The 144,179-nt window shown below is 38.3% G+C and overlaps 4 protein-coding genes and 2 pseudogenes across 6 annotated transcripts in view; all 6 read right to left on the bottom strand.

The window, feature by feature from the left end:
* LOC127430572 (RING finger and CHY zinc finger domain-containing protein 1-like) overlaps window positions 1-1,126 on the bottom strand; it is a 13,504-nt gene extending 12,378 nt beyond the window's left edge. For both annotated transcript variants that reach the window (XM_051680420.1, XM_051680429.1), the window contains exon 1: window positions 1,041-1,126. In XM_051680420.1, the coding sequence (XP_051536380.1) occupies window positions 1,041-1,094 (54 nt within the window). In that variant the 5' untranslated portion in view covers window positions 1,095-1,126. The remainder of the gene's footprint in view (window positions 1-1,040) is intronic.
* Window positions 1,127-6,026: 4,900 nt separating this feature from the next.
* On the bottom strand, window positions 6,027-11,913 carry LOC127431064 (potassium voltage-gated channel subfamily V member 2-like; annotated as a pseudogene).
* Window positions 11,914-32,148: 20,235 nt separating this feature from the next.
* On the bottom strand, window positions 32,149-41,260 carry LOC127431058 (uncharacterized). Its single transcript, XM_051681289.1, has 2 exons — window positions 40,948-41,260; window positions 32,149-32,695 (listed from the first exon to the last, which is right to left on the bottom strand). The coding sequence occupies exons 1-2, from the start codon at window positions 41,258-41,260 to the stop codon at window positions 32,181-32,183; spliced, it is 828 nt and encodes a 275-aa protein (XP_051537249.1). The 3' UTR covers window positions 32,149-32,180.
* Window positions 41,261-43,701: 2,441 nt separating this feature from the next.
* On the bottom strand, window positions 43,702-77,275 carry LOC127430111 (poly [ADP-ribose] polymerase tankyrase-1-like). 2 transcript variants are annotated; one of them, XM_051679609.1, is made up of 28 exons: window positions 76,744-77,275; window positions 75,607-75,831; window positions 73,311-73,406; window positions 70,185-70,221; window positions 67,451-67,526; window positions 65,507-65,527; window positions 62,527-62,621; window positions 61,353-61,419; window positions 60,835-61,021; window positions 60,543-60,661; window positions 60,364-60,455; window positions 60,188-60,266; window positions 56,601-56,772; window positions 56,385-56,464; window positions 55,705-55,850; window positions 55,442-55,607; window positions 51,730-51,949; window positions 51,527-51,636; window positions 51,113-51,301; window positions 50,604-50,841; window positions 50,289-50,368; window positions 50,078-50,198; window positions 48,295-48,392; window positions 48,131-48,205; window positions 47,760-47,865; window positions 45,060-45,246; window positions 44,545-44,701; window positions 43,702-44,114 (listed from the first exon to the last, which is right to left on the bottom strand). In XM_051679609.1, exons 1-28 carry the CDS (start codon window positions 77,234-77,236, stop codon window positions 44,028-44,030), a joined length of 3,819 nt encoding a protein of 1,272 aa, XP_051535569.1. In that variant the 5' UTR covers window positions 77,237-77,275; the 3' UTR covers window positions 43,702-44,027. The 2 variants fall into 2 exon arrangements, with proteins under 2 accessions (XP_051535569.1, XP_051535577.1); XM_051679617.1 differs by lacking the exon at window positions 65,507-65,527.
* Window positions 77,276-91,285: 14,010 nt separating this feature from the next.
* Window positions 91,286-109,089, bottom strand: LOC127430430 (glycerol-3-phosphate acyltransferase 3-like). Its single transcript, XM_051680192.1, has 13 exons — window positions 108,714-109,089; window positions 108,197-108,379; window positions 106,901-106,967; window positions 100,296-100,590; window positions 98,951-99,025; window positions 96,298-96,387; window positions 96,004-96,097; window positions 95,785-95,900; window positions 94,794-94,849; window positions 94,549-94,634; window positions 93,443-93,571; window positions 93,218-93,297; window positions 91,286-92,041 (listed from the first exon to the last, which is right to left on the bottom strand). The coding sequence occupies exons 2-13, from the start codon at window positions 108,338-108,340 to the stop codon at window positions 91,942-91,944; spliced, it is 1,332 nt and encodes a 443-aa protein (XP_051536152.1). The 5' UTR covers window positions 108,341-108,379; window positions 108,714-109,089; the 3' UTR covers window positions 91,286-91,941.
* A 6,550-nt stretch (window positions 109,090-115,639) lies between these two features.
* On the bottom strand, window positions 115,640-139,122 carry LOC127430852 (glycerol-3-phosphate acyltransferase 3-like; annotated as a pseudogene).
* Between the last annotated feature and the right edge of the window lie 5,057 nt (window positions 139,123-144,179).

Below are 144,179 nucleotides of genomic sequence, written 5' to 3'. Positions count from 1 at the left end.
CATGATCTTAAAAATCTTTTGATCTGAAGGCAAATTTTTTTAAATTGATGACTTGGACCAAATAATAAAGAAAAGCAGCCAATAAGTGCCCAGCATAGATGGGAACTCCTTCAATACTGTTTAAAAAGCATCCCGGAGTGATACCTCAAGAAGTTGGTTTAGAAAATGCCAAGAGTACACGTCTGCAAATTCTAGGCAAAGGGTGACTACTTTGAAGATGCTAAAATATAACACAGTTTTGATTTATTTTGGATTTTGTTTAGTCACAACACAATTCCCATAGTTCCATTTATGTTATTCCATAGTTTTAATGACTTTACTATTATTCTAAAATGTGAAAAAAAAAAATTATAATAAAGAATGAGTAAGTGTTTAAAAGATTTTGACCGGTAGTGTATATATATACACATATATATATGTATGTATGTTTGTATATGTGTATGTATGTATATGTATATGTGTGTGTGTGTGTGTGTGTCTATATATATATATATATATATATATATATATAGTATATATATATAGTCTTATTGTGTATTCTATATATACTTTATTTTATATTAAATTTTTATTTTATTTTTTAAATTTGTTTTTATTAAATGTTTAATTATTTTCTATTATTATCTGTCTTGTTGCTGGTTTTGTATTGTTGTGCACTGGAAGCTCCTGTCACCAAGACAAATTCCTTGTATGTGTAAGCATACTTGGCAATAAAGCTCAATCTGAAATGCCACCTGAGTATCTGGACAAACTGACAGCTAGAATGCCAAGGATCTGCAAATCTGTCATTGCTGCACGTGGATGATTTTTTGATGAGAACTCTTTGAGGTAATTTAAGAATGTACTTCATAAAATATTCTCAAAATAAACATATAAAACAGGTTCAATGATCTCATGTGCATTCCCTATACAGTTAACTAGTATGCTAATTAGACCTTTTATTTAAACCACGATCAAGTTAACACGCGATCAAGGACGTTTTTACGAAATATGTGAAATTCACTGTAAATAGGCAATGGAATGTAAATAAATTCGCTCACTTTTAACAAACAGCTGCGAACATAATGCTCACATCCGGCTTCTGTGGTGGCCATGTTTCATTCCAATGCGCAAACACTTTGTTTACACAACCTGATTTTATGTCAGTGTGTGTGACGGATTCATTTTAAATGTATTTTAGCCTATTTTTAGGATTTACGCATATTAATTTCATAACAAAATTCCATTAAATTCAACTGTGTAATCTTTAACTAAATTACTTTAAATATGTTTAAATTACTTTTTTTTTTTTTTTTTTTAAAGGGATAGTTCACCCCAAAATGCCATCACAGATGTGTATTACTTTCTTTCTTCTGCTGAACACAAACGAAGATATTTATAAGAATATCTCAGCTCTGTAGATCCATACAATGCAAGTGAATGGTAACCAGAACTTTGAAGCTCCAAAAAGCACATAAATGCAGCATAAAAGTAATCCATATGACTCCAGTAGTTAAATCCATGTATTCTGAAGAGATATGATAGGTGTGGGTGAGAAACAAATTAATATTTAAGTCATTTTTTACTCTAAATATCCACTTTCACTTCCACATTCTTCTTTTGTTTTTGCCGATTCGCATTCTTCATGCATATCGCCACATGCTGGGGAAAGAGGAGAATTTATAGTAAAAGAGGCCTTAAATATTGATTTCTCAACTACACCTATCATATTGATTCTGAATATATGGATTGGACATGGTGAAACAAACACAAACTCTATCTATCTATCTATCTATCTATCTATCTATCTGTCTATCTATCTAATGTACGTAGATTTTAACAGAAAGTTTGAACTATGTTCTCGGGAAGGGTATATATCATTACAAAATGTCAGGTTGCGGCAGGTTTCATATGTGTTTTAAATGATGTAATCTTTACAATTCATTAATTAGGATGAATTTTTATGGTGCTTCATAACTGTTTTACTGTTTTAAATTAATTAGCCTATTAGGCAGGTTCCAATTGTGACATCTTACCCCATTAAGTATGATAACATGAACCGATAGTGGTGTATGGGGTCACAAAAGGTCAATGTGCAAGTTGTTCAATGAATTGTATATTTTTATCCAGGAAAATAACTGTTAAAATGTCCAAAAGCTTTTTTAGGATTTTAAAGTATATGTCTATACAGAAATTGACTTTCAAAAATAATCCTACCCAGGGGAAAAATTCACTAGAATATGCAAGGGCATAAAGAACTTGCTCCTTTTAATCATCTGTCTACTATATCTTTTCCTCAGCCATCTGTGATATTTATGGACATTTCCATTATTACAGAAACATTCTGTGTGTCTGTCTGCGATGACAGACAATGGAAATGTTTACATGATGACTGCTGTACACAGACAAAGGTTTACTCTTAAAATACAGCATACCCTCTTGATTGATGTCCACCCATGATGACTAAACAGTTAAAGATTAACACTTTACAGTCTTAAAAGAGAAGTAGACATTAAATACATCCATTGCTTTGGTTTAAATGTGAAATTTCTGTAATTATATAGAATGCCGTTGTTTATGCCGTTCCCATAACTGGTTTGAAATAAAAGCAGAACTAATAACTTCTGGGCTTCGGGCCTTTTTTGGCCATTTGTTTTTGTATTTCAGCCACTGGTAGTCAAACTAATCAACATTGCAAATAACGTTTGGTGATAAAACGCTTTTGTTTTAGGAAAAAAAAACATTAATCTTGTTGGAACCATTCTGCCAAATTTGATGTCTCTAGAACATTCGGTTTTTGTTGACCAGACACTTTTCGGACAGAAAGATAATAAAAAATAAAAAAAAGAAAAGAAGAAGAAGCAGCAAATCAGTATAAAAACAATACAAAAGAAATACAATCAAAATCATTCAGATAACTGGATGATTATTAAAAGCAATTGTCAAGAATATCTCACAATCTTACACAGTTAATAGGTATTACAACCTCGTAAGTGAACCAACAGCTTGTAAGGTCTTAGTGACCTGGTTACCTTAAGTGACTGTGCATTATCAGCCCTGCTCTTTTTATGCGCAAGCATGTTTTCGTTTTTAAAAACACAAGATTTAAGCTGTTTGTTATACTTGTTCTTTGAAAGCAGATAAGCATATATTATTTAAAGAAATTAATTGTCCCATAATCAACTAAATCTTTACCAGTGTTACCAGTCAACTCTTCTTAAAACCAAACACTGTTTCGACAACAGTATATATCATTATCAACACAATTAGCTTCTATAAAAAGCCACTTAGCTTCCTTCATTCATAAACACTTTCACACCCACTAACATTTACGTCAAGTTAATACTACGCTCCATCTTTAACTAGCTAAAGATACCTCTAGTTTAATAGCAGTTTATGAATGGGCACTTGAATGTTGGAGGGGAACCGTATTTTTCATATATTTTTAAGAAAAACATTCTTTAGACGTTTCTAAAGAAGCAAGACATTTCAAAAGGATTCCAAGCCAATGTCACAACCAAGCAAAAGCTTAAACGATAATAGCATTTAAGTTGGCTGGTAAACTCTTAGCTCTTTATAGACAGCATCAGACCAGTGGAGCTGCCTCCTGCCTGACTATTTATACTTAAATAGGGTAGATTTAGCATCAATAAAGCGCTGAGATTTATAGGCACTGAGTATGGTACAGTTATAAGAGCATAGTGGAGAACTGACAGGATGTTCAGCTATCAGACGAACAGGAGACAGAGCCTCTTTCCCAACTGTAAACTAGCAAAATGTGAGTCAATGGATGATAATGTTCCATATGCTAAAGAGTGTTTGGTGAAACAGTGGAGCTCTTTAGGCGAACTTCAAAGGGATATTTATGACATCTATGCCGAAGACTACGACGAGGATGTTGCGAAATATTCAGAGCCTTCATCATGGTTTACATCGCCCATCAAGAACTGCACACTCAACCTCAACGTTGGAGGGAAGTCCTATCGGATCACCTACAAAATGGTAGCGAGGTACCCCCAAAGCAGAATCGGGCATATGGCCATCTAAAAGGACCTCAACCAGAGGTTGGACCTCTGTGACGACTTCGTCGTGAAGGACAATGAATATTTCTTTGACCAAGATCCAGATGTGTCCAACAGCATCTTCAACTACTACCGGACTGGTGTGCTGTGGATCAATGATGAGCTTTGTCCAAGAAATTCCTGGAGGAGATCAATTATTGGGGTGTTCAGATCAAATACATGCAGCGCTGTTGCCGGATCTTGCTTAAGGAGAAGCATGATGAGTTGTGCGAATAGCTCAAAGTTCAGAAAGAACTGGAAGCGGTTATTATATTATATTATATTATATTATATTATATTATATTATATTATATTATATTATGTGTTACGTTCAGTGACATATTGTTGTTTATACATGTTGCAGTGTTGTCCTTTTTGTTTCTTTCCCTGTTTTGTCCTCTCCCTCTCTCTTTCTCCTATCCACTTTCCACAGGATTGGACCAGCCTGGATTGATCTCCACCTGTGATTGGTGTGGCCCAAGAGACATGAGTATATAAAAGACCACCCCAGCTACAGGGGGAGCGCTGTTGAATTTGTGGTTTTCTGTTGATATATTGCTGTTGAAAACCTGTTGTGCTAAGGGTGTTTGTGTTGTGTGTGTGCTGTTGTTTGTTTGCTTGATTGTTTGTTGTTGCTCGACTGTGTGACTGTTAAAAATTACACTGATTTTTGTGTTGATAGTTGATCAACATTATTTCTTTTTGTATATATTTGTGTAAATATTGTGAATACCCAATTCTCCTGTTGGAAGCTGTATGGGGTGGGTGCCATTTTCCTTTATATCTCCTTTTTCTCTTGTTTAGTGTTAGTCAGAGAGTAAGGGTGTCTCTTTTCTTTGTTAGTTTATTTAGTTGTTTTTCAAGAGTTAGTTGGGCTTTGGTTTTTGGTTTTTGGTTTGGGCTTATGCTCACCCCTGAAGTTGTTGCTTCCACTGTGGTGTTTTTAAATAAAATTGTAAAAAGACATTTACTTTTGTGTTCTAGTTTTATGTTGTGGCCTCACCCTAGACGGGGTCGTAACATATATTATATTATGACAGAATTTTCATTTTTGGGTGAACCATCTTGATATTTATATTTTTTTCATATAATTATAGTATTTAGCGCTAAAGAAACATAATATAAAGATTTTTTTTTTTTTTTTCAATACTTAATCTGTGTATTATTGTTTTATATTATGATAGAATTTTCATTTTTGGGTGAACCATCTTGACATTTATATTTTTTCCACATTATAGTATTCACATTTTAAGAAACATAATTTAAAGATTTTTTTTATATACTTAATCTGTGTATTACATTATATATATTACATTACATTATAGTTTTGTAGACAAAAACAAATTCAAAGAATGCTCTGACTGTCAGACCTGTAATCTGGGCAAATGTTGGCTACTTTCTTCTTCTTCTTCTTCTTCTTTCGGCTACTCCTATTAGGGGTCGCCAAAGCGGACCATCTGTGATCCGTATATTTGACTTGGCACAGGATGCCCTTCTTGACACAACCCCCAATGTCTGGGGGGACTCTCACTCACAATGGTTGGCTACTTTGTTTAAGCTAAAATCAAACATAATTTTAATGAAAACAAAGCTTTTTGATTACAGCATAATTACCATACTTCCATTTGTTTTTTATTAGTAATGAAATTGTTTATTTAAAAATATGTAAATATTTTTATAAATTAATTAATAGTATTTTAAAACAATTAAAGTTTATTTATTAAATGAAGTATTTTCTATTTTATGATGTAGCTAGTTAATATTTTCATTTCATCCATGGAACACAAAAGGAGATGTTAAGCAGATAGTTAGCTTTAGTCACCATTCACTTTTATTGCATTTTATTTATTTATTTTTTTTATATAATGAAAGTGAATCCTTTTGTGTTCCACGGAAGATAGAAAGTCAAATGGGTTTGAAAGAACATCAGAGGGAGTACATGATGACAAAATTCTGTTATATACAACCTTATTATAAAGTGTTACCTGTACTCTGATTTGAATTTCATTGGTGTCTATGAGACAGTTTCAAAGCAGCCATACACTTTGAGTTACTTCTTGGCTCTCTGGATGAAGTGAACTTTTCCTCTGTTCCTCATGTTGGATGTGTACTCATGGGACTTCAGTTTGGCATAGTAATCAGAGAACTTATTGAAGAGGATCGAGATCGGAAGGCTGTTCAAAATGATTCCAAAGGAAATGCAGCCAAAGGCAAATATCCGCCCCGGAAGTGTCTCGGGATACATGTCACCATAACATACAGTAGAAATACTAACCTGGAATGAGAAGGTTTTGGTTACAGAGAGTACAACAGGCTTATAGCTAAAGTGTGTAATTTTGTGATGACAGAATACTTTCTCTTATCCCAGCTTAATATGTAGAGATAACTGTAAGTAAGCCATTTGTATACTGTAAGTTAAATCCCCCAAAAAGTCTAAATGCTTGTTGCAAGTCTGTTTGGTGACACTAGTGTCGCAGAAATTACACATTTCACCCAAAACTGAAAATCTCATCCTGGTCTCATAGAATCACGTTATTATACCTTTTATGTGTCTCGTTGTACATATCGCTGCAGTTTCCTGGTGAAATGAACACTAGAGGCTCTACAACAACAATGACTTTTATTCCCTTTCACACAAATCATGAGTAAAATGGCAGATTTCAGTTCATAAACACTTTTCGCCCTGTTCCTCACACATTGCTATTTTATGACAGCTAAACACTTTTACGATAGCGCATGACTTGAAAGGCGATGCATTTTAACATTTGCATTACATAACCAATTACGTTTACAAGCTTGTTCAAACGCGATGAGATTGCGCGGTAGCTTAACTAATAGAGCGTTGCAGTTGTGATGCAAAGGACCTGGAAGTGTCGTAGAAGAATCACAAGTTGACATGGTTGTTCAACAATTGCATTTTCATCTCACATTTGGTTTTATGGGTTTGGGTTAGGTTTAAGGTTTAGGGTAGGGAGGTCGGTTTTGTTGATTTAAAACTCGATAGAGCATTAACCTTAAAAACCTCATCTGTTGCTTCTAGCGCCACTCAGTGGATATTTCATCTCGGAACTGCCATGACATGTGTAAGGAACCGCGTAATATCCTTTTGCAAATATGTCACCACAGTCACGTAATTTTCATGAGATCAGGGTCATTATTTAAATCTGTATGATTTTCTTTCTTTCCGTGGAACAGAATGTTAGGGACTGCAGTCATAAGCCCAAAGTGTACTTTAGTCAGACGTGAACACCGAGCGTCCGCATACAGGACTTGTGCTGCAAATTTTGACATCAGCAGAGTGATCGAGCACTGAATGTGCACAGCCTGATTTTTCTTACCGCACATCTTTGAACCCGCAGAATGCGCATGCACCTGTAATTATTTGCAATAATTAGTGGGTCCACAAGGTGGCAACACTTACATTTGAGCCATTGCTGTCACAAAGAAGCGCTAGAAGAAGATGTAATCACTGGTAAACATCAGGAGATGAATGTGGAAACAACAACATTGGATGTGCACATCAAGAACGTGTGTGTCAGGAGGTCAGGAGAAACAGTACCTGCATTTGTATAACTCAGATCTAAGGAATATAAAGTCATCTTTATGGGACAAAACCGAAGTGTTCTTTGGGCTTTAGTCATTATTCACTTTCATTATATGATGAAAGTGAATGGTGACTGATACTGCAAGTCCCTAGCTTTTTGCCTAACATCTCCTTTTGTGTTCATGTTGTGTTGGAACAACATGAGTGTGAGTAAATGAATTTTCATTTTTATATGAACTATCCTAAAATTAAACATATAAATTACATTGTATCTGGGAGATTAGTAGAAATAATCTGTTTATTCACAGATGCCCACCACCAAGCATGTGGAATACTGGTGAAGCTGGTTTGAGGGACGTCATGCTCAGTGGTATAAACCATGGCTGAGAACGTAAAGATCCTCATGGCGATAAAGAGGAAGAGACATCCCACGTGTTGATAGCACAATCGCAATGTAAACCCAAATGCTCGCAGTCCCGTGGAGTGACGGGCCAATTTCAGAATTTGGAAAATGCACGAGTCGCATTATTTGCAGCACGTGTCCCAGTTTGCTCACTTGGCCTACAGTCTTAATGTCTGGGTTAGTTTACAGAAACCAGGACTTTCAAAGCTCTCGAGTGCAAACTGCAGGAACTGTGGTAGGATGACCACCAGGTCTACCACGTTCAGCGTGCTTTTGGCAAAGCAAGCGAGATAATGGAGTTGACACAAGACACAGAAGATACTCAATGGTGAAGAAGGTTATGCAAGTCTCTACAAACTCTCCAAAAGTCCTTCCACTGGATTGGTTAGTATGTGCCATGTTCTCCATTCCTTCTACAGTATTCAAAGTCATCGTGACCGGGGACACAAACACGCTCGAGGCCACTGCCATAAGTTTAGCCGTTACAGAGGAGAATGGTTTCTCCATGAGGTTCCACAGAGTCCTTCGCGTCTTTCCGAAGCACCTTCCCTCAAATGCTTCCTTGTTTTCCTCGGCTTGTATATATATATATCTTTAGCCATTTTTTGAAGACGGAGAGTGAGTCTGATTCATGCATGGAGTTGGGAAGGTCATTCCACCAACGTGGTATGACCTTGCCAACGGTGTGTATTTTCTGGAGAATTTTTTAATTTCAACCTCAGTTCCTAAAATACATCTATAATACACTGTGTACACAAAATAGTTACACTCAGGACAATCAGGACAAAAATGTCCCCATTGAAACTCATTAAAACTGTAATATTTCTTCCATAATTAAAGCATAAAATCATGAATACTATGATTAGCCTATGGAGCAAATACATGCTTTTTTCCTATTTTCTGTTTGCTGTATTATAGAGCACTGCAGGCAAATTGAATAAATGATGCAGCGAAAATTGTGTGGGTGTGTTGGTATGGATGTCAGAGTGTTTTGTATGTGTGTACTGAGAAATGTGTGTGTGTGTGTGTGTGTGTGCGCGTGAGTTAAAAACAACAGTGACGTTATGTAAACAAACTGGCATTTAAGGGTTAAAATCCTGAAAATGAATGAATATTTGGTATTTATGATCAAGACTGATTTTGGTTAAAAATCTAAGTCAGTGAAAGTGGAAAATAATATTAATATATAATGTTTTTATGGCAGTTTACATGTTTACATATCTGCTTGACGCGGACATTTTAGGGTTAACGCAATTGCACTCCACACCTGTAAGTGTCAGTATTATCTCAGCGTGACGTGACGTCATAAACGTCGCTTCTTCTCGCTGTGCTCTTGCTCGTCCCTGACCTCGCTTTTAAAGGCAGAACAAATGGTTCCTCCAGTGCAAGTGTCTCCGCTGATTAAGGTTTGTTATTAATTTATAAATCGATCATTCTAAACGTTTATTACTTTGTTTAAACGAAGAAACGCCATTTTTAGGATTATTTCTTACCAGCTGTCGTGTCGCTATCAGAAGTCACCGCTGAACGGTGTAATGGCGCGCATGCTGAAAGTCAAGATTTTCCAACCTCCTTTCATAAAAACAGAAATATATGAATGACAGCAACATTTGTTTTGGCTTTCAGACAGCGAGATGGTCTGCATTGATCGTTGGGATCATTTATGGAAAGCGACGATATGGTAAGAAACCTGCAAGTGGATTTGAAATACTGTGGCAGGTATTTAAATGACATTGTGATGGCCAAAGACTGGGGAAAAATTCAATTTAAAGCAAACCTCAGGCCTTTAGGGACGCTATAACTATCACAAATGGATGTACAAAATGCCTAGATAGTGTCAAATTTTCAAAATATTTTCAAGACAATTTTAAAATAATAGAATATATTCTGATATACTTTGATGTTTTATTTTTCACATAGCAAAGAGATGATGCAACAAATATAGACCTGAATGCATTACTTCCACTCTGAAAATTCATGAGATGCAACTGGCTGTCAATCACATATTAAGCTACACATAACCAGTGTTGGGTAAAGTTACTTTTAAAAGTAACTTGTTAGAATATTGCGTTACTCAAAGTAACTTAATTAATTAAAAAGTTCATTTTTATGGAAAGTAAAGCGTTACATTGTTTTTTTTTCTCACAGCCACTTTCTCTTCTGCAATGCTGTGCATTCCATACAAATAAGCCATGCATTGCATACAAGAGACATTACAGGTCATGCTAGCTACTGTACAACACGGTAAACAAACAGATATTTAGAAAGTAGGTCTTCACGTTTATTATTTATAATAAATAATCAATAACATGAATATGCATGATTTGTTTTTCTATCAACATGGCAGCCAACATGAATAATGAAGAATAACCACTGTCTTACCTAAAGCAGCAAAGTCCAACACTTGAACTTGCGTCATACAGCTCTGGAAAAAAAGTTGAGACCACTTCAAAATGATCAGTTTCTCTGGATTTACTATTTATAGGTGTGTGTTTGAGTAAAATGAATATTTTTGTTTTATTCTATAAACTACTGGCAACATTTCTCCCAAATTCCAAATAAAAATATTGTCATTTAGAGCATTTATTTGCAGAAAATGACAACTGGTCAAAATAACAAAAGATGCCATTTTTCAGACCTCGAATAATGCAAAGAAAACAAGTTCATATTCATTTTTAAACAACACAATACTAATATTTTAACTTAGGAAGAGTTCAGAAATCAATATTTGGTGGAATAACCCTGATTTTCAATCACACCTTTCATGCATCTTGGCATGCTCTCTGCCAGTCTTTCACATTGCTGTTGGGTGACTTTACGCCACTCCTGGTGCAAAAATTCAAGCATCTCGGCTTTATTTGATGGCTTGTGGCCATCCATCTTCCTCTTGATCACATTCCAGAGGTTTTCAGTGGAGATCAGGTCTGGAGATTGGGCTGGCTATGACAGGGTCTTGATCTGGTGTTCCTCCATCCACACCTTGATTGACCTGGCTGTGTGGCATGGAGCATTGTTCTGCTGGAAAAACCAATCCTCAGAGTTGGGGAACATTGTCAGAGCAGAAGGAAGCAAGTTTTCATCCAGGATAACCTCGTACGTGGCTTGATTCATGCATCCTCCACAAAGACGATAATTTTGCAGTGGTCTCTTAATTTTTTCCAGAGCTGTAGATGTCGTCATGTGCTGTAACCATCGACAATGTCAGTGTCAACTTGATGTTTTTCAAAAGTCAGGATAAAATTCTGTGGGTAATGCCAGCCTAACATGTTCAAGGTATGTGTCTGATAATAAAATAATATTTTTCACTTAAGTCATCTTAGTGCACGCTTTGGTTTGAGTTGATCTACTGGTTGATTGCATACAACTTCAAAGGCGCATGTTGAAACAACTTGAATGGAATCGTTTTTAACGCTACCAAAATGTCATAGAAACTGTTTGTTTCATGAATCAAACTACTTGTTTATTGTAAAACAAAAATGTAGAATTTTTTTAGAAACTAAGACATTTTCTCTGCATACACAATTGATGTAGAACATTGCTCGGAGCCACTGATCCAGAGTCAGCTTTTCTCATCCCATTCTCCCAGTTACAGGGAGCTGTAACACAGAGCAGTTCGGCTGCGTAAGTCAGTGAATTGAGCGAGTATTTCACCCTGTGTATCATGTCGTGTCCAGTGGAAGACTAGTTTTATAATCCCTCTGCCTAAACACGTTTACTGAATTTTTTTTTTTTTTTTTAATGCAGTGTGTATCAACACATGAATCAGTCGTGTTTCACTCAACCGAATGTTGACCTCATATTATGCTTAAACACATAATGTTCCTGGCTTGTATAGATAATGCACATGTGCGTTAGCGAGTTGATTGACAGGCGATGTCTGTATCTAAAAGGTGATTGGCTCTTTTACCTGCAAGGCGGGACTTCATTTCTACATTCATTGACTGTTGGGTGCTAGAGCTTCTTGGTTGGGCGTTCCAATTTCACCCATTCATTTAAATAGAAGTGACTCGTCTCTGCTAAATAGTCTCTGGCCTCACACTCTATTCAGCTACAATGCCCATCATGCACTACATCTCCTCCCCGAAGTTTGCACACTTTTAATCCTGATTTCTCACAATACGAGGAAAGTAAAGTAGAGGTGTACAAAAGTAACACATTACGTTATTTAAAAAGTAACTCCAATATTATGGTCTAAAATAAAAAAAATATTGCGTTAGTTTACTAGTTATTCGAAAAAAGTAATCTGATTACGTAACACGCATTACTTGTAACATGTTACCCCCAACACTGCACATAACGCATAAGATACACAAGCAACACAAGTTACACATAGGTTAGACATGTATTTTCTCAGGCACTTTTTCTCTTAATAGTTGCACAACTTAAATAATTTCAGTCATATTATACTGTTCATGTGTTACACTTGCTATAGTTTACTTCCACATTGTTTCTTTATCAACTAGCAATGTCAAATGTAAATCAAGTCAATCACTGAAACATAAGCGCACCTTGAGTAAGAAATAACTTGTATAATATGTATGTATACACGCATATGGAATACTGATAATTTACTGTTGTCACACAGAAAATCAACGTGATATACTGTAGTTTTGTATAATTTGTATGAATATAGTTTTAGAATAGTATTTGTCTTGTAATAAACAAAGAAATATATTTCCTGTTAAAGTAAAATTTTAAAAATATGATTTATGGAATCGCAAAAAAAAAAAAAAAGACAGTATTAAAAATCTTGGGTCTTTAATGACCCTATACACTTTTGGTAATTAAGCAGTTTTTAAAAAAAAATAGTTGTGATTAATCGCATAATGTTTTGTAGTTAATAACGATTAATTGCAGATTTTAAAAGTGCTGAATTTTGCGTGCCGCTTTGAACTCCCCATGAAAAGCACTTCCAGACAAAAACATCTCATTCTGCATTTTGGTGATAGTTAAGATTTGACATGCTTCTGTGGTAATTAAAATGAGCCTTACATTGCCTGAAAAATACTTGATTTTTATCAGAAGTCCCATCTGTGCTTGTTTTGCACATCAAATAGTGATTAAGAGGTCCTTTCTTCATCATTTTATCACTGACAGGGAAGCGCTGTTATTTACTACGATAAACTGTCAACTAGCGTGTAACGACAGTACCACCCAGAGAATGCATATGGGACTGCCGTGTTATGCTATTTTATGCTAAGCATAAAAGGGCTTGGTAGAAGCGCTGTGGTGTGTGCGTCAGTGTAATGACTCCGGGTGGACACATTACAAAGGTTCCGCCCTTCACACCAGTGTTTATGCTGTATTAATGGTAAATGCATTTATCACGATTAAGAAAAATTAACACATTAAACTTTAATTAATTGCATGCATTAACGCAATAATTCTGACAGCCCTAATTTCTTGCAATTTTGCCTTTTTTATTATTATTATTATTATTATTATACAGAAGAGAAAGATTGAGGAATACTAAAGAGGTATGGGCATAACTCTAAAAAATGGTCCTGGGTCCATAAAGACCCAAGGTATGCATTAAATGGTTAATGTAAGCTAATAAAAACAATTATTTTAGCTACTTTAATTGCTTAAAGGGATAGTTCACCCTCACAATGCAAGAGAGTGGTGGCCAGAACTTTGAAGGTCAAAAAACTACAAGTTCTCACCTCTGCCCATTAGGTGGCGATACGCATGAAAAAAGCGAATCACCAAAAACAAGAAGAATGGGAAAGTGAAAGTGCGTATTTATAGTAAAAATGACTTAAATATTGATCTGTTTCTCATCATATCGCTTCAGAAGACATGGATTCAACCACTGGAGTTGTATGGATTACTTTTATGCTGCCTTTATGTGCTTTTTGGACCTTGAAAATTCTGGCCACCATTTACTTGCATTATATGGACCTACAGAGCTGAGATATTCTAAAAATCTTAATTTGTGTTTCACAGAAGAAAAAAGGTCATACACATCTGTAATGGCATGAGGGTGAGTAAATGATGTGAGAATTTTCATTTTTGGGTGAACTATCCCTTTAAAGGCATACAATATTACAGATGTGACAGCAGGACCAAAGTTACTTGTACACACACTGAACTTCAAGAGGACGAGCTCATGTACAGAATGTATTATGACATGATGTTTTGTATCAAGTTTTCATCTCTAGGGTGCATTTCTTGTTTTAGTAGGACTAAATTACGAATTGGGTTCTACAGATTCACCTAAAGTTTTAAGATGTTTACTTGAATTATCATTTTTAGTTGGGGCTTTTTCAGAATTTACACTCTCTTTAATTTATTCATAACTACCTGTCTACACAATTAAATAAAACTTTAAATTCCCTTAAAATACTTTTCTTTATCTTCAGATCATCTGAAGCCCATTGCAGAGGAGGAGAGGAGGATTGAAGAGGAGGAGAAGAAGGTCAGAGAGGAAAAGGAACGCATTGCTAAACAGCTCGCAGAAGGTACGTTTTCCTCTAATCCCTTAAAAGGGATCGTTCACTGAAAATGACGATTCTATCATTTACTCCAAAACTTCCAAAGCTATATGACTTTCTTTTTTCCATGGGTCACATAAGTAGATGTTTTTAAGCAGAATTCCTCACTTTCAATGCATCTTTTTATCCATGCAATGAAAGTGAAAGGTGACTGATCATTCTGCCTAATATCTCCCTTTGTAATCCATGGAAAAAGTCATACAGGTTCCAAACAATTGACAACACATTTTTCATTTTTGTGTGAAATAACTACTTTAATATTAGTAGTTAAACTTTCTATTGATTAATTAGATTTGTTTCCCCCATTTTGATCTTGATCTTGACTAATTCTGGATTTATTTTTGTCCGACAGCTAATGAGGACACAATCCTGAAGTGAGCTGCCCAAAATGAAGCCTGTATTGTTTCCATTTGTAAAAATCTCTGTTATCTATTTATCTGGATAAAGACTTGTTATCTGCCATTTTGGTTTTACAATGCCTTTTTCGCACTTCACACTGTCTGTAGCAGGTCATGCAGGCTAATACCTTATTTTGCTAAATACTCTCTGAATACATACAAATATATGAGTATGACCTTGTAACAGATCCCTCATGTCTGATACTGGTTTGTTCTTTAATCAGTGATTGCTAAAAAATCACTTATTTAAAAAAAGACATGTAATGTTAAATATACACTGAATCATAGCTAAGATTTGGACTTTAGTAAACATTCACACAAATATTTATTAATAAACTGTTGTACCCTATTTTCTTTGTATTTAATTTGATCTGATATGTACAACTGGAATGTCCAGATTCTTCAAAACATGATTTAATATAATTCTTTAATATAATATAAAAATTATTTTTCCTCAGTCACGGGTATTAAAAAAAAAAGACTTGTAACAAAATACTGTTAATAAAATAAAGTTGTTGTAGTTCACAAATACATTATACAATCAAAGTCCATTCAAAATAGTACTAGTAGATGTGCATTGTACAGGAATAAACATTCAAAGACTGTTACTGGTTCTCTAATCTTCGCTTCGCTTCAGACAGCACGCACACAGACCGTCTGATGGATATTGCTGACAAAAGCTCTAATCTGACTGGCTCGCTTTATGAAACTCAGGTTTTTACCAAAAAGTTGTTGACAAGGTAACAGGTTGCTTCAATGAGGGTTCTGAGGAAGAACTAGGTCCTGGATTTGCCAAGGTCTGTGGCATCAAATCTTTAGACACTCATTGTTTTGTTTGAAGCAATTGTATTAGATTTTCACATGCAGAATTGGGCACACTGACGCAGAATTGTGTAGGGCCCTATGAAATCCATTTCTTTTGAAATCTATGTTTTCTTTTTTCTAAATTCTGTTAAATTTTATAATTAAAAAATCAAATCAATTCAGAGAACTTTAAAAACAGAACAATTTCAATATACTGTTGCATTATTTTTTTTACCATTATTATGTATTTTTGTCAAGTACAGTACTGTACAGCAGAGCATCACAGTATAAATGAAATCATTGATGTTTTATTCAGTACAACAGCACGCTTGCAAGATATTGCTTAAATATAATATTATTATTGATATTATTACTACTACTACACTGAATATTACATTTTAATATACAGTAGTAATATATTTATGTTGCACTTCCTTCATGCATCTAGTCAAATTGAGCTTTTATTTTGGCAGAAAACCGGATGAAGCACTTTTAGTTTGTATGTTGTTACGACAGCTCCACACATCCGGAAGAGCAGTTCACAATGCAATATGGCTTAATATGCTTTAACCACATCACTTCACACAAACACCAACACCTCCTGCAACCCCCCTCCTGCTACTCAACCTGCACTTAAGATCTGTGAAGATGATGTGAGCCGCGTCTTTCAAAAACAAAGGATAAGGAAAGCACAGGGCCCAGATGGCATTTCACCTGCATGTCTTCGATCCTGTGCTAACCAGCTGGCCCCCATCTTCACACAGATCTTCAATAGATCACTGGAGCTATGTGAAGTCCTATGCTGTTTCAAACGTTCCACTATCATTCCCATCCAAAAGATGCCAAAAATCACAGGACTTAATGACTACAGACCTGTCAGCCTGACATCTGTGGTCATGAAGTCATTTGAGAGACTAGTGTTGGCCCACCTGAAGGACATCACTGGACCCTTTCTAGATCCTCTTCAATTTGCTTATCGAGCAAACAGGTCTGTGGATGATGCAGTCAACATGGGATTGCATCATATCCTGCAACATCTGGACAGACCAGTGACATATGCAAGGATCCTTTTTGTGGACTTCAGTTCGGCTTTCAACACCATCATCCCAGCTATTCTCCGGACTAAATTACGTCAACTCTCTGTTCCCACGTCTATCTGTCAGTGGATTACCAGCTTTCTGACAGACAGGCAGCAGCTTGTGAGACAGGGGAAATTCACTTCCAGCACCTGTACAATCAGCACTGGTGCCCCTCAGGGATGTGTGCTCTCCCTCTACACCAGGGGTGTCAAACACGGTTCCTGGAGGGCCACAGTCCAGCAGAATTTAGCTCCAACCCTAATTAAACACACCTGAAGCAGCTAATCAAGGTCTTCAGGAGTGCTTGAAGATTACAAGGAGGCATTTTGGAGCAGGGCTGGAACTAAATTCTGCAGAGCTGTGGCCCTCCAGGAACTGAGTTTGACACCCCTGCTCTACACCAACGACTGCATCGCCAAGGACCCCTCTGTCAAGCTCCTGAAGTTTGCAAACGACACCACTGTCATTGGCCTCATCCGAGATGACGAGTCTGCATACAGAAGAGAGGTTAAACAGCTGGCTGTCTGGTGCAGTCAAAACAACCTTGAACTGAACACGCTCAAAACAGTGAAAATGATTGTGGACTTTAGGAGGAACCCCCCAACACTGTCCCCCCTCACCATTCTAAACAGCACTGTGACAGCAGTGGAGTCATTCAGGTTCCTGGGCACTACCATCTCACAGGACCTGAAGTGGGAGACCCACATTGACTCCATTGTGAAAAAGGCCCAGCAGAGGTTGTACTTCCTTCGCCAGTTGAGGAAGTTCAACCTGCCACAGGCGCTGCTGATACAGTTCTACTCAGCAGTCATTGAGTCTGTCCTCTGCACTTCAGTAACTGTCTGGTTTGGTTCAGCTACGAAATCAGACATCAGAAGACTACAAAGGACAATTCGGACTGCTGAGAGGATTATTGGTTGTCCCCTGCCATCTCTTCAAGAACTATACACTTCCAGAGTGAGGAAAAAGGCTGGAAAAATCACTCTGGACCCCACTCACCCTGCCCACTACATTTTTGAACTGTTGCCTTCTGGCCGACGCTTCAGAGCTCTGAGCACCAGAACCGTCAGGCACAGGAACAGTTTTTTCCCCCAGGCTATCCATCTCATGAACAGTTAAAACTGCCCCTTTGAGCAATAATTAATGTGCAATACACAGCTTAGTCTTTTTATATTATCCAACACATCCTTCCTCTTCTGCTATTACATTCCCTTGCACTGTACATAACCGATTTGTATTTAGATTTGCACAACGTACGTGTATGTATGTATGTATATATATATATTCATATGTGCATATATGTATGTGTGTGTGTGTATGTATATATGTATGTATATATACACAGTGCATCCGGAAAGTATTCACAGCGCTTCACTTTTTCCACATTTTGTTATGTTACAGCCTTATTCCAAAATTGATTAAATTCATTATTTTCCTCAAAATTCTACAAATAATACCCATTAATGACAATGTGAAAGAAGTTTGTTTGAAATCTTTGCAAATTTATACAAATAAATAAATAAATAAAATAAAAAAAATCACGTACATAAGTATTCATAGCCTTTGCGCAATACTTTGTTGAAGCACCTTTGGCACCAATTACAGCCTCAAGTGTTTTTGAGTATGATGCTACAAGCTTGGCACACCTATTTTTGGGCAGTTTCTCCCATTCTTCTTTGCAGGACCTCTCAAGCTCCATCGATGGACGGGGAGCGTCAGTGCTCAGCCATTTTCAGATCTCTCCAGAGATGTTCAATCGGGTTCAAGTCTGGGCTCTGGCTGGGCCACTCAAGGACATTCACAGAGTTGTCCCGGAGCCACTCCTTTGTTATCTTGGCTGTGTGCTTAGGGTCGTTGTCCTGTTGGAAGATGAACCTTCACCCCAGTCTGAGGTCCAGAGTGCTCTGGAGCAGGTTTTCATCAAGGATGTCTCTGTACATTGCTGCATTCATCTTTCCCTCGATCCTGACTAGTCTCCCAGTTCCTGCCGCTGAAAAACATCCCCACAGCATGATGCTGCCACCACCGTGCTTCACTGTAGGGATGGTATTGGCCAGGTGATGAGCGGTGCCTGGTTTCCTCCAGACATGACCCTTGCCATTCAGGCCAAAGAGTTCAATATTTGTTTCTCATGGTCTGAGAGTTCTTCAGGTGCCTTTTGGCAAACTCCAGGTGGGCTGTCATGTGCCTTTTACTGAGGAGTGGCTTCTGTCTGGCCACTCTACCATACAGGCCTGATTGGTGGAGTGCTGCAGAGATGGTTGTTCTTCTGGAAGGTTCTCCTCTCTCCACAGAGAAATACTGGAGCTCTGTCAGAGTGACCATTGGGTTCTTGGTCACCTCCCTGACTAAGGCCCTTCTCCCCCGATTGCTCAGTTTGGCCGGGCGGCCAGCTCTAGGAAGAGTCCTGGTGGTTCCAAACTTCTTCCATTTACGGATGATGGAGGCCACTGTGCTCATTGGGACCTTCAATGCTGCAGAAATTTTTCTGTACCCTTCCCCAGATCTGTGCCACGATACAATCCTGTCTCGGAGGTCTACAGACAATTCCTTGGACTTCATGGCTTGGTTTGTGCTCTGACATGCACTGTTAACTGTGGGACCTTATATAGACAGGTGTGTGCCTTTCCAAATCATGTCCAATCAACTGAATTTACCACAGGTGGACTCCAGTCAAGTTGTAGAAACATCTCAGGGATGATCAGTGGAAACAGGATGCACCTGAGCTCAATTTTGAGTGTCATGGCAAAGGCTGTGAATACTTATGTACATGTGATTTTTTTCATTTTTGATTTTTAATAAATTTGCAAAGATTTCAAACAAACTTCTTTCACGTTGTCATTATGGGGTATTGTTTGTAGAATTTTGAGGAAAATAATGAATTTAATCCATTTTGGAATAAGGCTGTAACATAACAAAATGTGGAAAAAGTGAAGCGCTGTGAACACTTTCCGGATGCACTGTATGTATGTATATGTGTATATGTATGTATATATATATAAAACATTCTTGGCTTGTATAGCTAATGCGCATGCACATTGTTGAGTTGATTGACAGGCGATGTCTGTATTTTAAAGGTGATTGGCTCTTTCACCTTTAAGGTGGGACTTCCTTTCTATGTCCGTTGACCATTGGCTGACATTGGCCATTCCAATTCCTCCCATTCTTTTTAATAGAAGTGACCCATCTCTGCTAAATAATTTCTGGTTCCATTCAATGTCGAACATGGGATATTCCTATTTGATATCTCCGATTTCTGACCATAAAGGCATTACATTCCCAGATGCTTGGAAGATGATGTGTAAGGAAAATAAACTGCAGCGCTCCCATTAGCCAGAGATTATTTAGCAGAGATGGGCCACTTCTATTAAAATGAATGGGAGAAATTGGAACACCAATGTGCAGCAAACGAATGTAGAAAAGAAGTCCCGCCTTAAATCACCTTTTAGATACAGACATCACCTGTCAACTATGTCGCTAACGTGCATGCGCATTAGCTATACGAGCCGTTTTTATGACTGGATTCCACAGTTCCATCCGTGTTTTTTCCGCATCATGGAAATCATAGGGCCTTAATTGTGATATTATACAAACCCGCCCCTAAATTCCACATAAATACAAAGTGAACTGTAGTGTCGGTCAAACAATCACTTCCTGTCTAAAACAAGCTGCACAGTGGACCAGACTTCAAAAGTCTGACTCTTAGAGACTACTAGTTCTGGTAATACTTCTCTGTGATAGAATATTCCCCATTTCTTCCCCAGTAATCGATGGCCCGCACTCTATAGTAACCATTCACATCCAGACTCTCTGTATCAGAAAAAATGCAGATCCAGATCAATATATGCACCAGTGTTTGAAGTCATGAACTCTGATTCTAACTAAAGTCATACCTGGTGAATAAGTAAAATATGTAAAGACAGTATCTCTGCGATTAATCCTCTCGAAAGCGGTCTTATCTTTGGAAAACTCCACTTCGTATGACTTTATACACCTAAAAATTAAATCCAAGTTCAGTTCCTTATTGTTTAAAACCATTAAACGAAGAGCTAGCTTTTTGAATTTAATAGTTCTTACCGATGCAATGATCTTTCCAAACAATCAAAACTTTGTTGACCAAAGTCTTTGGTGATAGGGATGAAATGAACCCCATTCACCTGTGGAATGATAACTCAAATATTTAAAACCAAACCACACAACCCATGGATAATTACAAAGATTACACAACACAGAATAAATAACACTTAAAACCTCAAATGTTATTTCACAATCTGAAAAAAAAATATATATAGATATATACCTGGAATGTAAAAGTCTTTAATTAATTTCAAGTACAGACACATAAGCGTTTAAGAGTTTTTTGGGTGTAGAAGAACAGCAGGTGCTTTGAATTTACCCCACAAATTCTTATATATTTGCTTCTTCAAAGTACGTATTGTTGTTGTTATTGACACTGACCTGGTTGGGCACTTTAGACTGGGCGCACACATGTACGAGCAGCACTGAGGGGACAAGAAAACTGGTCTTGAGCGTCAAAGCCATCGGAGGGGACTGGCAGGGGTCCAACAGTCTGTGGATCCTATGACACATATGCATTTATTTGAAGGGGACATACTGTATCATGGAAAACAGGACTTTTCTTGCTCCTTTGAAATGAAAAAGTTAAATGTTCTATGAACGCTGAAATCCTCTAATGTTCACAACTCAAAGCTCCCTCCCCCATCAATCCAGACATTGATGGAAATAAGCTGCAAAAACAGGTAATTCAGAAATAGTCATAGTTATGTCATCACAACCACGAATGACCACCCACTTCTACACATCTACAGTAAAAACAGCCAGTTTAATTCTAATGGTCAAAATGGTTGTGTTTTTGGTGCAAGAAACCTTGATGGACTTTAGGGAATAAAATAAAAGATGGGCCATTTAAAATGTATCGTGGTGTTTGTTTGTGTTTTGTGTGTGTGTGTGTGTGTGTGTAATTAAGGAGTGTGTGTGTTGAACCTCTTGGCTTCCCTAGCTGTATGAACTGATGTACAGTGGGGTAGTCTGGTCTGCCCATGCTTTCCCAAAGATTAAATGGGTTAGTCACATTATTATCCATGTAGTGCATCATATACATCAGACCTACAAACACAAACAGGATATGAGCGTAAATACAAGAATATTATTGAGTTGCTGCAATGAGAGATTTCTTAATAAAATGCTTTTGTATAAATAAAGCTCTGGGTGAACAGCAGAATCAGTTCCATATTCATGCTTATGCTTACTAGGCAATGTGGCATTTCCATTCTTCAGGGTTCCCACACCTTTTGACCAATGAATTCCCATGACTTTTTTAGTAGTTTGTGAATATTGTATAAGGATTTTTAAAATCATTTCGTAGATATCGAACTAGAGTTTGACTGAAAGTGGATTTTGCCAATATGATAACTAATGTGGTGGAAAAGTCGACCTCTACATTGAACACACTTAAAGCAATTTAGAGCCAACTAAAGAATTTAGAGCGGAGCATAACTAAAACAATTTATGACAGGATGATCAGCCACAACATTAAAACCACCTGCCGAATATTGTGTAGGTCCCCTTCGTGCCGCCAAAACAGCACCAACCCGCATCTCAGAATAGCATTCTGAGATGATATTCTTCTCACCACAATTGTACAGAGCGGTTATCCGAGTTATCGTAGACTTTGTCAGTTCAAACAATTCTGGCCATTCTCTGTTGACCTCTCTCATCAACAAGACGTTTCCGTCCACAGAACTGCCGCTCACTGGATGTTTTTTGTTTTTAGCACCATTCGGAGTAAATTCTAGAGACTGTTGTGTGTGAAAATCCCAGGAGATCAGCAGTTACAGAAATACTCAAAACAGCCCATCTGGTAACAACAATCATCCATGCGATTATCTAATCAGCCAATCGTGTGGCAGCAGTGCAGTGCACAAAATCATGCAGATATGGGTCAGGAGCTTCAGTTAATGTTCACATCAACCATCAGAATGGGGAAAATTTTTTATCTCAGTGATTTGGACCGTGGCATGATTGTTGGTGCCAGATGGGCTGGTTTGAGTGTTTCTGTAACTGCTGATCTCCTGGGATTTTCACCCACAACAGTCTCTAAAATTTACTCAGAATAGTGACACATGTGAATATCCCTTAAATCACCTTATACTTAAAAAACTGACCCGAACCGGGCCCAAACCAGACGGTTTGTCGGGTACCGTCGGGCTTGGATCGGGTTGAAGACCTTTATTGCAGAATAACCAAATAGTGATTTTGGTATTCGAATACAGTCGAATAGTTAACCAAATGTCCCCATTTAAAATGTACAATCTTTCTTTTCAGAGAAAGCAGTCCAAAACCATTGATGACTCTTCGTGCACACAGGGGCGTATACAGTTTTTTCATTCAATAAAATGCTCTCTAGAAAGAGAATGTCTCTCCCCTGATACCATCTGCATCTGACTAGTAATAGCAAGCAACAGCAAATCATGGTTTTGCCAGGCTGTGATGTAAGCTAAAGGTTATTGGTTATTTAAAAAATAAGGATCTTAAGTCCTTTGATATGTCCCACCCCAACTCCCTGTTTCAAAAGGAAATAGTTCAACAAAGGAAAGGAAATTGTCATTATCAAACCATTTCATTATCCTCGTGCGACCCCGCATCCACATGCGTGGACGTTGTATTTTGGCTTCGCCATACGCAATGCATCATTTAAATTAATAAAACCGACTGAATACTGTTCACAACACTCTAAACTGTCATTTAAGGGTTAAATTCTGCCGCACCGAGTCACGTCCCACAACATGCCGTCGATTTTTGTGAAGTGCTCCTACAGAAGCAGCGCCAAAAAAAGTGCCTCTGATAAGAAATGTCTACTTTTTTTTCATTGAAACTTGTTTGGTTTTAAAGAGGAAAGTCTCTAGTTTGGTTTGATATGCCGCTTTAAAAAATTCTTTCATTTTTTGGACATCAGCGTGCTGATAAACATAATGTCCACATATGTGGAAATTGGCACCGCATTTCCTCAAAAGTAGAAAAAACTGTTATCACTGTACAATTCATTAACATTAGTAAATGCATTCCTATATATTTACTCTGCATTTTCACATTGAGAATAAATGGCTTCGTCCAAAAGCTGAAAAATTTTGCTTTCAGAGGCTTCATATGGAGTTAGAATGAAAATAAGGTGCATTTCGAACTGTTCTGAGACCAGTGCAGACAGCACACTTGAGATTAAGTCATTCACTAAATAGGGAGCAAGGGAGCATCCTATAGCTCTCTAAAATCGGACCAAAAGTTCAGTTTCAGGCTGCAGATGATGTTTGGACCACTCAACATGTTTGGCAGACATGGGACAATGGTAATCAGTACATAGATTCAGAATTTATAATGCACAATTTTATTTTAACATGGTTGGCAGTGATTGGATGATGCTGGCCATTACTTTGAATCAGAATTAATTATGCTAATTTCTGATGTCTGTAACATCTCAAAAACTTAATAACCAACACTCCTGGAAACATAATAAACAAGGAAAGAAAATCTGACTTTCTATAGCTTGGTATTATTTAAAATTTCACAACTTAGTCCTGCAGTCCACATATGTGGACATCAATTTGTAGGAAAACTATTTGCTGTAGAATTTATTTTGTCATTTTTGCTTGTTTATTAGGTGCTACTACTTACAAATCAAAAAGGGAAATGGCAAATGCACACAGCAGTCATGCAGGGGGTCTCAGGCGGTTGAACAAGAAGGAAATTTTCTGGGATTTTCTGAGTTTGGATTTGAGCTAACTTGATTGGTTGATAGGAAAGCGGTTCCAGGATCAGTAAAGAAGTTGATATTGGAACACGTTCTACTTGTGTACATCACATTGTGCTGTCTTGCTTATCACAAAAATTGCAGATTATAAAATTAGATCTTTGAGTGAGAATACAGTCTGTGAGCTCACCACTCTCTCTCCACCTTAACCACAATGTCATAGGTGACATCTGCTCTCCAGGTGAGCGGTTTATTCCAGCAAACCAGCGGATCTGCCTCGTCATTGCACATCGGCACAGACCAAAAGTGAGGAAACCGCTGCTGGATCACCTGCACTGTGGCTACTTCCTGCTGCAGGACTGGTAATGTGCTTCCCCCTCCCTCAATAAAACATAGAAAAACAAAAACTTTACTGTGGACCTCCAAATCAACATCCATGCGTCGTCATGTCTTATTTCCCACATTGGGAGGAAATAATGAAATTGAACTACATTACCAATGAGATACAGTGGCATGCAAAAGTTTGGGCACCTCTGATCAAAATTTCTGTTGCTGTGAATAGCTAAGTGAGCAAAAGATGACCTGATTTCCAAAAAGCTTAAAGTTAAAGATGACACATTTCTTTAATATTTTAAGCAATTTTACTTTTTTATATTAATCTTTTACAGTTTCAAAATAACAAAAAAAGGAAAAGGGCCCGAAGCAAATGTTTGGACACCCTGTATGGTCAGTACTTAGTAACACCCCCTGGCAAGTATAACAGCTTGTAAAACCTTTTTGTAGCCAGCTAAGTGTCTTTCAATTTTTGTTTGGGGGATTTTCGGCCATTCTTCCTTGCAAAAGGCTTCCAGTTCTGTGAGATTATTGGGCCGTCTTGCATGCACAGCTCTTTTGAGGTCTATCCACAGATTTGTGATGATGTTTAGGTCAGGGGACTGTGAGGGCCATGGCAAAACCTTCAGTTTGCGCCTCTTGAGGTAGTCCATTGTGGATTTTGAGGTGTGTTTAGGATCATTATCCTGTTGTAGAAGCAATCCTCTTTTCATCTTCAGCTTTTTTACAGATGCTGTGATGTTTGCTTCCAGAATTTGCTGGTATTTAATTTAATCCATTCTTTCCTCTACCAGTGAAATGTTCCCCTGTGCCACTGGCATCAACACAAGCCCAAAGCATGATCGATCCACCCCCGTGCTTAACAGTTGGAGAGGTGTTATTTTTATGAAATTCTGCACTCTTTTTTTCTCCAAACATACCTTTGCTCATTGCGGCTAAAAAGTTATATTTTAACTTCATCAGTCTGCAGGACTTGTTTCCAAAATGCATCAGGCTTGTTTAGATGTTTATTTGCAAACTTCTGATGCTGAAATTTGTGGTGAGGACGCAGGAAAGGTTTTCTTCTCATGACTCTTCCATGAAGGTCATATTTGTGCAGGTGTCGCTGCAGAGTAGAACAGTGCACCGCTACTCCAGAGTCCGCTAAATCTTCCTTAAGGTCTTTTGCAGTCAAACAGGGGTCTTGATTTGCCTTTCTTGCAATCCTACAAGGAGTTCTCTCTAAAAGTTTTCTTGGTCTTCCAGACCTCAACTTGAACTCCACCGTTCCTGTTAACTGCCATTTCTTAATTACATTACGAACTGAGGAAACAGCTACCTGAAAACGCTTTGCTATTTTCTTATAGCCTTCTCCTGCTTTGTGGGCATCAATTATTTTAATTTTCAGAGTGCTAGGCAGCTGCTCAGAGGAGCCCATGGCTGCTGATTGTTGGGACAAGATTTGAGGAGTCAGAGTATGTATAAAGCTTTGAAATGTGCATCACCTGGCCTTTCCAAATGATGATTGTGAACAAGCCATAGCCCTAACAAGCTAATTAAGGTCTGAGACCTTGGTGAAAGTTATCTGAGAGCTCAAATCTCATGGGGTGCCCAAATTTTTGCATGGTGCTCCTTTCCTTTTTTTCACTCTAAAATTGTACAAAATAAAAGTAATACACTAACACTGCTTAAAAGGTTGAAAAGAATGTTTCATCTTTAACTTTATGCCTTTTGGAGATCAGTTCATTTTCTACTCACTTAACTATTCACATCAACAGACATTTTGACCAGGGGTGCCAAAACCTTTGCATACCTCTGTACCACAATAAAAAAAAAAAAAAAAAAAATTTGAATCAAATATTTCATCAGCTTTTACTATATTCTAACATACTGTACTGATTATTACAAATTACTAATTAAGCTATTAATTGGCACATTAATCCAAACTAAGACCACATTTTTGGTGTGAATGTTTGTTCTGTACGAGCTACTTTTGAATAGGAACAATGGATTCCCATGGCGCTATTCGCACCAGGTCTGACAAATCGTCCGCTGACGTTTTTTTTCACGGAGAGTAGTCCGATATTTTTCTTCGGACTGCACTGAAAACTGACTGACCAATGAGGTACAAGCTTTTTGTCATTTTTCCAGAGTCGCTGCTCATAGTAAAATATAACATAAAAAGACTCTTTACAAGTGTAGACAAACTAATTGCCGAACCTCACTGCTATTTTTATTGCAAGGGTAAAATATCACAAAAAGTATTTCTGTTACAGTGCTCTTTTTCACACCACACACAAGTGCTGGGTAGATTACTTTTTGGTAATCTTATTTGCCAGATTTATATGTAATCATGTAATCCATAAAAAGTAACTCTGATTAAGAGTATTTTAAAGAGTAATTTTAACTAATTACAAGTACTTGATTTTTTGTAATCTGATTGTGTAATCAATATTACATGTAATCTGTTACTACCCAGTACTGCTTACTGTACATTTATTACAGCAACAATCCTCTGTACGGTCAACATGAAACTGCATTTGCAACCCATTTTATTTCTGGAATCTGACGTATTTCTGAGCACAACAGGACATGGGCGTACTTTACACAGATACACATACTTCACGCACACTAATGCACCGTTCGGTTCAGAATGCTTAACGTGCGTTCTTGCTTTACCGTGGCGGTAACGAGCCTCAGTACTCAAGGGGGTAATAGAGTTACCTTCAAAAGTCTATGCCATTAAACTGGATGTGTTTTTATTTAGGCAAGTTGCTATAAATATATTGACAAACTAACTTGCTCAGCAATATTCTCTTCAAACTGTTGCTCCGCCATAACAGTAGTTGACTAGAAAGAGAAAACTCACCTTAGAAGCAGACAGTTCACACTTATGTCTGCTATAGCGACCCTTGTGGAAACATTTAGAATGAAACACATACTGTACTTGTGTCGTGTTGTGAATTGTGGTCGGACACATTTTGGAACACAACAAAGCAAATTGAGCTTGCATAGCTAGAAGCATCTGCGTTCACGTATGTGTGTAGACTATGTTTTGGCCTTAACAAAAGATTTTAGGAGGCATAAACATAATATTAACACTCAATAAATGTACCTTCTTGTGCAGAGCAAAATAGTCTAGCCGTACACCTGTCTCTCCAGTGAAGTAGTTTGTGCCATTGTAACAGTGCTGTAGCATCTCCCAGCAGTACGGCAAGTGGGGTAGAGAGTAACAGGAGTCACCCGGACCCCCAAACCTCAACAAAGGACTCACTGCATGAAGCCCCTCAGAACAGGCATTATAATAGTTCAGAAACCCTGGAGGAGTGGAGCCAGAAAAATGTGTCTAACCACAATGAGGCGAATGCATTGCCCTTGGCATAACCACAAATTCTTCCGACATCCAAAGTGGTTTCAGTCCCCAAACATTAAGTTCAAACTTGTCAGACACATTCTTGTTTTGACCAGTGCTCGCCACAAAAGGCGGTGTATTTCTGTATTTGAGAACAACACGTCTAGCAATCCGAAACAAAAACATGGTTTCTGCTAGTAACAATGATGCTGGTATAACATCAGTTCTAAAAAATGAATAAATCTATATAAAACAGTTGAAATAGACAATATAGTAACAGCTATACACACCTACAGTAGCTAGTGTGTATATTACTGTGCAGCACCCACAGAATAACGTTCTATTATTGTTTACATCTCAGGGACTATATTTTTTGTGAATGGTACTTACTGAATTTACTTAATAAAGTAACTTTTTAATGAAAGTTTTTGCCTTGTATATACTGTATTTATTATGTAGTAATCGTTTTATGAAAGCAAAAAGGTACTCTGCTGTTTGTTGTGGCTCACAGTAGGGTTGGGTAAAATTTAGATTTTCCGATTATCGAGAATTTCATTTGAACAATCCCGATATCGATTCTTAAAATCCCCAAATCTTTTACTTTTACTTTAAAGTTTACTTCCGTTTGTGTTGATTATTATATCTGTTAAATGAATAGCAATGGAACTGCATAGTTTGGGCCATGTTATTCATTTTTTACATTTATATTTTCATAATGTACCAAGTTAGAGGGTTCCCTGTATAAATCACAGCACTAGCTGAGAGAATTTCTTTATAGACATTATAACCAAAATACACCCAAATGAATCACCATCGAAATCGGAACTGAATCGAGAGCTTGTGAATCAGATTCAAATCAAATCAAGAAATCTGTATCAATACACTTTACTACCTAACAACACCCTTGGAGAATTGGAAATATATGTACCATTTTTAAAGAAAACATGAGTGAGCAGGCAAAACACATTTCTTTTATTTCTTATGGGAATCATATTCAACTGTAGGTTATAACAGAATGGCACTATCATAAAACAAAACATGGCAACAAAGAAAAAAATTAAATGACCCCTATTCAAAAGTCTGCATACCCTTAGTTCTTAATACTGTGTATTGCCCCCTTTAGCATCAATGACAGCGTGCAGTCTTTTGTAATAGTTGTCTATGAGGCCTCAAATTCTTGCAGATGGTATAGCTGCCCATTCGTCTTGGCAAAATGCCTCCAGGTCATGCAAAGTCTTTGGTCGTCTTGCATGAACCGCACGTTTGAGATCTCCCCAGAGTGGCTCAATGATATTAAGGTCAGGAGACTGTGATGGCCACTCCAGAACCTTCACCTTTTTCTGCTGTAACCACTGGAGGGTCAACTTGGCCTTGTACTAAGAGTACATGGTACATGAATATGGTGGTCATTCAGTTCCATGTTATATACTGTATCAAAGTATTATGCGATTACCATCTGACAGCATGACTGTACCATGGTACAACCACAGTACTTCTTGTAAAATATATATATCCTCATTTCTAAATTCTCTTACCAGAATCCAGTGCTTTTCCAAAAGTGCTTCAGGTTTCAGAGTGGCTTGTCAACCTTCACTTGAACTTCCACGGATGAATCGGAGGTAACAGATTGGCATTTTATGAACAGAAGGACTGCTATAAATACTATCCATCTGAATGAACCGTGTTTACATCTATATATGCTGCTGACGTCACTTGTGAACACTCACATTTACTCGACTTAACCAACCACAAATTAGAAAAAGAAACAATTCTGCATTTGATTTATTGTATTTACTCAAGATTATTTTGGAAGGATTTAGAAACCTGTATTAATAGAAAACTGCTTTTGATGTGCTTTTTTATTTTCAAAATGACATTTTGGAATGTAAACTACAATACATTGTGCAGTTATTATTTTATTAGGAAAATACCATATACACAAGAAGAAATGGGCTCTTTGTAAACCCAATTTTTTTACAATTTAAAATTGACTTTCATACATAAACCTTTTGGAACAAACTAAAAACAAAAAAGCACTGAAAATATGTAATGTTTTAAAAGAATTGAATTTTGTGTAAGAATTGTTGTCTGGCACCTTTAATGTTGTTAATAATGTGACTATGTTTCATACCTCTTATTCTTGTGGCACTGAATTATAATAAAAACATTTTTAAAAAAAAAGACTGAACCAACCACAATAAAGTTATCTAAAGTTCAGAGCTTCCGAAGCACAAGTAAATCTTATTTGGTGACATTAAAGTATGATTTTGTCCCTTCATTACACAGAGTGGAAGAACTTCCATAAGCCTTTATAGAATTTCACTGCAACAACTTTAAACGCGCAGTGACGTCATTATGACTTGTGTTTTATGAAATGTGAAATATTCATACGAAGGATCAAATCATTCACAGCTACGCTGCATTTGATTCTCAACTTTTTAAATTAAACTCAAGTAAAATGTATTTTTGTAGTGCGCTTTATTAGACAAATGGAAGAAATCATTTAAAATTATAGTAGAACAAACAGTATTTAATACCAAAGTTATTGCTTTTTTCCATTTCTTTACATTACTCAAAAAAGTCAAAAAGCACGACCCATTCTGTTTCTATTACTACTGGTAGCACTGCAAACTTTAGATGTCCTTTTTCAAACACTGTCCAAAAACAGACAAACAAAAAACTTTACTGTATATACCTTCATAAAATATCATCACAGTTATGGTGGTGCTTACACAGTATGTTGTGTGGCGTAATGCAATTATTTTTGTTGTCATGCATTTGTAAAAGCCAACTTTTAATTTCTCATACATTTTTGAACATTTGTAGCTATGTATAAATGCTTTAGAACAATTTAAGAGATGTGCAAGACTCTTTCAGGTATTTTTTATTGTAACTCAAGAAACATAGTTTTACACTGACAAAAATGATGTCCAAACAGGCAAGGCAAGTCTAGCCTATATAGCACATTTCATACAAAATTTCATACAAATGCATAATAATGAACAAAAAATTAAAGGAATAGTTCACCCAAAAATGAAAATTCTCTCATCATTTACTCACCCACATGCCATCCCAGATGTGTCTGACGTTCTTTCTTCTGCTGAACACAAAGATTTTTAGAAGAATATCTCAGCTCTGTGCATACAATGCAAGTCAACAGGGTCCAAAATATTGAAGCTGAAAAAAGCACATACATTTTCATAAAAGTAATCTATAAGACTCCAGTGGTTAAATCCATGTCTTCAGAAGCAATATGATAGGTGTGAGTGAGAAACAGATCAATATTTAAGCCCTTTATTACTTTCAATTCACCTCCCTGCCCAGTAGGGGGCAATATGCACAAAGAATGTGAATCGCCAAAAACAAAAGAAGAAGAACTCTTAAGAGAGAAGAGCTCTTAGTAGGACTGTTTGAAAGTGGAGATTTATAGTAAAAAAGGACTTAAATATTGATCCGTTTCTCACCCACACCCATCATATCACTTCTGAAGGCATGGATTAAACCACTGGAGTCATTTTTGGTGCTTTTTGGAGCTTCAGAGTTTTGGACCCTGTTGACTTGGATTGTATGGACCTTCAGAGCTGAATTATTCTTCTAAAAATCTTTGTTTGTGTTCTGTAGAAGAAAGGAATATATCTGGGATGGCATGAGGGTGAGTAAATGATGAGAATTTGCATTTTTGGGTGATTATTTCTTTAAAAATCAAAATCAAAAGAAGATTATAAATTAATATAAAATTGGGCTAAAATAAACGAATGAAAAATTAGTAAGGAAAGAAAAGACAAAGTTATATAAACATATTTCAAAATAAAACTAATCAAATAATGCTCTGAAGAATGAGCTAAGAAATCAGAGAACATATTACAAATTCTTCAGATTACAACTAAAAAAAAAATTAAGACCAAAGTTCCATCCTGTGAGACTTTATCTATTTAATTATGTTATCCGATCTGTTTTAGGTGATATACAGGCTATCATTTGACATCAAACTACACTTGTGTTGTAGCTGTCTGCCCACACTCCCTAAATATGATAGGGGGTGATATGGCTATATTGGGCACGCCATAGTTACCATAGGGTTTGAAAGGATACATCTGTGGATAAAATGAGCTTGGGCCAAAATTTTGAGGACCTAGGAGGTGATTTACAGGCTGAAGGTATGGGTTCACCTGTGGGCCGAGTAAAGTGGAGCTCTGTAGTGGACTGACCTGGGGAGGGACAGGGACCATGTGTGGAAAGGCCTGAAAGGGCATGCTGACTGGCATCATTAGGGTGTTCTGAGGCAGGATCGAGTTGTATGGGGCAGGGTATGGCAGACCGGGTGGTGACTCTGGGTTAGCCACCACTAGATGCTGTAAAGGTGCTTGTTTCAGAAGTTCTACTGCATTTATCTTGTCCTGTTGTGGAATGCCGGAGATGTAAAGGTTTATTTGAGGTGCAGAGGGTTCCTGTGCTGGTCTAGGGTTTGTTGGGCCAGCAGGGGGCAGTGCTGTGAGGATGTACACTATATTGCCAAAAGTATTCGCTCATCTGCCTTTAGACGCATATGAACTTAAGTGACATCCCATTCTTAATCCATAGGGTTTAATATGACGTCGGCCCACCCTTTGCAGCTATAACAGCTTCAACTCTTCTGGGAAGGCTTTCCACAAGGTTTAGGAGTGTGTTTATGGGAATTTTTGACCATTCTTCCAGAAGCGCATTTGTGAGGTCAGACATTGATGTTGGACGAGAAGGCCTGGCCCGCAGTCTTCACTCTAATTCATCCCAAAGGTGCTCTATTGGGTTGAGGTCAGGACTCTGTGCAGGCCAGTCAAGTTCTTCCACACCAAACTCGCTCATCCATGTCTTTATGGACCTTGCTTTGTGCACTGGTGCGCAGTCATTTTGGAACAGGTAGGGGCCATCCCCAAACTGTTCCCACAAAGTTGGGAGCATGGAATTGTCCAAAATCTCTTGGTATGCTGAAGCATTCAGAATTCCTTTCACTGGAACTAAGGGGCCAAGCCCAGCTCCTGAAAAACAACCCCACACCATAATCCCCCCTCCACCAAACTTCACAGTTGGCACAAAGCAGTCAGACAAGTACCGTTCTCCTGGCAACCGCCAAACCCAGACTCGTCCATCAGATTGCCAGATGGAGAAGCGTGATTCGTCACTCCAGAGAAGTCCAGTGGCGGCATGCTTTACACCACTGCATCCGACGCTTTGCATTGCACTTGGTGATGTATGGCTTGGATGCAGCTGCTCGGCCATGGAAACCCAGTCCATGAAGCTCTCTACGCACTGTTCTTGAACTAATCTGAAGGCCACATGAACTTTGGAGGTCTGTAGCGATTGACTCTGCAGAAAGTTGGCGACCTCTGCGCACTATGCACCTCAGCATCCGCTGACCCCGCTCTGTCATTTTACGTGGCCTACCACTTCGTGGCTGAGTTGCTGTCATTCCCGATCGCTTCCACTTTGTTATAATACCACTGACAGTTGACTGTGGAATATTTAGTAGCGAGGAAATTTCATGACTGGACTTGTTGCACAGGTGGCATCCTATCACAGTACCACGCTGGAATTCACTGAGCTCCTGAGAGCGGCCCATTCTTTCACAAATGTTTGTAGAAGCAGTCTGCATGCCTAGGTGCTTCATTTTATACACCTGTGGCCATGGAAGTGATTGGAACACCTGAATTCAACTATTTGGATGGGTGAGCGAATACTTTTGGCAATATAGTGTACGTTGGTTGGGCCTGATGAGAAGGTTCTTGTAGCTGGAGACCTGATGCTTTTGTGTTTGGATCAGCAACATTGACTAGAGTGTTCGTCATCTGAGTGAGCAAAGCTCGCATCCCCTAACGTGGTAAAAAACAATGCATTGTTAAAGATTTTAAAGCTGAAGTGTGCAATTTCTGTGCCACTTGTGTTACCAAAGGAAACTGCAAAATAACTTGATAGGTAAAGTTTCATCCATCTATCTAAAATTCTGACTATTTGATGATTAACTGACTATCCATCTTTAACAAACCTTTTTTTAAGGCTTTGCTAAGTTGTCAAGATAAATCTCAAATGAAGTAATAAGTAATCTGATTACAATTTTAGAGAAATAATTAGTAATTTGTAGTGGTTTACTATTTTTAAGTAACTTACCCAACACTCATGCGATTGGTTGAGTCAATGTTGCTGCGTTGGGCTGCTCAAAAAAACAAAGCAATGTTTTGATAGCGCCACAGAGCCACAGTGTATATACAGTATGGATAACTTATAGTTGTCTGTGCATATTAAGCAGGGAGAAAGTTATGTTAAATGTTAATGTTAAAGTGGAAAAAGCTACACACTTCACTTCACCTTTAAAAAAATATGAAATAAACAAGAATCATATTTCTTTGGGATGTGTTATTTTTGCTCATACTTAGGATTAGGGATTTTAAAAAAACAAAAACAAAAAAAAAAACACGGGACTGAGGGGTCCCCTCTTAAGTGATTCGCCGCCTGACTGGAAAATGCCCCCATTTCCACTTTAAATCATGAAACAATGCCTTCAATATGGGATGTTTCGAAGTCCATCCAGGGACTCCTCCTCAAGCATTTCACTGCTTAAATACGGGACAATTGGGATCTTCATTTCAGCCAAAATATGGGATGCTTTCAGCTAATACGGGACAGTTGATAACCCTACTTGGGGATGGGCCAGTAAGCAACCATATAGAAACATCCAGTAGCAACTTCTTAGAAACTCAAAAACGCTTAGCAAGAAAAGTTGTCAGACCAACTTCAACATTGTAGTGGCGAGTTGTGCACGTTCAAATACCACCTAACATTTTCTTTAGAAAATGTAAAAATCTAGTGGTCATTTTCAAGTTTGATAACAACAACATAAGATTAATTTCAGTAATAATATGAGAAATACCCAGATGAAAAAACCAGCTTAAAGACTGGTCGTAGCAGGTTTAAGCTGGTTTAGCTGGTCCAGCTAGTTGGCTAACTGGTGACCCAGTCTAATCATCTATCCAAAACCCCTGTAAAACCATCACAACAGACCAGCCTGACCAGCTGGGAGACCAGCAAACCACATCAGGTTGGTTTAAGCTGTTTTTTAAATTCAGTTTAATTGAAATCAAATTCAAATTCATGCAAAAATAAATACTCACCACTTCCTCACTCAAAGATCTGGCTTCATGGTCATGATGGTGATCCACCTATGAAACACAACACAGTCTGTAAATCCCAACTTTCATTCCTGCATATTGAATATGAAGTAATGAAATTGAAATATGCACTTACTGGAGCAGCAGTTTTTAATAATAAGTTGCATATTATCAAAACTATGGTTTTCATGCTTCCAATGTATCTGAAAATGAGATGTAAATATTACTATACATCAACAAAGCACCTATAAATACACATGTGCTGTTGACCAATGGAATAACAGTGTCAAGTTGGCATCAACAATCTGTGTTCTTCACCAACCATCTAATAAAGATCTTACCTTTATGATTTGCGAATACTCAAAAGGCAAATTTCCCATAGAGTAGTTTAGTATGGGTGTTAAAGATGCTTTTCAGAGCTATAGTAAGGCTTTAGGAACTTGATATTGTCCAATCAGATGCAACGCAATGTTTTTACCTAATTTCCATTGCGATGACAGAATTTCTCAATGTCAAATATCATTACCACTAAAAACTCTAAAATTGTAGTAAGGCATACCATATAATTAAACAATGGTTTTTGGTTCTTTTAATATCTTAATGCAATATGTATAGTGCAAGACCTGTGTTGTGCAAGGAGCTTTTATTTCACACATATTGACAGAAAAGCAATGATGCAAAACAGGCATCAAATTAATGAAATTACTCATTGGGATGAAGGAAAACACCCAGAAAACCATCTTTGACAGATGTGAAATCAAACATTCGAGCGGTGATTCATGTCAAGTCATTAATAAAAATTATATAATACAAAACAGATAAGTAATTCATGTACATTCAAATATGAATATACAGTGGCCCCAAAAAGAATTTGGACACTTAAGGCACACTTAAAAATGGACATTTAAAAAAATAAGATTTACACATTTCCTATATTTTAGTCATTTAATTTTGTTAAATATTGCACAATTTGATGGAATTTTATGAAATTAAAAAAGCATTCATCTTAAAAAGTGGCTTCAAAAATATGTTTTTGAGTTAATGCTATTGCATTATATAGGAAAACATCAAACCAAGTGCCATAAAATAGCAAAAACACACTTCTCAAGCAAACCATTTAACAAAATGTTGGATTTGAGATGATACTGTATAAAACAATAACTGTAATTAAAACAACAAAAACGCTGTTCAAAATTAATACAAAAAACAAATATACTGTATAGGAAAGTCTATTTGAATGTATACATTAGCTAATGATCTGTGAAGTATTTTATAATGTCTGTTAATGTACAAGTTATTGTGAGCTAAGCTAAACCACTGTGGCTGGTGATTTCCTCATAAGTAAATTTTTTAAATTAAGTTAAAACCGTCAAAATCAATTCAAAAGATTTAAGGCAAAATTATCTGTTCATCAAACTCCACAATCCTTAATTGTGTGGAAAAGCATCTTTGATTTTTATTGGCTGGATGAAAGTATGCTGTCATATAAAATAACTATAATGATGTTATACGGTATCAAAAAAAATCACGCACAGTGAGATGTGAAAAAGACTGGAAGGGTTGGTACAAATATATTATCTATATTATGTTGATTTATTATGATTAGTCACATTGCCTATTCAGAGATTTAGTTACTATTTCAGATGAATGTTGGTCTAGCAGTAAAAACAAAATGGAACAATCTGCTTATCCTTGACTACAGTATCATTCGGTTTATTTTCAGGTCCAAATCAGTGATGACAACAATAATCTTTATTCTTTATTCCTGCTATTTGAGTCTGTCTACTCCTGTGAGTTGAACCCATCAACTGAATAAAATTGAAAGCATAGAGATTTTGGACACTTGGATATGCAAGTCACACTTAAAGGAATAGTTCACCCAAAAATGAAAATTCTATTATTATTTACTCACCCTCATGCCATCCCAGATGTGTATGACTACCTTTCTTCTGCAGAACACAAATTAAGATTTTTTTTAGAAGAATATCTTGGCTCTGTAGGTCCATACAATGCAAGTGAATGGTGGCCAGAACTTTTTAAGGTCCAAAATAAAGGAAGCATAAAAGTAATCCATATGACTCCAGTGGTTCAATCCATATATTCAGAAGCAATATGATAGGTGTGGGTGTGAAGCAGATCAATATTTGAGACCTTTACAACCACTGGAGTTGACGAAATAAGTTTTGGGGCCACTATAAAGTAAATTTGACCTGTTGGCAATGTTTAAGGGACTATTTCTTTCGGGTATAGGTGGAGAAAGCTAAAGTCAGGAAGACAAGAGATGTTAGCTTTGAGGTGACCATTTTTACTGTAATGAATTCCCTATACTCTAGAAATGTACTTGATTAAACTGATTTTATAAAGTGGAGCACATCTATTTTAAAATGTGTGAATTGGTATATTCTTTGCTTGTCATTCAGGGTAATTTTTTGTGCCATGTTTTTCAGGACTTTTACCTACCAGTCTTTCCAGGCCAGTCAGTACCTCCATTTTCTTTTCCCATCACCGTCAAACAGTTTGGTGGACTACCTGTTTTAACTCCCAAGTTCCACAAGTTTAAATACCCCTACCCACCTAGTTTTTACCCATAGCACAAGGGTTAATGATAAACTTCTACTGTTGTTTTGTGTTCTCAAACTGTAGTTTTCAGACTGTGGTACAGAGCACCATCTGATGGTATACCTAGGCAATTTTAAACAAAATTTTAAAAAGCTCATATTTAAAATGTAAAAAAAAAAAAATAAAAAAAAAAAATAAAATAAATATTACATATAACATATTACTTCCCCACCTTCTGCTTTAATTATTTCATTATACACATTAATGTGTAGCCCATTTTCTTTAACGCTCGTTTGGCAACCAGCCTTGTTTCACATAATTTGCCTGGAAAACCTCATCAGATTTAACATCACGTGATTATTGCTTGTGTTTAGTATAATTTATTACAATAACTATGCTTAAGATACTTTGTTTGCAACCAAAATGTATGTAATATTCAAATAAAAAATAATTCCTGGCTACATTAGTTATGACATATTTTTCTATGGCTTTTGTAAATGGGTGAGTAGCTTGGTGCTATTCATGCTTTGGAATGATTTGTCCCAAGAGAAGTGTTACACAAATAGTGTTATACAAATCTGAAATTTGATCAGACATTGTACGTAATCTTTAAAATAAAGATACATTTGTAAATGTACAGTACTGTGTAAGTCTTAGACACTGTTTCACAAAAACATTTGTCTTAGTGCTTTAGTTTGTCACTAGGAAATATACATTTTAGACTCCCAAACATTTCTTTTCCAAATTGAATTGATTAGAATAGAAGAACAGGGAGCCCTGCAACAGATGGCATGAACCTCACAGAGCCCCCCACTGAACATCAAGTAATTCTGAGATTACATGAAGAGACAGAAGCAACTGAGATTGAGATCAAGTAATTGGCTTTTATATTGTAATTATACTAAAGACAAAAGAAATTATAAAAAATATTATCTGGAAAATATTTACTTATTAATTTTAGATGTATAAACCCAAAGAGAAACATTTTCAGTTAAATTAAATGAAGACAATTATTTTATTTTAAATATTTAGTGGCAAGAAATGTATGTGAACTCTTTTGAATTAGCAGGTTTTCTGCTTTAATTGCTCATAAAATGTGATCTCATCTTCATTAAAGTCACAAGTATAGACAAACACAATGTGCTTAAGCTAACAACACACAAAAATTTACAATCTTTCATGTCTTTATGAACACATCCCATTAAGCATTCACAGTGCTGTGGAAAAAGTATATGAACCCTTAGGCGAAAGACGACAAAAAAAGCTAATTAGAGTCAGGAGTTGACAAACCTGGCATTCAGTTAATGAAACGAGATTGGAGGTGTGGGTTAGAGCTACTTTGACTTATTAAAAAGCACTCATACATTTTGAGTTTGCTATTCACAAGAAGCATTGGCTGACATGGACCATGCCTCATCAAAAAGAGATTTCAGAAGACCTACGATCAAGAATTGTTGCTTTGCATAAAGCTGGAAAGGGTTGCAAAGTTATCTTGAAGAGCTTAGATATTCATCTGTCCACAGTTAGACAAATGGTCTATAAATGGAGACAATTAAAAATGGAGTACTGTGGCTGCTCTCTCTAGAACAGAGAACCCTTGAGTGACAGCTAAAGACTTGAAGGAATCATTGGAACTGGTTAACATCTCTGTTCATAAGTCTACTATACGGAAACATTAAACGGGCATGGTGTCCGTGGCAGGACATCACGAAGGAAGCCGCTGATTCCCAACAAAAACATTGCTGTGCATATTAAATCCAAGGGTTCACTTTTTCCACAGCACTCTGAATGTTTAATGGGTTGTGTTCAATAAAGACATAAATGATAGTAATTGTTTGTGTTGTTAGCTTAAGCACATTGTGTTTGTCTATAAAAGCCGCTGCTTTCCAACAAATAACATTGCTGTGTGCCTGAAGTTTGCCATAGACCACCTTAATGCTGCTCAATGCTACTGGGAAAATGTTTTGTTGACTAATGAAACTAAGGTTGAATTGATTGGGAAGAACATGCAGCACTACGTATGGCGTAAAAAGGGCACCGCATACCAACATGACAACATCCTTCCAGCGGTGAAGTACGATGGAGGAAGCATCATGATTTGGGGCTGCTTTGGGGCCTGGACCGCATGCCATCATCAAGGGGAAAAATTATTTTATGTCCCACCCCAGTCTAGGGTTGGAGTAACAAAAAGGTTTGGGGTTTCCCTTCTCCCATCCCAGCACTCAATGATCAGTCGAGTTTAAAATCCATAACAAAGTATTTATTTAATCAAAACAGGAAGTCAAAAAGGCTTCAGGAGGGGGCAAAGGCCAAAATAACAAACAAAACTTAAATATCTGTTGGGGAGTCAAAACTACCTTTCCTAACAAAGAAAAAGTGCAAATAAACAACAAACACTTTCCTATCTCCCTCACTAACTAAAACACAGGAGAAAAGATAAAAGGTTGAACAAAAATGGCACCAACCTCCCTACAACTTCCACACTTAACTAGTATTTACAATATTTACTATTTACACAATGATTAAAGTTAACTTTAACAACAGATACCTTCAACTCACTATTTACAACAATAAATGACGACGATGACGACAACACCACCACCACCACAATGTAGCAGCAATACATCAACCACAACTGTCTGGGATGGGAAAGGGGAAGTTCCATTGCAGTGAAGATCTGCTTGGGATTTATCCTGTTTCCCTCTCCTCACCAACCAATCCAGACAGGGGAGTGATTGGTAATCATCAGTGCAGACACCTGATGTTAATCACGCTGCAAAGGAGGACGGAGGAAGAGAGCGAGAAACAAAACAGGAAAACCACAGCACAAAGTGGGCAAAATCTCCAATTGCAATAAGGCCAATGCCATACATCTATAGATGTAATTGAACAATAAGTTGACAAAGAAAGAAACCAACAAATACGTCATGGGACGTAACACCCCCACCATTAAATTACAAACCTAGGTTTGTAAATAAATGGTCAGTAAGGTCAGCACACAACTTCATCTCCAGTCTGCACCAGTGCATCTGCAACAACGTCTTCTGCAAATACATACAGGAGATTTGAGCATCCCTTTTGACCAGTCCATCCACCTCAGGACTAGAAGCAGTCGACGTGACAGCACTGGAAACAACAGACACAGATTTTGGGCCAGACAGTTTACACTCAGTAGGAGTTGACTCGGAAACCAGGAATGAGTCAGAGAGATCCACATCATCTCTGAACTTTTGCGATTGTCCACATATCACTTCACAGGCAGGGAATGCAGAGGAAAACAGTTTAGAAACATCAGACTGATCACAGGCGCTAGGCTCATTTACAACATCTGGACAGGAAAACACTTTACCACCTGCAAGGTCATTCCCCATGATGAGACCAACACCATCCACAACTAACTGCGAGCGCACACCCAGCTTAACAGGACCCGTGATGTGATCAGACTTAAATTTACATTGTATAAAGGTGTTAACATTGTCTAATTCAACAGAACAAATCAGCACGGTGCCAGTATAGGACTCTGAAGAGAAAGGTAATACACTCAAGAATGAGTGACTGTGCTGATCCCGGACGAGCCCCCAATTGTTACGTCCCACACCAGTCTAGGGTTGGGGAGGAGTAACAAAAAGATTTGGGGTTTCCCTTCTCCCGTCCCAGTACTCAATGATCAGTCGAGTTTAAAATCCAAAACAAAGTATTTATTTAATCAAAACAGGAAAAGGAAGTCAAAAAGGCTTCAGGAGGGGGCAAAGGCCAAAATAACAAACAAAACTTAAATATCTGTTGGGAAGTCAAAACTACCTTACCTAACAAAGAAAAAGTGCAAATAAACAACAAACTTTCCTATCTCCCTCACTCACCAAAACAAAGGAGAAAAGATAAAAGGTTGAACAAAAATGGTACCAACCTCCCTACAACTTCCACACTTAACTAGTATTTACAATTTACAATATTCACACAATGATTAGGGTTAACTTTAACAACAGTTACCTTCAACTCACTATTTACAACAATGACAAGAACAACGTCAACGTCATCGTCATCGTCATCGTCGTCACTATGTAGCAGCAATATATCAACCACAACTGTCTGGGATGGGAAAGGGGAAGTTCCATTGCAGTGAAGATCTGCTTGGGATTTATCCTGTTTCCCTCTCCTCACCAACCAATCCAGACAGGGGAGTGATTGGTAATCATCATTGCAGACACCTGATGTTAATCACCCTGCAAGGAGGATGGAGGAAGAGAGAGAGAGAAACAAAACAGGAAAACCACAGCACAAAGTGGGCAAAATCTCCAATTGCAATAAGGCCAATGCCACACATCTATAGATGTAATTGAACAAAATAAGTTGACAAAGAAAGAAACAATTATCAAGATATCCTCTAGGATGTCAGGGTGGCTATGCGCCAGCTGAAGCTCAGAAGTTGGATTATGCAGCAGGACAATGACCCTAAACATCGAAGTAAATCCACTACAGAATGGCTTCAAAAAAAGAAAATCCACCTTTTGGAGTGGCCCAGTCAGAGCCCAGACCTTAACCCAATAGAGATGCTGTGGAATGACCTCAAGAGAGCCGTTCACACCAGACATCCTAAGAATATGGCTGAGCTGTAGTAGTTCTGTAAGGAAGAATGGTCTAAAATTCCTTCTGAATGTTGTGCAGGTCTAATCTGCAGCTACTGGAAGTGCTTGGTTGAGGTTATTTCTGCCAAAGGAGGATTGGCCAGTTATTAAATCCTGGGGTTCTCTTACATGTTCCACTGCAATGTGAATGTTTAATGGGATGTGTTCAATAAAGACATGAAAGATTATTATTGTTTGTGTGTTGTTAGCTTGAGCACATTGTGTTTGTCTATACTTTTGACTTTGATGAAGATGAGATCACATTTTATGACCAATTAATGCAGAAAACCAGCTAATTTCACATACTTTTTCTTGCCACTGTATTTATTGGGAAAAGCACTATGTAAATAAATTTGTAGAAGTATACAATAAGAATAGTGAATTACAAACCTGATTTCTTACAAATAAGATTAGTTTTTTCCATAATATATAAATTAAATGCAATTTATTTTTATTTCAGTTTTTATTTTTTTACAATGACTGTCAAAACAATAAAATAATTGTAATTATTCTAATGATTTCAGAATGAAAAGGTAATCATTTCAAATAATGTCAACATTTTTACACTTTTTTTTTTTTCAGACCCCCTACAGCACCTTGGGGGTCCCTGGACCACAGGTGAGCCACTAACAATGGAAGTGAATGGGGCCAGTCCATAAACATTAAAATATACACTTTTTCAAAAATATAGTCACAAGACATCTATACATTATACATTAAACATTATACATGTTAACATGATTTCTGTGTGATAAAATCAGGGATTTTAACCGGCATTATAGCCTTTTACTAGATTACAGAGTTTACCAGCATTACGTCATGATGGCAACGAAGTTGCAATCTTGGATATAACTTAACACAGTTAAGATTAGTATGCAATTTTATCACACTAAAATCATGTTAACAGGTATAAGTCTTGTGGCCATACTTTTAAAATGTGTTTATTTGAATGTTTATGGACTCTCCCCATTCACAAGGGATGAGTAGATTTTTTTTTTATGCCACAAATGCTGTCGATTCACTTGTATTGAACCCAGAAATCTCCTTTAAAACAAAGATAATGGTTTCTGCATTCTTTTTGAAAACTTAATTTTAACCCACTGTGCGAATTCCATTTAAGGAATAATTACACTTAAGTCAATAAAACATCATTTGAATAAAGAACACAAAGTCATACGAGTCTTGTTCTGATGAGATTTATTTAAAAGAAATTAACAGACTCCGAAAAAAAAAAACAGTTCCATTAAAATACAACTCAAATATCATTGTTAAACGCAGTCAGTTTTACGTTTTCTTTATACTACCTGTACATTAGACTTCACAATTGCAACTATTTTCAAATAACTTAAGTAACTTGTTTTTAAAAGTGCAAATTCATAATTCATACATGGTAATTCCATGGGTAAGACGTGGGTAAATGGTAAAGTTCACATTTCCTTTGTGCAACAGGACAGTGTGAAAGAGTGAGCGAATGAGAGAGTGAGTGAATGAGTGATGAAACGCAGTGTGCCGACTATGATTTCTGTTCCGCACCTGTGGAGGACTGAGGCGTGCTGTTCGGCTTCAGTATCTGATATGTGATCAGATACTCCGGGTAGGCCTGGAAAACACCAGCAAACAAACACATTAATACACCATAATCTAGGGTTGGGATCTGAGAGCATGACCAAAAAATACCGGAAAAGAATGATTTTCATGACTAAATGTCTATGACCTTGTGTCTAAAATCTAATGATTTCAATTAATATGTACTGAACATTATAGTAATAAATAATTTCTATCTTTAAATACTTAAGTGATAGAATAGAGATAGAGATATCAATTATATATGAATGGGAGATATGAGGCATTATTTGGTAAGCATTTCAAAGAGGTGTGCCTTCTCTATTTACCAGTTAGAATAAAAAAAAAAATGTAACTCTTTGTAACTTAGGTATGTATGCATGAAATGGAATCTGTTTGTTCTTTCTGATTGTGAATAAAAGAAAACACTGGCTCTTTTATGTGTTTGAGATGCTCCATTCACTTACCTGTTCTCCGCGGTATATCACATACTCCGCGTAGGCCAGGCCGTTGACACTGGGGCGTCCGATCACAGAGTGATGTCCCGGGGGAGCGTGAGCCATCTTCATGGCACTGAACTGCAGGAAGGACTTGCCCAATGTCACCCGACAGAACAACATTTGCCTGTGAGAACCAGACACAAAGCAATATATTAAACATGTCTAGCATGATAATAGATGCACCAGTAAGTTGTGAGTCTGAACAAGTTAATGATTCTTATGTCATTATGACTAACAAATTAGTCACTGAGTGGTTATTGAATTAACATCTGACTGAATGTTTTTATGACAACATGTACTTAAAGATACACATTCACTAAAGAGTTTCGTTGTAGTAAATGGACTTCACCAAAATAGTATAGCAAAAACAGACTTCTGTAAGAAACCACTGATAAGCACACAGCAATGTTACAATAAAACAATCTCATATAACGCAGACACACAAGAGATGAAGCACAATCGTGACAGGTGTGTGTATTTACCTATGGCACAGGTAACAGGATCGGTCTTTGTGAGTCGGGCAGCCAGTCCCTCCTCCGATTCCATAGACGTACTGGTTACTCTTGGAGGAGTTCTCTGCAAAATATATGCCAGCTCCAAACATGCCACCAATATATGCATGCCGCTCATCAAATCCTTTATGGATGATGGCATTAATAAATGGAGATCCTATGAAACAAATATAAGAGACAAAACAAAGAAGAGCTTAATACAGTTAAACAATGTAAAACACCAATTTGATTTGGTATATTTGGAGTTACTTAGGAACAGAATTTTTAAATATGAACACATTAGTGCTGTAGTCGATGAAAATATTTAAAAATCGTATGATTTTTCATAGTTAATCGTGATTAAATCACAAAAATCATATTTAATCGCGATTAATCACGGATTTTGAAAGTGCTTAAATTTGACTATATACTTCTTTTTAGGGCTGGGCGATATGGCCAAAACAAATTATCATGATATTTTTTTTCCATATCATTTGATATCGATATTTATCATATACATTTCATACCATTAATGGGGGCTGAATTGCATTCCACGTTTGTTAGACCTCAAGAATGAATTAAAATAACTTGTTTGTTTACAAGTAAACTCCAGAGGGTAAGCTACCTTTAAAAGTATATTCAGTTTAGGATTTAATCCTACATAAGTTATGTGTGACCTCTTTTCAATAAAATTTCTCCAATTTCATCTTCAGCTGACGTTTGACTCCAATGGACGACTTTCTTGTAACGCTCCACACTCCAGCTCAGTAGGTGGCAGTAATGCACCATAAGCTGGATTGCTAACCGATAATAAACATCACAAGAAGAACCACTTTTTTTGCCTCTGACAGCACTATGGCTCATGTAAATATGTATAATCATGTAACTAAATAGTATGTAAACAAACAGCAATGGTGTTGATGTTGGAGTTGTTGTGTTCAGTCAATAGCTGTATTGCATTGTCAGTGCTGTCTTGTTCGGTACACAATGATGTTATATTAGCCGGATAGCTAGGTGCTAGCTACTGGACACCGAGCCTCATCTGGCCTCATTACCGGTTTCTATGACAGCAGGACTGCCTGCTAGCAGGCAGCTGATTTCATGACTGTGATTCAGTTAGCTAGTTGTGTGTATAACTTTGCTGAGCTGCTTGCGTCTTTAGCGACATGTACCTGATCCAACCATCTAGATGTATAACATAGGCTAAATATCGAACATTACTCAAAAGTTTATCATCGATATAAAAAAATAAAAGCCACCCAGCCAAACTTCTTTTGCTGTCAAAATGCATTTCTGTCTTGGAAAAGAAAACAATATGTAACAATAATGTTTTATTAGAATTTTCCAAACAAAGTATTCTACAATATAAAGACAGAAATGCACTAAAATGGGGGCCTGGGTAGCTCAGCGAGTGTTGACGCTGACTATCACCCCTGGAGTCACGATTTTGAATCCAGGGCGTGCTGAGTGACTCCAGCCAGGTCTCCTAAGCAACCAAATTGGCCCGGTTGCTGGGGAGGGTAGAGTCCTCCCAGGTTAACCTCCTCGTGGTCGCTATAATGTGTGGTTCTCGCTCTCGGTGGGGCGCGTGGCGAGTTGTACATGGATGCCGCGGAGAACAGCGTGGGCCTCCACATGCGCTACGTCTCCACGGTAACTCGCTCAACAAGCCACGTGATAAGATGCACGGATTGACGGTCTCAGACGCGGAGGCAACTGAGATTCGTCCTCCGCCACCCGGATTGAGGCGAGTCACTACGCCACCACGAGGACTTAGAGTGCACTGGGCATTCCAAATTGGGGAGAAAAGGGGAGAAAAAAAAAAAGAGAAATGCACTAAAATAGCACCAATTCAAGTAACATTAAGCGTTTTTCCAAAGTCTAAGTGGGAGGTTGACTAATTGAAAGAATTAGTGCCCACATAGGTTAAATATTCATTACAATGGGCATTCAATCTCTGACACCCTCATTCTCATCTATTTTAACTGTGGCTAATGACTTTTCTACAGCAATCGTGAAGCTGCATTCACTCTCACACGGCGTTTTGAACTCCACATGAAAAGCGCTTGCAGAGAATGCTTGTTTTGCTTTTAGCACTGGCACTGCACACGTGAATGACAATTTATCCAAATTGTCTGTTAAGACGGAAGCACAACTTTATGCCAGGGAAAAGCTGATGCTTCACTCCAATGAGTCATGTAAATGCAGCTTTCCATAGGTCCCATCTGGGTTTATTTTGAACAAACAATATGATTAAGAGGTCCTTTCTCCAGCTCTTGATCACTGACATGGAATCACTGTTGTGTGTGTGTTGTGGTGTGTGTCAGTGTAATGACCCCGGGCGGACAGATCACAAAGATTCCGCCCTGTTCCAACCAGAGTTCAGAACTCACACAGAGCTAAATAAAATGTCAGAATCTAAATGTCAATTCGGTAAAGGCCTTAATCGCGATTAAGAAAAATTTATTCATCTAACATTTTAAAATAAGCACATGCGTTAACTTTGACAGCTCTAAAACATATACAATAGAACATGTAGAGTAAAATCTAGAATATTTCTAAAGAGGAGAATTTTGATTTATTATTCTCTACCTGTCCTTGTTTTGTCATAAATATCTATTAGAAAACGATCCGATAATGTGCTTTTCAATTTATGATTTTGACAAGACAAATCTTAGGTTTGGCACTTACCATGAAATAGCATTCGTTCATTGTGGTGATTGTGATTCTCGTCTGTGATCTCTTTCTGTCTGTGTGTGTATCGCTCTCTCAGTTTCTTATTCACCACCTTCTGGATCTATGTGCACATAACTTCAGTTAGACTTCATTTCAGAGCAGAGCTAAATATTCTCATTCTTCCAGAAAACCCACAACACATACAGATATGCTTAAAGTTGAAGTGTGTACAGAATTGCAAAAATAAAGGTTTCAAAAATTTGGGTTTGGAACAACATGATAACAGAATTGTAATTTTTAGGTGAACCATCCAGGTAGACTTTTTAGGACCTCAATATTTTCTTTTGGATCCATGAAATATGACTTATGTTAACAGTGAAGTTTACCTTGATAATATTGTATCTACTGAAAACGCCACCTGCGTTCCCTCCGTCCCTGTGCTCCCGAATTGTGCTTTGCATCTGTGATGAAGGAATAAACACCAATTAAACATGGCAGAAACAGAGAGGTGTATGAACTAGACCATAATCGATTGGGTTTATGACTGTACCTCTTCCTCAACAGACTGAAACTCTTTATCATCCACTGCCAGGTCAATCAGGACTGTGCCCTGATTGGTGCAGTGGAACGTCAGATATGGATTTGCACCTGTAGCATTGCAGATTATGGAGAGAGACATCAAACTTAAAGATATATATACAAGCACATATACAAAGGGTGAGCTGTACACTGTCAGGATATGATTCATTTTATATCAATAAATGATACATAAACAGTATATGGATTTTGCTGGTTTTCTGCATTAATTGGTCTTAAAATGTGATCTCATCTTCATCAAAGTCATAGACAAAAAACATATAGACAAACGCAATGTGCTTAAGCTAACAACACACACAAACAGTTATAATCTTTTATGTCTTTATTGAACACATCCTATTAAACATTTACAGTGCTGTGGAAAAAGTGTGTGAACCCTTGGATTTAATATGCACAGCAATGTTTTTGTTGGGTATCAGCGGCTTCCTTCGTGATGTCCTGCAATGGACACCAAGCATGTTTAATGTTTTCCGTACAGTAGACTCATGAACAGAGATGTTAACCAGTTCCAATGATTCTTTCAAGTCTTTAGCTGTCACTCAAATTCCTCTTTACCTAATTGAGCATTCTGCAGTGTGCCCTTTGAGTCATCTTAGCTGGATGGCCACTTCTAGGCAGAGTAGCCACAGTACTAAATCGTCTCCTTTAATAGACAATTTGTCTAACCTACTTTTTCCAACCTACACTGTGAATGTTTGAATGATGTATTTAATATGTACAAGAACAATACAATCATTTGTGTGTTATTAGTTAAAACAGATTGTGTTTGTTCATTATTGTAACTTAGATGAAGACCAAACCAGATTTTAAGACAAATTTATATATAATTGTAGGTAATTCCAAAGGGTTCACATACTTTTTCTTGCCACTATATATACACTGTACCTTAGATGCATGATGTATGTGCTGACGGGGCATGTTTCCCTGTAGTTTAATTTTTTAATTCAATTTCAATTCAATTTAGAGCACTTGATCCAATCAAAAAATTCACAATTTGCATTGAAGTGAGGATTCAAATATGGATGAATACTGTTTTTATTTCACCTCTAGAGGCTGCTGTTATACTGTAGTACCAAGTTGTTCTAATGGTAGACTTCTTCAGCACCAGCCACAGAGGAATAGGGAGGATAAAAAAATAAATAAATAAAACCACTATCGGCAACTATTGTGCGGATAACCGATAGTTCCAAGAAGCAACTATTGACACCGATTAATCGGTAAAACCGATATTTCAGTCTACCTCTAATTTAAACACACACTCATACAAACACGCACTTTATTTCATATTAAAGGTACATATAATACTGTATCACAATATAGTAACTTTTATCGTAAAATTCATGAATATAATAACATTTAGATTTTAATAAAATTGATAGTTCCGACTCTAAAATGTGATTGCATGTGCCATGTTTGAAGCTGTTGTAAAATATTCAATATACAAACACTTTTGACTGGAAATCAGTTGAATTTTAAATTGATGAGCCACATTACTCGGCAGCCATAAGTTAGGCTGGTGAACTATATAACTTGCGAGTACACACTTTTGTCTTAATAATTCTGTTTTTAAGAGCCTTTCCAATGGGATTGTAGGTACTGTGCTTCGCTGTACACTAATTAACCGTAGAAAACAAAAACGTAAGACACAACACTCTTGTGGCTTATTGTGTTATTCTTAAATGGACTGGTGTTTAATGAGATAACTGTATTGAGTGGACAGGTGTGGGGAGTCTCACCCTGCTGTCCTCCCAGCAGCCTCTCGATGCCTTTGATGAGTTTGTGTCTGTGTCCGTAAGCGTTGATGCCGATCTCCTTGAGTTCCTCGTGACCCATATCAGCCAGCACATCCAGAGTGATCTGAAAGACAGCGGAGACACCGTCACAATCATGAGGAAACCTCAAAACATCCTCCCAGATGAAAAAAGTTCACAGATGTTTCTCTCTCACCTGTTCTCTCTCAAAGATGTCCCGCAGGTGCTCAAGCCCCAGACTCTTAAGGAACTGTGTGATATTCATATCTAGAACAGCTACGGGACAAAAATATTTTTGAGAAATGAAAAATACATATGCTGGGAAACCACATTAATCAGACATATTTCTGCATATGTATGTGTGTGTTTGTATTATATGTATGTGTGTATATATATATATATATATATATATATATATATAAAATACACACACACACACACACACACATACATACATATATATATATCATTGTATAATAAGATTACACAAAAGAATGAACCAATCGCTCACCATCTCCTTCCTTCCTCTCAGTTCCAGTGGCCCCATCAGCGGGTCCTGTTGCCCCTCCACTGGCCACGTCACTGAGCGGGCCCGCCAGGTTATCGATACTGGAGGCAGCAGAGAGGCAGGAGGGGGTGGAAGCAGGTGATATCAGAGCGGCGCTGAGCACGGTGGCCTGTGGTTTGAAGCAGCTGGGCAGAGCGTCAGGGGGCATTGCATCCATCAGCAATGCACGGATGTCATCAGCCTGACCAACACAAATAACAGGTAAATAATAATTTACTTATTACTAAAGACAACATGAAGTCAAAATTGACCCTATTTACTTTCTTCATACAAGTAATACATGTCAATACAAGATAGAAATGTTATTTCATAATCTTTCCATAAAATGTAACCTTTCCTGCCTCTAAAATGGCTTTCTCTTTAAATCAGAAACTGACATGTCAAGTCTTACCACAGAGTTTTAACTGAACAAAGGGTTTTCTAACAGTTCTTTTAAGGGTTAGACCGTATACCGTAGCAAGGTCCAGAGCCGTCTGTCCTTCCTGGTTCTTCATGGTTGGGTCGGCGCCATGTGCCAGCAGCAGTGCACACAGCTGTGTACGCCCCTTCTGTGCAGCCTCATGCAGCGGAGTAAAGGCCCACTTATCTGTTGCATTCACACACGTGTTGAACTTGATCAGGAGAGCGGCGATATCAACATGCTAGAGAGAGTGTGAGAGAAGAACGGACAGATTACGGACAGTGCTAATGTCATAATAATGTATCAAAAACTCGGCCTAAGTTCATATGAACAAATGCATTGCAATGAAACAAATAAATAAGAAATATCTAGACAATATCGGTTTACCAATAATATGCATGCTTGATTTAATCCTTCATAACCAAGTCATGCATCTAGATTAAAACCTTTGCCTGTGTTCTCTTACCCCATATGAAGCGGCATTATGCAGAGGGATCAGTCCTCCTTTATCCTGAGCGTTCACATCTGCGCCATGCTCCAGAAGATACTCGGCCACCTCCAGATTATTATAGCCAGCTGATCAAAACAAAAGCACATGCAGCATTCAAACAATAGACGATTGAATATTTGGTTTTAAATGTGAGAAAAGGCTACGTGATGTTAGGTTACCTGCGAGGTGCAGTGGGGTGGAGTTCCTTCCCTGTGTGTCCCTGCAGTTGATGTTCTCAGGGCTGCAGAGTTTCTGTACACGGGCGAGACAGCCCTTCTTGGCAGCGTCCAGCAAGGCGGCGTCTCCTCGCAGCAGGTCTTGGATGTCCGTGTCTCCGTCCTTCACCATGTCCAGAGCCATGCTGCCATCACGGTTCTTTTTAGACGGGTCTGCGCCATGCTACAGAGAAGAATAGACAATGCAATCAATTATAAAGTAATCAGTAATTAACAAATGTAGGGATGCCCTCAAAAATGGTAACAATTTACAATGGGTTCTATTTGATAGTGAATGCATTAGGTATCATGAACTAACAATGAACAATCATTTTTACAGCTTTTATCAATTTTGGTTAATGTTAAATTATGAATTTTTTTTGTTCATTTTAGATCATAATGCATTAACTGATGTTAACACACAACATTTAATATTTGAAATGTATTAGTATAAACTGAAATTTACATTGACCAAGATTATTAAGTGCTGTAAAAGTATTGTTCATTGTTAGTTCATGCTTACTAATATAGGTAAATAATAATCAACACAACCCCCCAAAAAAATGTGGCTAAAAATTACAGATATTTTTCACAGAAAGAGAAATAGTCAAAAATAAGCTTCTAACTTTTAAGTGTTACTTTGATAACAGTCCATGCGAAAAAGGCAACATGATATTAAGAATAAAGGCCACGTCCACACTAATAAATTTTTGTTTGAAAATGCATCTTTTTCTCTACGTTTTGACCTTCAGTCCACACTAACTACATTTCCATCCAAGGATTTTTTGTGAAAAAAGTTTTAGTGCATCAAAATAAAGCTGATAGAAATGCAAATTATCGCTAAAACTTCACAAACGTCGACATAATATTTTTCCGTTTAACTCTAGTGCATAAACTATGTCGATACTTCAAATGTCGCAAAAAACTGGTTTCGAAAAAATTGCCATTAACGCAAAAATGTAGTGTCACATGACAGAATTTGCCCCAATCGTTAGCCTGTGTTAATCATGACGACGGCGTACATCCTTGAAAGCCAATGTATTGTACGTGATTATGGATTGATCTTAACGGCATAGCACAGATCCGATGCTGCAAACATGACACTTCCAGGAGTGCCAACACAAATATCTCGTATCATGCACATCGACAAGTGCACGGAGAACAATGAATGGCCACTGTTTGTGATTAATTTAATTCATGGTAGCCATCCGTTTATTTATTAAAGTTGCTTTTCCACACCATTCAAAATAATAGACGGCAGTCACGGAATTAGCCCACAATAAAAAAAAAAAAAAAAAACATCATTTCTGTGCACACACGTTTTAAATTAAAAATAAATACACAATACAAGGAGAAAAACATCAGTGTTTACAGTTTACATCACCAGAACACTAACAGCCCAATTCTATAAAATTGTTGTTTATACTTTTGAAAAAATGCCGGCAAAATTCCCTGTATTAAATTAAATTACCAAATGAATAAAGCATTAAATAAAATAATTACCAAACGAAAATGTTTTTTATTTTTAGACCTATATGTGCCTTTTCCTTTACTCAAACTTAAATTAGCCTTACCCTGTTCTGTAGGCAAAAAAAGTCGGCTTAATAACATTCTCAGAATGTTCTGCACTTTTTTCAAGACTATAAACTATCAGAACTATTTGTCCAATGCCGAGTTCACTTTCAGAAAACGAGCTTTTGAACATTTTAAAACATTTCAATATTTTAAATCTAACCCTCTTTACCTCAGATCGCATTGCAGAGCTTCTTCAGAAAATGTAAATTGCATTATGACGCTAAAATTAATCTGAGATGACAATCAAGTTCAGTTGGTCATTAAAAGTTGCTGGACAAATATGCAGGACATAATGCAGTTGTGATGGCAATGCTTTAGACTAGATGACTGTATCGTGATGTATCATATGTAAACCCTGATATTACACTGCATCAATTTTTCTCTAATAGCAGTGCACATAGCATGTGCACATCGATGGATGATCATTTTACGAAGACCTAAAGTTTCCCCAACTACTTGGTGCAGGTTGCCAGCTTGAACAGGGTCATGACGATTTGCTTTCGAGATGGAACCGGTGGCAACCTGCGATAGACAGACATCAGGACCAATATTACAGTCCTATCAGAAGGGCAAGATCTCCCTTTTGATTGCAATTCCTCCTCTTCTGATTGCTTTTATTTGTGGAATTAAAATGACAGTAAGCTGGATAATTTCAATGAATTGTCTCAATACTTTCCCCATTTTACCAAAACTTCAGAGGAAAAAATCTTGGACATCTGGGAGGTGAATTAGCGATAAACACACATTTCTGTATGGAAACGGCTTACGAACAGATTTATTTTGCGCTAAACCAAAGCTTATGTGGCAAAGTGTTTTTTAGGCATGACATCATCACGCACACCATTTTTATCGATAAAAGGCCATTTGAATGGAAACAGGCAGAAGACGGCAAATTTCACAAAACTTGTTTTACGCATTTTCACTTTGTCGATAACAAAATAGCGCGAAAACTTGATGGAAACTAGGCTACTGAGACAGCGTTTTTGACATCCAAAATGCTCTCTTAAGTGGATAAATTTGAAAATGCCGTCTTCGTGTTGTTGTGTGGACAGGGGAAAGGGAGATATCTGAAAATGATGACGTATTTGTTGTCATGTGACATAGTGGTGTTATCCATTAAAACCAAAGCAATCAAGATGGCGGTCCATGTTGTAGTGGCGATGTTGTGTCCGCTATTCAATTTGATAGCATTATTAAAAGATAAATGTTACTTTGTACAACCTTCAGATTGCATTCCTTCAAAGGCAATGAGAAGTTTACTCGGAATTGCTGTCCGGCGACGGAACACGAGGACAATTGCATTTCAGATCATACATGAAATGGCGATTTTTCGCATGCGCAGTAAGGGGATTTAAGAGTTTTCATCCGTTTTATTGTAAATGAACAACTTTTTGAAAACATTTGGGAAATGGCAGTGTGGACGGAAAGCCTTTCAAATACAACATTTTCAAATGTATCCAGATTAATATGGATGTAGCCACATCTTGTCTACGGTCAATAATGTGTTAAACAACACTGCCACTTGCTTAACACAGTTGGCATTTTATTTTAACAATATTTTAAACTTTTTGGTGCTTAAAAGCTATTGTGAAGTTACACAAACTGAAGGAAGAACATAATGTTGGCATTTCTTTTTTTTGGGGGGGGGGGGGGGGGTTCCTCCCATTTTTCTCCCAATTTGGAATGCCCAATGCGCTCTAAGTCCTCGTGGTGGTGTTGTGCCTCAATCCGGGTGGCGGAGGACGAATCTCAGTTGCCTCCGCGTCTGAGACCGTCAATCCACTCATCTTATCACGTGGCTTGTTGAGCACGTTACCGCGGAAATATAGTGCATGTGGAGGCTTCACACCATCCACTGCGGCATCTACACACAACTCACCACGCCCCCTACCGAGAGCGAACCACATTATAGCGACCACGAGGAGGTTACCCCGTGTGACTCTATCCTCCCTAGCAACCGGGCCAATTTGGTTGCTTAGGAGACCTGGCTGATCACTCAGCACACCCTGAGATTCGACCTTGCGAACTCCAGGGGTGTTAGCCAGCGTCTTTACCACTAAGCTACCCAGGCCCATATTTTTTCACAGTCCTAATATCAAACCTTTAGCAGTAGTTTACAGATCTCATATTTGCCCTTGGCTGCAGCCTCATGTAGTGGAGTGAACTTCCAAAGATCGGCCACGTTCACTGATGCGCCATGTCTCACCAGCAACTCTGCAACCTCGTAGTGACCGTACGAACATGCGTTGTGCAAAGGGACCAGACCACTGCGTAAGAGAAAAAGAGTCAGATAATGCCTACTCAAGGCCTACTAATGGTCAATAATCATAATAAAGGTCTTGATAACGCAAAAACTGGTCGTACCCTTTATCTTTAGCGTGAACATCGGCTCCGTGATGCAGCAGGTACTCCACCACGACCACGCGGTTGTAGCCTGCAGCGAAATGCAGCGGGGTGGAGTGACGCCCATCTAGATCACGACAGTTCACGTTTTGAGGGGAACACAGTTGCTATGTGGGATAGAAACAAACATATTTTGGCAAATCTCCACCAAATGAATATTCAAGTTTGATCACTTAAATATACCAATTTAACTAGTCAACATGAAATCAAATTTGATCCCATTCACTTTATTATTACATGCTCCTGAACTACATCATCAATGGATGTTATTCCACAAAAAAACTTTTTTTAAATTATCTTCATTATCTTTTATAAAAATGAAATAACTTGCTCCTCTAAAACCACTTTCCTTTATTTTTTCAAATATAAAAAATAAAAATAAATAAATAAATTGTAATAAAATAAATATTTAATATAATAAAATACTAAATAAAATATGTTATAAATATTTATGAATTTTTCATGATTTAATCAATTCCCCATAAACAAAATCATTAAAATGGTCCAACCCCCCAATTTTTTTTTTGCTGTTGCAGAATATACTGTTTTACTCTGAAATGTCACACAGCTGAAGTCAAATGGGTTGCAAATGCAGCTTCATGTTGACTTTAAAACTGCCAAACTTTGAAACTGATATTTACCTTCACCGTGTCAAGGTCTCCGGCTTTAGCGGCTTCCAGAAAACGGTAATCCACATCTGAATTACGAGGAGGAATGTTTTCTAGAGAAATAAGTATAGACCTCTTAATAGTGTTGATGGGACTGAGAGACAGATAATCTATGAATAATATTCTAATATGGCTCAATCAGAATAATAATAGTGTGTTTAATATTGCAGAGAAGGACTGTAATTCTACCGTTGAGTATTTGTTGTATGGCTTCATTGCCCATCTGTGAAGCAGTGAAGCCCTGCAGAGAAACGATTGACGGGTCAGCTCCATAACCCAGCAACAGACGGCATGTCTGGATGTGGCCAGCGAGGGCTGCCCTGTGCAGAGCGGTCTGTCCCAGTGTGTCCACAGCATTCACCTACAGATACACAGATATTATGAGTCATACAACTGCAGTAGAATGAGATCTATAAGAGACATGCATGTGCCGACTGATGAACAGCTCTCTCCCAAAACCAAGAGAGCTGTCCACCTAACCAACATTTTTAGATCTAATAGGTGTACTACTGATGTAAAAGCTGTTTGAAGAAAAAAAAAAACCTTAAATTAACCCTCCTATTCGAATCAAGAAGGGCCGCTTCACTGTTTATGGTCATTTTTGACCGGAAACAGTACAGATGTTACTGTTTATGTTTTTTATAAAGCTGTTATAAAATTTCTTCTTCCCTGAAGTAAAAACAATAAAATGCACTTCTTTTGAGATTTTATGTTTTTTAGCTCTTATTCACATATACATTTTCTCAATTTCACCATTCATTTGAAAAATTTATGTAACTTCACTTCAGTAAAAACCTAGTTGAAATATGAAGAAAATATGAGAATGTCTCATTTATTGGGGCACATTGCTGCCATCTGCTGAAAAAAGAAAAATTACTAGACTTGAAAACCATGTTATAACAATAATAGCCAGTAGATGGCTGCAGTGTTCTATGCAGCCACCTACTGTGTAGCAATTCTAACTTTTATCACAAGTTATGCATTTGGATATATATTTAAACATTATCAAACTATTGTGTGTGTTTGTTGTGCGTTCTGCCTTCTGGCTGTGTTAATCACATCAATTTATTTCAGTGTGTGCATGTCTGTGTTTGTGCTGCATTGTGGCAGATTTCTAGATTTTATTTGCCCAAAAAAACAAAACTCATTCTCATTCATTTCCTATAGTCGGTCAACTTTGACCGCGAACAGTAAAGGTGTTCTTTTTTGTTTGTTTTTTAACGACCTTAGACTTACTGAATCAAGTCCAATTTGGAGGAAGTCACCAAGTCTTTAAATGCTTAGATAAAGGAAACCATTTTTATTATATCTGAAAAATGTATTTATTAAGAGAGGCTGCATCTCTTGCAATGTCGCAGGAAACCGGAGCAGAAGGTATGCCTTAATATTTTGACTTAAACATTTTATTATTTATCATTTAAGATTTATTTAAAAAAAAAAAAAAGAAGCCATAGAGTGTAACATACAGTTGTGCTCATAAGTTTGCATACCCTTGGAGAATTGGTAATATATGTACCATTTTTAAAGAAAACATGAGTGAGCAGGCAAAACACATTTCTTTTATTTCTTATGGGATTCATATTCAACTGTAGGTTATAACAGAATGGCACAATCATAAAACAAAACATGGCAACAAAGAAAAAAAATGAACCCCTGTTCAAAAGTCTGCATACCCTTAGTTCTTAATACTGTGTATTGCCCCCTTTAGCATCAATGACAGCGTGCAGTCTTTTGTAATAGTTGTCTATGAGGCCCCAAATTCTTGCAGGTGGTTTAGCTGCCCATTTGTCTTGGCAAAATGCCTCCAGGTCATGCAGAGTCTTTGGTCGTCTTGCATGAACCGCACGTTTGAGATCTCCCCAGAGTGGCTTGATGATATTAAGGTCAGGAGACTGTGATGGCCACTCCAGAACCTTCACCTTTTTCTGCTGTAACCACTGGAGGGTCAACTTGGCCTTGTGCTTAGGGTCATTGTCGTGCTGGAAAGTCCAAGAGTGTCCCATGCGCAGCTTTCGTGCAGAAGAATGCAAATTGTCTGCCAGTATTTTCTGATAACATGCTGCATTCATCTTGCCATCAATTTTCACAAGATTCCCCGTGCCTTTAGAGCTCACACACCCCCAAAACATCAGTGAGCCACCACCATGCTTCACAGTGGGGATGGTATTCTTTTCACTATAGGCCTTGTTGACCCCTCTCCAAAACACAGAATTTATGGTTCGTCACTCCAAATTACAATGTGCCAGAAGCTGTGAGGCGTGTCAAGGTGTTGTCGGGCATATTGTAACCGGGCTTTTTTGTGGCATTGGTGCAGTAAAGCCTTCTTTCTGGCAACTCGACCATGCAGCTCATTTTTGTTCAAGTATTGTCATATTGTGCTCCTTGAAACAACCACACTGTCTTTTTCCAGAGCAGCCTGTATTTCTCCTGAGGTTACCTGTGGGTTTTTCTTTGTATCCCGAACAATTCTGCTGGCAGTTGTGGCTGAAATCTTTCTTGGTCTACCTGACCTTGGCTTAGTATCAAGGGATCCCCGAATTTTCCACTTCTTAATAAGTGATTGAACAGTACTGACTGGCATTTTCAAGACTTTGGATATCTTTTTATATCCTTTTCCATCTTTATAATGTTCCATTATCTTGTTACACAGGTCTTTTGACAGTTCTTTTCTGCTCCCCATGGCTCAGTATCTAGCCTGCTCAGTGCATCCATGTGAGAGCTAACAAACTCATTGACTATTTATACACAGACACTAATGGCAATTTAAAAAGCCACAGGTGTGGGAAATTAACCTTTAATTGCCATTTAAACCTGTGTGTGTCACCTTGTGTGTCTGTAACAAGGCCAAACATTCAAGGGTATGTAAACTTTTGATCAGGGCCATTTGGGTGATTTCTGCTATCATTATGATTTAAAAAGGAGCCAAACAACTATGTGATAATAAATGGCTTCATATGATCACTATCCTTAAATAAAAGACAGTTTTTTTGCATGATCAGTCATATTTTCAAAATCTATGCCAAAATTTCACAATTTCTGCCAGGGTATGCAAACTTTTGAGCACAACTGTAGTTTCCTGTTGATTACATGTTTTGCGTGGTCCAATTCGTATTTTAAAACATAGATAAACATGTTAAAATATAACATTTTCGGATGTTTAAAATATAGTGGGACTGTTCCTTTGGTCAAAGGTAGAAGGCTGCTCACTACAGGATTCCTACTACTTTTGACCAATACATTTCCATATCTTTTCTAGTTGCCCGTTATTCGTGGATAAGTATTTGTCATATTTTATAGAGACTGCACTTACAAAGAGCAGTTTTTAGCCGATAACACATTTCAGAGTTGTGCATAAGAAAAACGTAGATTCACTATAGAAATTACCATGACTTTTCCTGCCCTAAATAATGCAAATTATTATGTGAACACGCTCATAACGTGCATAACACTTATGAATACACAACTGACGTCAAGGTTTTAACTGAAAATGTACTTTGGGAAACTGGGTTGTTTCCCACCAAAATTATGTGCCTTAAGAAGACTTTGATTAGGATGCATTGACATCTTTTGTTTCTTTTGCATTCTTTTTAAGCTTTAAAGTGAGTCACAATCCACTGCCATTGTTTCTGCCCATCTTTTCAATACATTCATAGAAACATCTTTGTATTTCGCCTAACAAACAAAATCATGCAGGTTTAAACGACACGACACAAGTGTGAATAAATGATGACAGAACTTTAATTTGAGGGTGAACTATTCTTCTAAATCACTGGTACCTTTGCTCCATGTTTCTGCAGGACCTCAAGCACATCATTATGACCCCGTTCAGCTGCTACATGGAAAGGAGTCATAAAACTAGAAATAGGAAGAACAAGAGAGTGTGAGAAACTGTGGCCAAGAGATTCAAATGTATCTACTGCAACTAGTAAGTCCCTATGAAATGAACACTCACTCTTTGTTCTTCTCGTGAATGTTGGCACCTTTCCGCAACAGCAGCTCCGTGACCTGTTTGCGTTTGGGGTGAGGAGAGGTCACTGTGCAGTGCTGCAAAAAGAATGACATTTAATTCGATTTTCATAAACACTTTTTTAAATCCGGCAGGATTCTGAGCAGACCGTGCAATGTGCTCACCAGAGCCGAGTCATGCGAGTGAGGGTGTTTGAAGCTGATGATCTCTTGTGCTGTTTTCTTGACCTTTGCCATGTCCGCCTCACGGGCTGCTTGCAAAAGCGTGTGACCTTTAAACTCATCTAACAAGGAAAATAAAAAGGATTTAGAAACAAGTCAAGTCATTTTTATTTGTATAGCGCTTTCCACTACACACATCATGAAACTGTAATAGCTATAAAGTCTTGAGAGTGATCATTGTGTAAACAAACTAATATGTCGACGGATACAATGCAAAATGAACCGTGTCACATACAGGTGAGTCTCTCTTTAAGTTCAGGTGTGGGCGCCACATCCACCGCACTCTTTCCATGGCAGTTGAGCAGTGTGGGATCAGCTCCGTGACTCAGCAACAGTGAACACACCTCCACTCGATTTTTACTGGCTGCCTCGTGCAGAGGGGTGAACTGCCATAGGTCCATGGCGTTAACACACGCCCCATGCTTCATGAAACAACCAATCACAACACTTATGTTTAATAAACAGAAACACATTTGTTAATCAAACTATTTTAATTAATTAATTTTAATTATTTATCACACATTATACATTTGCACATATACAGTGAAATTCTTTTTTTTCACATATCCCAGCTAAGCTGGGGTCAGAGCACAGGGTCAGCCATGATATGGCGCCCCTGGAGCAGATAGGGTCAAGGGCCTTGCTCAAGGGCCCAACAGTGGCATTTACGGCTATATTTGTGCCAAAAGGACCAAATATATTGAAAATACATAGATATTTGATTGGAAAGTACCGGTTAGAATGTTAATTTACCTTCAACAGGAGTTCTGTGACCTCATAGTGACCGTAAGAACAGGCATTATGCAAAGGAACTAGACCACTGATAGAAAAAGAGAGTGAGGGAGCAAAAGAAAGAATATTTAAGAATTATTTGGAGGACCATGATGATGATGATGTGGGCAGCATTTAAAGTCAACATGAAATCTTAATTAAAGTTCCTGGTCTTATTGTGTACGATTCATCTGTGCATGTTACTCCAAATAAAAAAAAGGTTAGTCTCCGAAATCTCTCAGCAAACATAATTGTTATAATTGAATCTGCCTCTAAAATGACTTTTCTTTTCAACTGACGTCAACACCACCTTACCTTAAAGGTGCACTCAGCAATTCCTGAGAAACACTGTTGATATTCGAACTCAACTGCCAAAACTAACACACTCCTCCATTCAGTGCTCCTTTGGAAGCTCCGCCCCCCAAATTCATGCGCGCAAATTAATTCCTTTTACATCTCAGGGTCTCTCCACCACTGAAAAGCCTCGCCGATGTTGATGCAGCTCCTAGCCCTCGACTTATCATAATCCATCTTTTTTTAGTTTATATTCGTCTGACCTTTTTCTCTTAGTCAATTTCTCAGCCATTTGTCCTCCTTGGAGTTTAGAAAGTTCGCATCAGCCAGATTTGCCATTGCTCTTCTATTGAATTTCCCTCTCGCTCTACCCCCACCCCCCATCCTGTGCACGTGCAAGAACCACTCCCTGTTGCTGATTGGCTGGAGTAGTGTTGTATGGATCGGTCTGTTCCACTTTGTTTTTGTCCCATTTACAGAGCCATTTTTTTTCAGCCCACCCACAGAACGGACCGCTAGCAGACTGTAAGGAGATATTTGCAGAATTTGACAAAAAAGTGTATTGGATTAGAAATACTGAGTGCACCTTTCACTTTTAACCCTTATAATCCAATCAATTCCAGATGAATAAAATCAAGTCCCACTTTACATTTACAATCTCTTTATTTGTTTGAGAAGCTTCAATGAACTGTGGAAATGGCACTTAATAAATACAAATTATTACTAGTCTCCAGTTTCACTTGGAAATGCATCACATTATGGAAGTCAAATGGGTTGTGAATGCCGTTTCAAATTGACTTTAAATACATAGTAGATCCTACACAGTAAGAAAGACAGAAAGGAAGTTGTAAACGTTGCTCACCCTTTATCTTTGGCATGGACGTCTGCGCCGTACTGCAGCAATAGTTGCACTATACGAACGCGATTATACCCGGCGGCCAAATGAAGAGGGGTGGACTGCAAAAGAGAGAAGAGACAAATATCAGCAACCCCTCTGAATATAATCAAATTTAAAATCAAAATGGAGCATTACTGATAAGTTATAAAAGTATCATTATATAAACCTCCTTATAACCCATTTGATCACTATAGCTAACGTTATGCCAAGCAGTTCTCTGTATAAAGACACCTGTAAAGAGTATTTCTAATTTGAAATTAAGGCCACATCCACACTAATACGTTTTCATTTGAAAACACATCTTTTTATCTACGTTTTGGCCTTCCATCCACACTGAGACAGCATTTTTGACAGCAAAAATAAAGCTTTTCGAAAACGCTCTCCCAAGAAAACACGTAGTGTGGACAGGGAAGACGGCGATACTGTATCTGAAAACGATAACGTATTTTGTTGTCATGTGATGCAGTCATGTGACCCATTCAACCCAGAAAATCAAGATGGCGGCCCACATTGTGGCAGCGTTGTTGTGCCTGTTATTCACTTTGAGAGCGTTGTTAAAGATAAGTTACTTTGTACAACCTTCACAATGCATTCATTTAAAGGTGATGCAAAGTTTACTCGGACTTGCTGTCCGGCGACGTAACACGAGGACAACTGCGCTTCAGCCCATACATGGAACGTGCACAGAAAGGTTTTAGTGTGGACGAGCAACTTTTGGAAAACGCTTGAAAACGGCAGTGTGGACGGAGAGTGTTTCAAAAACGCCATTTATAAATGTATCCAGATTAATGTGGACGTAGCCTAAATTGACATTTTTTCTTTTCTTCTGTAATGCAATTGTAGAAAGGTCCAGAGCAGCCCACTCCCCTGTAAATATATGGATGTAATTAAAAATCCTAGAACGGAGTATAGGCCTATTCACACCAAGACCTCAACTACGAAATGAGTTCTTTAACAAGACCTAACTTGTTTAATAGCAAAACAGCCTAAAATCTTGTTCCACCAGTCGGGTATATTTTTATCCTCAGTGTGAATAGAAACGTATCATTTCGATGTCAAATCTTGTTTACAACAAACAATCATTCTTGGTGTGAATGGACCATTTTCACATATGGCGACAACGTATTTCCGCCTTAATTTAGCAGGGTAAATCTAGCTCATTATAATCTAACTTTATTTCGAATGTTTTCGTTATTTAAAAAAAATCACATTTATATCACTATTGTGACTGTCAACATGGGTGAGAAACTATATTTGAATTATGAAGACATTATTTCAGGTAAGGGGAAAATCTAAAAGGCATCTTATTTTTTTAAATCAACGTTGTCTCCAAATCAATATAAATATATATAGTATTTTAGAGCTCCACGATTTAAACCAATCAGCACCATGTTTATAGCATTTGTTTATTGCAAAGAACATATCTGGCTAGCAAATGTGCGTAAAATGATAAAGTCAAAAGATTTAGCCAGTTCATATTCTAGAATATTAAAAAAAGATATGCTTCAATAGACGTTTCTATGCAAACTTAATGTTGCACAGTAGCCTATACCGGTGCCATAGTACTACCACAGACTCAAGCTTCATAATATCGACAGTACCACAGTGTTTTTCATTAAATACAGTTGTATGTACGTACCTAATGCTTATGCAGCGAGACACTAATAGCAGAGCAAGGCATAATTTAGACAAAACTGCCAAAGACCTCCACCTCTGTGGGCCGTTCACTACAAACGCATCTGATTTTTTTTTATGCAAGCATGTTTTTTTCAGCGTTTCATGAAGTAACAATGCATTTTTTTAGACGCCGTGTCAATTTAAAAGTAAATCAACCTTTGAAATGCATTGTTTTATTCATTGCACTGCACCTGCTTTAGCCCAATAATTTAAGTCATCCTCAGTGCCTGGCACACATCCAAAATTCCAATGCTCATTTTAGCATTCAAAAGTGCATTTTTATTTTAAATTAGAAGAATATTCATATTTAGAATTTTTATTTGACAGCCTTAATTACTATATGTTAAGAAGCCCTGCTATATGTTACTTCCACGTTCTTGGATCCCGGAAATGTGAAACGGGTCCATAGACATCTGCGATCTCTGAACAACTGACAAATCTCGCTCAATATTGTTTAAGAAGAGATGATTATAAGTGACTCAATAAACCACTGATAACTTAAAAGAAATCTCAGCACAAAAAGTTACAAATCTGTTTTCAGTTCATGCAGTGAGACACAAAATGATGACATGCCCTTATGACAGCCCGAACACAATCACAGCAAAACAAACCGCATGACGATCAATCTCGATGCAGAGGTTTAGTCATGAAAAACTGCTTTGATAGTATGATGCATTCTCAAAGATAATTATGGAAAGGCAACTTTATATCACTATAAATGAAGACTGCAGAACGGCACAAGCAATGGACAACAGTGCAACTTTTCTAGCATACACACAATGGATCTAAACGGTACAGGTCAATCAGAAATCAGGAGTTAAATATCACATTCTCAGAGAGCATGCGTGCTGATCACAACGAATCAAACAAACAGATTCAAAATAGTGAAAACTAATGCATGGTGGTGGGGGGGCGGGGTTGGGGGGTTTAGGGGTGGAAACATGGTGGAGTTCTTGCAAAGGCAGACAATTTAGAGAAGTTTTCGCAAAAGAGAAAAAAGGTTAAAAAAAAAAAAAAAGATTTAAAGAGATAAATGAAAGCATTGTTTTCCGAACCAGCAGGAGACAACCAAATGTTAGCGAAGCTATTGGTTGATTGATGGATTGTGACCAGCAGAAAATAAGGCAGGTTTCTGTGTGCTTTAAGTGTGAGCTAGCATATGGATGGGTTTTTAAGGACAAATTAACAAAAACAAATCGTGATAAAATATATATAAAATCACAGGAAACCAAATAAAACCAATTTCTGTTTCACAAAATAAACTTACCAGCATTTTTTGTGATGTTGACTGAATGTCGCCAGAACGAAAAAAAAACAAAAAACAAAAAATTAGCTATAAACTAAAATCTTATCCATCTGTGCCGACTCTAGTGTTTGCAGCTTAATAAATCAACATCTAGAACATCCTGTTTTATCTTAGAAATCTTCTAAAAATGTTGCTACTTGGAGAAAAATATAAATAACTGATCAGTTAACACAGGAAGCAACTTTGATGTGGGATATTCACAATCTAATAACGATAATATTGACATTGCACTTTAATAATAGGAAATTAGACAAACAAAATTGCTGAAATTAAACAAAAAAATATTATTAGAAACATAGAAATGTCTCTGACTTATGCCCTTCTTCAGGCATTTTACAAATAGTATAAACAACAGGCATATTGCAAGTTTAAACTATTTTTTTTTGTGCGGGACTTTCCGCAATATTCAATGCATCCAATGTGCCTGCCTGCAACCATCCAAGCGTGCGAGAGGTGTTTGTTTACACAATATTTACTCAAAATGTATTTAAAAAATATATTTTTAAACAGAACAAGCGCATTATCCCTTTACAAGGCTTTAGGCAGATTTTACAAAATCTCAACAGGCACAGTTATTGAGGGTGATAATCTCAAAACATCGGTCAAAAACTAGTCAAATAACTGGCCTGGCCGATATATTGTTACACTTCTATCCTACAGCTACTTCTACTTTAACTGCAAAATTAAAGGAATGTTCCGGGTTCAATACAAGTTAAGCTCAATCAGCAGCATTTGTAACATAATGATGAACACTTTAAAATAATTTTGATTCGTACCTTGTTTATATATATATATATATATATATATATATATATAAAAAATTAAAAAAAAGAGGTAAAAATCACGGTGACAGTTAAGACACTTAATGGGACCAGTCCATAAACATCCAAATACACAGTTTAAAAAGTAAAGCCGTAAAACTTCAACATTATATTTGATAATCACTTACCTGGAATAAAGGGTTTAATATAGGATATAAACTTTACATTAATAAATTCAGTAAGCGATTTTATCGCACTAATATCGTTAACATGTATAATGTAAATACGTTTTACACACATTTTTTTTGTATTTTAACATTAATGGACTGGCTCCATTTCATTTCCATTGTAAGTGTCTTACTGTAACCGCTTTTTGAATAAACAAGGGACAAGTCGAAATTGTCGAAATAAATGCTGTCGTTTGAGCTTAACATGTATTGAACTCAGAACATTCCTTTAAACAGATTCAGGGCACAGACCTATGACACTCAACATTAACTAAACTAGAGTGAGCGACAAACCAAAAAACTAGAATTCAAACCAGGGGACTGAGGGTAAACCAGGCTAAATATCACTTCTCAGAGGTCTGGAGGGGGTCTAATATACGAGGTGACCTGACAAAGGACTGAAATGATTGGGATGATAGAGGGGAAATCAATGTTCTGTCATTTTCATGTGATTAGATTATAATTAGGGAAAGAAATGGATCACAAAAGCTACGGCCGAAGGTCAGAGGTGCATCAAATGTACGTCAAAGATCAACTGATCCATACACGCAAAGACACCCCAGTTAAAAATCAAGTTAAACCTCCATAATAAAATTACATTAACCATATGTCCACTATTATGAGTAAAACTAGGTCAGTGCTGTTTACTGCAAACACACAGTATCACAGAAAGAACAAACTAAAAATTAGGATTGTCTTGACCTACATCTGTATCATTTACACAACCAATGAAATACATGAAACCACCTCCTAGATTTAAATCAGACTGAGTTTATGACATATTTTATAAAATACACTACTCTTACCGCAGGCACTGCACATCAGATATATCAAATAATATATTAGAGATCCTGATTATAAATACTCATTACAAATATCTAAATAAGACAAATATTAAATGAGCCGATCTGTGTTACCTTGCGTCCATCGCTGGCATGACAGTTGACATTAAGTGGGGTCAAAAGAGCCATCAGCTTTTCCTCATTTCCACTCCTGAAAAGACAATTTTCCAAACAGACTGTTAGAAGTCTTCATTGGCTTCGTTCAAGCTCAGTATTTGGGAGTGACAACCGTGTTTATTAACAGGTGAGACTCTTGAATTCTCCTGTTCATACTAGTGATGCGTCAAAATGGTTGACTAGTCATCCAACAACTTACTAGTTTGGTTAGTGACGACAAATAGGGTTTTTTTTTTAATAGTTTAGATATTTTTAGCGCAGTGCTTTAATTAGCATGCTGTTAAGACTGCTAATTAAAGTTAAGACCGTTAAGGTCTGCTCGGTAAAACCCTCTTGATCGATGCATCTTTGAAGTTGCATTCAGCCCGTTTAAACCACCATCACTACAGCCATAAGTATTGAGATGAGCGACTCACACCATTTTTTAAGCATCCTGCCATGATAGCATGTCAAATTAAAACTAGATAGATAAAATCCATCAAGACAAACTTTGATGTTGGCTTGACTAATCCATGTCTGAAAGTTTAAACTAGTTTTGAAAGTTTAAAGTCAGGTGGTAATAAATTAAGACAAAACGACAGCTAGATAGATAGTCAGATTGTCACATAGATAGTCAGATAAACCATTAGATAGATAGATAGATAGATAGAGAGAGAGAGAGCAACTTTAAGCAGATTAAAGGCATTTTGTGGGATTGTTTACATTTTTATTTTTTGTAAGGCTGTCAATCAATTACAATTTTTAATCGGATTAATTACAGTCCAATCGGTGGCCGTTTTTAGAACGCTCTTGGGCAGTTTGGGCAGCTATTTTTCAATGTAAACAAGCGTCATGACAGTGCAGCTCCTATCTACTTGAAGGGGGAAAGACAGAAATCTCCAAAATGGTTGGTCAAGACTATGATAAAAGAACATATTTCAAATAAGCAGGAAACTTGTAATGGTCCGAGGCGCATGTGGCGCCGGCATCACTCGAGCTGCATGGCCGAAAACGTGTGCTCCAATCCCCGGCGTCGCTTCTAACTCGCACCGGACCCTCACCGCTCCGTTCCTGGACCTGTAAAGACGCCAGCAAGCAGAGACCGGTCTCCCGAGGAGAAGCGCGCTCGGTGTTTAAAGGCAGCAGTGATGAGGCTGTATTTTTTTTCGTTGACCGTTGGCTGCCGTTAGGCGTTCCAATTTCTTCCATTCATTTTAATAGAAGTGGCCCCTTCTCTGCTAAATGGTCTTTGTTTTGACAAGCAGGAAATGTTCACGGTCACTTGACATCACCAACGAACAGTCCTAGAAATGGTTTATTGGATCTTTCAAATTTTCAGATTACGATCAAAGAACATATTTCAAATAAGCAGTCAAATCTGACAACACTGGAACCATAAATTGTGCTTCTTAACCTCAGATTACACGCGTGCGCACACAAAAAACACAACTTTCCTGGTTTGTATAGCTAATGCGCATGCACGTTTTCGAGTCGATTGACAGGTGATGTCTGTATCTAAAAGGTGACTGGCTCTTTTACCTTTAAGGCAGGACTTCTTTTCAACATCCGTTGACCGCTGGGCATTCCAATTTCTCCCATTCATTTTAATAGAAGTGGCCTGTCTCTGCTAAATGGTCTCTGACTGGGCTTCCTTAACATAAGTTGAACTAACCATTCTGGCAATGGACCGACTAGGTGATTCTGATGTAGTTTTGAACATCCCCAGTTCATACAATAGCTTAGAGGAACAGCTTGAACAATGTCTGTGTGAACAAGTACCTGAAGTCAAGCCCTTTTCTATTCGAATATATATAAATAACGACTATAACCATTGTGACCACGACTTCCATGACAATTCTTATCATATCTGACACAATTCCCAATTCCCAATGCACTCTAAGTCCTCGTGGTGGCGTAGTGATTCGCCTCAATCCGGGTGGCGGAGGACGAATCTCAGTTGCCTCCACGTCTGAGACAGTCAATCCATGCATCTTATCACGTGGCTTGTTGAGCACGTTACCGCAGAGACGTAGTGCATGTGGAGGCCCACGCAATTCTCCATGGCATCCACGCACAACTCACCACGCGCCCCACCGAGAGCGAGAACCACATTATAGTGACCACGAGGAGGTTACCCAATGTGACTCTACCCTCCCTAGCAACCGGGCCAATTTGGTTGCTTAGGAGACCTGGCTAGAGTCACTCAGCACACTCTGGATTCGAACCCGCGACTTTACTCGCTGAGCTACCCAGGCCCCCGACACAATGTTATTTAATAAATGGGTACAATGCAGTTACGTTCACTCAAACATTGGTTGTAGAATCCGAATTTAGCACTTTAAAACTGTATGGAACATTCTAGCACAGGAAATACAGAGGTCATTTAAATGAGCAAAAAAGGAGGACAATAAGGTGACACAGAGATGAAGGTGAGCCAGTACAGCATCAGTGCCGTCAGCAATTTACCTCACAGTAATTTCAAACATTTACATTAGCATAAGGCTTTAAAAATTCCAACCATTTGGAAGCCAACATTGTGAAAGTGAGAAAGCATGACAGAAAAGTATTAATAACACATGGCCTCTGTGGGCTTCCATATATTTGGAAAATATTCTATTGGGTGCTGTTAGTGGCGCAGAAATGACTCAATTCAGCTTTACTGTAATTTTGGCTGATGCTAATTTTATTATTATTCAATTATAATCACGCTCACCTCGCTGCCTCCAACAGTTCATCCTTCTTATATTCACCTGAGGGTTAAAGACAGACAGAGTGTATCAAAAACACTGTTATTATACTGGAGAATGTGTGAGTACGCGTGACAGAGCTTTTCAGACAATGTGTATATTTATGTGTGTATGATATAGTTAGAGAGTACAGTGGTGTGTCTGTTTTTAAGGCCTATTTAGGAACAAGGAATGCCTATGGCGCTATTCACACCTTGTATGACAAATCGTTTTTTGTTTTATTCCAGAGCGCAGTCAGATTATTTTTCTATGGACTGCGAAGAAAACTGACTGACAAATGAGATATGAGCTTTTTGTCATTTTTCCAGAGTCTCAAAAGGACAAGAAACCACCACCACCACGTGCAGCAGCTGATATGGTTACACACCCCCAAAAATTATGTTCTTAAAACTAAATAGTTGCAGTTCATGAACGCTTTGTACTACAAACATAAACCCGATCAGTTTCTGAAAGTCTGCTTATAATATATGTGCATGTATTACAAATGTGCATAAATATAAAGACACCAGAGTGTATTCCTGTGCTTTTACTTGTTTCATGCACAAAAACACTGAATTCAATGCAAATATGCAGTAACTATATAACAGCTGTAAACATATTGTTTCTTTTTTTAACATTTATATAATGTGCTGATAACTCATATTTTAAAATATATACCTAGTGTTTTGTCTCAATGTCCACTATATAATGTATATCACTGTACCTGTTATATTATCCTGGCATTAAAAATTGCACTAAAAAATGCTTGCCAATTCGTTTAAACTAAGCTTGTAGTAAAATACTGCATAAAATGCAATATTTTACTATGAGTGTAGATAAAAGTATTGCTGAACCAAACTGCTATTTTTAATGCCAATATAATATAACACGTATTTTGCTCATCACACACAAGATACCCTGAATTCAATACAAATATGCAATAGTTTTTAATGTTCTGATGAATCATATTTTATACTATACCTGTTTTTTACTTCATGTACATTATTTCACGTTTATTTATATCACTGTAAAAAGAAGAATAAAGAAAAAACTCATTCTCTGGCTAAATAAAAGCTCAGCTTAAATGAAAAAAGTAAGGCAGGAATAGATCACTACTGTAGAGTTATGTAATATTCACAGTTATACTACTACTACTACTACTAATAATAATAATAAAGCAATAGTAATTTTATTATTTTTAAGCAATATCTCACATCTGTGATGCTCTGATATGCAGCACTTTATTTGACAAAATAAACTCCAATTTAAGGCTGGGCGATATGTAAAAATTATTTTATTGATAATCGCCTTAAAAAACATAGCAATATCCGATTACATTGTCAACCCCCCTGCCGAGGTTTTGCTTTATTGATTTTCCTTTAAAAATTTCATTCATTTATTGATACACGAAAAACATAAACAAAAGACCTTTCTAAATTCAAACTGCACTTTAGACTAAATGAAAAAAGCAATTCAAATAATAATATAAAATAACTATAAAAGTCTTATACACTATATTGCCAAAAGTATTCGCTCATCTGCCTTTAGACGCATATGAACTTAAGTGACATCCCATTCTTAATCCATAGGGTTTAATATGACGTCGACCCACCCTTTGCAGCTATAACAGCTTCAACTCTTCTGGGAAGGCTTTCCACAAGGTTTAGGAGTGTGTTTATGGGAATTTTTGACCATTCTTCCAGAAGCGCATTTGTGAGGTCAGACACTGATGTTGGACGAGAAGGCCTGGCTCACAGTCTTCGCTCTAATTCATCCCAAAGGTGCTCTATCGGGTTGAGGTCAGGACTCTGTGCAGGCCAGTCAAGTTCTTCCACACCAAACTTGCTCATCCATGTCTTTATGGACCTTGCTTTGTGCACTGGTGCGCAGTCATGTTGGAACAGGAAGGGGCCATCCCCAAACTGTTCCCACAAAGTTGGGAGCATGGAATTGTCCAAAATCTCTTGGTATTCTGAAGCATTCAGAGTTCCTTTCACTGGAACTAAGGGGCCAAGCCCAGCTCCTGAAAAACAACCCCACAAAATAATCCCCCCTCCACCAAACTTCACAGTTGGCACAATGCAGTCAGACAAGTACCGTTCTCCTGGCAACCGCCAAACCCAGACTCGTCCATCAGATTGCCAGATGGAGAAGCGTGATTCGTCACTCCAGAGAACGCGTCTCCACTGCTCTAGAGTCCAGTGGCGACGTGCTTTACACCACTGCATCCGACGCTTTGCATTGCACTTGGTGATGTATGGCTTGGATGCAGCTGCTCGGCCATGGAAACCCATTCCATGAAGCTCTCTACACACTGTTCTTGAGCTAATCTGAAGGCCACATGAACTTTGGAGGTCTGTAGCGATTGACTCTGCAGAAAGTTGGCGACCTCTGCGCACTATGCGCCTCAGCATCCGCTGACCATTTTACATGGCCTACCACTTCGTGGCTGAGTTGCTGTCATTCCCAATCGCTTCCACTTTGTTATAATACCACTGACAGTTGACTGTGGAATATTTAGTAGCGAGGAAATTTCACGACTGGACTTGTTGCACAGGTGGCATCCTATCACAGTACCACGCTGGAATTCACTGAGCTCCTGAGAGCGGCCCATTCTTTCACAAATGTTTGTAGAAGCAGTCTGCATGCCTAGGTGCTTCATTTTATACACCTGTGGCCATGGAAGTGATTGGAACACCTGAATTCAATTATTTGGATGGGTGAGCGAATACTTTTGGCAATATAGTGTATATAACCACCTCCCCAAATTCAAACATTCACCGTCTCCAATGGCCCCATTTGCCATCGTGCAAGTATACGTCAACAACCACAGGTGGAAAATTACTAATAGCCTACAGGTTAAGAACTAAAGACAATTATAAATGTAAAGATAGTAATAATCATACTAATAAAGCCTAATAAATCCCCTTGTGTTCCCAAAGTAATGCTTATATATGTTTATAGAACTGCGCCGCCTACTGTACAGGGTGAAATTGTTTTTAATTTTATTAGTTATGGTCTCGGTGTGAATAGGCCTTTCGTTTGCACTTCGTCTCGGATTTGGTGTGAATAGGCCTTAAGACGGAACAGTAGATTGTATGTGTTTGGCTCACCAGTGAGGACTGTTTTGGCAGATGGGTCTGCCAGATCCAGAGCTGATTTGCCATCAGTGTTTCTGATGTTTGGATCAGCACCATGCTGGAGCAACACTAAAAGAAACAAAGTCAAGCAAAACATAGTTATTCTCCACTTTTGAAACAGATAAAATTAGACCAAACCAGACGGGTAGAAACCATTTATTTAAAAGATTTTGTTTGTCTACTCCACTTTAAAAACTGTTCCTACATACCTGAACTAAATCAAAAACTATTTGCCAAAGTACACACAAAAAAAAATGGTTTTACACAAAGTATAAATTAAGATTCTGACAAAAACATTCATCCTGCAACAAATGCACACATTAGAGATTATGTCAGTTTTTCCCCTCTCTCTCTCTCTCTCTCTCTCTCTCTCTCTCACACACACACACACACACACACACACACACACACACAGTGTTGTCTCAGCAGAAGGGTATTCAACAGCACTCTATGACATCAGGGTGCAGAAGAGAAATGGTGCAAAAAACTGCAGAACAACAGCACTATCACAACATAATACTGCAGCACAGCACACCACTCAGTAACAGCTACACAACCCCTAAAACACAATAAGGATTATGATTCAGTAGACAACAAATTGCCTTTCTGCTAGAAATGCACAATATATTGATGGGCATATTGACATTGGTCATATTTAGAACTTTTTATTAATTTATTGGGCTGATTACGCTGAAATTGCACTCTTATATCATCTTTTTTCTTAAAGGATGCGATTTTACACTTGCTGTGAACAGTAGCTGTTTAAAATATACAAAACATTATAGATGTACACTGGCGGCCAAAAGTTTGGAATAATGTACAGATTTTGCTCTTATGGAAAGAAAATTGGTACTTTAATCACCAAAGTGGCATTCAGCTGATCACAATGTATAGTCAGGACATTAATAACATGAAAAATTACTATTAAAATTTGAAAAAATTAAACTACTTCAAAGAGTTCTCATCAAAAAAATCCTCCATGTGCAGCAATGTTAGCTTTGCAGATCCTTGACATTCTAGCTGTCAGTTTGTCCAGATACTCAGGTGACATTTCACCCCACACTTCCTGTAGCACTTGCCATAGATGTGACTGTCTTGTCGGGCACTTCTCACGCACCTTACAGTCTAGCTGATCCCACAAAAGCTCAATGGGGTTAAGATCCAGAACACTCTTTTCCAATTATCTGTTGTCCAATGTCTGTGTTTCTTTGGCCACTCGAACCTTTTCTTTTTGTTTTTCTGTTTCAAAAGTGGCTTTTTCTTTGCAATTCTTCCCATAAGGCCTGCATCCCTGAGTCTTCTCTTTACTGTTGTACATGAAACTGGTGTTGAGCGGGTAGAATTCAATGAAGCTGTCAGCTGAGGACATGTGAGGCGTCTATTTCTCAAACTAGAGTCTCTGATGTACTTATCCTCTTATTTAGTTGTAAATCTGGCCTTCCACATCTCTTTCTGTCCTTGTTAGAGCCAGTTGTCCTTTGTCTTTGAAGACTGTAAAGCCTTCATTCCTCAAAACAATGATTGACTGATGAGTTTTTAGAGAAATCTGTTTCTTTTTTTGCCATTTTTGACCTAATATTGACCTTAAGACATGCCAGTCTATTGCATACTGTGGCAACTCAAAAACAAACACAAAGACAATGTTAAGCTTCATTTAACGAACCAAATATCTTTCAGCTGTGTTTGATATAACGGTTGTAATAAGTGATTTTCTAGTACCAAATGATCAATTTAGCATGATTACTCAAGGATAAGTTGTTGGAGTGATGGCTGCTGGAAATGGGGTCTGTCTAGATTTGATCAAAAATGATTTTTTTTAAATAGTGATGGTGCTGTATTTTACATCAGTAATGTCCTGACTACACTTTGTGATCAGCTGAATGCCACTTTGGTGAATTAAAGTACCAATTTCCTTCCGAAACAGCAAAATCTGTACATTATTCCAAACTTTTGGTCGCCAGTGTAAATATCAGCCATCGACCATAACATAAAAGCAATTATCGGTTATCCGTATAAGTCAAAATTGGGTGCATCCATAGTTTCTGCATTTGTAGTGGAATTAAAGGGATAGTTCACCCAAACTAGAAAGAAAGAAAGTCATACACATCAGGGATGGCATGAGGGTGAGTAAATGAGAGAATTTTAATTTTTGGGTGAACTATCCCTTAAATTGTGTTTCGGTATACAGTGGAATAATATGATGGAATTCCAAAGCTGGACAGCTCACAATGGATTAGTAAAATAACACACAAAAACAGAGAATCCGTACCAATGCACACGTCTATCTTGCCCTTGATGGCAGCTTCGTGCAGGGGTGTGTAGTTCCAGTTGTCTCGTGCGTTGGGGTCCGCGCCGCTACATAACAGCAGGCTGACAACCTCCGCATGTCCGAACGAGCAGGCGTTATGGAGCGGGATCAGACCACCGTCATCACGCGAGTGCACGTTTGCTCCGGTCTGCAGGAGATGCTCGACAACGTCCTTTCTGCCAAAGCCTGACAAACATCAAATATTACAATCAATCTAAAATATGAAGAAATATGATGCACTGAAACCATATATATTATCTAAAAATACATATATTTCCAGCTAAAGTCTGTCGAACATTTATGCGACAATCAGTCTAACGTGCAACTAACTTATCGTGATGCAAAATGTTAAGAGTCAGTCATTGAAAAAACAATATTGATCACTTATCAATATCAATGGTGGTTTATAGACCCAGAATGAAAAAAAAAATAACATGGTATAAAAAGTACATAGAATGTTCTGCCAAAGTCTGTGAAACATTTAATATAATGTTTGCATGAATCTCCTAATAAATGACGAACAATTTAAAATACACATTTTCCGCAAAAACTTTGCATGATGATCATATTAAAATGTAATGCATCTAATGTAATGAAAATATAAGTGTATAACTGTATTTTCAGCCAAAAGTCTGAGAAACATCACACATGATAATGCATTTTAAATACTAATTTAAAAGATAAACATTATTTAAAACATATGTTTCCTGCCAAAGGATGCAAAACATAATATAACATCACTTCAGAGTTAAATCTATGATAAATATGGTTTTATAAAATAATTTTTGCTCTCTGCCTCTACACATACTGACAAATATATGGCTAAATCACTGATCGATGTATAGGTTATGGCTTGATGCATGACTACGATGAATATTCAAGCTGTTGTTCATTATTCCTCTATGAAAGTACACTTTATGTAATTGAATAGACTTTTAGATGTGTTACTAATTGCATAATGTCATCACATTGCAGTGGAACCAGAGATATGTAGTGAAAAATATACGTTTGTTAATTAGAAGGACCAACAAAAAAAGCAACGAGCTTAGACTGCCGATCTTTTAAACACAACACACACTATATACCATAAATACAGACCTGCAGCGAAATGCAGTGGTGTTGATTTTCTCCCGGCCATGTCTTTGGCGTTCACATTCACTGAGTCCACCAGCCGCTTCACCCGCGACACATCTCCGTTACGACAGGCCTCGAAGAGCTCCCTGAACGCCCCGCCAGCCCCGCAGACTAGCTCCCCGGGACTGGCGGCCCCCGAGCCGGGGCTCTGGCTGCCTGCGGTCGCGCTGGAGCTAATGCTGCTGCAGCTGGAGCTGCCGAGCGCCGACGTCGCTGCTGCGGCCGCTGGGGCGGGTCGCTCCGGGGAAGAGGCGGAGGAGGAGGAGGAGGCCGCTGCTGCGTCCATCGTCGCTCCGCTGCATTCCGCCTCGCGACCGGCGATGGGGCTTAATGAACTCGTTGCTTCGGGAAAAATCACTGAGGGTGATTCGGGAGACGGAGAGGCGATCACGGCGTTCCGCGGAGACGACTGCAGGCTACTGTGTTGATGCTGAGAGGATCGACGAGACACCGCCATTTCCCCCCGAAGCTCCGTCTGTCAACAATAACAGCTGCAGTGGCTGCACTTCCGCTCAGGGGGAGGGGACTTCGGTTACAGGCTGTGCGATTCACGTGTGACATATTCATGACATACACATATCTGTAACGCTAAATATTACAGTTTGGAACTAGAACGTAGAACTAAATAGTACACAATATTATAAACAGTCATTCCCTGCTGAAAAACATAAAACATCTTAAAGGGATAGTTCACGCAACTCACCCTCATGCCATCCCAGATGTGTATGACTTTCTTTCTTCTGCAGAACACAAACGAAGATTTTTACAAGAATATCTCAGTTCTGTAGGTCCGTACAATCCAAGTGAATGGTGACCAAAATTTTGAAGCTCCAAAACGCACATAATGGCAGCATTAAAGTAATTCATAAGACTCCAGTGGTTTAATCCATGTCTTCAGAAGTGATAAGATAGGTGTGTGGATGAGAAACAGATCAATATTTAAGTGCTTTTTTACTATAAATCTCCACTTTCACTTCCTCTTCCACATTTTTCTTTTGTTTTAGGCGATTCGCATTCTTCTTGCATATCGCCACCTACTGGGCAAGGAGGAGAGTTTATAGTAAAAAAGGACTTAAATATTGATCTGTTTCTCACCAACACCTATCATATCGCTTCTGAAGACATGGATTAAACCACTGGAGTCGTATGAATTACTTTTATGCTGCCTTTATATGATTTTTGGACCTTCAAAGTTGATAATCAATTAAAAAAAAGAATATAATGTCTTTAAACAGACCGTGTAATGTTACTAAATATCAGTGCAATACACTTTGTGTGTATTTTGTGAATAGCCTACTGTGTTTATTGCAGATATTACAGATTATGTAGGCAACTATTTTTATTTTTTTTATTTTATTTTTTTTATTTTATTTTTATTTTTTTATTTTTGTGGAATTTATATAGGCCTATGTAATGTACGTATATTCTCTTTATGTATTTTTTTTAATGTTATGCAGGGTTGGGAAGGTTACTTTTAACATGTATTCCACTACAGATTACAGAATAATTGCTGTTAAGTGTAATTTGTAACGTATTCTGTTAGATTACTCAATGTCAGTAATGTAATCTGAATACTTTGGATTACTTCTTCAGCACTGGCTGATTTTTTCACTTGTTTTGACTGTAAACAAGATAATAACATGTGAAAAAATCTGCCAGTAAGGTAAAAAAAAATAATAAAAAAAATACAGTAGGCTATACTAAAATACATTCTCTGAAAAAAGACAAAAATATTTTTGTGTTGCTTCTAAAACAAAATGAATGTATTTTGTTTAAATAATTTGTATATATTTTTACAGGAAAACAATACAAAAATTAAAAAAAAATTAACTTGGATTTGCTTGATAGAACAAAGTCATGTCTGACAACAGATGCATGTATAAGGGCTAGAAATAGCATTTTAGCTTAGTATAAAGTTAAATGTTCACATGACAATTTAAACAAGTTTAACTATTGCTGCTGCTCCAAACTTATTTCAAAACCCCACACAGTGTAAACAATGACAACTTTTGCTAACTGTATGTGGATTCTCTCTATTAAGCTCCCAAAGGGAAAGTTCCTTAATGACGTCATATCCACCTTTTCACTCATAACAGTGTGAAAGCACCCTCTTTCTGCTCATACTGTATATATATATATATATATATATATATATATATATAAAACCAGGGTTTGGGAGTAATGGAATACATCTAACGCGATTACGTATTTAAAATACAAAATATAAGTAACTGACTACAGTTACAATTTTAATAATTGGTAATCAGAAAACAGTTACATTAAAAAAATATTTTGATTACTGAAGAGATTACTTTGCATTTTACTGACATTTGTTTCATTTAATATTTAGTCCTTTAAGATGGAAAACATTTATCAATATAAATGATGTGATCCAAAGAGTGTTAGAACAGCGGTGAAACAATTTCTTAAAGGAATAGTTCACCCAAAAATACAAATTCTCTCATTATTCACTTACTCTGATGCCATCCCAGATGTGAATGACTGTCTTTCTTCAGCAGAACACAAATGAAGGTTTTTAGAAGAAGATAGAGCTCTGTCAGGTCCTTATAATAGAAGTACACAGGTGCCAGCACCTTGACGATCCAAAAGTCATATTTAGGCAGCATAAATTTACTCCACATGACTCCAGTCGATCAATGAATGTCTTCTGAAGCAAATTGATATGTTTGTGTAAAAAATAAATCGATAATTAAAATGTTATTAACTTTGAAAAAGCGCTTCCTGCTAGCAAGTTCATATGAGAATTCAGAAGCGGCGCTTATTTACAACAGAAGAACAAACCTCACGCGAGAGTTCGGACATTCCAAACAGCATCAGAGCCCTGGATGGAAGCGCCGATTTAAAGTTAAAAACATTTTAACTGGGGGGCCTGGGTAGCTCAGCGAGTATTGATGCTGACTACCACCCCTGGAGTTGTGAGTTCGAATCCAGGGCATGCTGAGTGACTCCAGCCAGGTCTCATTAGCAATCAAATTGGTCCGGTTGCTAGGGAGCATAGATTCACATGGGGTAACCTCCTCATGGTCTCTATAATGTGTGGTTCTCGCTCTCAATGTGGCATGTGGTAAGTTGTGCGTGGATCGCGGAGTTTAGCATGAGCCTCCACATGTTGTGAGACTCCACAGTGTCATGCACAGCGAGCCACATGATAAGATGCGCGGATTGACAGTCTCACAAGTGGAGGCAACTGAGACTTGTCCTCCGCCACCTGGATTGAGGTGAGTAACCACGCCACCACGAGGACCTACTAAAGTAGTGGGAATTAGGCATGCCAACATTGGGGGAAACAACAAAAACAAAAAACACATTTATTGACTTGTTTCTTACATAAACCTATCAATTCGCTTCAGAAGACATTTATTGATCGACTGCAGTTGCATGGATTACTTTTATGCTGCCTAAATGTGACTTTTGGAGCTTCATAAATTCACAGTATGCCCACCTCTTCAGACACTAATACACCACTGGTTTGAAATAAGTTTGAGTAGCAAAAACATAAATAAACCTTGTGTAAAATGTCATGTGAACATTTAGCTTTATGCTAAGCTAAAATGCTATTTTTCAGCCATTTTACATGCACCTGCTACCAGGCATGATCATATTTTTTAATTAAGTAAATACACAGTAGATATATATATTTATTTATCAAGTGTCACAAATTGTTGAGGAAGGACCCAAACGCACGAGGCAAGTAAAAATAGGGCTTTATTTAAAATAATAATTAAAAAACAGAACAGAAACAAACAGGATAAATCAAAGACAAGGACTGACCAAGGAGTTCAAGAACCAACTGACAACATGGACTGGTAAACTCATGAACACACCAAACAACCTGGCCGAGACGTGAGGAAAGAGGGCACAATATTTAGAAGGAACGCACATGAGGAACAGGTGAAACTAATTAACGTAACAAGGACTAAACGAGGGAGAGTGATGAGGGAAGGAGGCAGGGACTCACATGGCAAGACAAACACAAAGCCATGTGCAAGCATACAAGACCAAATGACACGAGTGCACATGGTGATGAAATCAACCACAGCCATGTGCACTCACAACACACAAGACATGTACAAACAGATGATAACATAACCAATGGGCAGAGGAGACTGTCCCTGCCACAACAACAATAAACTAAGACTAAAGTAACAGGATCATGACAGTAAGACCTTTGATATTAGGGCAAAAATATTATTCTTGATGAGAATTTATGTATTGTTTTTCTGTAAAAATATCAAAAAATCCTTTAAAAAAAGATCAGTTTGTTTTATCTTGTTCAAGTAACACTGCATAAGATATTTAGGCTTTTTTCAGAGAATGTATTTTTAACATGCGTATTTTGTCTTACTGTACTGGCAGAGTTTTTATAGTCAAAACAAGTGAAAAAAATCTACAAGTGCTGAAGAAGTAATCCAAAGTATTTAGGTTATGTTACTTACCTAGAGTAATCTAATGGAATACATTACAAATTACATTATGTTACAAATTACATTATGTCTTTATGTAGATAGGGTGAACAACAATACCCAAGTTACACCCAAAAGTTTGACCAAGGGCAGTTCTGCTCCTCCACACCTCTTTTTTCATTGTCACTATTGTGGAGCTTATACAGGGTTCTGTTGCTATGGAAATAACAACAAAACCCTCCTCTATTGCCAGGATCAGCAGGTTGTTGGGGAGACTGAAATTGTATCTCAGAAATGTTAAAAATACATTCAGGACCAGCTTGTACTCTTTTGATTGTTCCAGGTGTATAACAACTTACATCTTGTGAATGTTTTAGTGCACTGTGTTGTTAAAATGTAGCTGGAGAGATGCCTATTTCCTCTGCTGCTACAAAGAAGGAGGAGAAACAAGGTTCCTATCTGAGGAGGTGAGTTAAGCTTACACACACACACACACACACAGGTAAGAATTGGCTGTATACAAAAATGTTTGAATTACTAACTTTTTGTTCATCAGTATAATCACTGTAAATGAGAGCATTTGACTTAAAATAACTTTTCACTGTTTATTGATATATATATATATATATATATATATATATATATATATATATATATATATATTTTATTTTATGTGTGTGTCATTATAAAAGTATCCGTTCAGATAATATATGAGTAGTCCTATCCATTCACAGGTATTTCAGAACCCTTCCTGAGGAAAAAAGAAAGATAATAGAAAAGTCTTTAATGGTAAGTTTTTAATACAATAATGCAATTTTGATTTACAGTATGTTGTTTTCTTTGTTGTTTATAAAGTAACATGAATAGGTATTACTAATAAATGTATTATATAATAATGTCCATGTCTTTATCCAGGATGCAAATAATGTCCAAGCACATGAAAGTGGTCTTGAAGAAGGGCATGCATGTGTTCCTTCACAAGGTATAGCCGCAAAAATTCCTAGTCATTATTCAGTTCAGTATATTTATACACTGGCGGCCAAAAGTTTGGAATAATGTACAGATTTTGCTCTTATGGAAAGAAATTGTAACTTTTGTTCACCAAAGTGGCATTCAACTGATCACAATGTATAGTCAGGACATTAATAATGTGAAAAATTACTATTACAATTAAAAAAAATTAAACTACTTCAAAGAGTTCTCATCAAAAAATCCTCCACGTGCAGCAATGACAGCTTTGCAGATCCTTGGCATTCCAGCTGTCAGTTTGTCCAGATACTCAGGTGACATTTCACCCCACACTTCCTGTAGCACTTGCCATAGATGTGGCTGTCTTGTCGGGCACTTCTCACGCACCTTACAGTCTAGCTGATCCCACAAAAGCTCAGTGGGGTTAAGATCCATAACACTCTTTTGTCCAATGTCTGTGTTTCTTTGCCCACTCTAACCTTTTCTTTTTGATTTCTGTTTCAAAAGTGGCTTTTTCTTTGCAATTCTTCCCATAAGGCCTGCACCCCTGAGTCTTCTCTTTACTGTTGTACATGAAACTGGTGTTGAGCAGGTAGAATTCAATGAAGCTGTCAGCTGAGGACATGTGAGGCGTCTATTTCTCAAACTAGAGACTCTGATGTACTTATCCTCTTGTTTAGTTGTACATCTGGCCTTCCACATCTCTTCCACATTTTTGGCAATTTCAAGCATTGTATAACCTTCATTCCTCAAAACAATGATTGACTGACGAGTTTCTAGAGAAAGCTGTTTCTTTTTTGCCATTTTTGACCTAATATTGACCTTAAGACATGCCAGTCTATTGCATACTGTGGCAACTCAAAAACAAACACAAAGACAATGTTAAGCTTCATTTAATGAACCAAATAACTTTCAGCTGTGTTTGATATAACGGTTGTAATAAGTGATTTAGTACCAAATTAACAATTTAGCATGATTACTCAAGGATAAGTTGTTGGAGTGATGGCTGCTGGAAATGGGGTCTGTCTAGATTTGATCAAAAATGACTTTTTTCAAATAGTGATGGTGCTGTTTTTTACATCAGTAATGTCCTGACTATACTTTGTGATCAGTTGAATGACACTTTGGTGAATTAAAGTACCAGTTTCCTTCCGAAACAGCAAAATCTGTACATTATTCCAAACTTTTGGCCACCAGTGTATATTTATGAATGTGTTAGTAGGTCCAGATCCAGAAAAAGAGAGTATTCAGCTGAGAAATGGGACTGATGGTGAAGATTCTGAATGCAGAATGCCCAGAGAACCTTCATCTAAAAAATCCTCCACATGCATTGTGTTATAACAGTTTTAATCATACATACCCACATACATATCCAGAAGTACCCCACCAATAAACATAAGCCAGATAAGCCATAATCATATCAATGTCTTGAACTTGAACAATGCAAATGTAAGTGCCATATTTGGAAGTAACAGTATTATTTTGTATTCTATAATGTAATTTTATTTGCATATATCTTTAGCTGAGTATTAGCTTGTTATTCTGAAAAGCTTGTATTTGACAATAAGAGTTTTTGTGGTACAATTGATAATGATAACAAGGAAATTCAGCATCACCAACTGGGGGCATTTTATATTGCATTAAAGGGATAGTTCACCAAACAAATTAAATTCATTCATTATTTACTAACCCTCGTGTTGTTCTAAACCATAATGCATTTCTTTCTTTTTCTGTACATAATGGGAGAAAGTTTGAAAATAATCAAATCAAATCACTTTTATTGTCACACAACCATATACACAAGTGCAATGGTGTGTGAAATTCTTGGGTACAGTTCCGATCAACATAGTAGTCGTGACAGTGATGAGACAGTACCAATTTACAATAAACATCAGATTTACAACACAATTTAAAATCTAATATACACATAATTACACACAACACAATATACAAATAATAACATACAATGTACAGTATACAATACACACAATATAGATACACATTATTCAATAAAAAAAAAAAAGTCTATATAGTAGTATATATAGAATGTACAGTAGGTTGTATTGTACTGTATTGACATTCAGACTGTTGGTTGATAGTAAGTTGTTAAGAGAGAATATAATATAATAATAATATAATTTATGACAGTCCGGTGTGAGATATAAGAGTAATAAAGTACAGTGCTGATGTATTTGATTGTGGGAGATCAAGAGTTCAAAAGTCTGATTGTTTGGGGGAAGAAGCTGTCATGTAGTCAGCTGGTGTGGGTCCTGATGCTGCGATACCGCCTGCCTGATGGTAGCAGTGAGAACAGCCCATGGCTCGGGTGGCTGGAGTCTCTGATGATCCTCCAAGGTTTTTTCACACACCGCCTGGTATATATGTCCTGGAGGGAGGGAAGCTCACCTCCGATGATGTGTCTGGCAGTTCGCACCACCCTTTGCAGTACTTTGCGGTTGTGGGCGGTGCTATTGCCGTACCAGGCGGAGATGCAGCCAGTCAGGATGCTCTCCACAGTGCAGGTGTAGAACCGTGTGAGGATGTGGCGGTTCATTCCAAACTTCCTCAGCCGTCTCAGGAAGAAGAGGCGCTGATGAGCCTTCTTCACAACGGCTTCAGTGTGGATGGACCATGTGAGTTCCTCAGTGATGTGGACACCCAGGAACTTGAAGCTGCTGACTCTCTCCACTGGTGCTCCATTGATGGTGATGGGACTGTTCTCTATCTCTTCTCCTGAAGTCCACCACAAGCTCCTTTGTCTTACTGACGTTGAGGGAGAGGTTGTGCTCCTGACACCAGTGTGTCAGAGTGTGCACCTCCTCTCTGTAGGCTGTTTCATCATTGTCAGTGATCAGACCTACCACCGTTGTATCATCAGCAAACTTAATGCTGGCACTGGAGCTGTGTGTTGCCACACAGTCATGTGTGTACAGGAAATACAGGAGTGGGCTGAGAACACAGCCCTGTGGGGCTCCAGTGTTGAGGGTCAGTGATGAGATGTTGCTGCCCATTCTAACCACCTGGCGTCTGCTTGACAGGAAGTCCAGGATCCAGCTGCACAGCGAGCTGTTTAAGCCCAGAGCCCAGAGTTTCTCATCAAGCTTGGAGGGCATTATGGTGTTGAATGCTGAGCTGTAGTCTACAAACAGCATTCTCACATAAGTGTTCTTTTTTTCCAGGTGGGAGAGAGCAGTGTGTATTGTAGATGCAATGGCATCATCAGTGGAGCGGTTGTTGCGGTAAGCAAACTGCAATGGGTCAAGTGAGGAAGGCAGCACAGAGCAGATGTAATCTCTGATTAGTCTCTCAAAGCATTTGCTGATGATGGGGGTCAGAGCAACAGGACGCCAGTCATTTAAGCAAGTGATTTTGGATTGCTTTGGAACAGGCACAATGGTGGATGTTTTAAAGCATGTGGGGACTACAGACAAAGAGAGGGAAAGGTTGAAAATGCCTGTAAAAACACCAGCCAGTTGGTTCGCGCACGCTCTGATGACGTGGCCTGGAATGCCGTCTGCACCCACGGCTTTGCGGATATTCACCCGTCTGAAGGATCGGGTTACTTCCGCTACAGAGATGGAGAGTGAACTAACCTCTGTAGCTTCGGCCACGAGAGCGCTCTCTGCGAGGGCGGTGTTATTTCCCTCAAAACGAGCATAAAAAGTATTTAGCTCATCCGGGAGAGAGGCAGCGGTGTTCACGGCAGAGTTTTTATTCCCTTTAAAGTCCGTGATGATGTTAATTCCCTGCCACATGCTTCTAGAGTTGGTGGTGTTGAACTGTCCTTCAATCTTGTTCCTGTACTGATGTTTTGCTGTTCTGATAGTTTTTCGGAGGGCATACTGGCTTGTTTATGCTCCTCCGCATTCCCGGAATTAAAAGCGGAGGTCCACGCATCAAGTGCCGCGCTAACATCGCTATTAATTCAAGGTTTCTGGTTTGGATAGATCCGTATTGTTCTGGTCGGAACGATGTCCTCTATGCACTTTCTGACGAAACACGTTACACTATCAGCGTAAAGCTTGATGTCGTCATCAGAGGCGGACCGGAACATCTCCCAGTCTGCGTGATCAAAACAGTCATGTAGCATAGAGTCTGATTGGTCCGACCAGCACTGGATCGTTCTGAGGGTGGGTGCTTCCTGTTTCAATTTCTGCCTGTAAGCGGGCAGAAGCAGAATGGAAGAGTGGTCCGATTTGCCAAATAGTGGGCAGGGGAGGGATTTGTAGCCATCCCAGAAGAGAGAGTAGCAATGGTCCAAAAACCGGTCCCCTCGTGTGTTAAAAATAATATGTTGGTGGTATTTTGGTGCGACTGATTTGAAACTGAATTTATTAAAGTCCCCGGTCACAATGAACGTGGCCTCAGGGTGCGCGGTTTCCTGCTTGCTTATAATCCCATACAGTTCCTTGAGTGCCCGGTCTGTGTCGGCTTGTGGCGGGATGTACACAGCTGTGATAATGACCGCTGTGAATTCCCTCGGTAGCCAGAATGGTCGACACAGAAGCATGAGAAATTCCAGATCAGGAGAGCAGAAAGACTTGATAGAATGTACATTCCTCTGATCACACCAGGATTTGTTGATCATAAAACATACACCACCACCTCTGCTTTTACCTGAGAGGTCTTTCGCTCTGTCCGCTCAGTGCACGGAGAACCCCGCGGGTTCAATGGCTGAATCTGGAATCTCAGCAGACATCCAAGTTTCTGTTAGGCAAATAATGCAGCAGTCCCTCGTCTCTCGTTGGAAAGAGATCTGCGCTTTCAGCTCACAGAGCTTGTTATCCACAGACTGAACATTTGCCAGTAGAATACTGGGTAGCAAGGGTCGATTTGCACGGCATCTTACTCTGATGAGAACGGCGGCTCTGTTTTCCCTTTTCCTCCTGCGTTTCCGCAGCCGGGCAGCCCAGACAAAGGGCTCCGCTGGCGTGTTTGTAAACAGCAGGTCGGCATTGAGGAATTTGAAGTCCGGTTTGCGGTGTGTAATTGCTGAACCAATGTCCAAAAGTGTTTATCTGTCGTAGACAATAAGGCAGACAACATCCAGTACAAAAAACATAAGAATTGTAAACTAAACAAACAAAACACTAGTGTTGTGTCGGTGCTCGCAACGCAGCAGCCATACTCGGCGCCATCTTGAGTCTAGAATAAATTCAGCTCAGTGATGTCATACAATGGCAGCCAATGATGACTTCCTCTTCAAGCTTCAAAAGGATGCAAAAGTCTAATTAATTATTCAATGTGATTCATGCCTTGTTCTGAAGGCATACGATAAGGTTTGATGAGAAACGAACCAAAATCTAACTTATTATTTAGTGAAAATCTTGACTGACTGTTGATCTCCTGTTAATGAGAGTGCACGAGAGCAGGAGTTTTGCTGGCCCTGCTCGCGAGATGGGGTGTTCAAGCGAAAAACCGCTTTGTTTTGCTTCAACTGGACCACTAGCGATATTAACAACAGAAAACACAACACAGCTGCACACAAACCAGAGAACAGAACTTACAAAACATGCCTGAAGAGTTTGAAGTTGAAGAGAAGATGCATTTCCAAATATTTGGGTGAACTATCCCTTTAAGTAATATTGTTTCAATTTGAAAGTCCAAAAATTTTAAATGTTTTGACCAATGTAAAATAAGTCTAAATGAGTATTAAATGAACAAATTTGCATTCCCTTCTCCCACCCAATTTGTTTGTCATTCTGGCTTTGAAACTTCTGAAAAATAAAACAAGATTCTTCATGTTTCTTCATTACAGGGACATATTAAAGATTGTATTAGTCATACTGGTCAAGCTAAATTACTAAAAAATTCAGATGTCCATCCAATTAAATGGGCAGCATCAGGGTGGGCAATAACAGGGTGAACATTCAGTGGATAAATGAGCCACTACATGGTCTGTGATTGATATCTAGAAAACATATTTTTAAACTAATATTTATGATTTTATTTCTGTTAACATAAATACTGTATATTTATTATATTAATTTACCATATATCTTCCCAGAACAGTGTGGACAGGTTATGCTTGACCACATATGATAACACCACAAAATAAAGGAAAACATAAATAAAACTATAACTTCAAATAACTCAAAGTAATTTTGCAGAATGGGTGATGTCCAGTGTGTGTGATGTAATTTCCTAACATACAGTATTGTCAGGATCAGGGAGGCTCAGGACCCAAATGCAGAGTAAAAAAACAAGAAATTATTAAATACAAAAATAAAGGGAAAAAACTCAAACTCCCACAAGGGGGAAAAACAAACATAAACTACCCCAAAAGGAAAAAAGGTAATCCAGGCTGGGGTAGGGGAAACGGGGAACACCAGGACTGACCAGACCGAGTAGGGAAGGTATTGTGAACCGGACCGAAACAGACAATAAACAGGACTGACCAACAAGATCTACTGGAAACATACAAGACCGACTGGAAAACAAGACTAACTGGTACTGGACAGCACACATGAAGAGACTGAAATAGGGAGAGAAATCAACAGGTTAATGAGACAGGGCAGGTGAGACTAATAAACTAATAATGGGCAAACAAGGAGGCAGGTATGATGTAAGACAGAGAGACGCGGCGATACGGAAACAAAACAAAGCCACGTACTCTCACAGGACAACGAAACACCCAAATGGCATGAGCGCACATCGCCAAGACAATAAGGCAATATACTCTCATGCCAACTGACAAACAAGATGAGGGAATACGCCAGAAAAAGCGATACCATGCATTCTCACACTAAGGCAAACGCCACGCGATGGATGCAACAGGCGACAAAAACCAGGCAGGACACCTGTGCAAGAGTTCGGCCACACACAAACCCGAAACCTCAGACCGAAGTAACCGAACCTCAGCACAAAGTGAAGACAGCTCGCAACCCGGGCGCGCAACGCAACACGCGGTCGTGACAGACAGACATAGATTATTGATGCGAGTGCATGCCGCCAAGATGACAAGTGCAATGCACTCATGCCAATACAGGACAAGACATGGAACATGAATGTCCGGTCCCAACACCAAAACCGAAACTAAACCACACAGAAGGGTCAGGATCCAGACACATTGCTCCAGACATAAAACAAGACTGACCGAAGAGCGCACGGCAGGGAATTCAACCGAAACCGTGCACTCACACAAAGACAGAAAATGAAACACAAGACAGAACATGGGACGATGGTGACACAGTATATCTTCAATGAAAGGTCATAGTATCATGACATAAGAGTGCAAAATAAATCAAGGGTCACACAAAAAACCTCCACTATCAGTGTTATAATTACACATTTACCACAAATGAATACATGTTAGTGAGAGCAAGGGCGTAGATTTGGCTTGAACATTGGGGGGTTGCTGCGTGAAGTATTTACCCATGTTTCCATTGATCATGTTATAAATAATGGGGGGCTTGTACTTGCTTGTTTTGATTATTGAGGGGGATAGCTCAGAGACAGGATTGTGTTGAGGGATAGATCTGGGGAAGGCTGCAACATTTTTTTGGCTGCATTGAAGGTTCCCAAAATCACAGTGGCGTCCATAATTCTTAGATGGAAGAAGTTTGGAACAACCAGGACTGAGAAAATGGGGGAGAAGGGCCTTGGTAAGAGAGTTGACCAAGAACCCGATGGTCACTCTGGTTGAGCTCCAGAGATCATGTGTGGAGATGGGAGAAACTTGCAGAACGACAACCATCACTGCAACACTCCACTGATCTGGGCTTTATGACAGAGTGGCCAGACGGAAGCCTCTCCTCAGTGCAAGATACGTAAAAAAAAGCACCTAAAGGACTCGCAGACTGTGATGAGACGAAGATTGAACTGTTTGGCCTCAATTCCAAGTGTCATGTCTGTAGGAAACCAGGCACCGTTCATGATCTGCGCAATACCATCCCAACGGTGAAGCATGGTGGTGGTAGCGTCATGCTGTGGGGGTGTTTTTCAGCGGCAGGGACTGAGGGACTGGTCAGGGATGAAGAAAAGCTGAATGCAGCAAAATACAGAGATATCCTTAATGAAAACCTGGTCTAGAGCGCTCAGGACCTCAGACTGGGCCTAAGATTCACCTTCCAACAGGACAATGACCCTATGCACACAGACAAGACAAAGCAAGAGTGGCTTAGGAACAACTCTGTGAATGTCCTTGAGTGGCCCAGCCAGAGCCCGGACTTGAACCTAATCGAACATCTCTGGAGAGACCTGAAAATGGCTGTCCACTGACGGTCCCCATCCAACCTGACTGAGCTTGAGAGGATCAGCAGAGAAGAATGGCAGAAAATCCCCAAATCCAGGTGTGCAAAGCTTGTCGCATCATACCCAAAAAGACTTGAGGCTGTAATCTCTGCCAAAGGTGCTTCAACTAAGTACTGAATTAAGGGTCTGAATTCTTATGTCAATGTGATATTTCAGTTTTTTCTTTTTAATAAATTTGCAATGATATCAAAATCTGGTTTTTGCTTTGTCATTATGGGCTGCAACATGACAAAATGTGAAAAAATGAAGGGGTCTGATTACTTTCTGAATGCACTGTATACTTAATTTAAAACTGCACCAGTGGAGCACAACTGTGCTGAACTGTTTAAATAAACACAACAACACAATTTTACCCACATAGGGCTAGTACACTCTTGAGTGTGCACACAGACGAGGTACATAAGTGAAACAACAACAAACAATCCAGCATGCCATAAAACACAACAAGACACCAACATCTCTAAAACAAACACACAAAGACAATCTTCATGTTTATGTTCCCCATTTGCCCCATATGTTCCCTCTGAACAACTGAGGTTAAATAGCGAAAGATGTCACATCTTGTATTGCTCTGTCACAAATGAAAAGTTGTGTATTGTTCCATCAGTTGTTACTTGCCAATAATTAGATTTACTGTTATAAGTGAAAACAAGTGGCCAGCAAATGAACATACTTTGATACTTTACAAGGTTCCCACACCTTTTGACCAATGCATTTGAATGACTTTTCATGCTTATTGGATAAGAATTTTTTTAAACAATTTTATAGAGATTGCACTCATAGAGAGCAATTACTAGCCAATATATTATATAGCATATACTGTATAGAAAAAAAAAAAACACTGACTATAGAAATTTCCATGACTTTTCCATAACGTCTTAAGAGTTTATTCACTTCCATGACAAAATAAAAACTATTTCCAGGTATTTCAAGACCGTGGGAAACCTGATTTTAAAATAAGAATAATTTTTTGTCAGAAAGTAGACATCACATTCAAATAAACCTGATATTATAGACATATTTGGCAAAAACAACACTTTTAAAAACAAAAAAGTTCATTTGATCAGAGAAATAAATTAACATATAGAGAACTGGGTATTAACCCCAATTATGCACTTATAATTATGTCCTCTTTACATTAACATCTTCTGAATTAAAAAAATGAACCCGCAAACAAAATGTGATCAATTCACACAATTAACTCTCTGGCAAAAAAAAATAAATTTCAGAAAAGCAAAGCTGCCCATATGAAAGTGGGATCTATCGCATATGCAAGCTGGTATTTCAGAAATAAATACCAAATTCATTTGATATTTTCCCATTTATAAATATCTTTAAACAAAACTCTCTTTTAGCAGCTGTGGTATAAATAGAGCCTGCTGTAATCTTGTCAACAAGATTTTCAGGGATGATTCGTGTCGATTGGTATCTTAGAGGCCTGGGTGTGGGATTTCAGAGCCTCTGATTGGTGGACGAGAATATCAAGACCTTTAATCATTGTTGTTTGTGTCCAGTCTTAGTCACTACTGTCATCTCCCACCACCATGTGGCTGTAAATCTTCTGCTGTTGCTCTTTAAACGAATCCTTCACTCTTGCCCGTTTCAGAGCCCCATCCCTATGAGACAAACACACAGAAATTCATGTTATAAAATGAATGTTGATTGGATGATACAAAACACTGGTTCATTTAGCAGCTTTGTACAGTATAACACTGCGCAGCACCCATAGAGACCAAGTAGGTTAATAAACAGTATATCGTCTAGCAAAAGAATTACATTTAATAAACTTGCTTAATAAAGTCATCTTGAAAATGTGTGTGCTTAACATTTTATTATGTAGTAATATTTTTATTAAGGCAACTAGATAGATAAAGTTTAAAGTTAAAGTTTAGATAGATCGATCGATCGATCTATGGGTGGGTAGACGGACAGATAGACAGATGATAGATGGATGGATGATAGACAGATGGATGTATGGGTGGATCGATAGATAGATGGATGGATAGTTGGACAGACAGATGGATGGATAGATAGATGAATGGATGGATGGATGATAGATGGATAGATTGATAGATGGATGGATGGATTCATAGATGGATGGATTGATAGATAGATGGATGGATGGATTGATAGATTGATAGTGAATTCCCCCTCTGTGACTCAAACAATCAGAAGAATATTTTGATAGTGGCACTATTAAAATATTCCTCTGATTGTTTGAGTATCCGACCATCCTGACACAGCACAGTTTGGGGTGGGACTATTTGGTTGGAAGACGAGGGGAGTGTTCAGAGAACCTATCTGAAAACAGTCAATATTTTCATTCAGAAGTTGCAATTCCATTTGGTGTTGCTAGAAGAACAGAAATTACACACTTTATCTTAACTTCAACCGATTTAGGAGGACAGCTAAAAATCAAGTCATTTACACTTACTGTCTGTAACACTTAAGAAGGTAAGGAGGAAGCTGGGACTGGCTAGACAAACACACAGACATTTAACGACACTTTTCAGTGTATAAAGAAACAAAAACACGCACTGGTTTTCAGCCAGCTGTGTCAAATCATTAAGACATTCAAAGACACGGACAAGCTTTGTACATCTCTCTCCCGTCTGCCGCTGTCACTTCTCCTTAAATACTCCCCTCGCTGGAATGTGAGGCCAGTGTGGCGTGCAGGTGGAAGTCATTCGCCACTTATCTTCCCGGCCTCGCTCTGCCCAGAAGCCGCTCGGCTCCACCCTGCTCACCACACTGTCATACTAAGACATTACTAAAATAAGTCATTTACGCACCAGGCCAGGTCCACTAATCCCCCTTGTAGTGCAATGGCTGATTTCACTCGGTTGGCAAACTGCACAGCATCTTCTCCTTCCTGTGCACACAGGAAATGAGTCAGTGAGAGAGTAATCAACCACATAAGCATGAAGTTACATTTCTCAATCAACTTGAAATTCCATGCAAACAGACAGATACAACTACAGGGCAAAGACAGCAAAATTGTCTGCATTTGTTCTTACCTTATGTGTCATGGGAGGCAGATACCAGACGTTACACACTATGGCCCAGCTCGTCATCATTCTCAGCAAATAGCTCACCATGCTATATTTACTACTGTTCCAAAATGCGTCTCCAAACTGAGGATCATACTGCAAATTATGCACATAAACACTGGATGAGGGTCATAGCAAAAGCTGTTAACAACAACACCACACTTGTGTAGAATAAAACAACTTTTTCTAGACCACTGATATGACTAGACTCTTCATCTCATTCGTACTCAGTATATCCTTTTAAAAATGTTTAAATTGTTGAGTTTACATAATTTAAATAAAATTCAAAAGTACATATAATTTCTTTAGGTGTAAAAAAGTTACTTGCACCTTAAAAGAAGTAGTTCACCCAAAACTGATAATTCTCACATCATTTACTCACCCTCATGCCAACTTCCTTTCTTCTGCGGAAAGCAAACGAAGAAATTTTGAAGGATGTTTGAGGTGTTTTTGTCCATTCAATATAAGTCAATGGGGTCCAAAATTTTCGAGCTCCAACAACGACATAAAGGCAACATAAAGGTAATCAATGTAGCATATGACTCGAGTGGTCAAATCCATGTTTTAGCAATATGGGTAAGAAACAAAGCAAAAATTCAGTCCTTATTCATCAAAAATCTTCATGAACATGAACCTCATGAACGTGCACAGGAAAGCTGGGCGAAGTGAAGATTTTTGGTGAATATGGACAGAATTTTTGCTTTGTTTCTCACCCAAAGCTATCATATCGCTTCAGAAGACATGGATTAAACCACTCGAGACATGTGGATTACTTTTGAGTTCTGGATCCAATTGACATTGTATGGACAAAAAAAAAAAAAAACACCTTATACATCTCTCAAAATATCTTTGTTTGTTGTCCACAGAGGAAAGACTGTCGGCATGACAGTGAGTAAATTATGAGAGAATGATCAATTTTGGGTACATGCTGTTTGCATTTACCACAATATTGTTTTCAAGAAATGTATATCTATGCCTAGTACGTCATTTTTAGCATTTTATTTAAGTCAATCAATTTTAATGCTATTTGTTTCACTAATTGCTAATGCACACCAAAGACAGCTAGATATTACCTTTATAGCCACAGGGTAAATAGTTCCTCCAATTTCAAAACTTCCCTTTTTAAACATCATTACTGATGTATTGTTTATGCATGTTCCTGCAGGGACAACCAGGTGTAAGCATTTGATTTTCAAAAGTTCAGATACTTTTACAACTCCTACATCAACCACTGAGAAATGAAGTATAGCAGGATCTGAGATTGAGATATGACTGAAACGCTATCTCAGTGTGTTTATCATGGTCATAATGCTCTTACCTTCGGGGAATATGAGTATTGGAAGCTTTGTTTTGTCATTTGCATGATCTCTTAGCCTGTGAACATGGAGAAACAAAGACAAACTGTGTTATCAGTATGGCATGCTAATAGTAATAGAATACAAACATACTTCTCATACTATTATTCCAGTGTGCAAGATGCATTGCAAAATATGCAGCATACAACAGAGCACTCTGCATTGAATACTGTATTCCACAGTGCAATACAAGTAATATCAGCCATGCATTTTAATGTTTTAAAAATGTCTTGTTTTGATCGCTTATTTGATTGCTCTGCCAAGAGTTGAGACATTTTTACACAAAATAAAAAAATAATTTTTCCAAGACAACACTAACTGAATTATACATGCAACCTAGTGAGGTCACGTGACAAAGATATAGAATACTACTTTTACATTTACTGTAACATACTGAATACTTTTCACATGCTTTTTTTTTAATAGACAGTATGCAGTATATACACAGAATGCAGAATGCAGTAGGCAGTATGCTAGCACTCAATTCTGAGCATAACAAGTATAAGAAGGAAATGCTCATTAAAATTGCTGCTTGCAACAGATACAATAACTAAGAATAAATACAATCTTGATATATTACAAAGTATGCATTAATATTTGTGTGTCCCTGTGTAATGTAATTTCCAAAGCTGCTTTTATCCTAAACATCAGTCCAGTTGCATGTCAGAACAGTGTGTGTTGTTTTTAAATAAGCGTGTTTCTGTCAGTGCCGTGAGGCAGGTAGCAGCTGACTCAGACAGACATGACCAAGCATGCAACAGTGAGGAATTCTGTACAACAAAGTATGTCAAGAAATTACAAGCTTTCTGTATGAAATCAGCTTTATAGCATTAAATAAAAAAATAAATAATAAAAAAAGGCCTTTGAAAACTATCATAAAAATCATAGTTTGAATTTTTCTGTAATGCTTAGTATTTATCTAGCAATAACAGAGCATCATATTTGGTGTTATACCTCTGAGTCACTAGGTGGCGGTCTCTCATTTCTGCTCTCTCAAACCAGATGTGAGGGCAAGACCGCTCCATTGCTCGCTGGAGGACTCCCATTAAGCCACCATGAACCTGCCCGACCTGATTATACAGACACAAACAGTCACACCCGGGTTTGTGACAATCTCTGGAAGAGACAGTATTAATTTCTCTGGGACTAAAGTGTAAATTAGTTCTCACTCACCATGGCGTAACAGCCGTGATTAGCCAGAATAACAACGTCAATTGGCGAAGTGTGATTAGCCACACAAATTCCACCTTTCTTAGGTTTGTTCTGTCTGAAAAAGGAATTAGTGTCTCACAGTTAGTCTCTAAAACGCTCTCTATTTACTTTCTGTTAGTAGCTTGACTGTTGATGAACTGCTTTAAATTATGAGTAAGTTGTAGCTTAGCAAGCTACAGTTTTAATGTAGCTATCCCATCACTGGCAGACATTAGAAAGCAAGGTGGCTCATTACGGTTTTGGAACAAAACTCACTTGTTGTGGTAGTGAATTGTGGCTGAAAGGGCTCTTGCAAGGATTCGGTAGCACATCAAGTGGACCAGGTCACTTAACCAACCCTTTACTCTGCAAAGAAAGGGGTGTGCATGAGTATAATAATGAATAAAAAAGACTAATGACTAATACCAACCAAACATACTGTCTAGACTGCTAATTAGTGCTGGTCAATTTCAGTTTACCGCCTGTTTTCCTCGGGCGGTAAAAGCACAATGCTAACTGTGTCGGGCAAACAGCACAGAGTTTTGTAAAAACAGTGCAATACAGAATTAGACTAATTTACATAGAAAGGTGTGTTTGTGCAGAAAAGAATGACAAAAACGTAATTAAAATATTTAAGACGTAGCACTATTTGAACACTCATTGCGTCTGCTAAAACTAGATTAAGGGTGGTTAGTGAACAAGACGCAGATTTTTGTGAAAAGTAGCACAACTATTTAGTGAATTCACCCCAATATATGCTGGTCTTGTCAGCAGAGAGAAACACCAATTAGAATCATTCATGATGTCATGAATAACTGATGCATTTGTAAAACTGATAGAATAACTAAATAAGGGTGGGTAAAAATATTGATTTTGATACATCGCGATCTTCATTTAAACAATCTCGATATCAATTCTGAAATACCAAGATCTTTTACTCTATGCGCAACCCTCCACAACAATGAGAGGAAATCACTCGCATTTGCAACCAAATTTCGTGCTATGCTACTAAAACGTACACTAGCGGCCAAAAGTTTGGAATAATGTACAGATTTTGCTGTTTCGGAAGGAAATTGGTACTTTAATTCACCAAAGTGGCATTCAACTGATCACAAATATAGTCAGGACATTACTGATGTAAAAAATAACACCATCACTATTTAAAAAAATCATTTTTGATCAAATCTAGACAGCAGCCGTCACTCCAACAGCCATCACTCCAACAGCTTATCCTTTAGTTATCATGCTAAATTGCTCATTTGGTACTAGAAAATCATTTATTACAACCGTTATATCAAACACAGCTGAAAGCTATTTGGTTCGTTAAATGAAGCTTAACATTGTCTTTGTGTTTGTTTTTGAGTTGCCACAGTATGCAATAGACTGGCATGTCTTAAGGTCAATATTAGGTCAAAAATGGCAGAAAAGAAACAGCTTTCTCTAGAAACTCATCAGTCAATCATTGTTTTGAGGAATGAAGGTTATACAATGCTTGAAATTGCCAAAAAACTGAAGATTTCAAAGGTGTACACTACAGTCTTCAAAGACAAAGGACAACTGGCTCTAACAAGGACAGAAAGAGATGTGGAAGGCCAGATGTACAACTAAACAAGAGGATAAGTACATCAGAGTCTCTAGTTTGAGAAATAGACACCTCACATGTCCTCAGCTGACAGCTTCATTGAATTCTACCCGCTCAACACCAGTTTCATGTACAACAGTAAAGAGAAGACTCAGGGGTGCAGGCCATATGGGAAGAATTGCAAAGAAAAAGCCAATTTTGAAACAGAAAAACTAAAAGAAAAGGTTAGAGTGGGCAAAAAAACACAGACATTGGACAACAGATAATTGGAAAAGAGTGTTATGGATCTTAACCCCATTGAGCTTTTGTGGGATCAGCTAGACTGTAAGGTGCGTGAGAGGTGCCTGACAAGACAGCCACATCTATGGCAAGTGCTACAGGAAGTGTTGGGTGAAATGTCACCTGAGTATCTGGACAAACTGACAGCTAGAATGCCAAGGATCTACAAAGCTGTCATTGCTGCACGTGGAGGATTTTTTGATGAGAACTCTTTGAAGTAGTTTAAGAAGTTCTGAACATTTTTTTCAAATTGTAATAGTACTTTTTCATGTTATTAATGTCCTGACTATACATTGTGATCAGCTGAATGCCGCTTTGCTGAATAAAAGTACCAATTTCTTTCCATAAGCGCAAAATCTGTACATTATTCCAAACTTTTGGCCCCCAGTGTATATATTTAGCAAACAGCTGGTAAATGTTTACATTTCACTCACCAGTAATTGTGTTGTATAGTGGTGGAGTATTCAGCAGTGAGATCCTTTTATTAAATTTGAGAGTAAAACATGTTCACATGTGTAATGTTTGTCCAAAGACGAGATGCATGCGACCCATTTGTCATTGAATAATGTCTCTTTTAATACCCTCTCTGTTCTCTACACTCAGCTGTTAATCAAAAACAAAAACTTTTTTTAAAGAAATGGCATTTTTTAAAAAGTGACAGTACCTGTTTTAGCACGTGTTCAACAAATCAGTGTAAATACTTGTAAATAGTACAAATTATGCAAACTTGTAACAAAAAAATATTAAATATAATAGCTTATTTATTGATTGAATACATGGATTTGTTCATTTTTAAAAAGCCAAAATGTGACTGAAATGATTGAAAACAAATTAAATATAATTAGTAAATTTAATATTTTCGCAATGTACATAGTTACAAAGTCCCCTGTATAATTAACAGCATTAGCTGGGAGAGAATTTCTTTTTAATATGTAAGTAAAAGGGATATTACACAACTGAAATATACCCATATGAATTGATATTGAATCAAATCGAATCGAGAGCTTGTGAATCTGAATCGAATCGGGAAATCAGTATCAATACCCAGCTCTATAAATAAAGTCTTACCTGCAATTAGGGAGGAAACCCACCAGCGTTGTGCCAATCACCAACCAGCTCAGTCCTATAGTTGCCAGTGTAAGCCTAGAGACAGACAAAAAAACAGAAGCACAGATACACAGATGTCTATCAGTGAAAATAATTATTTGGGAAGTTGGGAGATTGATGCTTTTTTTTTTTTTTTTTTTAAATCTATGATTGTGGGGGCCTGGGTAGCTCAGCATGTAAAGATGCTGACTACCACCCCTGGAGTCGTGAGTTCGAATCCAGGGCATGCTGAGTGACTCCAGCCATGTCTCCTAAGCAACCAAATTGGCCCAGTTGCTAGGGAGGGTACAGTCACATGGGGTAACCTCCTCGTGGCTGCTATAATGTGGTTCTCGATCTCGGTGGGGTGTGTGGTGAGTTGTGTGTGGATGCCGTGGAGAATAGTGTGAAGCCTCCACACGCGCTATGTCTCCGCGGTAACGCGCTCAACAAGCCATGTAATAAGATGCGTGGATTGACGGTCTCAGACGCGGGGGCAAGTGAGATTAGTCCTCCGCCACCTGGATTGAGGCAAGTCACTACGCCAACACGAGGACTTAAAGCGCATTGGGAATTGGGCATGCCAAATTGGGGAGAAAAGGGGAGAAAATCAAAAAACAAAAACAAATCTATGATTGTACATTTTATGGAACAAGCGATGCAACATTGAGAATTCTTTCATCATTTACTCAGCCTAATGTCATTCTGAGCCCTTATGACTTACAAAAGCATACAATGACCATGGGCTATTAAGCTCCAAAAAAGTACAAAAAGCACCATAAAAGTAGTCATTATGACTCATGCGCTATATTTCTTTTAACAACAAACCATTAAAGGTGCTATAAGCTATTTTTTCATGCAAAGGTATGCAAAAAAATGTCCTACTCCCTGAAGGATATTAAAGAAATAAGTGTCCTGAGATATCTGACCGGTCTCTGTAACATCACTAGACTTTGTAAATGGCAAACAAAAATGTGATCACGGGCCGCGGTTCTAATAGTGTTGTAGTTGCAGCAAATTATTGAGGCTTAATGCCATATTCTGACTCATAATTTGTCATCTGAGGGCTCTGTTTCACTACTGTTGTGTTTGACAACCCTGGGAACTTGCTTTGTGACGGTTTTTAACGGTATCTGTGCGGTGTTTTGGAAAGAAAGGGCGTGGCTAAATCAACAACACAGTCTAGTGGAAGTTAGAACGGCTAAATTCGCACCTTTAAGGTTTGAAATGAATACCTATCTTACTAATACATGGCCAACAAAAGACTAAAGCATTGAAACTCACCAATAGATAAGGCTATTAAGATACGAATGAACTGGTAATCTACCTTAGAGGAAGCAGTATGCAGTATCTCACGACAACACCAACCCCCCACAGTATGGTGAGCCTGAGAGAGATGTATTGGAAGTTGTTGTTGGTTCTGGTTAGAAGGTTCCAGGACACCAGCTCCTCTGAAGTGAATCTCTGTGTGACATCATCTTCCACTATGCTCTCAATCCCTTTCCTGGTAAAGTAGAGTACATCGCTCAGAGTAAAGTCTCCACGCTCGGCTGACTTTGGCCTGTTTCGCCGCAGTTCCTCAATCTCCTGCTCCAAAGAGGAATTATCCCGCTGAATTAAACCTGAGTGACACATAGAACAAAGACTGGAATAAACAGCTTAAATTTGTGTACATAAATTAAGATACAATATGCTATAGCCAGGTCATTGTTCGCTGTAGTATTTGACATGCATATCAATATTAAAACACGTGTATTTTAGGTAAAGTTATAAATGGTCACATTTTCAGTTTTTTAGTCTTTCACTATTTTTACATCATTTTAACAGTCTTGTGGTGTGGCAGATTAATTTTTTTTAACCCTCATATTGTCTTAAAAAACTGCACCCTTCTTTTGTCCTTCGGATAATTTTTGACCCGTATTGAAATCTATTAAAAATGCATAAATTCTTGATTAGTGTACAACGGCACTAAAGACCCTTAATGAAAATCTGTTTATCGTGGTCCCAAAGTGTATAATGATAGGGGAAATAAAGATATGTATTAACATAATTTAAGAAAAAAAAAAAAATTAAAAAACTTGGCAAAAATTGGCCAAGGATACCTCAATTTATATTTAAAAAGAAAGAGTGCAATTTGTGGGAAAGACGCAGTACACAGAGGAGCAGGAGGGGAAACTAGACAACAGTAATTGAAATATTTTTAGGTCAAATTTGATTAATTGACACAAAACAATACTTAAAGCTGTATCCAGAAAGTACACAGGTGAAAGGTTCTTCTGGATCTTCCCATACGGGTCAAAACTGACCCATTAAGTCAATGTAAGGAACAATTTGTTTTAAATAGTTATTTCTCTTAAACAATTATATGAAAAAAAAAAAGAAATTTCTTTTTTATTTTGTTTGTTTTGATGTTCTTGACAAATTCACAACGTTTGGTTCTAGTACCAAAATCTATGCAGTACTTTTAACATGTTCTTTACATGTCCCGGGTCAAAAAGATTGGAGGTGTGGGTTAGACATACTTTGCCTTATAAAAATTACTCTAACATTTTGAGTTTGCTATTCACAAGAAGCATCTGCTGATGTGGACCATGCCTTGAAAAAAAAGAGATTTCAGAAGACCTACGATCAAGAATTGTTGCTTTGCATGAAGCTGGAAATGGTTACAAAGTTATCTTGAAGAGCTTAGATATTCATCTGTCCACAATTAGACAAACTGTCTATAAATGGAGACGATTTAGTACCGTGGCTTCTCTCCCTAGAAGTGGCCATCCAGCAAAGATGACTCAAAGGGCACACCACAGAATGCTCAATGAGGTAAAAAAAAGAACCCTTGAGTGACAGCTAAAGACTTTAAGGAATCACTGGAACTGGTTAACATCTCTGTTCATGAGTCTACTATATGGAAAACATTAAACAGGCATGGTGTCCATGGCAAGACACTATGAAGGAAGCCGCTGCTTTCCAACAAAAACATTGCAGCATGCCTGGAGTTTGCCAGAGACCACCTTGACACTCCACAACACTATTTGGAGAATATTTTGTGGACTGAACACGCAGCACTACTTATGGAGTAAAAAGGGCACTGCATTCAGAACCAACATGAAAACATCATTGCAACGGTGAAGTACGGTTGAGGGAGCATCATGATTTGGGGCTGCTTTGCTGCTTCGGGACCTGAAATGACTTCCATCATCATGGGAATTATGAATTCCAAAGTTTATCAAGATATCCTACAGGATTATGTCAGGGTGGCTGTGTGCCAGCTGAAGCTCAGTAGAAGTTGGGTGATGCAGCAGGACAATGACCTTAAACATCAAAGTAAATCCACTACAGAATGGCTTCAAAAAAAAGAAAATCCACCATTTGGAGTGTCCCAGTCAGAGCCCAGACCTTAACCCAATAGAGATGCTGTGGAATGACCTCAAGAGAGCCGTTCACACCAGACATCCTAAGAATATGGCTGAGCTGTAGTAGTTCTGTAAGGAAGAATGGTCCAGAATTCCTTCTGAACGTTGTGCAGGTCTAATCTGCAGCTACTGGAAGTGCTTGGTTGAGGTTATTGCTGCCAAAACAGGATCAACCAGTTAATAAATCCAAGGGTTCATTTACTTTTTCCACAGCACTGTGAATGTTCAATGGGGAGTGTTCAATGAAGACATGAAAGATTATAATTGTTTGTGTGTTGTTAGCTTGAGCACATTGTGTTTGTCAATACTTATGACTTTGCTGAAGATAAGATCACTTTTTAAGACCAATTAATGCAGAAAACCAGCTAATTCCAAAAGGTTCACATACATTTTCTTACCACTGTATGTGGTGGCACTTTAAAAACATTTGCAAACCATCTGTTACATACATGGTAACGCCCATGACAAATAAGATCTAGTCATAGAGACTATGATGACTGTAACTTTAGCAAAACATTTTGACTTGTGCTTATTTGGTAAATCAATCCATAACAGGCCTCCAGACTAAAAAATGACTTAAGACCAATTGGCTCCTAAACTGAAGCATTAAGAAGCCAAATGACTGTTGTTAGTCACCAAATCACAGATTTGCTTGACTTATATTGTTGTTCAGAAACAAGAAAGAAAGCCGAAGAAAAGGAAGACAGCTGATAATTAATAAACAGTATATACGGTTGAGAAGTTTGCATTCCCTTTTGTCTCATAAATGTTCACACCCCTTTCATAATTTATACAAATATAAGAGATAAGATTTTGTTATTTTATACTGCTCTTCAGAATCTACATTACAGATATTTACATAAAGTGTAGTTTGCATATAGTAGTGTGTTGCCTTCTTGTGCATGAATGAATGTTTGCACCTTGTGTAATAGTTGTGTGTATGTATATATAATTTAAATTGTTTTAAAATATTGCTTTAGTCTTTCTTTACTGTTACCGGACGGAGTATGGATGGAGACAACAGGAGTGCAAAATGAATGAAATCCCAGATGCAGTTTATTGTGCTACTCCAATCCCAATCAGTAATTACTAGAAGAAAAAAAAGTGGTACACAATACGGGACTTTTAATTATAAAGAAGCTTGAAATATACATGGGACTCTTATTTTGAAATGTCTGCTTTTTTAGATTTGCTGAGACAGCAAATCTGATTCAAACTGCTAACCTGAGCTCCTGAGTTCAAATCCTCAGTTCTTTTTGAGTAATTCATGAAAAAGACCCGGTTCAAAAGAGTCATTTGTTCACAACTCTCTCGCGCTGGGTTTGTTTTTGCGTGCGGTGCAGCGAGCTCGTCATCACAACAGAACGGGTGGAAAGCGACGCGAGACACACTGGCGCTCTAAAGATGTATTCAATAACTCACAAGATGATATCTGACGAAACCGCATATAAACGCACACAACACGACCGTCGCCAGTGGCGACTAGATTTTAAATTATTGTCGCAATCAGTGTTGGGTAAGTTACTCTAAAAAAGTAATTAATTACTAACTACTAATTACATCTTCTACAGTGTAATTAGATTACTGTACTAATTACTCTGTCTGAAAAGTAACTGCATTACTTATTACTAATTACTTTCTAAAAAACCAGATCAACCTCGACCAGATGAAAAATTCAAGGATACACATGAAACTGTTCTTTTAATTCTTTCAAATAAATCATATAAAATCTAATAAATTATTCATGAACTGGCCAAAGAATTTAAGGGGGCTGCGTTAAATTAGAAAACATACATTTTAACATTAGACGTTAAATTTCGATTTTAAATTCACTGTTGTTTTTTATATAGTCTATACAGTATTTCAGAAGTAACATCAGAAGTAACTAATTAAATTACTGAAAAATTAAGATTAATCCCTTACTTTTTTCAATGAAAAAATTATTTAATTACAGTAATTAATTACTTAGTAATGCATTACACCCAACACTGGTGACAATCAAATATTTTTGGTCACATTTGCGACCATTTAAGTTGCAGTCTGGAGCCCTGCATAAGTGAGAAACTTTTTTCTTAAGTAAAGGTAATAAAGACTCATAACACTATCAAATCTGTGGATAAAAAGGTAACTGAATATTACATAAGCACAGTTAATGTACTCAGGCTTTCTGCGCTGTCTCAAGAAACTGGCACTTTAGTAAGAGGCATTATAACCAGGTACACAGTATAATAAGCCATTTTTTAATCAGCTAAGAAGATGCTGATTAATCAGTGAAGATCAGTGGGGTATTGATAAAGAGCATTTATAAATCTAAAGAAGGGTGTAACTGATAAAGATGGGGGTAAAGTCCACTTACAGTGTGTGAGAGTCAGACAGTAAAAGACTTTCATCATTGTTTAACGTGTGATTGCTTGAGAAGAAAGACAGGCTTCCTATCCATTCTCCATGCCAAGACTAAGTGAGAACACAACCTTTATCATATCACCAAATCAAAACTCCACATTACTTATCTAGAGAGAAACAGCCATCAAGCTCAGACTACAAGCTGTCTGCTTTTAAAATAAACTGAGGACCAGTGTAGAAAAGACAAAGGAGGAGATGAAAAATCTATAACAACAATCTATAATTCTCTTTCATCTCACAAAATAAAATGATTTCTCCTCAAATCAATATTTTATGTCCATTTATTTATTTATTTGTACTCAGGCTGATACAACCCTCCGTTTCGTGCCAGGGCCATGATTAGGGTTGCAACAGTATGAGATTTTCACGGTCCGATAACCGTCTCAGAAAATATCACAGTTTCAAGGTATCACGGTATACGGTATAACACTTTTATTATCAGTTACAATGACCCTTAAAGGAGGGTTTTTTTTTTTTTTTGGTTGAACAAACGCTTTACTATAATTGAAACCATTTTTTTTTATGGAAGTATGTGTAAAAAAAAAAAAAAGTCTCCCTTTTGAAAATAAAATAAATAAAATAAGAAAGCTAACAGAATTATAATAATAAACCGAATTATAGCATGTAACTATAACATGTTATATAACTAAAGCATGTTAGTTTACATGTTAGCATAGCATGTTAAATTAACTACAAAATGAAAAATAACATCAGCTGTGTGAGCTTTAAAGTAATGTCCTATGATTATTAATAATTAACATATACTGCAGGTGCACGACAGCATAGCCAGACTGCTCCTGTCTGTACCTTTAACTCGGTGGTTCTCAACTGGTTTTGCTTCAGGACAGATTTTACATTGGAAATCAAGTGGCGACCCACTATAGTAAAAATGTAACCTGTATTTAATGTATCCTGGGTCGCATTTCCTTTTATGTTGCATAGTTTTGTTCATGGTTTTAAAGTATAAGGGCATGCATCAAGTGACATTATTTCTGTTGCTGACGTCAACAATAAAAGCGACAGGAAGTTTTCTCTCCCCCCTTTTAAAAATTGAAGAGCATATTTACTTATATGAGCCCTTTATTATACTGTTTGTTTCTAATTTCAAACATAATTCAAACATACATATAACACAGGAGGAAAGGCTCCTAATTATCATGGTTAGTTCAGTGTAGCTAGTCTTAAATAAAAGTAATAATTATAACAATTTATAGTATTTATGAATAAATAAGTACTAGCTGAAACACATCTTGAAACTTTAACTACAACTGCCACTGTTGATATAAAATGAGGTCTAATAGATTCAACCTTCAGATTATTTCATATGAAGCTATAACAGTTTGTCAAAATATAACAGTTACTTTTACTCATGTAAAATCGTGAAACAATTTTGTAAAGGTGATGACGTATAATGAAAAAAAATGTTGCTCTTTTCCTCCCCAGTGCTGTTTGGCATGTCAGGTCTGCCTACTGTTTGAGAGGTTCGACTTGACTTTCTTCGTAATGCTTTAAACTAGAAAAGTCTCACTAGAATTGAAATTGGTCACATCAGTTTTGAGGTCTGCGCTCCGCAGTATCTATCGAGGGAAGCCCGGTTGTTGCAGATGAGAAGCCTTTAGCTGATTGCGAGATTATCATTAAATCTGCCTCGTCAGTCCTAAAAAGGCTATCACTTGGGCGGCCGCCGAAATATCTTCAATGGGAGAACCATGACATTATTCTTTCCCTGCTGTCCGCGACCCAGTCCGAATAGGCCTGCGACTCGCCAGTTGAGAAACACTGCTTTAACTCACACACACACTCACTTATGTCAGACCCCCTCGCTTCTCTGACATTTTCTCCACTGCACGTGTGTGTGTGTGTGGTGCAAGTTGACGAGTCTGACAGGCAGTCGAGGAGGAAAGGAGATGCACACACGCAGGTGAGATCCTCAGTCCGGTTGCATTTTCTTTCTCAATACTGTAGATAAGCAAATGTACATGGTATGAAAACCGTCAATTTTCATACCGTGAAACCGGTATACCGCTGCAACCCTAGCCGTGATCGGGGTTTATTTTGCGATAATCACCAGCTGACTGTACATTATCATGTGGGTCCAGATGTGTGTGTGTAAACTCACCATTAGATGCTGAATGTTTCAGTATTTCCTCTGCTCTACTCGCCCTCTGGATTCTGTGTGTCGCCCACTGCAAATACACCACGTTAAGCATAAGATATAAGATCCTGAAACTAGGCTTTGCTTTAGCATGCATAATAAATCACTATTATTAAGGGGCACTTTTTATTAAGGGTCACACAATTATAAAGGTCAATTCACACCACATTGTGATGACAACGTGTTTCCAAATTAGAAACATAAACCATATGATTATGCCACATTTGGTCAGTAAAACTGTTTAATTTCCCTTTCGGTAGGTGTGTGCAATAGTTAAGTGTGTATCTGGGTAGTTGATGCTTCACTTCATCTGAAACTATTTTAAACAAATACTCTTGTATAATTATTACGCATTCAGTTTTTATGACTTCATACTACTTTAGAGACTATATGGAATTTTTGTGCTGTTAAAGGAATAATTTGGGTTCAATACAAGTTCAGCTCAATTGACGGCTCCTGTGGCCTTATAATGTTGATTGCCACTGAAATTAATTTTGACTTGTTCCTCCTTTTCTTCAAAAAAAAGCTAACATTTGGGTTAAAGTAAGGCACGTACAATGGAAGTGAATGGGGGCCAATCCGTAACGCTAACATACTCACTTTTTCAAAAGTATAGCCACAAGACATAAACAATATGGGTGTTAACATGATTTTGGTGTGATAAAATTGCATACTAACCTTCTCTGTGTAAAGTTATACAATTTTACAACTTCGTTGCCATGACGACGTAACTAAATTGCAAAAACTACGATTTAAAGAACTTTTCAGCTCAAATAATAAACACATTTTAACAGAAGCATTAATGAAATAAATTTATAAAATTATAAGCTTCACATTTCTGCCCTTAAACCCTCCAAAAAATTGGCCCCCATTCACTTCCATTGTAAGTGCGTCATTGAAACCTCGATTTTAGCCATTTTTTCTTTTTTCTTTTTCTTTTTTAAGAAAAGGAGGGACGAGTTGGAATGATTTTTTTGTGATAATAACATTTAGTCACAAATGATGCTGATTGAGATTTGATTAAACATGTATATAACCCAGCAAATTCCTTTGTCATACTTCAGGACTATTAAGTGAACAGCATAAAAGCTAAAGGGTTAAAAATTGAGATTTTTTATTTTATTTTTATTTTAATTTTATTTTTAATGGAAACCAGTTACAGCACCGCAAATACCACTGACATTCACACAAGTGTATCTAAAATTTTGATTTAAAAAAAAAAAAAAAAAAAAAAAAAAAAGATCTGTAAGTCTTATGTACCTCCAGGGTTTTGATCAGAATCTTCATGTAGGTCTCCGTGATGCCAAGAGAGATGCCAAACATGGCAGGCAGCAGGATCAAGACCACCAAACCATTGAACCAAACCTTCAGTACAGGGAGTGCTACAGTCCAAAACCCCTCCATTCCTGTTCCAGACCACTTTCACACTACATACACTTCACACTAGAGAACAGTGAAGGAGACTCTATGAGTTAACATTTAAGAATCAGTCTGTTATATAATAAATTATGAAATCAACAGCAATATTTAGCATGCTTAACTTTTAAAAAGAACCCTAATTAAAACAGAAACACTTAGGACTTTTGGTGATTTTATATGGTTTAAAATCTAAATGGAACTTTTCCAAGCTCATATCAGTCAAGGCAACATGGAGTTTAAGCAATATAAGTCACACAATCAAATTGACCAGAATTTCTTTCTTTTTTTTTATTATTATTATTATAAAAAAAAAATTTTCTTATTCTTTTCAAAAGGAACAGAACAAAAATAAACTCACCCAGTTTCATTGAAAGACAGCAGCACTGGAAGAGAAAAAGCAAAGAAAGCTCCACACTGTCATACTCCTCTAACCCGCACCATGATGATTACTTTAACTTGAAGAGTTTAAAAGTCCGGATAAGACACTTCTGCAGCCTTGACGCAAAACGATTGCGAAAATAACAACGCTTGAGACATCTAGACCTGTTAATGTAGAGCAAAGTTCATCAACAAAAACAGAAAACAGTGCCATCTTTAGGAGTAGCTGTGAAGTGGACTTCTGCACAGGGTGCAGTGAGGTCGTGTCTAGAAGGGATCCGTCTCTCGTCAACTTCTCGCGCATGCGCACTCTGTGAAGATGTTTTCACCTATGCTTTTTTTGCTCGCATCTCAGCGTATTAGTGATGGAAAGTATTAGAAACTTCAATAATATCAATAATATAACATTATTATTATTATTATCATTATCATAGAGTGACTAATTGCACTAGGTGTAAATACCTGCCACATAGTGCAGCTATTTGCACTGAAATAGTCTGGTGGAAACAAAAAATAAATAAAGACAAACTGCTCTTAATATGCCTCTACAATGGCTTGGTGTGATAAGCTTTTTCTATGCGGATGACCTGGGTTCTAATCCTCGTTTTGACCCAGTATTCCCCATACTGTTTCCTGTCTCCACTCTTGATATTTTTCTTTAATACTACTTATAATCAGTGCTTGAATTGGGGGGGGTGGGCTCTGGGACAAGATACTCATGTTTTAGTAAAAATAATAATGACAAATCTGATTCAATTCATGCAGTGGATACAGGAAATTTTGTGAATTAATTATTATTATTGTAAAAAAAATGTTTTTGGGGGGGTTTCCCCTTTTTCTCCCAATTTGGAATGCCCAATTCCCAATGTGCTTTTAAGTCCTCGTGGTCGCGTAGTGATTCGCCTCAGTCCGGGTGGCGGAGGACGAATCCCAGTCGCTTCCGTGTCTGAGATCGTCAACCCACGCATCTTATCACATGGCTTGTTGAGCGCGTTGCCACGGAGACATAGCGTGTGTGGAGGCTTCATGCCACCTCACCACGTGCCCCACTGAGAACGAACCACATTATAGTGATCACGAGGAGGTTACCCCATGTGACTCTACCCTCCCTAGCAACCGGGCCAATTAGGAGACCTGGCTGGAGTCACTCAGCACGCCCTGGGATTTGAGCTAGCGAACTAGCGAACTCCGGGGGTGGTAGCCAGCGTCTTTACCACTGAGCTACCCAGGCCCCCTCGTGAATTAATTATTTACAATAATTTATATTAAGTTTGTTTATAGGCTAGTTGTCATGTCTCTTTAAAATGTAAACGCCCCGCCCCACATCTAAAGACCGCTAAGTGCATAACATCGTTGACATGACTGCTTGCTTGGCGCCGTTCCGGTGAAGCTAACTTTAGCTAAAAAATGTAGAATAATAAATCTCCACTTGCAGTCGGGAAGAGAAAGCTTCTTACTGACTTATTTGAGGGTTAATTTTCTCTATATCTTTCTACTATATCTATCCACTTCATGTCGGGGCTTTTGTATTCCTTGCATAAATTGAAAACATTGACTCATTTTTCATTATTAATAGGCCTGGTTTTACGGGGGTGCTAGAGATCACGATGAAGATGAGTGACAGCTTTTTAGTGATTATAAAGGGAGCGCTTGTTGTGCGCTTTCTATGCTATATATAATCCATTCAGAATTTGTATAAAACTTGTTTTTCATGCTGCTAAGAGGAGGACCAATGGCCACATACACACTGCAAAGTTTCGGGAGTTACATCCGCATATAAATGCGGGATTCACTCTTGAAATAGCAATGACTGACATATTGATAACCATAGCATTGTTTGTCCCTGAATAAAGCAGCCTTTTTGACTGAAATGGTTGAATAGTCTGCTGACTGACTCACTCATAACAGTCCCTTGCCGCCACCTACTGACATAACATGTAACTGCACTGAAAACGTTGAAAAATCCCCACCAACACTAACACACAGACTGACAGCCTGTCTTGTCACAGTTTATATTTTTAATATCTAATAAACTAGTTTCATGCATTTAAACAAGTCTTTTGGAACAAACATTATTATCACAAAGTGTCATCAATCATCCAGTTGTTTTTAGGGCAGTAAATACTACAATGGTAAATAATGCTAGAATTATTCTGTTGAATGTACACTGCTGTTCAAAAGTCTCTTCTGCTCACCAAGCCTGCATTGATTTGATCCAAAATACAGTAAAAACAGTAATATTGTGAAATCTTAGTGAGTCTGGAAGCCATCTGATTATTTTCTACTGTTTTTGAGACATTTCAATGTATTTTGAAGTCACATGCTTTTATGGGTCTTCAAGTGCCTTACATGTAGTCCCCTGGTATATTTGCCATAGTTGCCCTTTTGGGTCTGCTGCTTTGTCACCCTCTAAATCCAGTATTACTTTGAGTAAGCCATTCAAAAGAAGAATAGTAGCTTATCTCTCTTTGTTATATAACATTGGACTGAAAATGTATATATATTTTTTATTCTTTATCAACACAAAAGCCTGTTCTTTAATGTAAGCCTGTTTTTAATAAATAGTATATAGTTATGCATATTATGATCAAATAAATACATTGTATATTTTGTATAAATTGTATATTGCAAGACTAACAATACCTTCTGAACGATGTGCAGGTCTAATCCGCAGCTACTGGAAACGGTTGGTTGAGGTTATTGCTGCCAAAAGAGGATCGACCAGTTGTTAAATCCAAGAGTTCACTTACTTTCCCACAGCACTCTGAATGTTTAATGGGATGTGTTCAATAAAGACATGAAATATTATAATAGTTTGTGTGTAGTTTGCTGGAGCACATTGTATTTTGTCTGTACTTGTGACTGATGAAAATGAGATCACATTTTATGACCAATTAATGCAGAAAACCAGCTAATTCCAAAGGGTTCACATACTTTTTCTTGCCGCTGTGTGTGTATATATATATATATATATATATATATATATATATATATATATATATATATATATATATACACACACACACACATACACACAGTACTGTGCAAAAGCCTTAGGCACATAATGTGTTTCACAAAAGCATTTGTCTAAAGATGGTTATTTATATCTTCAGCTTTAGTGTGTCAATAGGAAATATACATTATATACTCCCAAATATTACTTTTGCAAATAGAATAGAATAGAAGAACAGGGAGCCCTGCAACAGATGTCATGGCCCTCACAGAGCCCCCACTGAACATTGAGTCAGTCTGAGATTATATAAAGAGACAGAAGCAACTGAGACAGCCTAAATAGATAGAAGAACTGTGGCGAATTCTCCAAGAAGAACATCCTATCTGCCAACAACAAAGAAAAACTGTGTCCAGGTGTACCTAGGAGAATCGGTGCTGTTTTGAAGGCAAAAGTGTTCATACCAAATATTGATTTAGCTCTTTTTCTGTTTACTGGACTTTGTATTGCGTTAATTGATTAATGAAAACAATTTATGTCATCATTTTTTTAAGAAATCCTCACTTTGGGGGTCTGGGTAGCTCAGTGGTAAAGACGCTAGCTACCACCCCTGGAGTTCGCTAGTTTGAATCCCAGGGCATGCTGAGTGACTCCAGCCAGGTCTCCTAAGCAACCAAATTGGCCCGGTTGCTAAGGAGGGTAGAGTCACATGGGGTAACCTCCTTGTGATTGCTATAATGTGGTTCATTCTCGGTGGGGCGCATGGTGAGTTGAGCGTGGTTGCCACGGTGGATGGCGTGAAGCCTCCACACGCGCTATGTCTCCGTGGCAACGCGTTAAACAAGCCACGTGATAAGATGCGCAGGTTGACAATCTCAGACGCAGAGGCAACTGGGATTCATCCTCCACCACCCGGACTGAGGCAAAGCACTACGCAACCACGAGGACTTAGAGCACATTGGGAATTGGGCATCCCAAATTGAAGAAAAAAAAAAGAAATCCACACTTTGAAAGTTTTTCACAAGTGCCTAAAATTTTGCACAGTACTGTGTGTGTGTATATATATATATTATACACACACATATACAATTTATACACTCACTAGCCACTTCATTAGGTACACCTGTACATTTACTTATTCATGTGATTATCTAATCAGCCAATCGTGTGGCAGTACTGTAATGTGCAAAATCATGCAGATATGGGTCAGGTGCTTCAGTTAATTTTCACATCAACCATCAGAATGGGGAAAATATTTGATCTCAGTCATTTAGACTGTTGCATGATTGTTGGTGCAAGATGGGTTGGTTAGAGTATTTTTGTAACTGCTGATCTCCTGGGATTTTCACGCGCAACAGTCTCTAGCGTGTATAGAGAATGGTGCGGAAAAACAACCAGTGAGCGGCAGTTCTGTGGACAAAGACACCTCGTTGATGAGAGAGGTCAACAAAGAATGGCCAGACTGGTTCGAGCTTTTCATGCTTATTGGACAAGAATTTTTGAAAACCATTTTATAGCGACAGCACTCACAGAGATAAATTACTAGCCAATATATTATAACTGAGCATAAATAGAAAAAAAAATAACATTTACTATAGAAACTTTCATGAATTTTCCATAATGTCTTAAGAGTTTATTTCTATGACAAAATAAAAACATTCCATGCTATTTACAGGTATGTCAAGACCGTGGGAATCATAAATTTTAAAATAAGAATAATTTTTTGTCAGAAAGTCCCATTAAAATAAACCTGATATTACAGAAATTTTTGGCAACACTTTAAAAAAAGCACAAAAGTCTGAAGATTCTCAAAAGTTTCTGAGAAATAAATTAGTATTAACTCCAACCATGCATTTACAATTATGTCCTTTTTATATTTTAGCATTGTGACAAGTTCATTAACTCTCTGCAAGGAGGAAGCGGGAGCCGGCGAGACCCAACTCAAAGGGTCTTTTATTTTCCCACACTTTTCAGTGCTTCACAAAACTCAAATATGCTTTTCAGCATAACAAGAAATGATGATCACACATCAACACACTACTCCGTGCAGCTTTCTCTCCTCCTCTCCACTGGCATCTGGCTTGCCCTTTAAACCATTTCCAATTCTAACTGCAATGACAAACAGCTGTTAGAAACAATCAACAGGTGACGATCCTCACCGTTCTCATCTCCCAATCTTGCTCTCCATTCACAAGCTGACATTCGACCACGCCCCCACCACCACAAACATCTTTTAAATGTAAAAAAATGAACCCGCAAGAAAGCGGGATCCATTCACACAATTAATTCTCTGGCAAATAAAACTATTTAAAAAAGCAAAGCTGCCCATATGAAAGTGGGAGCTGTGGCATTTGCAAGCTGGTATTTCAGAAATAAATACCAAATTTTATAGTTTCCCATTTATAAATATATTTAAACAAAACTCTCTTTTAGCAGCTTTAGTATGAACAGCAGTGTTGGGTAAGTTACTTTAAAAAAAAAAAGTAATCCACTATTGATTACTGATTACTTTTGAAAAATGCTATTAGATTACTGTACTAATTACTTCATCTGGAAAGTAATTAGATTACTAATGACTTTACTTTGAAGTTACTTTCTAAAACCAATCAAACCTGTGAAAAAACCCCCAGAATGTGACTATTAGCTCATTTAGTATTTCAATATTGACTGAAATATTAACCAAACTACAGCAATATGACAAAGACAGCAACTTGGCTAAAGAAATCCAATGCATTTCTAAAAATGCAACTTGACTATCCCAAATATGCTGTAGTAGTATCTTCAGATATGTGTGTGTGCGTGTGTAGGCTATACAACCTTCTTAGCTGTGAGTGGCATGTATGTGTACAGTAAGCTTGTTTACCTGTGTTTGTGTTGGTGTGAAAGACAGAAAAAGAATACTAATGAATCGAAACATTTCTGAAAACCCATTTGCAGACAGCTTTGATAGTAAAACCACTGTATATTTGAATGCTTGTTGTTTATTTTTGGTGTGAAAATACATGTGTGTGTTCACACAACTTTACAGCGAGTGGATTATCTCCCTGCTTGTGCTCGGACGAATTTAGTATCCTTTATTACTTGCGCATCTGTAACGCTATAGTGTTGTGTTTTATTGTGTACAGTACATAAACAACATAAAAAGCCTTTTGCTTTGCAAAGTCTTTTTCGAGATGCCGTTCTGCAAATGTTTCCACCTTGTTAGCAATATAATATATCCCTCTGTCAGATGGAAACAAGCGCTGTTTTCCATATACACCCAAAGCTGATCCCCTCTCCTCCCATGGCAGCTGCAGAGGGACACCCAAGGGAGACACGCGAGGATGGGGTAGAGCGCGGATATTTAAGGAGAATTTGTCAGCGGACCAGCCTCGTGTGCCTCAGCCAGGGCTGGGAGCTGACACAGAGCTCGCTGAGATTGATTGTGAGCGCATGAAAACTTGAAACGCTTCACTTTCGTTTTCAGTTTGAATAAACAACTACACTCCGCTGCCTCCATAGTAACACAGCTCACTCAACTGCCAGTGCCTCGATACGTGTCCTCAATGCCATGGTGGTTTGTTAGAGCGCATGCTCATTAGCTGACACAGCAACACACATAAAAGTATCAAAATAGGAATGTAATACATTTTAAAATGCATTCTACTTCATTTATATTATTGTTTTAGCAATACATGTGTAATCCAAGTAACTTAATTTTATTCATGTCTGTAACCATAATCAAATTACTCCATTTTTTGAAGTAACGTGTTACATTACTGCATCACCGCAAAATGTAATCAGACTTACTTTGTAACGCGTTACACCCAACACTGACAAACAGACCCTCCTGCATTCTTGTTGACAAGATTTTCAGGGATGATATCAATTGGTATTTTAGAGGCGTGGGATTTCAGAGCCTCTGATTGGCGGACGAGAATATCAAGCCCTTAAATCATTGGTGTTTGTATCCAGACTTAGTCACTATGGTCATCTCCCACCACCATGTGGCTGTAAATCTTCTGCTGTTGCTCTTTAAACAAATCCTTCACTCTTGCCCTTTCAGAGCCCCATCCCTATGAGACAAACACACAGAAATACATGTTATAAAATGAATGGTTCCAATCCTGAATGCTGATTGGTTGATGTAGCGTTTCAGTAGTGCTAACATACACAATATAATAACAGCAATGACACAAAACACTTGTTCACATAGCAATTTTGTACAGTATAACACTGCACAGCACCCATAGAGACCAATATAGAGTATATCCTCTAGCACACGAGCAACTTACGGCCTGCGGGCCGAATTCGGCCCTCCACGTGGTATAATCTTGCCCGTGGCTAAATTTATCCTAAAAGCGTTTTTAAATATTAAATATTTAAGTTATCTTGCATTGGAACCTAACGCCCCTCCACAAGCATTTAACATGCTCATGGTTGCCAGATAAGAGATGCAAACCCCCAAATTAGAGATTTATACTTGGGTAAATTTGAAATATTCCGCCTAATGTAATACTTATTTTGTGCAATCTGGCAACTATGCATGCGACTGCACTCTTTCTAGCTCTCGCTTTCCCCTTTGGACAAACTTAGCGACCTCTAAGTGCGATAAAAAAAAAAGTGTATCACACTTTTCAAGGAAAAGTATCACACTTTTCGGAGGGCATAACTGGCTTGTTTATGCTCCTCCGTGTTCCCGGAATTAAAAGCGGAGGTCCGCACATTAAGTGCCACGTGAACATCGCTATTAATCCATGGCTTCTGGTTCGGATAGATCCATATTGTTTTGGTCGGGACGACGTCCTCTACGCACTTTCTGATGAAACACGTTAGGCTATCAGCGTAAAGCTTGATGTCGTCTCCAGAGGCGGACCGGAACATCTCCCAGTCCATGTGATCAAAACAGTCTTGTAGCGTAGAGTCTGACTGGTCCGACCAGCACTGGATCATTCTGAGGGCGGGTGCTTCCTGTTTCAGTTTCTGCCTGTAAGTGGGCAGAAGCAGAATGGAAGAGTGGTCCGATTTGCCAAATGGTGGGCGGGGGAGGGATTTGAAGCCATCCTGGAAGGGAGAGTAGCAATGGTCCAAAACCCGGTTCCCTCATGTGTTAAAACTAATGTGTTGGTGGTATTTTGGTGCGACTGATTTGAAACTGGCTTTGTTAAAGTCCCCGGTCACAATGAACGTGGCCTCAGGGTGCGCAGTTTCCTGTTTGCTTATAATCCCGTACAGTTCCTTGAGTGCCCGGTCTGTGTCGGCTTGTGGGGGGGGATGTACACAGCAGTGATAATGACCGCTGTGAATTCCCTCGGTAGCCAGAATGGTCGAGACAGAAGCATGAGAAATTCCAGATCAGGAGAGCAGAAAAACTTGATAGAATGTACATTCCTCTGATCACACCAGAATTTGTTGATCATAAAACATACACCACCACCTCTGCTTTTACCTGAGAGGTCTTTCGCTCTGTCCGCTTGGTGCACTGAGAACCCCGCGGGTTCAATGGCTGAGTCTGGAATCTCTGCAGACATCCAAGTTTATGTTAGGCAGATAATGCAGCAGTCCCTCGTCTCTCGTTGGAAAGAGATCCGCGCTTTCAGCTCACAGAGCTTGTTATCCAGAGACTGAACATTTGCCAGTAGAATACTGGGTAGCAGGGGTCGATTTGCGCGGTGTCTTACTTTGATGAGAATGCCGGCTCTGTTTCCCCTTTTCCTCCTGCGTTTCCGCGGCCGGGCAGCCCAGACAAAGGGCTCCGCTGCCATGTTCGTAAACAGCGGGTTGGCATTGAGGAATTTGAAGTCCGGTTTACGGTGTGTGATTGCTGAACCAATGTCCAAAAGTGTTTGACTGTCGTAGACAATAAGGCAGACAACATCCAAGACAAAAAACATAAGAATTGTAAACAAAACAAACAAAGCTCTACCATGTTGTGTCGGAGCTCGCAACGCAGCAGCCATACTCGGCGCCATCTTGAGTCCAATTACGGCCTCATACTGCCACTTCGTGTCCATTCTTTAGGCTGCTTGTGCTGTTTGGTGCTACTAAGTTTGCAAGCAAACCTCAGTGAGGAACTTTAATAAAATATAAACATACAGTACTGTGCAAAAGTTTTAGGCACATAAGATGTTTCACAAAAGCATTTGTCTTAAGATGGCTATTTATATCTTCAGCTTTAGTGTGTCAATAGGAAACATAAATGTTAGATTCACAAACATTACTTTTGCAAATAGAAAAGATTAGAACAGAAAACAGGGAGCCCTGCAACAGATGTCATGGCCCCCACAAAGCTCCCCACTGAACACTGTGTCTGTCTGAGATTACATATAGAGACAGAAGCAATTGAGACAGCCTAAATAGATAGAAGAATTGTGGCAAATTCTCCAAGAAGCTTGGAACATCCTATCTGCCAACAACAAAGAAAAACTGTGTCCAGGTGTGCCTAGGAGAATTGGTGCTGTTTTAAAGGCAACGGCAGTCACACCGAATATTGATTTAGCTTTTTTATGTTTACTGGACTTTGTATGAAATTAAGTGATAAATGACAACTATTTTTATTTCATTATTTTTGAAAACATCCTCGCTATGCAAAATTTTTCACAAGTGCCTAAAACTTTTGCAAATTACTGTAGATCTCAGCATCATTGTCTGTGAGGGGTAATCACGGACACGTGAGCAAAAGCAAGCAAGAGACGAATATGTATTATTATTTGTGTAATTTATAAATGTTGAAATCCCTCACACCTGTATGTGAATCTAACTCTTGCAGTAATCATTTATCATAGTCATACAGCCTGTTTTATTTAGTTGTGTGCTGAATGGAAAGCCAAACCATTGACGAGACCCGCATCATGACCCTTTTAAAATAAGTAAACTGGCCCGCTTTGTGACAAACATTAAAAGTTCTATAATTTAAAAAAAAAATGTTTTATTAAAACAGAGTGTTAAATTGAATAATAAATTACAAAGGAAGATGGTAAAATAAATAATTTATAATTATGCTCAGCCTTTATAAAAAAATTTAATGCCTGATAGAAAATGATCTACCTTTGTAGAGCAATACAATACTTAGGCAATTGCAGATTAATCCCATAAGTCACATATACACTTCAGAAAATTGAGTACACAAGAACTAAATCAATCTCAAAATGAGTACAATGTGGCTCCCCCATGCAATACTAAAAGCCCGATGTGGCCCCTGTACCAAAATAATTGGCCACCCCTGCTCTAGCAGAAGAGTGACACTTAAACTTTCTTAAAGTAATCTTTTAATTAAATGTGTGCGCTTAACATTTTATTATGTAGGACTCATTTTATCAAGGCAACTAGATAGGTAAAGTTTGTCAAGACACACTTTGATGTTGGCTTGACAAAACCTTGTCTAAGAGTTTGGAAGGATGGACAGATGGGACGTACGGACAGACAGATAGATATAGATAGTTGGTTAGTTTGCTAGTTGGATGAATGGCTGGACTGGATGGATAGGTAGATATAGATGGTTGGATGGATGGACAGATGGACAGATAGAGATAGTTGGATGGACGGACGGACGGACGGATGGACAGAGAGAGATAGTTGGTTGGTTGCCTGGTTGGATGGATGAACAGACAGATGGGCAGATGGAGAGAGTTGGTTGGTTGCCTGGTTTGATGGATGAATGGACGGATGGACAGATGGAGAGAGTTGGTTGGTTGCCTGATTGGATGGACGGACAGACAGACAGACGGATGGATAGATAGAGATAGTTGGATGGACGGACGGACAGATGGAGAGAGTCGGTTGGTTGCCTGGTTGGATGGACGGACGGACAGATGGAGAGAGTTGGTTGATTGCCTGGTTGGATGGACGGACGGACGGACAGATGGAGAGTTGGTTGGTTGCCTGGTTGGATGGATGGATGGATAGATGGAGAGTTGGTTGGTTGCCTGGTTGGATGGACAAATGTTGGCTAGATGGATGGTTGGTTACAATTTTAGCTGGCCCCTTCCATTTAGCTCATAATTTTGCCATAAAACTTTGTCCATCTGCTCTGGACAAGGGATGAGCTCGAACCCAAACAACATCTTCCACCTGGAAATGTGTCTGCTTACGCCGTTGGTCGTAGTAGCATTTCTGTTTGTGTTGGGTTTGTTCTACATTTTCCTTGACCAAGTGGATGAGGCTTTGGTGTCTGTCAGCTGTTGGGTAGGAAGGTTTGTTGGGATCTGGTGGTCTGTGTAGAACTCTCTCTCTAATGGTCCCTTCAGCTTCCGTACTTGGGCAAGTTCTGCTGGAGTATATCCTGTGCTCTCATGCCAAGCTGTATTAATAGCGAACCTAAACTCAGACAACCATCTGTCTCACTGGCGATGTTGATCTTCCACGTAGGATGCAATCATAGTCTTTAGTGTGCGGCTGATGCGTTCGGAGATGAGAAGTGAATTGGGTTTCCCGGTCAGACACCAGATAGGCCAGAGTTCCCCATCTAGTAAATATTTCTTCTACTAGTATCCGGGCAATATGTGGCACTTTGGCTTGCCTTAAGGGAAATAGCTCTACCCATTTTGAACAGTAGTCGACAATGACTAAGAGGTGTTCGTTTTGTTTTGTGCTTCTAGGGAAAGGTCTCATCAGATCTATACAGAGTAGGTAACCAGGTTCGACTACTGCCGTGGATCGCAAATGACCAGATAATTTACAAAACTGACGGCTTGTATCTTTGACAGGTCTGGCATTCTTTACAGTATTTCCATACATCAGTTCTTATAGCAGGCCAATAGTCTATCTCCAGCAGCCTAAGAAGGGTCTTAAGCCTCCCAAGATGTCTGCTTAGAGTGTTATCATGAGCATATCATAAAAACTCATCCTGAAAACTAGCTGAAATGACTAACTGTAGTTTCTGTCCGTTCTGACCATCTGACAGGCTGCGGAACAGAAATCCGTTTTCCATGACATGGTGTATGCTTGAGGGCTCCTGATCTGTCTCTGTATTTGCTTTTGTGATTAATTCTTGGATTTCTGGGTCATTCTGCTGTGCTGTGGCAATGTGCATAATGTCTACTGGTAAGCTGGCAGGAAGTACTGTAGATTTAATGGCTTTGACTGCGGTCTGGAGAAGTGACATGTTGCTGTGACCTGGATAAGACATCTGGTACGACATTGTACTGTCCTTTTCGATATTTAACTGTGAATTCATAACCATGTAAACGTATGGTCCAGCATGTGAGACGTGAAGATGGTTTTGGATGTTGGAATACCCAGGTCAACGCAGCATGGTCTGTGACCACTTCGAAAGGTCGATCTTCAAGGTATGGTCTCCACTTTTCAACTGCCCACACAACAGCCAAACACTCCTTTTCAGAAACAGAGTAAGCTTTCTCTGCTCCTCGCAGTAGTCTGGAAGCATACGCAATTACATGTTCAGCTCCTTCTGATTCTTGTGTAAGTACAACTCCCAGTCCAATCTCACTCACGACAGTTTGAACTCTGAATGGTACCAATTATTCTTGGTATGGATTTCCTGCTGACCTCAAGTATGGTGTTGGATTTCAGAAAAGCTCAGTATAGTTTGCCTTCAAAAGAAAATACGGAGGAAGTCGCTGCTTTTCCATTTCTAGTCAATCATTACAATTCTACAGTGCACTTTTACCTTGCCTTACCCTCAGTGTCCAATGAAACTCTTCAATCCATTTATCAACTGACCCAGAAAGCTGACACCAATATTCATTTCAAAGGGATGCTATTCTAACTAACTCTCCTACATCCTTTATAGTTCTTCTTAACAAACTGGCTAGGCATGGATCACAATTTCTGAGAATAGCTTTACTATCTCTTTTTCAAACATCACTCTCTCCCATTTCAAACATAAGGCATAATACTGGAATGTGAAATCTCTGATGCTTTCTTTTGCCCCTTGCTTTCTCTGAAGTAACCTTCTTGCGTCTACCTCCTTGTAGTCTTCGCTAAGAAATGATTGCAAGAAAATTTCCTTGAACTCTTTCCAAGTGTGAATATTTCTTTTTTCAGCCACCCACCAATCTTTTGCGGTTCCTGTTAGCACAGATGCCAGAGAAGCAAGAATTTCATAATCGCAGGGAGGTCAAATAGCAAAGTATTCTTCACATTGCTCAACGAACATGACTGGGTCCTCATCTTGGCTGTTACTACAACGAGGAAAGTCCATTTTTACAGGTGGATAATGTGGTACTGTAGATGAACTTTCTGGAACCAGCATATGGCTATGCTGAATATGATAGTCCAAGTCTCTGGACTTGGAATCAGAAGTGGGGATTTAGGAACTTAGTTTTGGTTGGATCGGAGAAGACATTAATGGAGCAAGAGATTTGAGTTTGTTATCAATCTGAATATCACAAATTTTCAAGCAATCAACCATAGACTGGCCTAGGTCTTGAACAGTAAGTTCTAGTTTTTCCTTAACTCTGTTACATTCACGTTCTATATGGTAAATCAGTCTCTCTTCGATGGCCTGACATTTATTCTCCAACTCAACACAAAAAACACACTCACTCATCTTCTTGATACACTCATCGAAGTGACCTTCCAGTGAAGTGAATCTTTCAGATAGATGTTCTATTAATGGTGAAATTGAGGTGAATGGATTGTGACCTGGTTCTTCTATTTTAGGAGGTGGTGGTGGTGGAAAGGTAATGTCATGTGTATTGTTTTCCCTAATCCTTTCATTCTCTTTCTCAGAGTCGATGTACAGATCACTGAATGTTGTAATCAGTTCTCTGAGTGGCTCTCACCATTTGGTGAAAGGAACGGATGTAAAATCCAATCCGGGCTTGAACTCATCCCCATCCAGAACCTCATGGCTAGCCATACTAACTGAAATAAACACTGTTTAATAATTGTTAGTCATAGGTCCCTGTTTGGGCGCCAATCTATAACCGTCCCCAACAACTTTGTGCGAGAGTATGGTTATCAATCTGATATTAAGGAGGACCTATTAACACTAACATAAAATGAAAACAGGTTCTACCAAAGAGACAGTAAGGCAGCAATTTACATGTCTTTTGTACTTTTATATAATGAATTCAGAACATAAAATAAACTAACCATTGATAATAGAAACAAAAACCATAAAGAGTAACACAAACATGAAATAAAAGAAATGCAAAGAACACAATATCCAGTTGTACATAAAACAGTCTCTGAAACCTTTGCCAGTAATACTGAATTCAATATTGCAGGGATGAAAACACAGGGCATGAGTTTGATGAGTGAATAAATCTTATCTGATAATGTCCAGCATTGAAAGAAAACTTCCGTAGAAGTAGATGTCCGTGAACCAGTCCAACTGAAATTAATCCACCATGTAGTCAAATAATCCAAAAATTAAGTCATATCTTCTCATCCATTGTGCATAAAATCCAGCAGGATCCACAAAGGAGATATCCAAAGTACATATGCTCCTCAAAGCTCACAGAACCATATATCAATCCAAAATGATCTCTCACAAAGATCACAGTGAACTAATAAGTCATTTTCAGACTGGGCTAGAAACCAAACGTTTCCCAATCAGGACTCTAGTTTAAAGCGTGCAGTGAGAAAACCATGCTCCTTTCTGCTCGACAAATCTCACTTACTCTACTACTCATCTGTGTTTATACGCAATACTAAGGCTCTCTAGTGCCCCTAGCGGTGTGTAGAATAATTGCACCCCAGGAAAAGCATGGTAACAGGCTTGAGACAGTTATGATAGATAGATAGATAGATAGATAGATAGATAGATGTTTGGATGGATGGATAGATGGACAGATAGATAGATATAACTGGTTGGTTGTTGGTTGGTTGACTGGCTTGATTGATGGACAGTTAGTTAGATGGATGATGAATGGATGGACAGATAGATATAGTTGGATGGATGGACAGACAGACAGACAGATAGTTGGATGGATTGATAGATGGACGGATAGATAGATAGATGGATGGATGGATAGATAGTTGGACTGATGGATGGACAGACAGATACTGTAGATATAGTTAGTTAGTTAGTTAGATGGATGATGAATGGATGGACAGATAGATATAGTTAGTTGGATGGATGGATGGATGGATGGATGCATGAACAGACAGATATAGTTAGTTGGATGGATGGATGATAGATAGATATATAGATAGACAGATAGATGGATAGATAGGTATAGATAGTTATTTGGATGGATGGATGGATGGATGATGGATGGATGGACAGAAAGATATAGTTAGTTGGAAGGATGGATGGATGGACAGATAGATATCGTTAGTTGGATGATGGTTGGATGGATGGATGGATGGATGGACAGATAGATATAGTTAGTTGGATGGATGGATGGATGAACAGATAGATATAGTTAGTTGGATGGATGGATAGATGATATATATATATATATATATATATATATATATATATATATATATATATATATATAAATAGACAGATAGATGGACAGATAGATAGATATAGATAGTTATTTGGATGGATGGATGGATGGATGATGGATGGATGGACAGAAAGATATAGTTAGTTGGATGGATGGATGGATGGACAGATATACATCATTAGTTGGATGATGATTGGATGGATGGCTGGATGGACAGATAGATATAGTTAGATGGATGGATGGATGGATGGATGGATAGATGGACAGATAGATAGATCTAACTGGTTGGTTGTTGGTTGGTTGGCTGGCTTGATTGGACAGTTAGTTGGATGACGAATGGATGGACAGATCGATATAGTTAGATGGATGGATGGATGGACGGATGGATGGATGGATGGATGGACGGACAGACAGACAGATAGTTGGATGGATGGATAGATGGACGGATAGATAGATAGTTGGATGATGGATAGATGGATGGACAGACAGATATTGTAGATATAGTTAGTTAGTTAGTTAGTTAGATGGATGATGAATGGATGGACAGATAGATATAGTTAGTTGGATGGATGGATGGATGGATGGATGGACAGATAGATATAGTTAGATGGATGGATGGATAGATGGACAGATAGATAGATAGATATAACTGGTTGGTTGTTGGTTGGTTGACTGGCTTGATTGATGGACAGTTAGTTAGATGGATGACAGATGGACAGATAGATAGATATAGATAGTTATTTGGATGGATGGATGATGATGGATGGACAGAAAGATATAGTTAGTTGGAGTGATGGATGGATGGATGGATGGATGGATGGATGGACAGATAGATCTCGTTAGTTGGATGATGGTTGGATGGATGGATGGATGGATGGACAGATAGATATAGTTAGATAGTTATTTGGATAGATGGATGGATGATGGATGGATGGACAGAGAGATATAGTTAGTTGGATGGATGGATGGACAGATAGATATTGTTAGTTGGATGGATGGATGGACAGATATCGTTAGTTGGATGATGGTTGGATGGATGGAGGGGTGGATAGATATAGATGGTTGGTTGGATGGATGGATGGCTAGATATAGATAGTTGGTTGGATGCATGGATGGATAGAAGGACAGATAGATATATAAAGATAGTTAATTAGTTGGATGGATGGATGGACAGACAGCTATAGTTAGTTGTATGGATGGATGGATGGATGGACAGATAGGTAAAGTTAGTTGGATGGATGGATGGTTGGTTGTATGGACAGATAGATATCGTTAGTTGGATGGATGGATGGATGGATGGTGGATAGATGGAGGGATAGATAGATATAGATGGTTGGTAGGATAGAAATAGATGGTTGATTGGATGGATGGATGGATGCATGGATGGATGGATGGACGGACAGATATAGTTAGTTGTATGGATGGATGGATGGACAGATAGGTAAAGTTAGTTGGATGGATGGATGGTTGGTTGTATGGACAGATAGATATCGTTAGTTGGATGGATGGATGGTGGATAGATGGAGAGATGGATAGATATAGATGGTTGGTTGGATAGATATAGATGGTTGGTTGGATGGATGGATGGATGGATAGATAGATAGATAGATAGATAGATAGATAGATAGATAGATAGATGGTTAGTTGGCTGGTTTGATGGATGGATGAATGGATGGATGGATAGATAGTTGGACAGATGGACAGATAGATAGATGGATGGACAGATAGATATATGATGGAGAGATTGATATAGATGGTTGGATGGACGAATGGATGGACAGACAGCCTCTATGAGTTCAAGATGGCGCCAAGTATGGCTGCTGCGTTGTGAGCTCCGACCCAATTTTGCAGTTTTTTTTTTGTTTTGTCTACAATTCTTATGTTTTTTGTCTTGGATGTTGTCTGCCTTTTTGTCTACGATAGACAAACACTTTTGGACATTGGTTCTGCAATAGCACACCGAAAACCGGACTTTAAATACCTCAATGCTGACTCGCTGTTTTCAAACACGACAGTGGAGCCCTTTGTCTGTGCAGCCCGGCTGCGGAAACATAGCCGGAAAAGGGGAAGGAGAGCCGGCGTTCTTGTCAGATTAAGACGTTGCGCAAATCGACCCCCGCTACCCAACATTCTACTGGCAAATGTTCAGTCTCTGGACAACAAGCTCTGTGAGCTGAGAGCATGGATCTCTTTCCAGTGAGAGATGAGGAACTGCTGCATTATCTGCCTTACAGAAACTTGGATGCCTCTGCTTGGATTCCAGACTCAGCCATCGAACCCGTGGGGTTCTCCGTGCACCGAGCAGACACGTGCACCGAGCTCTCAGGTAAAAGCAGAGGAGGTGGTGTATGTTTTATGATCAACAAATCCTGGTGTGATTACATTCTATCAAGTCTTTCTGCTCTCCTGATCTGGAATTTCTCATGCTTCTGTGTCAACCATTCTGGCTACCGAGGGAATTCACAGTAGTCATTATCACAGCTGTGTACATCCCCCACAAGCCGACACAGACCGGGCACTCAAGGAACTGTATGGGAGTATAAGTAAGCAGGAAACTGCGCACCTGAGGCCGCGTTCATTGTGACCAGGGACTTTAACTAAGCCAACTTCAAGTCAATAGCACTGAAATACTACCAACACATCAGATTCAACATCGGACCACTCTTCCGTTCTGCTTCTGCCCGCTTACAGGCAGAAACTGAAACAGGAAGCACCCGCCCTCAGAACGATCCAGTGCTGGTCAGACCAATCAGATTCTATGCTACAAGACTGTTTTGATCACGTGGACTGGGAGATGTTCCGGTCCTCCTCTGATGACGACATCGAGGTCTACGCTGACACCGTAACGTGTTTCATCAGGAAGTGCATAGATGATGTAGTGCCGACCAAAACAATATGGATCTACCCTAACCAGCGGCCGCGTCTGTCTCTCTCTCTCGAACCGGCGTCTTCAATTGCCCCTTATCTCGCTCTCCCGCTGATCAGCTGATTTAGCGCCGGCCGTGCTCCATCACAGCCCTGCCACGCCCTCCTCCTCATCACACTCCTCCCCCGCCTGATTCAGGCCAGGGCGCCACCGGTCTAACTCCCCCCCCCCCCCAACGCTGCCCTTCTGGCCATTCTGTCAGCCAGTGGTCCACCCTGCATCCTATGAACCTGGGGGAGAGACGAGGGGAGGCGTGGGGAGAGGGAAAGGGCGAACGGAGACACAGAGAGAGAGAGAAGAACTTGCTCGCCAGCTCCTGGACACGCTGTCGTCTGGTCCTCAACCACTCCTCCACCCTCTGGCGGATGCCAGCTCGCTCCTACCCCGGTGGATGGCAGCGAGTCCTCGAGCCCCTGGCGGACGGAACTGCTCCTCCCCTTCTCAGCAGACGGCCGCGGTTCCTCCGGCTCTCGGCGGCCGGCAGCAACCCCTCCATCCCCAGGCAGATGGCCGCGACTGCTCCCCTGGCAGATGGCAGCAGTGAGGACTCCGTGACAGCGCATCCCTCCTTCCTCTCAGGTTTCGACACCAATATAACAGTTCAAGGATGTGCAAGGAGGAGGCGGGAACAGGCTGAACAGTAAACATAAAGTTTAATAAAAACTCAACATAAAAACATAAAACAAACACGAAACATACATGCAGTGTGGCTGTGTGCGTCTCTCTCTCTTGAACCGGCGTCTCCAACTGCCCCTTATCTCACTCTCCCGCTGATCAGCTGATTCAGCGGTCGGCCATACTCCATCATGGCCCGGCCACGCCCTCCTCCTCGTCACAGTTTCATATCATTAAAAATACCTGGGAGCTTGAAAATGATAAGCACCATGTTCAAAGAATTGTGTGCCAAGGTCGGACCTTTCGGTGAGCTAGTCACATCTAGCTATCGCACACTCATAACACATGCACGAATGGTTAGTTTCCATCACCTTAATGTGCATTTTAACTAATGCGAAACTCTAGAAAATCCATCTCCTCCTAGTGCATTACATTTTAAGCAAATTTAGAAAGTTTATTCACATATCAAGCTTTTTCATTCAGGATTTCTTATGCGCAATTTCAAAATATGCATAAAAATAGTTGGATGGAAACCCACCTATTGTCATTCCATTTGGTTGTAGTCTGGGTATTTAAGGAAATTTAGCACATTGTTCAAGGGAATTTTCTGTAGCCAGAAATCCCTGTGTGCTTACACTACATTCTTTGCGGAAGTCAGACATCTGTTACTTTTTTGGGGGGGATTTTTCTCCCCTTTTCTCCCCAATTTGGAATGCCCAATTCCCAATGCGCTCTAAGTCTTGATGGTGGCATAGTGGCTTGCCTCAATGCGGGTGGCTGTGGACGAATTTCAGTTGCCTCCGTGTCTGAGACCGTCAATCCGCGTATCTCATCACGTGGCTTGTTGAGAGCGTTACCGCGGAGACCTAGCGTGCGTGGAGGCTTCATGCTATTCTCTGCGGCATCCACGCACAACTCGCCATGCGCCCCACCAAGAGTGAGAACAACATTATAGCAACCATGAGGAGGTTAACCCAACATGACTTGGTTGCTTAGGAAGCCTGATTGGAGTCACTCAGCCTGCCCTGGATTCGAACTTGCAACTCCAGGTGTGGTAGTCAGCCTCTTTACTAGCTGAGCTACCCTGGCCCGGCATCTGTTTCTCTTAAGATTCATCTTTGAGCATTAGATGTTTTGTTTTTATTATTTATTATTGTTTTGATTATGTAATTGGCTTGATACATATTTACCTGACTAATAAATTGTTAAACTTGATTCAATTCTGACTTATTCTGAAATTATTGGTTTTAGTAGATTACGTTAAATTATTGTTACCGCAAATCTGTGATCAGGGTTATAACATACTAAGACCCAGAATTTGATGGAGCATGAAGCACATCAACTGGGATTTTAGCTGTCTGATTAATCATTTGGTTTTAGTAAAGTGTAATATATTGTAAAGGCTAAAGAAAGCACTATTTAGGACAATTTAATGTTGATCGAATAGTCCAAATAGTATTAGTCATGACCCATGTTTAATGTTAATACTATTCTAGTCAAGTGTAATAGGAAACTATAGAAATAAACAAAACTATTATTTGGATAATGGTATGTTGGTCGGCCTATTCAAATATTATTAGTCGTTTACCTCTGCCTAGAGATAATATTACATGAATTAAGAATATACAGATCTAAAAAAATAAGTTAAACTACTATTTAGAAATAGATACGCTGTGGTAGTTATCATTCTAAATAGCGTTAGTCATTTACCTCTGGCTAAAGATCAAACTGACAAGTTTGTGACCGTCGGACCTGTGCACTCGGCCGACACGAGGCCCTAAGCGACAGAATTCAGAATGAATGAGTGCAATTTAAAAGTATAGAATTTACTAGAATAATCAAGTATCCAAATCTAAATAAAACACAATTAATGATCAATAATAATTGGAATCTCAACCTAAATTCGAGGTATAATACAACTGGAGTCAGATTAAATTATTTATGGAGTCAGATTCAGTCTTAACTAAATCAAATAGTTATGACGCTACAGTCACACGCACACGATATGCACAAATGCACAGATACCTTAACCACTTCAATGGATTCTGTCGTTGGGCCAGCAAGGTGGCATTTTTACAATGAATAGATGTTTGCAGTGTTTGCTGTCCATACAATGTAAGTCAATGGGGTCCAAAACTTTCAAGTTCCAAAAAGGATATAAAGGCAGCATTAAAGTAATTCATATGACTCAATTGGTTTAATCCATGTTTTAGCAATGATGCGACAAGCTTTGCACACCTGGATTTGGGGATTTTCTGCTATTCTTCTCTGCAGATCCTCTAAGCTCTGTCAGGTTGGATGGGGACTGTCGGTGGACAGCCATTTTCAGGTCTCTCCAGAGATGTTCAATTAGGTTCAAGTCCGGGCTCTGGCTGGGCCACACTTGCATTGTCTTGGCTGTGTGCTTAGGGTCATTGTCCTGTTGGAAGGTGAACCTTCGGCCCAGTCTGAGGTCCTGAGCTCTCTGGACCAGGTTTTCATTAAGGATATCTCTGTATTTTGCTGCGTTCAGCTTTCCTTCAACCCTGACCACTTCCCCAATCCCTGCTGCTGAAAAACACCCCCACAGCATGATGCTACCACCACCATGCTTCACTGTTGGGATGGTATTGTGCAGGTGATGAGCGGTACCTGGTTTCCTCCAGACATGACACTTGGAATTGAGGCCAAACAGTTCAATCTTCGTTTCATCAGACCAGAGAATCTTGTTTCTCACAGTCTGAGAGTCCTTCCGAGCGGGCTTTCATGTGTCTTGCAATGAGGAGAGGCTTCCGTCTGGCCACTCTGCCATAAGGCTCAGATCGGTGGAGTGTTGCAGTGATGGCTGTCCTTCTGCAAATTTCTCTATCTCCACACATGATCTCTGGAGCTAAACCATTTGTATGGATTGTGGGGTTTGGAGTGTAGATTGATGTGAAAAAAATAATTTAAAGCATTTTAGCATAAGGCTGAAACATAACAAAATGTGAAAAAAATGAAGGGGTCTGAATACTTTATGAATGACTGCACCTTTATAACCACAAGGTAAACGGTTCCTTCAGTTTCAAAACTTCCATTTTTAAACATCATTACTGAGGTATTGTTGATGCATGTTCCTGCGGGGACAACCAATTACATGCATTAGATTTTTAAAAGCTCAGATACTTTTATGACTCCACTGAGAAATGTTGTCTAGCAGGATCTGAGACACGACTTAAACTCTATTCCAATATGTTTCTAATTTTTATAATGCTCTTACCTTCAGGGAATATGAGTATTGGAATCTTTGTTTTGTCATTTGCATGATCTTCAGTCAAAGAAAAAAAAAAGGTACAGTGTTGTCAGTATGGCACACTAATAGTAATAGAATACTACCATACTACTCTATTATTGCAGTGAGCAGGATGTGTTGCCAAAATGTGTAGCATACAACAACAGAGCACTCTGCATTGAATACTGTATTCCACAGTGCAATCCAAGTTATATCAGCCATGCCATTTTAATATATTTGAAATATGTCCTGTTTTGATTGATTATTTGATTACTCTGTCAAGAGTTCAGACATTTTTACACAAAATTACCTTCTTTTTTTTAATTTTTATTTTTCCACTCACTGAATTATACATGCAACCTAGTGAGGTCATGTGACAATGATAAAATACTACTTTTACATTTACCGTTACATACTGCATAATTTTTCACATGCTTTTTTAAAATAGTAGACAGTATGCAGTATAAACTGTGCAGTATGTAGTAAGCAGTATGCTTGCACTTATTTCTAAGCATAACAAGTTATGACAGGTTCTTTAACTCTTTGTGAAGGAGGAAGCGGGAGCCGGGTAAACAATCCATGTAGTCTTTTATTAACAGCACTTTTCAGCACAACATGAGCACACAACACAAACTCAGCTGCATGCGTCTCACTCTCTCTCCTCCAGCAGTTTGGACTGCCCTTTTATCCCCCTCCAGCTCTCACTGCAACACAAAACAGCTGTTAGAGGTGATTTCCCACAGGTGTCAATCCTTACCATTCTTCCTCTCCTGGCCTTGCTCTCCACAGATGTCACTCGGCCACGGCCACATCACCACACAAGTATAAGGAGGAAACACTCATTTAAACTGCTGCTTGCATCAAATACTACAACTAAGTATGAATAAAATCTTAATATATTACAATGTATGCATGAATATTTGTGTGCCTCAGTGTAATGTAATTTGCAAAGCTACTTTTATCCAAAGTATCAGTCCAATTACATGTCAGAACAATGTGTGTTGTTTTTAAATAAGCATGTTTCTGTCAGTGCTGTGAGGCACATAGCAGCTGACTCAGACAGACATTCCTAGCATGCAACAGTGAGGTATTCTGTACAACAAAGTATGTCAAGAAATTACAAGCTTTCTGTATGAAATCAGCTTAAATTTTCCCAAAAATAAAGACATGGCCTTTGAAAACCATCATAAAAATCATCGTTTGAATTTTTCTGTAGTGCTTAGTATTTGTCTAGCTATAACAGAGCATCATATTTGGTGTTATACCTCTGAGTCACTAGGTGGCAGTCTCTCATTTCTGCTCTCTCAAACCAGATATGAGGGCAAGACCGCTCCATTGCTCACTGGAGGACTCCCATTAAACCACCATTAACCTACCCGACCTGATTAGACAGACACAAACAGTCACACCCGGGTTTGTGACAATCTCTGGAAGAGACAGTATTAATTCCTCTGCTGTTGAACTACTTCAGTTACTTATGAGTAAATTGTAGCTTAGCAAGCTACTGTTTTAAAGTAGCTATCCCAACACTGGCAGACATTAGAAAGCAACGTGGCTCATTAGGATTTTGGAACAAAACTTACTAGTTGTAGTAGTGTATTGTGGCTGAAAGGGCTCTTACAAGAATTCAGCAGAACATCAAGTGGACCAGGTCACTTAGCCAACCCTTTACTCTGCAAAGAAAGGGGCATTCATGAGTATAATAATGAATAAAGAAGATTTTTGACTAACAAACACTACACCAACCGAACATACTGTCTAGATGCTAGACTGCTAATTAGTGCCAGTCTTCCTGGCACCCGACCAGCATTGTCTTTTTGGCTGGTTGACTAAGGTCTTGCTGGTTTAGAAAGGCTTGAGCAGGCCAGTTGTCTGAGGTTAAGCAACCTTTTGGAGACAAACCAGCACAAAAAACATAACTGGGGGAATTCAATAAGAATGAATTGTGCCCAGTAAAAGCGCCATTTAATTGCATGTGCTGTTTGCACTGGTTTAGTGCCTAGATCGCTAAAGGAATCATGTGGATTAGGTAAAGACGCAAAAGTGCAATTTGCATGCCACAATTGTGATCTGAGCGTTATATAGCAGAGAAAGCAGTAGACAACTGCGATCTGGCACACTCTACCGGGACTGTGCAGCATCAGTCCACTATTGTCATCCACATGCTGAAAGTGCGCTTGACTACACCACACATCTGGATATATGTCAGGTTATAACGCTCTTCAACATCATTTGATCACTGTTTAATGAATTACTCCTGCCATGATGGATAGAAAATGTAGACATACATCTCATTTAAATTAAATTCAGTTTACCGCCTGTTTTCCTCGGGCGGTAATAGCACGATGTTAACTGTGCCGGGCAAATAGCACAGAGTTTTGTGAATACAGAACAATCTATAATAAGACTAATTTACATAGAAAGGAGGTGTGTTTGTGCAGAAAAGAATCATGATAACTTAATTTAAATAGTTAAGACAGAGTGTTATTTGAATGCTGACTATGTCTGCTTAAACTAAGATTTCATGTGGTTAGTGAATAAGATGCAGATTTTTGTGCTGAAATACCATGCACAAAAGTAGTGCAACTATTTAGTGAATTTGCCCCAATACATGCTGGCCTTGTCAGCAGAGAGAAACACCAATTAGAAACACTCTGATGTCATGAATTACTGATGGATTTGTAAAGCTGGTAATGTAAGTAAAGCCTTACCTGCAATTAGGGAGGAAACCCACCAGTGTTGTGCCAATCACCAACCAGCTCAGTACTATAGTTGCCAGTGTAAACCTAGAGACTGACACAAAAACAGAAGCACAGATACACAGATGTCTCTCAGTGAAAATAATTTACTCAGCCTAATGTCATTCTGAAACCATATGACTTACTTTCTTCAGTACAAAGAAAAACAAAAGCATACAATGACCATCGGATATTAGGCTCCAAAAAAGGACAAAAAGCAACATAAAAATAGTCATTATGACTCATGCGCTATATTTCCCCTAGCTATGTCTCGCAAATCTCATTTGTGTCCATGTAGATTCAAATATGGCTATTTTGACTTCAATGATGCCAAATTTACATTTATTCATTTGGCAGATGCTTTTATCCAAAGCGACTTATAGTGCATTCAAGATATACATTTTATCAGTTTGTGTGTTCCCTGGAAATCAAACCCGTGATCGTAGAATTGCTAGCGCCTTGCTCTACCAATTGAGGTTCAGGGGCCTCAAGTGTGGATTTAAGGTAAGGTTGTAAAATGGTCACAATTTCTGTTTTTTAGATTTTCACTATTTTTAGTCACATTGGACCCTCTTTAATTTAGGTGTCTTTAACTACTATGTACTTGGGTCATTCCGTGTCAACTCAACCAGACTTCCCCAGCTCAAAATTTTGATTTTCATAATTTTTTTTTTTTTGGTGAAAGAAATACATAAATGTAGATGAAAGCCAAAATATTTAATGCCATGGATGAATATTTACTGAGTAATCAATTATTTTGTAGAAAGGGGTCAAAATGGCAATTTTCACCTATGATTTTGGAGCAAAACCACAAGTAAAAAAAATTTAAAAATATTTTTACACAGAAATTGGTAGGTCTGTTACTAAAATCAATTGACTTTAGCAATCCTTGTTGCATTATATGCCAGCGTTGACAAAAAGCACCTTTCATGTCCTTTTTCCAAAGTTGCCGTGCCTGTAACTCAAGAAGTATTAAAGATATCTTAATATCCTTTTAGATTCTGGTTTAGAACAAACGTTTATTTTGGTATCTTCATTTATAAGGCCCAGTATGGTTCAGTCCAAGTGATATGGGGATCACAATGTGGCTCCATGTGCTAATTGTTGAATTTTACCCATTTTCAATGGTCAAAAATTAAATGTGAGTTACTTTGTAGAAAGCTGGTACTTATTATATTTGAAGAAGTATATCTGAAGAACAAATAATGCTGAAACTACAAATGTGCCTTTATTTATTCATTTTTACCATCTTAGTGTATTTATTGACACTGACATTGTTATAAATTGGTATGTTCTATGCAATTGTTTTGATTGAAGGAAACACGATACAGTTCTAGTTTCAACATTATTTGTACTTCAGACATTCCTCTTTAAAAGACAAGAATATCAGCTGTGTGCAAAGTGATCCACATTTGGTTTTTGACCACTGAAAATGTGTACAAGTTTGTTCTGAACCAGAATCTAAAAGGATAATAGGCAAGGCAAGTTTATTTATATAGCACATTTCATACACAATGGCAATTCAAAGTGCTTTACATAAAAATGATAAAGAAAATACAAGATGCATATTTATTTATTTTTTTACATGAAATAAGAATAAAAAGTAATAAAAGAAAATGTAAAAAAAAAAGATTATTAAAATAAAAAAGAGAAAAAGAATAAAAAAGAAAAAGAATACAGAAATAAAATTATGCAGTACAATCAGTAAGTGCTGCACAGTGCTCAGTGAATAAATGCACAGCTAAACAGATGTGTTTTCAGTCTAGACTTGAATGTGACTACTGTTGGAGCCTGACCCCTGACCTCTTCTGGTAGCTGGTTCCAGCTGCTGGTGGCATAATAGCTAAACGCAGTCTCATCTTGTTTTGAGTGAACCCTTGGTATTTCTAACTGATGTGATCCTAATGATCTGAGAGGTCCGATTTGTTTACATTCAACAAGCATATCTGCAATGTATTTAGGTCCTATGCATTGAGCGTTTTATAAACGAGTACAACAACAATTCTAAATGTAACTGGAAGCCAGTGTAAAGACATGAGGACTGTAGTTATGTATATGCTCATATTTTTTGGTTCTGGTGAGAATCCTAGCAGCAGCATTCTGAATGATCTGCAGGTGTCTAATGGTCTTTTTGGAAAGGGCAGTGAGAAGTCTATTGTAGTAATCCACCCTACTGGTGATGAATGCATGAACAAGTTTCCTGTAAGTCTTGACTGGATACAAAACATCTAATTCTCATTATATTTTTAGATGATATTGGGCTGATTTATTTATTGCTTTGATGTGGCTTGGTCAGACTCCAAAATGACACAAAGATTCCTGACTTGATTTTTTGTCTTTAGACCCTTTGAGCCAAAGCATGTGTTCACCTTGGGAATTTTGCCTTTGTTGCCAAATACAATGGCTTATCTCTTGTCGTTGTTTAACTGAAGGAAGTTTCGGCACATCCAAATGTAAATTTCATCAATGCACTGGCACAGAGGGCTAGGTAAATTTGGGTGTCGTCTGCATAGCTATGGTATGCAATTTGGTTCTTTTTCATAATTTGGCCTAGTGGGAGCATATATAGGTTGAACAGGAGAGGTGCAAGAATTGAGCCTTGTGGGATTCCACACGTCATGGATGTTCACTCAGATTCATAGTTGCCTATGTTCACATAGTAACCCCTCCCATCTAGATATGACCTGAACCAGCTGAGGACTGTCCCAGAGAGCCCTACCCAGTTTTCCAATCTGAACAGGAGAATGTTGTATTCAACAGTGTCAAAGGCAGCACTGAGATCTAGTAATACCAGCACTGATATTTTGCCTGAATCAGTATTCAGCTGAATATCAATAAGTATCATTATAAGCGCCGTCTCTATGCTGTGATGCAGTCAGAAACCTCTCCTAACAGCTCTGCAGACACTCATAACAGTAAAGTTTGGAGGGGCTGATTCATTGAGGACTATTGCACTGCAGCTGTTATCAAACCAAGTTTCATTTAGAATCATAAAATCCAGGTTTTCTGTGGTGATAAGGTAATTGACTAAAAATGACTTGTTAAGTGAATGGATGTTTAAAAGTGCTTACTTGAGAGTATCTGTTTTTGGCCCCACAGCAATCTTGGATTGACATTTAATAGGCAACAGATTAGATAGGTTTGCCATATGTCTTGAGAAGGCCTTAGTCTTTCTATCACATAACATAACAGATATAGGGAAAGCTACAGACACATCGGGTTCCCATTTGTTCTGTAAACATTTGTAAATTTTGCCTCCATCGTAGCAGGGACCCGATACAAATCACAAGAGCTGTTATCAGTTGTTTGTTGTTCATCAAGAGCAGAAAAAGGATGATGTGCGCCCTGGCATTGTGGCAGTGGCCGGAGAGCTCTCTCTGAGGGAGGTGGAGGGGGAGCTGGGCCCGCAGGCTTTGGTGGTATAGGGGCCCGGCGTTTTTTGGTTGGTAACTGGGGGCTTGCAGCAATGGAGTGGGAAAGCTTTCTTCCAGCATACACTAGTTCCTCCATTTTTCTCAGAGAATCTCAGAAGTGGGGATGTTGACGAGAGGGAGAAAGTGTGTGGTGAGTGGGGCTGCTGCTCTGGTGTCTCTGGAAGTATGTTATCTTGGCTCCCTTGCATTGAAACTCACCAACACACTAGGCTAGTAAAGAATGAATAAACTGGTAATCTACCTTAGAGGAAGCAGTATGCAGTATCTCACGACAACACCAACCACCCACAGTATGGTGAGCCTGAGAGAGATGTATTGGAATTTGTTGTTGGTTCTGGTTAGAAGGTTCTCGGACACCAGCTCCTCTGAAGTGAATCTCTGTGTGACATCATCTTTTACTATGCTCTTAATCTCTTTCCTGATAAAGTAAAAGTAGAGTACATTGCTCAGAGTAAATTCTCCGCACTCGGCTGACTTTGGCCTGTTCTGCCACAGTTCCTCAATCTCCTGCTCCAAAGAGGAATTATCCCGCTGAATTAAACCTGAGTGACACACAGATCAAAGACTGGAGTAAACAGCTTAAACTTCTGTGTGGGATTCGTGTACATAAATTAAGGTACAATTAGCTATAGCCATGTTGTTGTTCACTGTGGTATTTGCATAGATTTTGATGCATATCAAAATGGGAAAGAGTGTATTTTAGGTAAAGTTGTAAATGGTCACAATTTAAGAATAAATGTCGTTTATAATTCTAGGTGGAGTATAGCATACTTGTGACAACTATATGGTGGCACCTTACAAACCTTTGCAAACCAGCTGTAACAAACCTGTTAATGCCATTGATAAATAAGATCTGATCATAGAGACTGTCACTAAGATGGTTTATTGAGCCATTTTGACTTGTGCTTATTTGGTAAATCTAATCATAATGAGAGTCTTTTCCCTTAAGTAAAGGTAATAAAGACTCATAACGCTAGACTCAAATCTGTGGGTAAAAAAGGTTTTTAATTAAATAAAATGATAATGATAATGAAATGTTACATAAGCACAGTACTCAGGCTTTCTGGGATGTCTCAAGAAACTGGCAACATAAGGCCCTTTCCCACTTCAGGGACTAAAGCCCGTTTTAGGTACTTTTCGTCATTTTGGATACAGAGGAACTATAGTCCCTCGTAGCTATTTTCTGAGACATTTTTAGCTCCTACTTCAGTGTAGGTACTTTTGGGGGCATAGAGGGACTGTGGGAGATGCTGCAGCCTGTGATTGGTCAAAAATCTATGACGTACAAAGTATTGAGAAAAGCGAGTTGGCGGCTTACTAAGCCCTTTATTTGTAGCTGCTAGCCTACTACTCAGAGAACTGCGCTGATTTTCCTATTCCCTTAACAGAAATAACATAAAACCAACAAAGTATGCAAAGAGAGTAGTAAGTGAGATAATGTTGATTAATCAGTGAAGATCAGTGGGGTATTGATAAAGAGCATTTATAAATCTAAAGAAGGGTGTAACTGATAAAGATGGGGGTAAAGTCCACTTGCAGAGTGTGAGAGTCAGACAGTAAAAGGCTTTCATCATTGTTTAACGTGTGATTGCTTGAGAAGAAAGTCAGGCTTCCTATTCATTCTCCATGCCAAGACTAAGTGAGAACACAACCTTTATCATATCACCAAATCAAAACTCCACATTACTTATCTAGAGAGAAACAGCCATCAAGCTCAGACTACAAGCTGTCTGCTTTTAAAATAAACTGAGGACCAGCGTAGAAAAGACAAAGGAGGAGATGAGAAATCTATAACAACAATCTATAATTCTCTTTCATCTCACAAAATAAAATGATTTCTCCTCAAATCAATATTTTATGTCCATTTATTTATTTATTTGTACTCAGGCTGATACAACCCTCCGTTTCGTGCCAGGGCCGTGATCGGGGTTTATTTTGCAATAATCACCAGCTGACTGTACATTATCATGTGGGTCCAGATGTGTGTGTGTAAACTCACCATTAGATGCTGAATGTTTCAGTATTTCCTCTGCTCTACTCGCCCTCTGGATTCTGTGTGTCACCCACTGCAAATACACCATGTTAAGCATAAGATATAAGATCCTGAAACTAGGCTTTGCTTTAGCATGCATAATAAATCACAATTATTAAGGGACATTTTTTATTAACGGTCACACAATTATAAAGGTCAATTCACACCACATTGTGATGACAACGTATGAGGGAAAACTGAACTTGAATGAGACCAAAACTCAAAACCGAGACTTTTGAATCTGTTTACCAAATAAGATTCGTTCACATTTGTTCAGTCAGTTTATTTGCAGATTATATCTTTACATCAGTAGGTGGTGTTAAATGAATGTCTTCTGTGTTATGAGTGAGTCGCTGAATCATTGATTCAACAGATTTGTTAAACAGTTGTTTGTTTTGCAGTTGTTCATGACTGAAATGAACGGGAACGATTAGTTTACTTAAAAGATTCATTCAAACACTGATTAACCATCCTATGGTATTAAAAAATGGCACATTCCTTTGGTATTCACAGTCATTTTTGACCAGAAGGTTTAGATGTGTAACCATTTTTTTATTTATTTATTTATTTTATGATGATAATGATACCATTTTTTTCTTACCTGAAATAAGAACAATAAAATTATGCATTTCTTTTGGGAATTTATGCTACATTTCTAAATATTACCATTCATTTGCATATACAAATAAGCACATTTTTGGAAATAAAAAAAATCAGAACTGACACTTCTATAAGTTGAAAGATGAAGAAAATATGAGAATGTGACAAATTGAAGGCATATTGCTGCCATCTGGTGAACAAAATATAAATAACATGACTTGAAAACCATGTCATGCCAGTAACTGTAGTCACCTACTGTATAGTCTGATGGCTTGTTGCAACCTAAGTTTATATTTTATCACAAGATATGCATTTGGATATATATTTAGACATTATCAAACTATTATTGTGTCAGTTTTTGCAGTTTATGTCATTAGGCTTGTCATCAAACCATGGTGTTACAAAGAGAAGACACAGAATAAATATTTTTCTACCAATAATTTATTTCAAACATAAACATGTAATAACTTAAAATAAATGCATAATAATGTCAAGAAAATGAACAACAAGAAACAGAAATGAACTGCAAAATTCTGAAAAATCAATTAGAGTATCAAACTGAAGGATCAGAGTAAATATTTTGCAATTTCAAACTTTCTATGGAAAAATTATTATTTTGCAAACATGTGTGTGTGAGTGTGTCAGACTGCTGTTATCAGCTGGAAAACAACAGATGATTCGTTATGCAAACAATGACCAAAAGAAGCTGTAGAGCTCCACTTATTGATGCCCTGGTTCTCTCTCTCTCTCTCTCTCTCTGTGTGTGTGTGTATTCTGCATTGTGAGTGTGCTATCATCTCAACCCTTCATTTCTAAGTGTGTATTTTTAGCATTGTGTCTGATTTATTGGTTTTATTTGACAAATGTAAAAAAAAAAAAAAAAAAAAAAAGTGTTTTGTTAGTCTCACCAGTTCATTCTTATGTGTGTGTGTAAGTGTGTGTGTGTGTGTGTGTGTGTGTGTGAGTGGGTGTGTGTGTTTTGCACTGAGGATGTTTGAGGATGAGTCTCACCCTAACTTCTGTTTTTTGTTTTGTTTTGTTTTTTCTGCATTGTGGTTGATTTATTGATTGTATTTGACAGATTTTAAAAAAATTTCTCAAAAAAAGTTTTTTGGTCTTTCCCATTCATTTTCAATGGTCGGTCAGTTTTGACCGCAAATACCAAAGGTGTCGTTTTTGTTTTTTTCTTTTGTTATTTTACGACCACTTAGACTTTTTATTTGTATGTTCAGATGGCAAATGGAGGAAAAGTCACCAAGTCTTGTACTGCTCAGATAAAGGAAACAATTTTTATTACATTTTAAAAATGTATTTCGGTCAAAAATGACCGAATACCATACGAGGGTGAAGCTGGGCTTTCACTACCCGACTGTCAGACTACCTAAGTCGCAGTACTGCTCACATTACACAACAAGGTTTGTGGTTATCTGTCATCTTCTTGTCTTAGCAGCGCTCATACTGCACAACAGAACGCAGACGAGGTGCACAAACTGCAAGATCTTTGACCAAGAGGCAACCCAGACCAACAGCAAAACATCATTTTCTCACATAAATTCACGTGAGAAATTAGAGTGATCATGAGATTTTTCCAGGAATGGTGGGTCACGATCAGCTTGCTGTCCAAAATTTGTCTGTGCACTTATTGTGTCAGAAAAGATGAAAAAAGAAAATATGGCAGCCACAACGTTTGGAAAGATGTGGGCAGGCTGTCAGCGTCTGTTTTGGGGAAAAAATTGCAGTAGAGTAGAGTGTGTAGACCATATATTTTTTTGCTAAAAAATTCTTGCTTGTTAGTTTATTACAATAAAACATAATTATGATCAAATTGTGGCTTTTCATTCTTGTGCATAGATGCATGATAAAATGTGATTGGTTGGAGCAGTTCGCACTTGTCCCTGCATTGCTCACACGACAAGATCATGTAGAGATAATATCAAGCATTGCTTGAAAATATCCCAGCATCTGTGGCCCTGCCTCAAATGGCACCCTCCGCCCTTGCGGTCTTCCTCTGAGTGCAGACTTTGGGGATGTAAGCGAGTGCAGACCGATGGGGCGCTCACTTCAAGACTTCAATCAGATGACGCATTTTCTACATTATGTTTTTATATATGCGCAGTTTTACAAATTATTATTTGAAAAAGTCATGACATTGATAGATAGGGTAAAGGAACACACTTTACACTCACTATTGAATATTTGTTTTTAATAAATAATTTCAAGCAACACAATGACAATAAAGCATTAGATAATTTAATTAAGAATCTCTGAAAAACAAAGCGCACATATAACTACAGCAACAAAACTCCATCGTTTTAAATCTTTAGAGAACAAATAAACATGATTCAGACACATGGATGGTTACAGGCAGGTGCTCAGAACACAGTAAAATGTATAGAAAGAACATAAGAACACATTTACCAAAAATACACACAGCAACACTTCTGCAGGTATAATAAAATATTACTGTTAGACCGAATGTTGCTATATCAGTAGTATCAGGTGAAATTAATTAACCAAATATGCCAAACGTCACGTTAAATAAGGAATTGTCCCGTAATTTAGGGAACAAAATTGCATTCCGTAGGAAATCCATACGCGATGCCCTTTGTCCCATATTTTAGTGTCACACACCCAAACTGCTGAGTGTTTCACAAATCGAGAGAAATTGACCTGAAACACACACACCTTTCACGTGAGTTGTGTGAGATATCAGCTGTTTTAACACGGACGGCTTCGCACTCAACGTGTTTTTGCTTCTGTCCGCGCTGTTTTTCAATGTAAAGCAGCATCTCATACAGGAGTGCCTGAAAATATGGATCATTCCTACAACTGGGTGACATTAAGTCCCCAGTACAAGATTGTGTGGTATTTATATTGTTTCATTTGACCCGATTACAATTTTAAAAGGCTTGTTAAAACGAATAAAGACTTTTTATAATGTTACACACATCTGTTGGCTTAAAAGTTACATTTTAAATAACTGAAATCCTTTTTTGTGTGTCCCTTGATTTATTACGCACCCTGTTATGTCATACTTTCATTGAAGATATATGTTAGGAAATGACAACACGCACACTGGAGGTGGACATCAGCCATTCTGCAAAATTACTTTTGAGTAATTTCAGATGGTCAGACGATCAGGGACTGGGTAGCCTAATAGTAAACCACTTGTTTTTTGGTAGGACTACACCACTGATTCCAAGGTAATATAACACAAAGAATAATGTTATAAACGTACACTCGATATTTAAAAAAATTATCATATTAAAAAGTTTGCTAGATTTACGCTGCTAAATAAGGCAGAAAATGCATCATCACAGTCTGTGAAAAAGGTCTATTAAACCAGCTGCAACTGCAATCTGTTTTTATAAACAAACACATGTGACATCCCTTCATCTCCATAGTCTATAAAAGCTTTTAATTGTCATGATGAACTTTAAAAAATAATTTTAAACCCCTGACTTTTTGTTTGAAACTGGTTAATGCTTGTGTTGTTTTAATGTAACTTCACTGGATCAGTTATTCTAAAGGAGTTTAAATAAAATAATAATACAAAGTGGCATTTTATTTATTTAATAAATACATTGTACATCTGTTTATTGGTTTATTTTTTATTCAAATAAATAAAACAAATGTTTAAACACAACGCTTGCATTTTTCATAAAGTCATAAAGATTTAAATAATTTATTTTCAGTTTCTATTCTAAAAGCAGTTATGATGCAAAACCATGTGTAAATATTTCTGATTAGGTGCAGGTTCATTAGCGTCAACCTTTGTGCAATGGCAGCGACTCTTTTTGCCGATTTACTGATATTTTGAGCCCTAACCCCTTCAACCATCCGAAGCTCTCACTCTGGAGGGTAAACCCTCTGAAGGGATTGGAAATGACACCCCCTTTTGGAGTTGGCACAACCCCCTTTTGGAGTAACCCCGCCCTCTTTTGGAGTAACTCCGCCCTATTTTGGCGATTCCAAAATAGGTTGATGCATGTGTTCATCACACCTTTCTCCTCCCTTACACATGGATCATAGCAGTGACAGAAGCACATAGTTGTTTAATTCAAAGAGCACCGCTGGTGCTGACACCCTTTGACTTTTGTCATTTGTATTTTGAGCTGATCTGTGGATAAATGTCTGCTACAGACCTCCGTGTGAGGAGAAATGGTGAAATGCGCTTGGATTGGAGTGGAGTATCTACTTTACTAGCCAGATGGGCTCAGGTTGAATTAAATCTCTGAAAACTATTCTTCCACTTAAATTTGAAGAAGCTGTACACGGTATTGTTCAAAATATTTAATCTCCTATCTCTGAAAAGATCCGTACTATAAAATACTCTTTCGAACACTCATTTTAAGTGGCGTTTCGGGAACTAGGCAACTACAGTGCATGTAAATACGTTTAACCGGAAACTAGCGGGTCGCGCTATTTCAAAGCGGAAGTACATCATGAGGCTCAGTGCAAGTAGTCCATTTGTCTGCTGTTGAGCCCACACTGATGTGGGCTGAGCCGAAGGGCACATTGAGGGTGCAAAGGGGGCGCTCGCGAGTACCCCTCAGA

Source organism: Myxocyprinus asiaticus, chromosome 3, assembly GCF_019703515.2.
Source record: "Myxocyprinus asiaticus isolate MX2 ecotype Aquarium Trade chromosome 3, UBuf_Myxa_2, whole genome shotgun sequence".
NCBI lineage: Eukaryota > Metazoa > Chordata > Actinopteri > Cypriniformes > Catostomidae > Myxocyprinus > Myxocyprinus asiaticus.
The sequence above is the reverse complement of the archived record's forward strand: the minus strand, read 5'-3'. Positions and strand labels throughout refer to the sequence as shown.

What these genes read in the sequence shown, in the direction of transcription:
- LOC127430430 (XM_051680192.1), bottom strand. Translation starts at nt 108,340, where the DNA reads ATGGAGGGGTTTTGGACTGTAGCACTCCCTGTACTGAAGGTTTGGTTC. An exon ending in ACAATTCACTACCACAACAA is followed by an intron (nt 96,098 to 96,297) that starts GTGAGTTTTGTT and finishes TTCCTTTTTCAG; the next exon opens with ACAGAACAAACCTAAGAAAG. An exon ending in AATACTCATATTCCCCGAAG is followed by an intron (nt 94,635 to 94,793) that starts GTAAGAGCATTA and finishes TTGTCCCTGCAG; the next exon opens with GAACATGCATAAACAATACA.
- LOC127430111 (XM_051679609.1), bottom strand. Translation starts at nt 77,236, where the DNA reads ATGGCGGTGTCTCGTCGATCCTCTCAGCATCAACACAGTAGCCTGCAG. An exon ending in CGGCTCTGGACCTTGCTACG is followed by an intron (nt 50,842 to 51,112) that starts GTATACGGTCTA and finishes TGTGTTGGTCAG; the next exon opens with GCTGATGACATCCGTGCATT. An exon ending in ACATCTTTGAGAGAGAACAG is followed by an intron (nt 50,199 to 50,288) that starts GTGAGAGAGAAA and finishes GCTGTCTTTCAG; the next exon opens with ATCACTCTGGATGTGCTGGC.
- LOC127431058 (XM_051681289.1), bottom strand. Translation starts at nt 41,260, where the DNA reads ATGGGGAATGACCTTGCAGGTGGTAAAGTGTTTTCCTGTCCAGATGTT. An exon ending in AAGGGATGCTCAAATCTCCT is followed by an intron (nt 32,696 to 40,947) that starts GTATGTATTTGC and finishes TTGGCAATATAG; the next exon opens with TGTACATCCTCACAGCACTG.